At 42.4% G+C, this 144,179-nt stretch overlaps 1 protein-coding gene across 5 annotated transcripts; it reads right to left on the reverse strand.

The window, feature by feature from the left end:
- Positions 1 to 37,178: 37,178 nt before the first annotated feature.
- On the reverse strand, positions 37,179 to 112,077 carry RHOBTB1 (Rho related BTB domain containing 1). Of its 5 annotated transcripts, none has more exons than XM_054033907.1 (11): positions 111,982 to 112,077; positions 104,394 to 104,489; positions 72,600 to 72,801; positions 72,126 to 72,229; positions 54,253 to 54,438; positions 51,653 to 52,626; positions 51,101 to 51,219; positions 44,909 to 45,059; positions 42,483 to 42,571; positions 40,205 to 40,310; positions 37,179 to 39,649 (listed from the first exon to the last, which is right to left on the reverse strand). In XM_054033907.1, exons 3-11 carry the CDS (start codon positions 72,789 to 72,791, stop codon positions 39,480 to 39,482), a joined length of 2,091 nt encoding a protein of 696 aa, XP_053889882.1. In that variant the 5' UTR covers positions 72,792 to 72,801; positions 104,394 to 104,489; positions 111,982 to 112,077; the 3' UTR covers positions 37,179 to 39,479. The 5 variants fall into 5 exon arrangements, with proteins under 5 accessions (XP_053889882.1, XP_053889884.1, XP_053889881.1 ...); XM_054033909.1 differs by having other exon boundaries at positions 51,665 to 52,626; positions 104,389 to 104,489; XM_054033906.1 differs by having other exon boundaries at positions 104,389 to 104,489.
- Between the last annotated feature and the right edge of the window lie 32,102 nt (positions 112,078 to 144,179).

The following is a 144,179-nucleotide window of genomic DNA, read 5'->3' on the forward strand; positions in this document are numbered from 1 at the left end:
TAGCCCGAAGAGCCAAGACTCCAATACAAAAAAGCCTGATCAGGAGCTTCTGAGGTTTCATAGGGAAAGTCTCTGAAGATGAGAAATCTATCTATCCAATGAGGGGCTCCATTCCCTCCCTGGACTGGAGAGGGAAATCCCCTTAAACTAAAGAATCTGGGGACACACACACACACACACACACACACACACGAAACTGAAGTGGGTCCCAAACCCCAAACTCTGGGACCAAAAAGGCAAAAGGAATTAGTATTGTAAATGAACACATGGAGTGAAAAATAAGATATTGAACCCCTTCTCCTTTGCCTCTTCCCCCTGGGGAGTTCTGGACCTTTCCTCCTATACAGAGGTTCCCGCAGTGTTTGTATCCAAGGGCTTGTCTTCTCTACCGCATTACATTGGCACAGCTGTATCAATGCACTAAGAAGCATTGTGCTGATGGGAGAGCACACTCCAGTTGGCTTAATTACTCCACCTCAAGGAAAAGTGGAAGTTGTGTTGGCGGGAGAGCATCTCCTGCTGACATAACATGTAGACACCGCTTCAAGTCAATCTAACTTGCATCACTCGGGAGTGACTTTTTTTTCATACCCCTGAGCGATGTAAGTTAAATCGACTTAACTGGTAGTGTAGACAAGTCCAGAGTTACTGCCCTTCCATAAGCCTTCACTCCTGTGCAAGCCTGCCTCAGCTTGCAGGTGCAGTCTAATTGGGATTGTGCTTGTCTGGCTTTCAGCCCAAAGACCCTTACTCTGGCAGGGAAAGGGTCTCTGATTCTGAAAGATGAGGAGGGGTCTCCATTTCACCACTCTCCTGCTCCAAAGGCTGGCTCCGCATTAAAGCCTTAAGAGCACTTCAGGAAGACTGACCAGAACAGGTACATGAAGATTCCACTCATGAAGCTGCATCCTCAAGGGATTACAGCGAGGTAAGTGAGAAATTCCTTCATATGTTCAAAATGATTCAAATCTACTGAGTAAAGCCCCAAGTGATATTAGGTTGCTCCTCTAGTACAGGGTTGGGCAAACTACAGCCCACGGGCTGGAAGCCACAGCATGGCCCCCCTCCGGGGCTCCAGCCCAGGAGCAAGGTCGGGGGCCACTCTACGCAGCATGGCCCCCCTCTGGCTCCTACGCACTCCAATGGGAACTGCAGGGGCGCTAACTGCAGGGGGGGCTGCCTGCGGACAGGGCAGTGCACCGCAGGGCTACCTGGCCATGCTTCTGCGTAGCAACCAGAGAAGAGACGTGCTGCTGCTTTCGGGAGCCGCTTGAGGTAAGCACCACTCAGAGCCTGCACCCCTGATTCCCCTCCCGCCCTCCAAACCCCTTGATTCCCAGCCCAGAGCACCCTCCTGCACCCCAAACCTCCAGCCCCACCACAGAGCCTGCACTCCAATCCCAATTTTGTGAGCATTCATGGCCCGCCATATAATTTCTATTCCTAGATGTGGTCCTTGGGCCAAAAAGTTTGCCCACTCCTGCTCTAGTACTTGCATGTTAGCCGGTGGAGGGGTGGGGGTGGGGGAGGCAGGTAGCCTTTCATTCTCCTGGAGACCTCTAGCAAGCTACTGCCACAGTCAAGGTGTGTACCAGTACCCCTTCTCTGTGTGGTCCCCAGGCCAGGCTGAATAGTGTATTAACTCCCTTTTGTAAACAGCCAGAGGAAGAAGTACTATGCACGCATCTCCCAGAATCCTACAGACTTTTCTAGGACAGAATGTTAGTCAGTGGCTTGCAAGGAAGTAATTATATGCTCCCTTTCAAGCATTATTGGACACATGTTTTCCCATCAGTGCCTCCTTTTGAGGGAGTCATAAGAACCAAATGAGGATATCTGATTAAACCAAATGTTAAACTAAAATGTTCATATAAAACCCAATTTAATCCTGGTGCAGCAGTAACTTCCAGTGAAAGATGGTCTCCTTCAGAAGGTGACTTCCTTCCAAAAGACCCAGTGATGACAGTACAAGCCAATGTCAAAGCCTCCGCTATAGCCTTTCAGACCAAATGTTATTCATATAGTTTCAGTCTACACTTAATATTTAAATTGACCCCAGCTCTGTCGCTCAGGGATGTAAAAAAATTCACACCACATGCACTGTAGTTCATCTGACCTAATCCCTGGTGTAAATGGGGCTAAGTTGCCAAAAGAATTTTTCCATTGGTCTAGCTACCATTGCTTGGATTATCTACATCCATGGGAAAACCCCTTCCATCAACATAAAAAGTATCTACATTCCAATGCTACAGCAGCAGAGTTGCTGCATAGACATGCCCATATTTAGCAAGGACAGCCTACTTTGTGGCAAAGGAGTAGTTCCTTGTTCTTGGTTGGAGGCAGATGTCTTGGGTTCTGTGTTGGTCAGACCCTTGATGTGATTTGTGACTAACAATAGGGTCTAACTTGGCTAAAAGGAAACAATGGTACACTCAAGAATGTTTATCCTAAATGGACGTGTAATGCATCCATTCTTACATGTGAGGAGCTGTTGGGATGAAACATTTGAAAAAGCCTCAACCCTCACCGCCAAAGCCAGCATAACAATTCAGGGATATCCAGGAAGGGACTATCCCTCTGGACCAGAGGAGACTAAGGAAATCTCAATAATTTTTTCTTCAAACCAAGAAGATTCTTAGTACAAGAAAGACAAAAAGCATTTTGGTATAAGAGCTTGCAATTTCTGTACAAGACTCTTTCTTCTCTGCACCCATCTCAAGTGGCTGGGAATAGTCACAGCACGGCACATTGTCCATGCATAGACAACATGCTAATCAGTACCCAGTCAAAAGAAAGAGAACATAACTTGAGAGATGCTGTAAGGATTTATATACTGTTCAAAATCAGAGAGCTTTTGATTCGAATTGCTCACAAGAAGTCAAAAACAGACAGAACTGTGACTATAATTTTACCATAATGGTAACAATTTAAAGCTCCAAAATTTCATTGCATCAATCATTTCTTGAGTGATTCCCAGTAGCCAGTTATCTCCAAGGGCAAGGAGTGCTGGTGCCATGCATCAGCTTTCATCCCCGTGTGGGGTTTTTAAAATGCACCTGAAGGAATTCCTTGAGTTCACAGAGCCATACACATGATGCAATGCAAAATTACAGGTCATTCTCAGATCACATCTGAATGCCCTTTTGTGGGCAGGTAAATACAAACAACCCAACTTTCACTCTTGCATATTTCCAATGGAAGCAAGCGTATTTAGGCAACACATTTTGAAAATCTCATTGTACACATCCTTTTAATTCAGTGGTTCTCAAACTTTTGTACTGGTGCCCCCTTTCACATAGCAAGCCTCTGAGTATGAAACCCTCTCCCCCTTTATAAATTAAGAACACTTTTTTTATATATTTCACACCATTATAAATACTGGAGGCAAAGCGGGATTTGGGGTGGAGGCTGACAGCTCATGACCCCCTGAGGGGTCTGGACCCCCAGTTTGAGACCCCCTGTTTTAGTTCATTTTTACACTTCTATCAGAGTGTTTCTTTAAAAAAAAAAGCACCAAAGCATAACTCACAAACTTGGCATTAGGGGAGCAGAACACTGGTCCAGTGAGTCCAGTATCTTCGCTATGGCAATGACCAGTAGCAGTTGCATCAGTGGAAGGTGCAACAAACTAGGTAGTAGACAATTATGGCACTCAGAGGAAGTCTTCTTATCATTGAGGCATGACTATCTTGTATCCCTTCCAAAGTCTCGGAGTAACCAGAGATCAAAGGTCCTTAGCAATGCAAATAATGTCCTGGGTAGAGAAGAATCTGCTATCTTTGAAGACAATTCACATAAAGGATACAGAAAAGAGGGAAAGGGAGAGTTGAAGTCCTCCTAGTATTCCATTGGTCTAGAAGGTACTTTGGACTTGCTAGACAGCCAAGAATCCCACCTTGTACCTGTAGGAATCTCCAGACCTCTTGAAGCAGTAACTTCTTATTTCAGACCAGGAACACCTACAGAGAATAGCCTGGGTATCAGAAAAGAAGCATGGGTTCTCCATTAGCTTCTGATGCCATTTATGTTCCAGACAGACAGAACTCAAGGCTATTTCATTCATTGATCTGATCCAATTTATGTTTCCAGTGTGAAGGGAACCAGAAAGCTCTTTGGAGTAGGGACTACCCTTGTCATTTGTGTAGAGCCCACCACAACAGGGCCCTGAATTCTACTTGCTATTGTGTTATAATAATAATCCCCAAGTTCTGCTGATCGCAGCTACACTAGAGTTTCTCCAGGAGGTTTAGTTGGAATCCTACAACTAAGCACCTTAGAAATCTGAGTACTAGACATAATGGCATTTTCATAGAAATGTAGGGCTAGAAGGGACCTCAAGAAGTCGGTCAAGTCCAGCCTCCTGTGCTGAGGCACAACCAAGTAAACCTAGACCATCCCTGCCTGCTGTTTTCCAACCGGTTCTTAAAAACTTCCCATGATGAGGATTCCACAACCTCCATTAGAAGCCTATTCCAGAGCGTACCTATCCTTACAGTTAGAAAGCTTTTCTGATAGCTACTCTAAATCTCTCACTGTAGATTAAGCTCATTACTACTTGTTCTATCTTCAGTGGACATGGAGAACAATTGATCAGTCCTCTTTGTAACAGCAATTAACATATTTGAAAACTGTTATCAGGTTCCCCCTTTCTTTTCTCAAGATTGAACATGCCTAGATTTTTTTTTAACCTTTCTTCATAGGTCAGGTTTTCTAAATCTTTTATCACTTTTGTTGCTCTCCTCTGGACTCTCTCCAACTTGTCCATGTCACTTCTAAAGTGTGATGCCCAGAATTGGAGTGTGAGGCCTCACCAGTGCTGAGTAGAGAGGGACAATTACCTCTCATGTCATATTACAACACTCCTTTAATACATCCCAGAATATTAGCCTTTTTTGCAGCTGCACCACACTGACTCATTCAATTTGTGATCCACTATAACTCCAAGATCCTGTTCAGACTTATTCTCCCATTAAAGGTTCTTTTCAATTCCAGTCCTGTCCTCCAAAGTACTTGCAACCTGTCCCAATTTGGTGTCATTTGCAAATTTTATAAGTATACTCCCCATTCCATTCCACTATCCAAGACACTAATAAAAATATTGAATAGTATTGGGCCCAGGACTGACCTGTGTGGGACCCCACTAGATCCACCCTACCAATTTCACAGCAAAGCATTGATAATTACTCTTTGAGTTTGGTCTTTCAACCAGTTGTGCACCCACCTGATGACAGCTAGATGAAATTACCCTAATTTGCTTATGAGAATGTCATATAGGATAGTGTCAAAAGCCTTACTAAAAACAAGAAACATCACATCGACTGCTTTTCCCTAATCCTAAACCAGTAACGCAGTCAAAGAAGGAAATAAAGTTGGTTTGGCATGATTTGTTCTTGATAAATCCATGCTGGCTATTCCTTATAATACTATTATCCTCCAAGTTCTTACAGATTGATTGTTTATTCCAGTATCTTTCCTGTTTTCCCTTCTCAAGTCCTCTGGTACCACATCCATTCTCCAGGAGTTCTCAAAGATAATTGGTAATAGTTCAAAATTTCTTCAGCTCGTTCCTTAAGTACCTAGAGGTAATTTCATAAGGTCCTGCTGACTTGGATACATCTAACTCATCTAAATATTCTTTAACCTGTTCTTTCTCTATTTTAGCTTGCATTTCTTCCCCCTTGTTAATATTAATTGTGTTGTATATCTGGTCACCATTAACCTTTTTATGGAAGACTGTAGCAAAATAGGCATTAAACACCTCAGCCTTCTTGTCATCAGTTATTAGCTCGCCTTCCCTGCTAAGTAGAGTACCTATGCTTTCCTTTGTCTTTCTCTTGCTCATAAAGACCCTCCTCTTAATGCCTTTATGTCCCTGGCTAGATAAACTCATTATGTGTGTTTAGCTTTTCTGATTTTGTCCCTACATGCTTGTGCTATTCTTTTATACTCTTGCTTAGCAATTTGTCCATGCTTCCACTTTTCGTATGATTCCTTTTTGATTTTCAGGTCATTAAAGAGCTCCTGATGGGCCCATATTGGCCTCTTACTATTCTTCCTCTTTTTCCTTTGCATCAGGATAATTTGCAGTTGTGCTTTTAATACTGTCTCCTTGAGAAAGTGCCAGCTCTCCTGAACTACTTTTTCCCTTAAAATTTCTTCCCAGGGGACCTTACCTACCAGTTCTGAGTTTGTCAGTCTGCTTTTTTGAAGTGTTCTTATTCTGCTGCTTTTACTCCTTCCTTGTATAAATGACAGATTGTATTGTCCAGGGGGATGCTGGGCAGTGTTCCCTCTATTTTTTTCCATCCAGGTGTGGAATGAATTTTGTTATGTGCACCATATGGAGGTAATGTGCGGATGTGCGCCACCAGTAGAATCCAAAAACCTAGGTATAATCTATATTTTTAAAAAGTTACCATAGGGATAATTACTCCACACAGTGTGTGTGTGTGTGTGTGTGTGACAGACACTCTCACTGTGTGAGACAGAGACGCATGTTGCCCCTTTAAGTACTCTGCCCTTTTAAGTAGATCATCAAGTTCAGAGAGCAGCAACTGTAAGCCAGCTCCCTCCATCCTGAGCCCTGTCGTGTCCTCCCCCTACTGCTCTGGAGAAGGGGTACAGAGGTGGGGGGAGAGGGACACCCTGACATCAGCACTCCTCTCCTCCCCCCCTCCCCACTCTGCACAGCAAGCAGGAGGTTCCTGGGGGCAGCTCCAAGGCAGAGGGCAGTAGCAGCACACAGCGGGGGGGGGACGGGGGACGACACCTGAACTATGCGGCACTTGATAGCCTGCTGGGCAGCCATGCAGCTTACAGGGAACTTAGATGCTGGGCATACAAGACACATTTCTGGGGCAAAGTCTGAGATGGAGTTTTCTGGTGTTTCCCTGTAATGTAATTCATGAGTGGCTGGCTATAGCATTCATATAGTATAGCTGGGAGTGATTTACATGCTGGAGGCTGTGTGTGATGAGACCAGGAGTGGTGGTTCTCACAACGAAGCAGGGTAAAAGGCACCACTGGTTGGAGAATTGAGGGGTCACAACCTTGATCTCTTCTGTCAGTTAGAGTGGAGAGATTACTGTACATATTGTATTTACTTTTGTAAGTTTGGATACACTGCTGTATGTGACTGACAATGATCACTGCATGTGAAAGGCAGTGTAAGTTCATCGCCACTGATGTCAGAAAATATTAGGCTCAGACAGTAAAAATCATTCAGCCACAGAAAAAGAAAATACATTACATTTATTTACAGTTGATTGTTTTAGTGTGCAACTCTGATATGTGGAAGGGTTATTACTGTCTTTACATGTGGACCACAGAACCAAATCCTGAGAGGTCCCAAGGATCAGCACCTTCATTTAAAATAAGTGGAAAAGTGAAGTGTTTGGTACCGCTTCAGATTTGGCCCACTGCAGCTAATGATAAGACTCTATAGCCCTGTGTTAAATGTAACTGGCTTGTTTTTATTGCGAGCCAGACACTATCCATACACAATGCAAGTGCTGAGATACAGTATTGATTTTGTCCATAAATTGAGCACATCAAATTGGATGGCAGGGTTTTACTGATTCATACATTTTAATAGCATTTTTTGACAAATGAAATGTACTAAACCAGCAATTGGAGATGGGCTCAGCAGGCAACAGCCAGCATGTTTTTCTAGCTGTACACAGAGACTGTCTTCAGTTTTCAGGTAATCATTGGTATCATTTCAGAAGTGAATAAAAGTCAATCTATTTAAAATGGAATACATTTCTACTGAATGCACAGGATGTACAGTAGGTATAGTGTAAGTCATCTGCCACCTATCCGTTTTTTGAAGCCGTTGAGTCACCAGGTGTATGCAGTAATAATATAACAATATTTTGGCCTTAAAGACTTTCATTTAAAGATCTCATGGCACCTTACAAATATTAATTAATCTCCATGATTCCTCTGTGAATTTTGTAAGAGACATGGAAGGCTCACATCAACCAATATTTAGAAATAGCAAGCTCTTGGCTGGCACATAGCTCCTTTTAACTGCATAGGCATCCACATTCCACGTGGTGGCATGGCTGCAAGCTACTAACATCTTCCACTGGAGTGTAGCATTGGCAAATTGAAAAATGTCCTTATGGTAGAGAGGGAAAACTGAGGCACAAAGAGGTTATGTGATTTGTCCAGAGTGTCACAGCAAGTCGATGGCAGAGTCCAGAATAAAACCAAAGTTTCTGAAGTGCCAGACCTGTGTCCTGTCCCTGATCTGTCTCCTCTCTCATTATTAGTGAGTAGAGGAAAGAGGCTTCCTAGAGGTGGGTTTTCAGGAGAAATGTGGGAAGTCTTGATGGACAGGAAGTAAGAGACTGCCCCAAGCAGGAAAGAAGGTAGGAAGCCAAAAGTACAAAAAGGCAGAGCAATGTAAGATGAGAGGCTTCGGAGGAGCATAGGAAGTGAGTGGGAAAGGAGAAGGAAATGTCTTTATTCACTCTAAACTTCTTCTGATAAAGAATGTTTTCAGCTTGAGACTCTTGCTTTCTTTGTTATGGTCCAAGAAATTCCTGTCTTGTCTCTGAATCAGTCTGTAAATCTCTGACTTTCTACATCACCACTGTGATTCAGGTCAACAAGTGGTAGCTTAGTTGTCTGTTGTCCTCAGGAGTTTTATTGGGTCTTGCAGATCACTAACTTCTGGAAAAAAAATACTCACTTTTATCTTTTCATCTCAGATATTATGGTGATGAGCATGGGGTAATTTTTTTGTTTGAATTATAGTAGCAACTAGTGGCTTCAACCAAGGTAGTGTTTGATTGTCCTAGGCCCTCTGCAAACATAATAAGAGTCGGTCCCTGCCCAGAGAGCTTAGTGTACCTAGAGGATAAACCAAGTTGGATATCTTCTGAGACCTACTAGGGGGCACTCTGAATCTGAACCAACTGCTAAAGGGAACAAATACTTTCAACAGTGGGTGTAACTGCAATTAGAAAAAGGAAAGAATATTTACCATATATGATAAGACCGAATTCAGTAGAAAACCATTTAATTTACAGGAAAATGAAGAGGCAGCTGTTGCTGTGCTACCTGCCACTTTATACTTAGTGCATAGTTTAGTGCTGCAGAGAATAAGGTTAGGCTAATGATGTGTGATAAGGGAGATGTAGGTTAATGATTTAAAAAAATCCTTATTAAATGCTAACCTTATGCAGCTCCTAAAAATTAAACTTGGAAAATGTCCCCTTTGTACAAATCAGTTTCTAACTGAACGTTGAAGTAATTATTAAATTAACTAAATTAATAGTTAATTAGGTAGGAGATGGGAGTAGGGTGACCAGACGTCCCGATAAAATCGGAACCGTCCCGATATTTAGGTGTTTGTCCCGAGTCCCGACCGATTTTTTGCAGGGATGCAATTTGTCCCAACATTTCGCTGCGCCCAAAGTTTTTTTTTTTTTCGCTCCGCCGGCAGTAGTGCCCCCAACATGTGTCCCGATATTTTCTTCCTCTCATCTGCTCACCCTAGATGGGAGTGGCCTAAGCCCACCACTCAAAAGTATTTAGGGAGATTCCTATTTTTGCCTAGGATTCACAGCTGTGAACCCTGTTCTTCAGTTAGATGCCTAAGCCTTTCCCTGACCTGTAGTCCAGTGGTTACAGTACTCACCCACAATGTAGGGGACTCTCCCCCCTCCTGATGTGATGTAGCGATTTGAACTCCCATCTCTCAAGTAAGTGCCTTAACCAATGGGTTATGGGATATTCTGGGGTGGGGGAGCTCTCTATCTTTCTTGGTGAAGCTGTTCTATTGTATACAATAGTCATTGGAGGAGGACCTTCAGTCTCTTAGGGTATGTTACACAGCAAAGAAAAACCTGTGGCTTGCCTGTACCAGCCAACTCAGGTTCATGTGGCTGTTTCATTGGTGTATAGACTTCTAGACTTGGGCTGGAACTCAAGCTCTGGAATTCTCCCAACCCGCAGGGGCCGAGAGCCCGAGCCCAGAAGTCTACACAGCAATGAAACAGCCCCGCAGCCCAAGCCGACTATCACAGACCTGCTGTGGATTTTAATTTTGCTGTGTAGACATACTCTTAAAGTCATTCACTGTTCTAATGACTAATTAATTATACACAATGGAATGGCTTCAACAGAAGAGACAAAGAGACTGGCACCAAATTATCCTATGACCGGTGGTTAGGGCACTCTCCTGAGTGGTGGGAGATGTGAGTTCAAATCCCTGCTCCACATCTGGCAGAAGGGGGGGATTGAACTTTGGTATTACACATCCTGGGTGAGTGCTCTAACCACTGGACTATTGGGCCAAACAGGGGTGGAGGGATGGCTATTCCTCCAAGGGTGTTGTTTTGCATGGAGCCCAATCTGTTCAGGCAGCCTCTGAGGCCACCTACTGGATTGGGCCTCACAGGCAAGATAGGCAGGGGAATGAATGTTTAGTTTGAGGATCCAGTTGGAGCTTAAGGTGTGAGCTAGGAACCCAGGCATCAGGACTGAAGCAGCTGTGTGCATGCCCAGTGGTAGATTTGTACGTGCCTGGGGATTTTATTGGCAGAAACTTAGGTGCTAAAGAATTTAGGCACCTATAGGGTTAGGAAGCAGCTGAGCAGGAATTCTGAAGATCTAAATTCGGACTTGACTTAAGCATCTAAAGTGACAGCTAGATGCCTAAATCCCTTCGTGGATCTAGCTCTCAGAACCCAGAACAAGGGAGGGAGAGCAAAGTGGACCCTGTGAACACTGCTGAGCTTGCATACTGAAGGTGCACTTCTCTTTGGGTCATTTTCTTCAGGAAACAGTTACTATGGTAAGCAACCATTTTCTTCTAATGTTGGCTTTGTCACTACCTCACTGTGTGAATTAGAGCACTTAAGTAGGGCCCAGATCCTCAAAGGTAGTTAGGTGCCTAACTCCCATTGATTTCTCTGCCCATTTCCAACCCCTCCTTTTGTAAAGTGGGGACAACAGAATGTACCTTCTCCACAGTGGCAGTATGAGGATTAGTTATTGTTTGGAAAGGGTTTACATTATGCATTTTTGAGTGACACCTGCCTTTGTTGTAACTACACAGGGACATGTTCTGTGGATGTTTAGATTTCTTACACACATGCCTGAGAAATAAGTTCTCATCTGTTATATTTTCTTTATCTGATTTTAAAACTGCAATCTGAGGACAAGGGATTACAATTTTCATGAAGAATCTCATCAGGTTGAGGGGCAGGGCACCCACAACCTCCATGGACTTTCAGTTGGAATCGTGAGTGCTCAGCCCCTGTCAGGAGCAGGCTGGGGAATTAAAGCAATAATAAGTAAATGAAACAGAATGCATTTTGTAAACACTGTAGAAAATGGACAGATGCCCGAGAGATCTTAAAATATTTAACATTCTGCATAAAGAAAGCAGTATTTGTAGCGAAATTCTTCCTTGAACATTGTTGCCTAACACATGGTGTTCTCAATGGTAAAATAAAATGAAACAGATTTCCAAAATGTGCTTTCTGGTTGCTTTCCAGAAATAGGTATTTATAGTTTCACCAGTTTAAATCATATATAGGGTTGGTTGGTTGGTGTTGTAGGTAAGTGTAATGAAAATGAAAGCAACAAAAACAGGAAACAAAAGGCTATTTTGAATGAACTATTAAATAAAATATAATTAATAAATCCTGAACTGTTATTAAAAGCAAAACCAGAAAACCACTTATACTTGCTCTTTTGATCATCATTAACATTTCTGTTTTGTGTGTGTCTTTCTTGACCACAAGATGTCACTATAGTATCTAAATATTAATGACTTGCTAAATTGGGGAGGTGGGGAGAGAGAGGGGAGAAAGAGGGATTATCAAGCTCTTAGGGCTCTGTAAAAAATTGAAGAGTATTTATTTTCTGGTGGGCAGCCAGGCTGAAAATACTCTCTGAACTGAAAGCTTTTCATGAAACATCTGGACAGTTAAATTCTGCTCACTTCAAAGACATCCAGCACCATACTGACATACTAAATTTTTTTCTTCAGAGAAGAGTCACTTAGGCTAACATTACAAAAACATCTCTAAAGCCTCAGCAAAACACTTTAAAGATAAAATTAATTATCCAAATGACTTTATTTAATATTGTCATCGAAGTGACAACTGACAGTCTCAGTAACACCAGATTACTGATTGTCCAGTGGCCAGTCCTCCAGTGCGTTTTATGGAACTCAAGAGTGAGACCTACAGTTTTTCTGTTCTGTGTTTGTAGTAGTACAGTGTACAGAACACATGCCTTTTCTCTTGTTTATTGTTCTGTAATTTTCTAGGCTTCTCTTAAATGCAAGGCCAGATTTTGAAATGGTGTAATTTACACCAGCTGAGAATCTGACCCTGAACATTTGTTTTAAATATTGTTTTGTTTATATTGGTTGAAATTTACTTTATCTAAAGACAAAACCTTCTGGCTAGCAGCAGAAGCAAGTAAGATACTTCTCAGACGACTGGATCCTCCGCTCTCTGATTCATGGGATCACGGTACATTTAACACACAACCAGTGAACAATACACTATGGGAGACTGTTAGTTCACAGCTGTATATTATATGTCATCTGTATTTCATAAGGGGGCCTTCAGAGGACATGTTATAGCAACTGGAAAAGCATTAAAAAATATCTCAGTGTGTGTGACAGAGAAACATGAAAACATACATACTTCACAATGGGTTTCTAGGTAACAAACCCAAGTGTGGATACTGCATGCACATAAATGGAGAACCCTTCTGCAGAGTCCATCACTGTCTCAACCCAATTACAGAGGCACAGTGGGACACCTCACATGGAATGGAAGTTTTGACACAGTGAGGACACCTGGATTTGGCCCCTAGTGTTCTCCCCTTCAAAATAAAAATCATCAGCCTTTTTCCTTAACCCAGGCTGCACTCCTAACTAACAGGAACTGTAAATTTCACAAGCTGCATGTTCAGTCTAGCAAGGAGAATCCTGCAGTCATAATTAACTGACAATATGCAATTTAGAGAGACGAGGTGGTAATATCTTTTATTGGACCAACTTCTGTGGGCAAAAGAGACAAGCTTTGAAGCTTACATGGAGCTCTTCAGGTCTGGGAAATGTACTCAGGGTGTCATAGCTAAATACAAGGTGGAACAGATATCGTTAACACATGTTGCAACAGACCAGTGGAGGTGAAGTGAACAGTTAACACCTCTTCAGTCATAATCCCAAAGGAGGGTTAGTGGGTTACAGATTGTGGTAATGAGCCATAAATCCAATGTCTTTATTAAGTCCATACTTTTTTGGTGTCTAGTAGAAAGAATTATGAATTTAAATTCCCAGGCTCATCTTTTGAAGGTATTGTGCAGGTTTCCTTTGAGGACAAAGACAGAGGTCAGATATGGAGTGATCATTTGGTGATGTGATGTTTTTGTCTTTTATCACTTTTCTGCAGGAGTTCATTCAAGAGAGTAGTGATTATCTCATTTCTCCCACAATAGTTGTTACTGGTGCATTTAGTGCACTGGATGAGGTACACCACGTGTTGTGATAGGCATGTATAGGATCCAAGGTTCTTGAAAGGTGTATGGTAGGAGGTGTTGATCATCGTAGCAGTGGAGATATGTTGGCAGGATTTGCATCTGTTGTTCTGACAGGGGCTGGTGCTGCTTTGAGTTAATGTGTTCTAGTCTGTGGGGAGCTTGCTTCTGCTGATGAGCTTGACAAGATTGGGAGGTTGTACGAATATCAGAAAGGGGATTGGGGTAAGATTTCTTTTAGGATGTGGTCCCCCATCTCATATGGTTTATAATTGTTTAATGATACCGCACATGGGTTCCAGTGTCGGGGGCTAGATGACAACTAGGGATGGGCTTCAGAGTGGGTTTTATTTCTGTATTGAAGCAGGTTCTCTCAGGTATTTGAGTGGCCTGATCTACAATGCGAGCTACTTCTCTGGTGGAGTGCCTTTATTTGGTGAAGGTGGTTTTAAGCATGTTAAGGTACCTATCCAAGGTTTTTGCCTCAGAGCGTATTCTGTGGTATCTGAGTGGTTAGCTGTAGATAACAGATTTCTTGGTGTTTGGGGTAGTTACTGGATTTGTGAGGTACATGTGGTGATCTGTGGGTTTCTTGTATATAGTTGTCTGTAGGGTTTCATTCTTGTTTATGGTGTCCAGGAAGTTGATGTTGGTGTGGGAGTGTTCCCCAGAGACTTTGATGTATGGGTGGTGTTAGTTGAAATTGTGGTGGAAATCTATGAGGGAGTTTAGGTTGTCTGTCCAGAGGATGAAAATATCATCGATGTATTTCAGGTACATCGTTGATTTCATGGTGCATTTCTCTAGATGGATGAGTTTAGTAATGTATTAGGGGTGGATATGAGTGCTGTCCTTGTCAATTTGAGGGAGACAGTGATTCAGTCATTATGAGGGAGGTTGGGGTGTAGGGAGGTGACATCCATGGTGGCAAGGATGGTGTTCTGAGGGAGGTTGTTAATGTTGCACAGTTTCTGGAGGAAGTCAGTTGTGTTCTGGAAGAAACTGGCCTTTTGCGTATTGAGTGGGTTGAGGATACTTTCTAGTAGTCCTGATATTCCTCTAGTAAGAGTGCTGTGGGTTTTCCTGGGTTCCCTTGTTTGTGTATCTTGGAAAGTGTGTAGAAGGTCCCTGGGGTGGTGGTGTCTCTGGGGTGGAGGTCTCGTAGGGGATGAGGTTATAGAGTTTCACTTGGGGTTGTTTGGAGAAGGATTTGATGATATCCTTAAATTCCTGGGTGACTTGTGGTGTGGGGTCTTCTTTGAGTTCTTTATAGTAGATGGTATTAGAAATTGTCAGTTGGCCTCACTGACGTAGTCATCATGGTTGGGGACTATGATGGTGCCCACTTTGTCTGCTAGTGTGATCATTACCAGGTGGTTGGATTCCAGGGACTACATAGCTGACCTTTCAGTGATGGAGAGATTGTGGTGGATGTGATGCTTGTTAAGGATTTCACAGTCAATTTTTTTTCCAGAAGCAATCAATGTAATCAAGTATATGGTTTTGTCCGCTGCGGGGCATCCAGTCCAATTCTTTTTTGTTATGACTTTTGGTGGAGAGATGGGGACCTGTAGTTGGGGGTGGTGGTGTCTTTGTTGTGAAATAATTCTTTGAGGTGGAATTGTTGAAAGAATTTTTCTGGTTCTCCACATATTAGTATGGTATCAGATTCTGTGATGGGGCAAAAGTTCAGTCCTTTGGAGAGTACAAATAACACCATTCTGGTTAGGGGTAGTCTTGATAAGTTGATGGGGTAACACATTAATGCTAAGATGGGTCCAAACAAACCAAAACCCCAGATCTGAACAGCCCTAAACTTTCAGGAAGTTAGGATCTTTAGCTCATCCTGGATCAATAATGAGCCAAACCAAAACTCCAGATCCCAGTGCCAATGAACTGTGGGAGAGTTCACACTCAGAGTTGATCTTTGCAGCTTGGGCCCATCTCTCGAAAAGACATTCCAATTAATCTTAAATGTGCCCATTTAATCAGGAACACAGATGACACAGTTCCCTTGCTCCATGACTACATCTTTTCCCTACTGAACAATACACCCAGACAGGGACCAACCCACAGTCAAAACATTTACAAGGCAAAGCCTTCCACTACAGAAGTAATATTTCTAATGTGAGAGAGTAATGACATATCCCTATTACCACTCTGTCCCTTTGTCATCCTTGCTGTATGTGACACAGACTAGAACAGTCCCTTGCAGAGCAGACTGATCACATTAATAGTAAGACTAGAGAAAGAGAACAGAGACGTTAATAATTTGATCACACTTCAGTGAAGCGAAAAAACTTTTTTTTTTAAATATATCTATAGAACTAATTTCCTCTCTGTAAATTGCCATCCCCAGTATAAAACACTTGAATACATCCTGGCTCTGACACTAGAATTTTAGGATTAAAAACACATTACAAAGATTAGTAAATTGCAATATGAAACTTTCTTCTCATGATGTGTCAGAAGCTGCATGAAAACATTCTTTCTTAGGTAAGAACAATCTTGGCTTTAAGAGGAGAAGGTTGCTGGATAATAAAAAAAAAAAGCACTTTTATTGTGTTTTTCATCTTCAAAGCTCTCACAAACATTAACTACTTTAATAAACCCTCCAAACCTTTATATTGTCATTTGATCTGAAAGTAATTGAGACTATTTCCTAAAATGTATAGTCCAGTTAGTTATTTTCATCAGAAATACACTTTCCTTTGCAAAGAAAAGATTTTACTTTATGATCTCTCTGCCACCTGTGCAGCAGTACAGCACAAAATGTTACTTTTGTTTAGGTTCTATACAAATGGTGTTTTTTATTTGATTTTTTTATTTGAATAGCATAATGGATTTAAAAAATACACTGAATATTTTGAAGCCTGGGGAACATTCTCCATCAGATAAATATATTTTAAACATTTAGGGCCACATCCTGAGCTGCTGTAATTTGGTGTGCCTCCATTCACCTCTATGAAAGCTAAGCTAACTTACACCAGCTGAGGATCTGGCCCTTATGGTTTATGAGTGCAATCATACAATGAGTTCTACATGGCCACAGGGCTCTGTGTGTGGCAAGCTCATTGCAGGATCTTGGCCTTCCCTTTATTTGCAGAGTAGGCCAGCTTTGATGATCACATTTGTAACCTACATCATAGCTGAAACCTCAACAGAGCCAGATAATAAACTGTTCAGCATTACCTCCAGCAGAGAGCAAAATAAACACATTCCTGCAGCGTGATTTCCTCGGCTAGAATCAAATTTCACATTAAGTAAATCTAGGAAGTGACAATGCATTCCATAAAAAAAATGTTGTGGCAAGCAAAGCTTCTTCAGCAGTAACCAGAAAAAAACAATCAACCCCCAAACTGAGCTTTCGGCGTCTTCAAACTAACTGTCAGTTCAATAACCAATCCCCAGCCAGCAATTGTTACCCTTCAGTCATCCTTTGTGTTTCATTTGGGAGCACCCTGGCCTACATTCTGCTACTTCAAATCTCTTGGAAATGAGATGACATGTTACTATATTTTGACCCCAGCTTGGCAGGAAATAAGATTATTGCTGAGGGACAAAGAGCCAGGAGTAAGTATGCTGAAGTTCTTTGCTTCACAGAATCAGTTAGTTGTGGAAGACTGAATTAGCTAAGTAAAAAATCTTAGATTTTTGTACATTATTCTGGTTCCTCCCTGAATTCAAGTTCTGTTAAAACTGTTTATTGCTTCTATTTTTGGTGTTCTCACCAAAGGCTTTTAAACAGACCAGTGGAGGAATTAATTAGTGTTACCTCTCCCACACACATGGTGGACTGTGAACAATGCTCACTGTAAATAGATGCCCAAGCTTAGCTATTTCTGGGAAAGAAGCTTTATGCTGCACAGAGCTGCTCTGGAGGCCCTGAGAACTACTGAAGCATACAGATATCATACGAGTATGGCTAAGTCTACACTGCATACTTCTTGTGGTGGCGTGTAGGGTATGTGTAGCTACACACTGCAGTAAAAAGCAGGCTGCATCCACACTACGATGTGTAGCCTGTGTCAGTGAAAGGCTCTGGCGGGGGGAATGAAAGGGGGGAGAGGAGAAAGGCTCAGGCTGTTCCCTGCTTCTGGAGTCTTTCACTCTGCTGGGAAAAGGTTCTCACAGCTTCCCACTACTGAAGCCTTTCCTTGCCTCAGGGGAAGACTTCAGCAGCAGGGAGCTGTTGGGCTCTGGCAGGCCCCTGTTGTGGAGACTCTCCCACAATGTGATAGGGAGACTCCAGCAAGGGGAGTCAGAAGGAAAAGGCTCTAGGAATGGGACACTACACTGCTAAAAACAGCAGTGTAGACAACCAAGACATAGCACTGCTTGGGTGAGTGGAGAACCCTATAGATACATTAACTAATCGCAGCAGGTTCTTGGTGTCAGGAGCGGCGCCAGGATTTTTGCCACCCTAGGCGCCAGCGCTCCTCCTCTGAGTATTCAGGGGGCCTGGGGTCTTCGGCAGCAGGGGTCCTTCTGCTCCGCGTCTTCGGGGCACTTCGGCAGCGGGTCCCAGAGCGAGTGAAGAACCCGCCACTGAATTTCTGCCGAAGACCTGGAGCGGAAGGACCCCGCCGCCGCCAAATTTCCTCCAAGGATGGCAAAATGCCACCCCCCAAATCCCGTCACCCTAGGCAACCGCCTAAGGTCGCCTAGTGGAAGCGCCAGCCCTGCTTGGTGTAATGGATAGACAATTATTTGGAGAGTTTGGGTTTAGATAAGCATTCACAGATTTGGATGCTTGGTTCACGCTTACCTGAGATGTACATGTTGTCTTTCCATTACCCCTACAAATGTACTACTCTCTCCTACAAACAATCCCCTCTAGAGAGCCCACAACCTTCCCTCTACTTCATCTTGTCTTCTTGTACTAGGAAAAGGGTCTTCCAGGAGCAGCTAGGAGGTCCCTTGCTGCCTCCTGGAACTTCAATTTATGGCTGCTGTGCCTGATTCCCCTTTTGCTTCCTTCTAATGCCAGTCAGTAAGTATCAACCTCAGCCACACCTACATGATGGTTTCTTCTTGGCTGCAGGTGCCCTGTCATTCCCTCTTTCCTTACCCATTGTATAGTGGTACAATCCTAAAACACTCCTGAGGGCTCCACTGTTAGGGTAAGATATCTACAGCAGTATTGCTAAATGTAAATTCCAGGTCATGGAATCATAGAATTCACCAAAGCTTGGACTGGGGCTAGACTACACTATTGCAATAAGCATAGCCCTCCCCATTCTCAAAATATCATCTTGGGAAGGTTCAAAGAGTCCTTCAGCTCCTCAAGAATTAAACTTATATTTCAGGTTTATCTGTGGGATTTTGGCACAGTGGCTTGCACAGCAGGCCACATTTCAAGCTGTCAGAGTTAACTCTGAGCAAGATACGTCAGCAGTGTAATGACCTGATGTGAAAGTAAGCTCATTATTACTGTTTTATAATTATAATTAATTTAAAAGTTTCTTTCCCCAAACTTTAAGACAGATAGTACATGATCACCTTTAGTTCTGTAAGGCTGTCTGACCAGCTACCAGGGCCAGACTAAGGCCAGTGGAACTATAGGCCAATGTCTAGGGCCCCAGCTCTAGGAGTCATGTGATTATGTCAGATTCTCAGTTTTCATTTTAAAAAAAGTAAGTTTTTAGTCCACATGGTTGCAAAGAAAAACTTAAAGATTTGGACTAAGGGTAACTGATTCAGGGTTGTCTGCCAAATCTGCTGAGAGGATAAAGCAATAACTCAGAGTTGTGAACTGCCCCTGGCATTCCAATCGGATGGTAACTCCAAGATTCTCACGAACACATTCCCAGCAAAGGATTCTGTGTGGCAACAGGAGAAGATTGCAGTAGGCCTGGCCTACCTACCCTAGCAGATACCCTTGGGAGACACCTCCTGTCTCTTTTGGGGCAGGGGAGAATGGATCCCTGCTGTGTTTGAGCGGAGAGAGAGAGAGAGGCCTCTGCTACTGAGGGTAAAACAGTCCATGCCGCTATGTGTCTAAGAGGGAGCTCCCCTGATAACAACCCATTCCCAAGTGGGAGGTGGAGGAAGGGGAACTTTGGGTCATGCCGAAGGCTGCAGATAGCTTTAATCCAGCCCTGGCTGCCATAAGTGTACATAGACCTAAAATCCATAGTAATAAAGACCAAATAATTCCAACAATTACTTCTGTTCACCTGTTGCATTGCCTTGTATTAACTGAAATGTGGAAATAGCTACTTCTGTTTATTAATGTTATGTATCTGGAACCTTGCAGCACCCCCATCTTCTCCATCTGCTGTGTTCTTTGCTGGGTTGATGCGCTACAATGTACCTCAAAGATCTGTACAAACCAATAACAGTTTATAAAATCTGAACAATCAGTTCCAGAGCATGAACCACTCTCTCTGTGTCACTCAAAATTACACTCCTAATGCTGTATCTAGTCCAGTTATCTGAATGACTGAACAGCCCTCCAAGCTTTAAAACACTGAAAAACTTTCACCAGAGACAGACTGCAAAGGACACTTCCAGGATACTTTTCAGAATTTCTGATTTAAAAAGAGAATGTGAATGTCACTGGTATTTTCTCCTCATATTCCTGTACTCCATGAAACCAAATGCAGTATTACTAAATAAAGCATACACCATAGACACATACCATTAATAGAAATAATCTCACAAGGAAGAAGTAAGTTTGTCTCCTGTACTTTAGGTCCATGTTAGAAGTGCATACCTTGTTATCCAAGGAGTTGATAGCATTGATACAAACTAAATTGCATTCTTTCCCTTTCCCACACTGAGCTAAATAATGGACCTGAAATTAAAAAAAAAAATGCTTTACTTACTTTTCTCCAGAAAGTCCTCAGAAGGGGATCATGGGAGGAGCAGCAGCATATGGGCCGTATTTATGTACAGTCAGTGTACATGTGTCTTTTTCTTGGCTAGCCAGCCATCTTCTCTTGTCTCTGTGATCTCTGAAGACATCAGGTCCCCTTGGGATCCTCTCACCCAAAAGCTGTAGGAGTGCTACAGCGGAAGCAGAATCTCCATAAGAGAATTTGATTCCGCTGTACCTCTGGCAATGGGTCTCTGGCAAGAAGCCCATTCAGAACATACTAGTTTTTGTTGTTGTTGTTTGTTTGCTTTTATTTTTACATTTAAGACCATGCTATGTCTTGGGAAACAAATATGTCTTATTTTGTAGAATGACAAATAAAAGCTGTAGGCTAGGGCTTAATACACCACAGCTGTAGCAGAAAAGGAAAGACATTAAACATAGAAGCTGTCCTCAAAGAAACCTTATATAAATGGGCAGTATCCTGACTGGCAGTAACACTGCAATAAAATGCAGAGGTGGTGTCCTGAAAAGGAAAGGAGAAAGCTGCAAGGACTTCTGGGAATCTACAGGGCTATAAAAGCTGAGCTGATAGGCTTGGTGCTTTTAAGGGATGGCTGTTTTGAGAGAGAGAACAAACAAACTCACTCTACTCAGAGCTGGGAGCTCAGTGTAACAGGTCAAAGCTGAGTAGTTTTTTGTTTTGTGTATTTTTTAACTTCTGTATTGTGAACACTATTAAGCCAGCTATAGTTCAGGAACTACATGTCTGACTTCCAGGATTTATTAATCTGAAAGGGCACATGCATCCATCACAGTCTATTTCTGCCCTATTTTCACATCCAAGAGAATGCTCTTTTGGAAGTCCCCTTCTTCCAGTTTCCTTGGGGTGAGTCACGTATGCACTATTTCATAACAATGCAATGCACATTTTGTAACAGACAAAACACCACCAAGTTCCTCTCATCACTATAGTCTCCACCCCCCACCACATGATTGTACTAAGGAAAGAGAGGATATTTAATTAAAAGAATAAATAGTAAAGTGTAGGGTATTTTCTAGGGCTTAACGGCCAGTTGGGAGATGCCCTGGACCATTAATACTAGCTGGTCATTAGTGTCTGGGTAATGCCCTGCATAGAGGTCATTACTGCTTTTTGTGGATGATGTAGTTACAATTAGTTAGCATAGGGTATTTTTATGACCCTAAAATATCCATTTTTAACTGTAAATGGGATAATACCTACTTCACAGAGGCATTGTGGAGATAAATTAATTACTGATAGTAATGTGCTTTCCTATCACTGGATCAAAGGTGCTATTGACATTTTCGCTATTAGCTGCTCAGATTACTTGCATCGGTCTCTAAATAATCCATTCAGCTTTTAGTTTACTGTTTTTATTATGATAGGATTTTTTTCTCCTCTGCCACAGATAACCTCCAAAATCCTTTCCAAATGAAATAAAACTGAGCCATCATATTTAGCAGGGAACATGATACCCTCTCATAACTGGCCAACAAAGCCATGTTCTGGCTAGTTGTGCAAAGAAAGATACTGAGCTGGCATCAGCCCTGCAATATCATCAGCTCAGCAGAAAGCAGAGCCAAAGAAAAGCCATTTGTATATATAGGCTGGAAATATTTTCATTCACATCACGCAGAATCAGTTTAAGCGCCATCATTGAGTCTTGACTCACCCTTAATATTGTTTAATGAACTACTAAACTGAAAGGGATCTGTGCAGAATGAAGGACAAGGAGCCTGAGTGTGTGTGAGAGAGATTATTTGTCCCTAGCAAGCATCCTTATTACTAGGGCCCTACCAAATTCACGGCCATGAAAAACGCATCACAGACTGTGGAATCTAGTCTCCCCCTGTGAAATCTGGTCTTTGGTGTGATTTTACCCTATACTGTACAGATTTCATGGGGAGACCAGTGTTTCAAATTGGGAATCCTGACCCAAAAGGGAGTTGCAGGGGGGTCGCAAGGTTATTTTGGGGGGGGTCGCGGTATTGCCACCCTAACTTCTACGCTGCCTTCAGACCTGGGCGGCCGGAGAGTGGCGGCTGCTGACCGAGGGCCCAGCTCTGCAGACAGCAGTGCAGAAGTAAGGGTGGCAATATCATACCATGCCATTCTTACTCCTGCACTGCTGCTGGCAGAGGCTCTGCCTTCAGAGCTGGGCTCCTGGCTTGCAGCTGCCACTCTCCAGCTGTCCAACTCTGAAGGCAGTGCCGCCGCCAGCAGCAGCAGCAGCACAGAAGTAAGAGTATCAGCAGGGCCAGTTCCAGGCAGCAGCCCAGCAAGCAGGAGAGGGGTGGCAGGTCCGGGTCTTTGGTGGCGGGTCCCTCGCTCCCTCTTTGAGCGAAGGACCAGCCGCCGAATTGCCGCCGAAGACTGAAGCAGCGGCGGTAGAGCAGATCGCGATCGCGGCTTTTTTTTCTTTTTGCTGCTTGGGGCGGCAAAAACCCTGGAGCCGGCCCTGAGTATCAGTACTGCAATCCCCCCTTACAGTAACCTTGCAACCCCCTCCCAGAACTCCTTTTTCAGTCTGGACCCCTCCAATTACAACACCGTGAAATTTTAGATTTAAATAGCTGAAATCATGAAATTTTTTATTTTAAAAATCCTGTGTCTGTGAAATGATCAAACTGGACCATGAATTTTGTAGGGCCCTACTTATTGCCTAAAACCAAACAGGTGCAAAAGTACTCAATCAGTGGTAAATTATCTTTTAAAAATAATACACACTTCCTCCCAGGGTTCAGCTGACATCTGCTGTTTAGAGAGATTTATCCCTGGTTATTTTTTCTCCAGACAAATTCTAAAATCAAAGTACCTATTTTATATGTATTAAAAATTGGGCCTGATTCTGAACTCATTTGCCCTGATGTAAAATATAGTCACACTGATGTAAACTGGTAAATGAGAGAGACTTGCTGGTCTTAAAATTCAAAGCCTTTGAGATCAGCTTTCAAAAATGAAAAAACTAAGTAGAGACTAATCCTGTATTATTGACAATCAAATCAATACTCGTGTGTGTCTGATGTGCCAACAGAAGTGCCCAGATACAGGTTTTGGACATCTTCTTTAAGTATGCATTGTTGCAACTTGGGCCTAGGTTTTTATATAAAATGGTCATCCTCTTTGGTTGAATTTAAGCATCCCCAGGAAGATATTTTCTGTACCTCGCTGAGTAAGATCTAATAACAGCCATGTTGTTGCAGAGGCGCAGGTATAAGGAATCACCTGTTTCAGACCTAGTGTCAATAAGATATCTAGCTACCCTGTCAGATGAGCTATCACAAGCAAAATTGTGAGGGCACAAAAATATTTAATAGGTACATAACTTCTGATATTGTCCAGCTGATGCTCTACTTGAATCTCTATAGGAACTCCTTATTTTTGTAATCTCTGGGAGATAGACTGTTCAGGTAATTCATAGGATAAGATCACCTGCACAGAATATCAATTTGTTAAGCAACCCTTCTTTCTGATGCCAGGAATTTTACAGTCACTCCATACATTTAATGCCAATTGTTCTAAAACAAAACCAAATAAGATATCTGATAGGGGAATCCCCTACACATACCTTGGGAAGGTTAAAAGAAGGGATGGGTGAATGAGGCTAGAAAAAATAAGAACCCACTCAAGCCTTTGTCCATTTTTAAAGTCAAATCTAAACAGAACCTGAAATGTCTAGTTCCTTTTTATTTTAAATTTCAGCTCCTAGAAGGGACTAGAATCAGGTGTGCTAATGTACAACAACGAAAACTGATTGTAATGATATTTCTAGCTTACAGTCTAAAGATTCCCCACCACTATCCCCACACACTGAGAAGAGCCCCGGCTGGGATGGTGGTGTGCCACATACTGGCTGTATGGAATTGAGGAAACTTTACACTGGCATGAGCTGGCCAAAGCCAGCTAGTTTGAAATCCCACTCTAATTACACCCTGAAAGCTGAAAACTAGCAAAACCACTTAGATCCACTAGCCAGGAAGGAACCCATCAGAGACAAATAAAGAAAACTTTGCACACTTTAATGCATGTAAACCACTCAACAAAATAAATTATGTTCCATTGGCAGAGTGGTAAAGAGTGTAAAGAAAATTGAAAAAGCTCATCAGAATGAAAGATTACACCCAAATGCAATGGAAGAAACATAGACCTCACTAAGTGATGCTCTGTCAGCATTGCATATAGATAGCGAAAACAAAGTCAATAAAACTTAAAAGCAAAGAGGATAGAGAGAAATGAAAGCAAGACACAGTTGTACTGATGCAGGAGCAGTACATGTAGTAACAGGCTGCAGGTTACATTTAAAACCAAAGTGCAGCTGTTCCCCTTCACAGATGTTAACTGAGCTCAGCACTTTTTATATACTATAGTTCTAAAGGGAACTGGGAGCTGACTCGCTAATTCCCAACATGGAAATGGGCTACCTTAAAAAAGGAGCACAAAGTTAATGACTCTAGGGCAGTGATATTCAGACATCAGCGTTTCAGGAGACAAATCAGCGATCAACGTTACCCAAAAGAGCCACAGTAGTATGAATTCATTGTTTCATTTACTATAGTGCTATATATTCCTATTTAAACAGTATGAAAGAAGAAATATTTAGTGATATATATATATTTCTCACAGCAAAATCACTGACCAAGTATTATTATTTTATCAACTACAATTGGTTAATAACATAGTAAAAGCATCCTGATTGGTTAATCACTTAGATTGGTTAATAATTAAATCACACAGTGGTTTAATATCATGTGCTGCAAAGAGCTGGAAAAGACGCATTAAAGAGCCACTTGCGGCTCACGAGCCTCAGTCGGAGTATCACTGCTCTAGGGCTTGGTAGTACAAGGGATGAATTCTCTAATGTCTCACTATGGGGAGATGGGTTTAACTGTACCTTAGATCATGGTGTGAGATAACCTTAACCTAACATTGTTCACATGGAACCTTCTCATACCATTTCCTTCAGTTAGCACAAGTACCAGCATCTGCAGAAGGTTGCAACTGTAAGTGCCTGGTCAGTCAGGATGGAGGCACGTGCATAAAGCTGTGTGTACATTTTACACAAAACCTCTCTGTACCATGCCCAAGTGAACATGGATAGAGTTAGGGCAGACCCATCTATTGGCTTCTTATGTGCCAAAGGGGTCTCCGTCGTGCAGCCTTTCCATCACACGTGAATATAATCATTGTCCCATTGATCTGGCCCCCTTTTAGGGTTAATCCTTCTCAGTGAGTGACATGGCCGCCGGTGGGAGGGTGGGGGGGGAGAGAGAAGCAAGTGGGGCAATTTGCCCTGGGCCCCACAAGCCCTGGCCCGGCGGTGGTCTGGGTCTTCGGCGGCATTTCGGCGGCGGGGGGTCCTTCAGTGCTGCCAAAGACGCGGAGCGACTGAAGGGCCCCCCCGCCGCCGAAGTGCCGCCGAAGACCCAGACCACTGCTGGGTAAGTACAAGCGCTGCAGCTCCCTCGCTTTGCCCCAGGTCCCCTGAATCCTCTGGGCGGCCCTGGCGAGTGATGCTGGAGCATGAAAATATGATGAATGAAAAATTAATTTAAAAAATCTGAAACCTGAGGCAGATACTTGCCAACAGCTAAATGACCAGTTTTGATATCAAATGTGGATAGAAAATTAAATCCTTGGCTTCAACATTCTAAAAGGATAAAAATGGAATAAAATATGTCCTGTGAGATCTCTGGATAAAGGGTGGTATTGAAGTGGGAAGTTTTCTTAATGATTTTGTAGGATCAGGTGAGTGTATCTCCTTCCAATCAGTTTTCTGCTGCTGCAGGGAGGGGTTAGAGGTGAGTGGATTTTGATCTTCCCATCATCTATTTCTCTGACACTTCAGATGCTGAAGTTTAGCAAACAAGTTGTTCCAGAGAATGGAAAAAAAAAACATTTTGATAAAAGTTCCAGAAGTTTCCTGACATATGCTGTAGGTCACATTCCTTTCTGGTGTAGCTCCATTGTTTGCAGTGAAGCTATACCAGGGATGAATTTGATTCAGCATGTTTCTAAGATGAGAATACACTGTTAAGGCTGATTGGCCACAAATTCTTAACCTCATCCTTCGGGAATATTTCTGTTTGTGTACACCCCTCTTCTGGGCTAGGCCAGTGCTTGAGGAAGTCTAGGTGTCCTCAGCCCTGCTAACTCAGGAGCTATGGAGGTGAAGCACTCAACATCTGAGGAGTTCCTTCAAACTCCCTATGTCACACACAAGAAGTCACATCCAACTTGCCTCTACCAGAGGAAGAGTTACTGCACCATAGGAGCATTCAGGGCAAAAGGCTAAGTAAAATGGAGTTGAAGTGGGGTGGATCATAGCCCCAGAGAAACAAAATGTCACAGTACGAGGAAAATCAACCCTCACCCTTTCCACCCTGGGCTTCAACTGTCCTAAAATCCCAGCTCCCAACAATGGCTTTTGAAATGCAGAACTAAATGTACATAGGATCCTAGTCCCTGGCTCCATTACAGCTTAGTCATGGAAATGGCAGAATAATGACCTCTGTATGCACATCTTCCAAATCGAAACAGGACAGTCCCCTGTCATGAGGGTCTTATCCCTCTTCTTTCAGTCCAATATGGATGACTGATTTCAGAGTAGACAAAAAGAACTAGCGAGCTCTTAGTGAAAAGCCCTTTAGTTTTCTACAGTTTGCCACTCCCATGAACTGTTTATGTATGTATTTTGCCACGCCAAGCATGGCAGGCAGGCGGCTTTTGGCAGTGCACCTGCGGGAGGTCCGCTGGTAACGCGGATTTGGCGGCATGCATGCGGGTGGTCCGCCGGTCCCACACCTTCGGCGTACCCACCGCCAAATTGCCGCTAAAGCTGCGGGACCAATGGACCTCCTGCAGGCAAGCCGCCGAAGGCTGCCTGACTGCCACCCTCACGGCGACTGTCAGGCCGCCCCCCCTGTGGCTTGCCGCCCCAGGCACGCGCTTGGTGCGCTGGTGCCTGGAGCCGCCCCTGCAGACAGCACAAAAATAGCAATATTGACAGAGTCTGCTCTCTTTACACTGAAGGTAGAGCTTGTGTCAAAGCATGAGGATTCTCATGAAATGTCAAGTACAATAAGGCCCAATTATTTTGATTTATTTGATTAATGCTTCACTCAAATACACAAGCAAATTGAGGGGATACAGTAAATGATTGCTGAAGGGTTCAAGGGAAAAATTTTAGTGATTAAATTACATAATCTTATATGTACAGGTCTGAAATGTAAACACCAAAAAGCAAAGTTAGAACCCGGGTCCTGCAATTGCTTGCACATGTGAGCAGTCCCATTGAACGCAGTGTGACTTGCGTAGTTTCTCCTGGGTATAAGGTGTTTGCAAGTGGGTCTTAAGGCTGCAGCTGTCAGTCAGCCTGTTCTGCTTAGATATTGTATCACGGAGTACAGTACAGTAGTTAAGGTCACATGTACAATGAGCTGAGTTAAAGATGGAATTTCAGTCTAACTTGAAATGTTTTCATTTGGTAATATTAAATCAAGACTTTTGGAGATGGGGGTTACCTGCCATTAATTTGTGAAGTAAACAATTAAAAAAGAAGGCTTGCATTTCAAGGAAAAGATCCATTTTTTATATAAAAGGGGCTAACAGAAAATAAAATGGCAAAAAGAACTGAGTGACTAAACCTTTGGTTTGTTCCTGACTCTTTGTACAAAGTCGGTGTTGATCAGCTGTGGAGTAGAGGTCAGGAGATCTGAACTCTAATCGCTGTTCATCTACTGACCTGTGGTGAGACCATGGTAAAGTCACTTCGCCTCTTTGTGTCTCAGCTCTTCCATCTGTAAAATGAGGATAATAATACTTAGCTGCAAGTATAAAGCACTTTGAGAGCTAAAGTGCTATACAAGAGCTATGTGTTTTTACAATATTAACATCTTAGGCAGTAGTATGCTAACAGAGCATACATCACTTACTTTGAATATGAAATAAATTGTTCATAGTCTACTATAAATGTAGATGAAAACAAAGTTTATAATCCACCAGGACACACTTCCAGCCAGTGTCACCCTGAATAACTGTTGGCATTTACTGCTCTAAACAGTAGTGTTAAAGATGCAAACTTCCTACGTAGTCATGCACCACATGTAGGGTTACCATTCGTCCGGATTCCCCCGGATATGTCAGTTAAAAATAGCGTCCGGGGGGAATTTGTAAATGTCCGGACTTCCCCCCACCCCCCCATGCAGAGTGCACGTGGCTGACAGGGCAGCTGGCCGGATGGTGCCACTTGCATGGGGCTCTGGCAGTCAGAGAGAGCCCCTCCTCCGCTTCCCCCTCCTCTCCCCTGCAGCTGAGATCACTCCCCTCCTCTCTCTCCCTCCCTCCCCCTCCCTGCATTCGCAGCCGGCTGGCCGTTCGCAACGGGCCTCCGGCAGTCTGGAGCTCCTCCCCCTGCCCAGCGCGCTGCTCCGCAGCACTCTGCGAGGGCGGGAACCGGGCTATGCGCTCCGTGGGGGAGTGTGGCAATGTGTCGGGCTGTGCGTGGAGCTCGACACGCTGTTCTGAGCGGCACAGTAAAGGGGCCAGGGGGTCGGAGAAGGGGCAGGGAGGTTCTGGAGGGGGCAGTCAAGAGACAGGGAGCAGGGGGAGGGTTGGTTGGGTCGGGAGTTTGGGGGGGGGCTGCCTGGGGGTTGGGGGTGTAAGGTGTTGGGCAGTCAGGGTACAGATAGGTAGTCCTAGGGGGGCAGTTAGGGTGGGGGGGGGTCTCAGGAGGGGGCAGTTAGGGGACAAGGAACAGGGAGGCTTAGGTAGGGGGTGGGGTTCTGGAGGGCAGTTAGGAGCAGGGGTCCCAGGAGGGGGCAGTCAGGGGACAGGGAGCAGAGGGGTGTAGATGGGTTGGGAGTTCTGGGGGGGGATGTCAGGGGGTGGGGAGTGGTTGGATGGGGCGTGGGAGTCCCTGGTGTCTGGGGGTGGGTGTGTGGATAAGGGTTTGGGCAGTCAGGGGACAGGCAAGGGGAGGGTCCTAGGGGTCCAGTTAGGATGGGGGAGGGTCTCAGGAGGGGGCAGTCAGGGGACAGGTAGGGGATAAGGTCCTAGGGGGGCAGTTAGGATGGGGGGGGAACGTCTCAGGAGGGGGCAGTCAGGGGACAAGGAGCAGGGAGGCTTAGGTAGGGGGTGGAGTCCTGGAGGGCAGTTAGGTAGGGTTACCATACGTCCGTTTTTTTCCGGACATGTCTGGCTTTTTGGTCCTCAAATCCCCATCCGGGGGGAATTGCCAAAAAGCTGAACATGTTTGGGAAAATAGCTTTGCCGGCATCCCTGCCCCAGTCCCCTGCTTACCTTGCGGCTCCTGCAGGCTGTGAGCTGCAGGTGGATTCCCCTGCGCAGGGCCGGCTCCAGGCACCAGCCAACCAAGCACGTGCTTGGGGCGGCACCTTGGGGTGGGGCGGCGCTCACGTTTTTATTTATTTGTTTATTGGTTCGTTGGGATAGCGCTGGAGGGGTTTTTCTTTGTTTCCGCAGCACGGTGCTGGGGGGGTGGGGCTTCGGGCGGCACAGCGCTTGGAGGGGGGTGGGGCTTCGGGCAGCACTCGGGAGGGTGGGGAGGTGGGGCTGGCGCGGCACGGCGCTCGGAGGGGGGCGGGGGCTTGATGCTTGGAGGGGGCTGGGGCGTGATGCTCGGAGGGGGGGCGGGGGCTTGGCGCAGCGTGGTGCTTGGAAGGGGGCGGAGCTTCGGGCAGCGCTCGGAGGGGGGCATGGGCTTGGCGTGGCGCTGGGGGGTCGGGGGTTGGCGTGGCGTGGCGCTCGGAGGCGGGGCGGGGGTTGGTGTGGTGCCCTGAGGGGCGGCGGGGGCTGGCGCGGTGCTCGGAGCAGGGGCGAGGGCTTCGAGCGGCACTGTGTTTGGAGGGGGCGGGGCTTCGGGGGCGGGGCGCTCTGGGGGCGTGGCTTCGGGTGGCATGGCGCTCTGGGGGCGGGGCTTTGGGCAGCGTGATGTTCGGGGGGGCGGGGATTTCGGCGGTGCTCGCGGGGGCGGGGTACGGTGGTGCGCCGCTCGCGGGGGGTGGCACTCTTCTTTTTTGCCTGGAGCGACAAAAAAGTTAGAGCCGGCCCTGCCCCCGCGGCGGCTGCTATTGCTCCCACCCCCAGACACCTCAGCTCTGTGTAGCTGAAGAGCCAAGATGCCCGAGCGCTACTGGTTTCACGGTTTGCCGGGCAGCCCCCAGACCTCCAGACTCTGCCCCTGGCTGGGCGCTTCCCCTCCCGGGCTCCGGCTGTGCTGCGGAAGCGCCCAGCCGGGGGCAGGGTCTGGAAGTCTGGGGACTGCCCGGCAAACCGTGAAGCCGGTAGCGCTCAGGCAGCTGTTTCGCGGCTGGGAGGGAGGAGGGGAAATGCGGGGCGCTCAGGGGAGGGGGCGGAGGTGGGGCAGGGCCAGGGCCCCATGGAGTGTCCTCTTTTTTTAATGAGGAAATACGGTAACCCTATCACATGTTCCAGCTGTTCCTAGGAAGAAAGTGCAAAGATCCTACTTTGCTAAATTGCCAGTGTCAGAGAGAAGTCATGAATATCCCTCCCCCCCAAATCATTCTGCACATAACTTAGCTGGAGTTATTTCCCAAATACCTAATTTAAAGCAGGTTAAAATGTTATGAGCGTATTTTGCAACAGTTATAGCTGCTGGATTTCCAGCCTCTTAATGTTCAGCCCTCCAGGCTGCTAGAGGCCCTGAGTAGAACATGGTTCTAAGCTAACTGAGCAGCTACCTGCCTGATCACAATCCCCAGTGCTCCGCTGACTCAGGCTTGCAGGGTTTGGGCCAGACCCTGAGCTCTGGGACTCTCCACCCTCCCCGGAACCTCACAGGTGCTTAATGTCTACACAGCAACTTTTCAGCCCTAGAGCCTGAGCTATGCGAGCCCAAGTTAGCTGACCCAGACCAACTGTGGGTTTTTTATCCCTTGGTAGATGTACCCTGTGCAGAAGCCATTCAAAACCCTGCCAGAGCAGCAGTGTACATAGCTAACTAGGGCTTTTATATTTGTACATAGTAAATAAACACAGTTATTTGGAATCTGCATCAGTGTGATTTCCCCATATTCTTCATGTTGCCATAGAAAACAAAGATACAACAGGCGGCGGGGGGAGGGTTTGAAGGGAATTTCACCACCACCGAAACCCACTTTTCCCTGGGGTCTCACAAATGGTAAACCTGTTACGGACTTACTTTTTTTTTCCTTTTCCTTCCAAGACTGCTCTTTCATTATTGGAAGAATAGGGGTCAGTTGTGTTAACAGACAACACAGATACTTTATGAAAAGTTTCTACAGTCTTTGAAGAAAAAATGTTCAGCCAGCAATGACTATATTGCATCAGCTGGAACCCTCTTGACCATCAGACACTATTACTTAGCCTTTAATCTAGACTCACAATAAAAGCATATCAATTCCTCAATGCTAATTTAGAGCCCAATTATTTTTTGCCCCAGGTGCATTAATTCCTATTCAGTTCTCCTTCCTCTTCTTAACCAATTCATTTCCAGAAAACAAAGCAAACCTTGCAATGACTAGAAGAAAAATCTCAGTTCAAATAAACTGTCCATTAAACACAGCAATCAATTTTTGCAGCCTGCCACTAAGCCTATTTATTTTGCATTAACAGTAACCTGAGAAAGGACGGGCATCTGTGAAAACTGTAGCTCTTCAATGACCCAAGTGGTCTGCCAGTGATGAATTCCGGCCAACTCATTTGTGAAAGCTCCAACTTCACTGCCATTCACCAACCAGAATGAAGATGAAATAAAGGAAACTGCAGAAAACTTGATACTTTGGGTGCATGGATGATTGTCAGGGAGCAAGAAGAGGCCCTCAATACTTATTTGTAGATGAAAAGGAATCTCAGGGTGGATGGACTGAGCCAGTAACACTTCTAGCTGTGTGGGAGGAAGTCATGGAGACAGCAAGGAGAAAGAGTTTGAGCAAAGGGAGATGGATCTGCAAAAGAGACTCACAGGCTCTAAAGTCAGAAGGGACCATCATGATACTGTAATCTGACCTCCTGCACATTGCAGGCCACAGAACCTCACCCAACCAATCCGGTAGACTCCTAACCTCTGGTTGAGTTACTGAAGTCCTCAAATCAGGATTTAAAGATGTCAAGTTACAGAGAATCCACCATTTATACTAGGTTAAACCTGCAAGTGCCCTATGCTGCAGAGGAAGGTGAAAAAACCCCAGGGTCTCTGCCAATCTGACCCAGGGGAACACTCTTCCTGACCCCAAATATGGCTATCAGTTAGACCCTGAGCATGTGGGCAAGACCCACCAACCAGACACCTGGGAAAGAATTCTCTAGTAACTCAGAACCCTCCCCATCTAGTGTTCCATCTCTGGCCATTAGAGATGTTTGCTGCTAGCAGTCGCAGATTGGCTACATGCCATAGAAGGCATTTCATCATGATTTCTCCTAACTGGTCCCCTTCTATTTATCTCAAATTAGCCCGGTCCATCAGCTTAACCTAAAATGATTCAACATGCCCTTAAATTCCAAGACTTGCAGTCTTCCTTTGTTTCCCTGTCAGCTTCTTAAGAAAATCAGAATGGTCATATTGGGTCAGATCAACAGTTCATCTAGTCCAGTACCCTGTCTTCTGACCCTGCCTGATGCTTCAGAAGCCTTCTCTCTACACAACCCCAGGATTTAGTTCAAATTTTGGCAATGCCACAAGAGGCACAGACACTAGTGGCAAGAAAAAGCCTCCATGACATCAGGCAAGGCAACTCCCATAAGAGGAGTTTGAGAACTAGAGAGTCCATTTCAGTTGCAAAAATGTTCAGGTTGTAATAAAACAAAATAAAGTGGAGGGAGATTTGTAAGACCCCAAACCAAGCAGCTTGAGGCTTATCTCATCAATTGGAGCTGAATAAACATTCATTAGAATAATTCTTCCTTCTCCTTACAGAACCACCTGTCTGAATAGTGGTCATAAAATGTGTGATGTGGTAGAAATTATTTGATCTGCTAATTATCTACAAATTAATATTCTACTCACTTTACAATTAAGAAAGTTTGTGTGAGTGCTGATATAGTTAGTATAGAGATCATTAATACACTTTGCAGGAAAAAGGACATAGGTCTAATTGGAGACCTTATTGGAAATCTAAGGAAACATACTCTTTTAAATACATACTCAACATTTAAATGTTCTTAATAGTCTAGGAGAGATTCACAGTTGAGCATCCATGAGAATGTCCAGATTATATGCTTGATAATACACATGTAACAATTTAATTTATCACATACCCACAGATACAGACAATAGAATTTTCAGCTTCAATGGGCTACAGCAGAGATAATTAGAATTCTTAACACTAATACCTGTAACACCATGTAATCTGCACTAAATGGCCATAACAGCTTCAAAAAATTAATCCCCCAAGGGAATACAAAATTCATTTTTTTGTTGGTTTTTGTTTAGTTAGAGGTAAGAAAGTCAGCCAAAGAATAAAATCTTCTCTTGTGGGCATCATCAGCTACTTTCTTATTCAGAAACTTCAGAACAGCAGAAAGCAGAGGAGGAGGAGAAAACGACATCAGTATTTCTCCAAAGTGGATGGTCAGACCAGTAGAATAAAATGGTGCTAAATCCTGGCCCCTGTGTGTAATTGCTGAAGCATGCAACTGCAATCTGGAGGGGGAGAGTTCTATTCCACAACTTTAGGAAGCAGAAACTGGGTTTATTGTCTTTACATTGTTGTTCCACACACTTACTACCATCATCCATGTCTTTGTAATTTCAAGGTTGGACTATTGTGCAATGTGCTGTTTGTGGGGCTATGCAATGACAAGAAAACAGTGCTGTGGGACCTGCACTGTTTACTACTGAGTTTCCAAATAGATTTTAAAAGTGTCTTTTTTTGTTCTGTTTATAGAGTACCTACTGCAATGGGGTCCTGGTCCATGACTGGGGTTCCTAGGTGCAACGGTAATACACAAATAATAAGGCTAGATCCCCCTCCACAGAACAGAGAAGGGACAGCCAGCAGGGAATTTGCTATCAGGATCCTGGGGCTCTGGAATGCCTTTCTGATCTTGGTTCAAAATAGCCCAAATTTATGAACTTTCATGTTAGAGGGCCCATTTAGTCCACCAGGCCTTTAAAGAGAGCTATGGGAGATTGAAGTAGTATGGAGTTGTCATTTGTATTCAGAGCTGCTGCATGGCAGGAGGGTGAGCTGGTTGAACAGTGTATCTGGCATTGTCATTTCAACTGGCAGGGCACTCAGAACCTGTGCCCGGAGCTTTTTATTGTTCAAAATAATTTCACCTGTATCACGTAGGATGATGGCCACATGGTCTTTCTACAAAAGCAACTGAAATGCTACACTATATCAAGGAAATAGCAAGTTTTCTATGGCAAACCAAAGTAACTTCTTTCCCTGCATCTCAGGGAAAGATTGAGATTTGTCAGTTTGACTTTCTATACAGCTTTACAGTCCTTGGGTTCATTGACAATCTCTTGCATCTTCTGATGTTCACATTTTCTTCTTAGCCTCCTGTAGCATGGATCCAAAATCTTTCAGATTTCTTCCAGAACATAAGGTATTATGGAAGCAATAAGTAGTGAGTGGACTGAAGTGCAGGTATTAATATGTAGAGCCTCCACCATTGTGGTTTCCAGTGCAAAGTGATCTGTGACATGAGCTATGTGCTCTTAGCTGAAGACAAAGGCACATATAGTGAATTATATCACTACAGAACCTGACAATTGCTGGTACAACCCTGTCTCTCATCCTGGATGCCATACGCAGACTAAACTTCTGTTTACAATCTGTTCACAGTGACTGAAATCTGTTATGTGTTAATGCTGTTCCTGGCATCTTAAAGCCAAAACGATTGGGCATGATCAATTTCAATGGGAATTGTGTCTGTATGAGGACTGGACCCATTAAAACAATGAAAATTACCAAATCATTTTTAGTAAATGAAAAAAGTCAAGCAAGAGCCATGAGTGATATGAAGCCATTGTTAATGTAATCTCATTACACAGGACATATACATTGCAGGAAATAAACGTTGACCATTCACTTATGAAGTTGAAATATGGGCAGACAGCATAGGTCTGAGGCCTGCTCTTTCATCTGAAAGCAAGGCAGCAACTTCCTCAGGAGCCCCTGGTTTCTAAGGCATCCTGAGAGGACCTGAAGTATTCATCATCATAGAGTTTAGGCAATAAAGCAGACATAATTCAGCTGGTATATCGCTACTTAATGCTATGAGCTGGAAGGAGGAAGAGCTGACTTACAGGCCAAGATTTTGCAAGCGCTCTCAGTCTAACTACACAACAAACGAGAAATGCTCATTTTACAAACAGTATGGTCTCTAGGACGTGTTGTTTCTCATTCAGAAGGAAACACAAAACCGTAACACTTTGGTAACTTGTTTGAACACTGTGGTAAGCAAGGCTGTGCCTGTTTTCTCCTCTTTTATACCGCAGGTCCCTCCCCCCACGTTAAGATCAAGTTTTCGATCAGCCATGCTACTTAAATCAAACAATAAGAATGGGAGCTCAGATTACTCTCCCTCCAATGTAACCTTTATAGTACATCTACATATTTAATATGCTGTCAGCTGCCTTTATTAACATGGAGCCTGATCCAATGCCCATTAAAGTCAATGGGGCTCTAAATTTAATAGACATGGCGGATTAGGTCCGCAAGAAACAAAGGAAATAAAGTAAAGTTGTAGCTGTGGCACTGTAGTCTAGTTCATCCTATGTCTTAGTAATAGATCTTCTTCACAAAGGGCCTACTGCTCACATTGAAGCAGTAATGAAACTCATATTGACCACAGTGGGAGCAGGACTAGTTCCAAAGTGCTGATTTCTGAGTCACGACGAGTCTTCTCAAAATTATTTCTATATTTTACAACACGAATAGGTAAGCCCCCTTCTGTTTTACGGTGAGTCACATCCAGATTATTTACAAAGTAGCATACTTTAGTGGTTTTGTCCACACACTACTGTTTAAGCATAATCAGAGTGGCATTGTTTCTGTTGCTACTTTATTCTTCTCTTACTGACTATGTTACCTAAATTCTAATTTCAAATTCATGGGAAAAAAATCTTGCTTCATTCATCAAATTATGATATGTAGTATTCATAAATTAGCACTTTAACTAAGAAAATTGAGCGCTGAAAGTGATTATTTTCAGTGCTCTTGGTATTGTCTAATAGCTTTAAACAAAACAAGAACAAGGCACTCTTCACTCATCATCTTGCAAGTTCTCTAAAAAAAATGTAACTTTTTAGCTTTGTCAATTTAACTGCATAGATCTATCAAGAGGAATTGTTGCTACAAGTTCACTAACTTGTAATTAGAGGTTTTGCTTGTTGAAGAATATCTGCTAGTGGAAACCAGCTAAAGAAAAGTAGTCAATTTAGCAAGCTCATAGTATACATAATAAAAACAAAACAAAACAAAAACGCCAACCAACCAAAATCCCTACAAGAACTCCTGGTGTCTCTTCCTGTTTTCTGTCATGTAGAGTTTGCTTCTCATTGCACGGGTGACAGCCTGGTGATTATGTATTAGGAACAGTGTGAAAAAGTGACACTGTTGTTTGTTTTGGTTTGTAGCTTTATATTAAGTGACAAGCACCTACCATATTCTTTTCTCCAATCAATAAATACAAATGCAAGTGGCTCTCCTATGACATTCTGAACTGTAAGTTTTGATATGCCATGTGATCACAAATTCAATAGACTATTTTGTTAAACATATTTTACTACTATTGAATGTTGACAAACACCATAAAAAAGTGAAGCACTTTATACAATATTTAGAAAGCTGATTCAAAGAACTGGGAGACATTTTATAACTAAACAGTTTTATTGACTTTTTTTTTTCAAAATAAAAAACACAAATAACCACCAAGATTAAAGGCCATAGACAGCATTAACCAAATGAACCAGCCACTTGGTTATAGTAGCTGATAACTAATACAACTGGATATTATTGCATATACCCCCAGGTTCGTTTATCTATCCATTACAGTTTGGCAAAATTACAATCATACAGTAGCTTTGGTTATGTAAAACCTAGTAGCAATACTTATTAAACATGATCTGTTAACATTTTATGACTGAACAAATGTTAATTCCATCCCAGTCTTGATATTTATTCTCTCATTTTTTCATCCCTTCCAAATTTACAATACTACTGGCCAGGAATTAATGCGGATACACTTGCAGCCATCCTTTCTCTATAGCCCTTCTTTATCACTGTACAGTGATAAATCTTGTAGGTGATGGAGTCTGTCACCTGTTTTCTTTACAGGAGTCTCTTCAGCACCCATGCTAAGCAGCTTCTACCACCCTAGGGCGGCATCTCCCAAGAACAAGCTCTGACTTGAAGCTGAGTATTTGGAAGTGTGTATGGCTTTCAGTCTGAAACCTTTCCTGACTCTCAGCACTGGGGTTTGAACTTACTGCCTTGTCTATGAATACAGGAAAAATAAAAATAAAAAGCTTTTCACATTAGTATGCTGAGCTGCCTGCAGAAAACAGCATTAACAAAACTGATAACATAATACTACCTCAATTACAGAAATGTGCCTGAGACACTTCATAGGCCTGCATATGCTCTATAGTATAATTTTAGAAGTGTTTTAGTTTGGTCTTTTCAAAGCAACCCCAGCCTTATATTTTTCTAATGCAACACTGTAAGTTCAGAGTGACAGTCATTAGAAAATCATAAACCCAAAGGAAATTTCAAAACACTGGATTTTTTCCCCCCTCCTACTATTTAAACAATGCGGAGATTTTTATTCACTGAGACTGCAGTTTTGTGCTTTCTTGGAATATCTGCTTCCAGAAGGAATGTAATCTAATTTAAAATATCATTCTTCATTTGCAAGATGCTACAGCAACAATAGAGGAATGTATCTACTTGTTTGTGCAGCCTTTCATTTGCATAACTCCTGTAGAAGCAAAAAGGAGTTTTGAAAGAGGAATGACTGCAGAATTAGGCTCTCAAAGAGTAACCAACTATAATACAAAAAGAAGAACAGGAGTACTTGTGGCACCTTAGAGACTAACAAATTTATTAGAGCATCCTGCTACAGTCCACGAAAGCTTATGCTCTAATAAATTTGTTAGTCTCTAAGGTGCCACAAGTACTCCTGTTCTTCTTTTTGCGGATACAGACTAACACGGCTGTTACTCTGAAACCTGCAACTATAATACAGTAATTCCAAGACTACCAGCATATCTGCTTTTTGTATTCAGATCCATACTGAGTTTGCCCTGGATAAAGATTTAAATTAATAAGCCCTTCTAATGATTTTAAAATTATCCTCTTCAATCTAGACCTTTAAAACCTCTGAATACTTAGAATCACTAGATTTCACATGGCCCAAATAATCATAATTATATGCACTTACATGGCAAATATTAGAAATACATGTTCCTGCAGTTGAACAGGTAATCATACTGCCCATTATTCAGTTGAACAAAGATTAAATGCTCTATAACTTGCAGTTATTTGATCTTATTATAATCCTTTACTTTAGAAAGAAGAAATAACCATCTAATTATGTTATGAGTGCATGGAACGTAGGGACAAAAACTGGTTGCCTAGTAGAAGCTGATGATTACTATGATGATAATTTTCACAGGGTACTTTTAAGCTGGTCACTTAAGACAGAAGGTTATCTGTTAAGAGGGGGTGCTAGTTTATATTTCGCTGTACTCACATAAGAAAAATAGTTAAAATCTAATTACAAAGCTGCTATGTGGTTATTTTGTGGTGTGTGAAATAAAGTTATACCCAGAATTTTTATTTAAACAAAATACACAAGACAGTATAAAAATATTTCCCAATTTAGAGTTTGAAACATTAATGCTGGATTTGTTTTGGTATAAAAAGAGATGTAATAATGGTAGATGCTTATTTTGCTTACTAACGAAAAATGCACACATCAGTTTAAGGAACTATTCCAGGCTCACTATAGCTGAGCTTGTGCTTTTGACCCTAACAATGATAAATGCAAAACATGGAATAAAATCAGTGCCGGGAACCTGAACTACATCTTATTTCTAACCATAAGACTAATTTTAGAGCAGTGTTATAATTACACCATTGTAGTGTTTACATGTATTTGCTTTGCTCAGGCAACTATAGCAGAGGAATTCCAGAAGCACCACTTCCGTTTTGAATGATGTTTACTCAGTGCAATATCTTCCTTTTCTCTTTCCTTTTTAACACGCTGGTAGTGATCTTCTTCCTTTAAGTACCATACAGGAGGCCAGCGATGTCTCTCAAAATATTCCTGATTATCTGATTTAAAACCAAAAAAAGTAATAAGATACTTAGATACTAAAACTGGGACACAAATAAAGTAGGACATGCAAGACATTTATTTACCTTGGTTAACTCACTATCCTTTCTGTGCCTCAGTTTAACCACCAGCAAAATGGACATAAGGATACTCACCTGTCTCAGTGCAATGCTGTTATGGATTAACTAAATGTTTGTAAAGTGCTCAGAGGCTCAGATGAAAGCAGCTTAAGCACAGCACACTGTTTATTGTTCTATGACAGAAGAATGTAAAATACATTCAGACACCAAATATATTTTTTGAGGCGAAGCATAGGGAGACATTCATGCCATTCTTAGTGCAGTTGATAGGAGTTATATACGTAAGTCTGGTCCATGAGGCAGAAGGAGGATTCTAACTCTTTGGTTATCTGATCAGAAGAACTCAAGATGGAGACAATACTAGGTTTCCATCATAGTTTAGTGGAGCTAATTCACTTGTTCATGTTCAAAGGACAGAAAGAAAAAAGAAAACAGATCAGGAAAAGATGGGGGGAAAGTTGAAGATGGTCTTACCTGGAGACTTAGCTTTTATTTCTTTACGGAATTTGGAGCAAACATTGTTGTAATTGGTGCAGATGTAGTGCAAGCACCACGCTGCCAGCTGATTAGCATTGTGAAACTACAAGCAAAGACAGTCAGTTTACATTTCCTGATACTACTGGTCATCTTGCACAAAAGCTACAAGTTAAGGCAAGCGTGATCCCTAAATGACTCTATCCTGCCATGCTCTCAGCATTGGGGATTATTGCATAATACTCAGCAGAGACTGAGCAGCTGCTCAGAGGATGCTTCTAGCTGCACCATTTGGATTTAGAGTTATTGTTCCTTTTACACAAAAATCCACTGGCGCACTCAGTGGTCAAAATGGGATTGTCAGTGGGAGTAGCTGAGTTAGGGTTCTAACACTTTCTGCAATGTGCTGAGCACCTTCTGAGAGATGTGAACAGCTTGAACTTTATTTCACTTCAGTGGGAGTTTAAAGCCCTTAGCATCTGGCAGGAGGCACTCAGTATCTCATAGGATTGGGCTCTAACTGTGATCCTATGCACTTAAACCTAGGTTTGCAGCAGCCATCAAGTTACTACAAATCTTACCCTGTAGTAAGTAACTCCCCAGAGAAGTGTTCTCAATGATAGAACTTAAGGCACTGTTGTGAAAGCACAGTACAAAGCCTGGAACAGGCAGTCTGCTCATAAGAAAGTAGAGCTATAATATGAGTCAGATTGGTAAAGCATGTGCATCTATTTGGCATTCTGATTGCCTGTTTAAAACCTTAACAGGTCATAAACACTTCACATTGTTGTATGGCACAGGATGCATATCAAATCATAACAGGATTTAAATTTATGACTTCTGTACCCAACCACCAACCCAACAACCCCCATAGTTTAGCAGAACTAGCATTCTTTTCTCGGAAGAGATTCAGAACTGGGTTAGTAAGAGTTTCATGAGTCCAGACAGAGCTGAAAGCAGATGACAGGACGCTTGCAGTGGCCAGTAGGCACTACATGCCAGTCATGAAAGCAAGGGTCTAATAGCACAGGTAGAAACCCGACCTAGTCATTAGGGTGTTTTGAAGAATCATTTGTGGACTGTAATACTTTTTTCTAACTTTGGCTGGGTGGTGTTGGTGGCCTGTGATATACAGGAGGTCAGCCTTCGGGCCTTAAACTCTATAACTCAATTTCTGATATAACAAGCAAAGTATCTTTTACTACCGCATCCCTGAAGAAACCATATTGCAACACTCCTTTAGGAAAACACAGTCACATATTTAGAAACAAAGAGTCAACTTTGGACTCTGTCTCTCAGGGTCTCTGGAGCTCAGGCAGAGAAGTGATGTGCTTGAATGTAATGTAGCATGATGGGCAATTTGCTCAGAGTCACAAAGGAATGGCTCGGTGTTGCAGAGATGTCCCCCTTGAGGATGGCCACTTAGGCCATGTCTACAACTGCGCTTTCGTCGTTAAAACTTTTGTCGCTCAGGGGTGTGAAAAAAACATCCCTCTGAATGACAAAAGTTTTGACAACGAAAAGCGCTGGTGTGGACAGTGCTTCATCGGTGGGAGATGATCTCCCGCTGACAAAGCTACCGCTCCTCATTGGAGGTGGTTTTATTTTGTCACCGGGAGAGCTTTCTCCTGCTGACAAACAGCAGCTACACTGCGCATGTTACAATGGTGCGACTGCAGCGGCACGGCCGCACCGCTGTAAGGTGCGCAGTGTAGACATAGCCTAACTCTGCCCTCCCAATGCAGGACAGGTACTACATTCATAACAACCTAATGGAGAAAGATTTAGGGGGCATATAGGCATAAAATGGTGACACTCACTGAGAATGCCTGAGTGTGAGAAAGCGAGAGAGCTTTACTTCATGAGATTTCAGGGCATGAGACACAAGGCTGGAGACACTAGGCTCTGCCACCTTACATGGGCTTCCCCACAAGTAAAAACTGAAATATGTATTTGATAGACACAAAACTAAGCCTCAATATATAGAGCCTGATTTCTCAACCGATGTGGAGAAGGTAAATCTGTTCTTCAAAGGACATTAAACATTTTAAAAGATACAGTGTTATTATCACAGCAATTAAGTTTTAAAAATTAAGATGCCGAGAAGCCTGAGTACAGCACGATAACTGTGGTCCCTCAATTCTTTTCAGTGGAAACAGGGGGTCCTTTGTTTGAAAGGCTTTATTTGTGCAGATATAATGCTCAACACCATCATTTTTCAGAGTACTGCAATTGGGCAGAATGCCTTTAAAAAGGTTAAAAATCAGTCACTACTAACCTGGGCCAATTCCAAATAGGAGAGTACTTCACCATCTATGCCAATGCCATTCCCTGAGGCTTTAGTCAGCTCCCGCACAGCATGCTGCTCTGTTAAAGTAGAAAACTAATAGCTGACACTGTAAAAATACGTATTTCAGGGTAACATTATTTATAAATGCAGTTCATTTAGGGAACCAAGAGCCAAAGAATTTGTGTGTTAGCATGAAAGAGAAATACAGCAACTACTGCACCAGCAGCAGATCTATTCGGACTTCTGATCAGAGTCAGAGCTGGCGTAAGCAGATGCAGCTCCATTGTGGTCTCTGGAGTTGCCCTCATCTATCTAGGAGTAGATCCCCAGTCAACAGAGCTAGGACAGTTTACACTAGCTGAGGATTTGCCCCCTAAGTGTAAATATGTCCTTTTGTACACACAGATCTTGCATGTGCTTATGTTTATGCAATAATCATGCCTGATTCCCTAGTAGTTAGAACCTTTGGATTCGCTATAAAGGATACCTCTGAGTAAGTGCTGTTCCCAACCTGCTCTAGAACAGAGTCCAGGTACTACGCAGAATCAAAACCTCACCCCCCCCCCCCACTGTTATGGTTTGGCTCTATTCATGAAGAAATTAATAATGACAGCAATGTTCACTTTGAGTCTTCTCAGGAGTGGCTGCTCCTATGGTTCCCCCCTTAGGAATGCTCAGCCTCCAGAATACACCCTCTCTCCTCAGAGAGCCACCCCTGGTTTCTTGTATCTAGGTGAGGTAAGCCACCTGCCTCGGTAAGTCAGCAGAACCCACTTACCCCTTTCCCAGAAGGATCAACATCTGATAATAGGATGGAGTGTGTGCCAGGATGACTGGCTTCTCTGAGAGGTATCGGGGTCCAGTGCACCATTACCTGCTGCCCAGCTGGGATTAATGAGAGGTACCTTGGCTTTATAAAAAGGTATGGGTACAGCTGCAGGTGGTTCTTGGCAAATGCCTGCAGACACTGCAGGGAGTAAGAAGGCTCCTTCTGGCCCTGAATTAGCAGGGGAAAGGCCTGTAGAAAAGGCCAAACTCCAGGCAAGAGGTGCTGGGAGAGCAGGAAGACAGACCCTTAGGAGGAGGGGGTATGCCCAGCTTGGGTCTGGATTGAAAGAAAGGAACTTTAAGGAGAGGACTGACCCTCGGGGGGTGGGACTGGGTGCTGATGAAACTGGGTTGATGACTTTGTAAGTTTGAATTCTGTTTTGAAAGACTTTGTGCAGGACTTAATAAATGAGACCCCAGAAGGGGAGTGGTTTAAATATCTCAACAATGTCGACTTCTAAAAGGAGCCTGAGTGAACAGGGAACTAAGACAGGCCTCATCAGAGCCACACTTGGCCAGAAGGGGGTGCAACAGAGCAAGCATTCCTTCTGACAGAATGTTAGAGACAACCACAGCTGGCCTGATTCAACTCCATTGTGTGCAATCATAGCAACAGGACAAAAAGTAGCCTTTGAATTCACAATAAATATTTCACTAAATGAGACAGAATAAGATGTTCTTACCATTAAAAGCACATTTGTTCCACAAATGTTGAGAAGGATATCTATATAAGGCCACACAAAAATTTTGGTAGGAGCAGGGCCTCAGTTAGTTCCGTAATGCTGTCAACAATTGAATGTCTTGTTGCACAACTTAAAGCTACCTGAGGGCTTGGGTACATGACACTCAAGGAAATGACTAAAATTCTTCTTGAGAATTTGTTCAACTTGGTCTTCCCATCTCTCAGAATCTCCACCCTCTTTTGGTATGATGCTACGAAACAGAAAAAAAATCACTATCTAGAAGTTTGGTGCATGTGGATTTAGTATTAAAGTATCCCATGCTGCCGTTTTGGTCTAACTTAAAGATGAAAAAGTTGATTTTCTTGAAATTATGCATGTAGAGCCCCCATATCTACAGCAGAATAACTAACTGACTCTAGTTTGGGCAGTAAAAATAGATCTGGACAGCACTCTACAAAGAGTTTGAATCAGATCAATTTTAAATTGGCTCAGTTATTATGCTCTCTAAATGGATTTTATCATGGAAAGCCTAGTTCATTATAATGGAAAGCTTAGTGTCCCTACTGTTTTGCTGTAAGTTAAGAATAATAGAATGGACATTATGAATTGCAGACATTATATTAATGCTGAAGAGAAGGTTTCACTTCCTATTTCTGAAGTATGGAACATTTTAAAAGGACTGCATTAATTTAGCACAAGTCCTAGAGAGTGGAAAGAAAAAGACAAGTACATTTTTTAAAAGTGAAAATACCATATTGTAATACAATTTGGCTTTATATAAAGGAATGACATTTCTTTCCCTCAGCATTCATGGCAAAAAATATTGTATATGTTCAAAAATCACTAAGAAGTAATACAGCAGTCCATGAAGGCATTGCACCTGCAAAGAGTCAGAATCCTTACCTGCCAGTGCAACCAAGTGTGGGAGGCAAAATCTGTTTGCCAGTGCAATTAATTCAAGCATGTCCAGCTCCTGACTCGATGATAATTGCTTGGTATACAAATAATCCAGAACTGCCTGCATAGAAGTCTTGTTTATGTTGGGAAGAACAACCTGGAAAAAGGTATTTTAAAAAATGTTCTCTAGTGAAAGATAGGTAGTCAAGCACTTAGCGCATACAGGCCATATGCTTCCTCTCCCACCTTGCTATCCTTTTCCCTGCTGTCATGTTTTAGAAATATAGTAAAATATTAGAGAGACTCCACATTAAATTTAAAGCTCAAGAGCTTTCAACAAATCTGTCAGATTCTAGTTATGTATGTACATGAAGTCAGATCCTCAGCCAGTTTAAATGTATGCAGCTCCACCAAAGTTAATGTAAGTTGCACCAGCAGATCATCTGGGCCACACCTTTAAAAAGTGGGACTGTTTGATGTCAGAGCAGTTACCAGTAAAACTCAATGGATGGTATGGTAATATTTCATGGCTATCAATAAAGCAACCACTTTTTCTTTATAAACAGTGTAGCTGTCACTGCTGTTTTGAATACTGTCTGGAATATTAGAGTTGTTTCTTACTTGTATAGACTCAAGTGTTCAGGAGCAGTCAGTGGGTTATTGCCAAATAAGTCCCAAAGCTGCATCCCCATAGTCCATTGTGAAAACATATACACCTTGAATAATGAAGCCTAACTCTCTATGATGCACAATCTTTTCAATAGCAATCAGATAATGGCACTAAGAAAAGAAATGCCAATGCTTTGGGCAGGGATATTTTGGAGAACATGCAGTAAGACAACTAACAGATAGAAAAATCATTAGAACAAAAAATAGTTACAAACAGGGATTAATGTACTTCAGTCTGACTGATCAGAAGTGATCCTGGCTTATGGTTATACTTGTATCATCAACACTGGTTAAAGCTTTCTATTTTCCTATCCAAAGTCACATACACCAAGGCACTCCATAAAAACTCAAATATTGGTTAGCCTAAAGGATGGAGAAAAATACACAGAAGCCTTGTGAGCAGGTTGTTCCTTTATGGCTTCGGACCACTCGTCAGTATTAGCTAATTGGTGCTCCTAATATAAATACTATTGAGCTAAAAACAATTCAGAAAATTATCTTCTACTGCTAATTATTTTTCAATAGCTAGCAGTACTACTTTTTCTACAGGGATTGCTTTCGATAGCTCTCATTTGCATCTCCATTGCTATTAACACTTTCAGTTAATTAGTAATGAATGAAAGCGGAGAACAGCAAGGCTATGGCTAATGCAATACTGATGAATGTAGCCATAGCAGGTGTCAAAAAGGAAGAAAGCCCAACTCCTCCCCAATTAACATAAACATAGGCTGGAATTTTTAAGGGGTTTAAGTGATTTGGGTGCCCAATTCCCTATCAAATCAATGGGAGTTGGATGCCTAATTCCCTTCCTCTCCTTTAAAAAATCCCAGCAGTACACTTAAACAGGCATTGACAATTGTGTTCAGGGCCGTCCACAGGATTCAGGGGGCCTGAGGCAAAGCGGGGGAGCTGCGGCGCTTGTACTCACCCGGCAGCGGTCCGGGTCTTCAGCAGCATTTTGGCGGCGGGGGCCCTTCAGTCGCTCTGCGTCTTCGGTAGCACTGAAGGACCCCCCCACCGCCGAAATGCTGCTGAAGACCTGGACTGCCGCTGGGCCAGGGCTTGCGGGGCCCGAGGCCTGGGGCAAATTGCCCCACTTGCCCCCCCTCCCCCCCCGGGCGGCCCTGATTGTGTTTACTATTTCAACCTTTGTTAGTAATGGCATACAAACCTCACATAAAAGGGACTAAGATAAATTATAGAATAGGGCAATGATTTTCACAAAATGACTAGTGATTTTGGGCACCTCAGTTTTTAAGAGCTCCACTTGCAACACTTTAAGGGATCTGGTTTTCAAAAGGTGAGTGATGAGCATTTTCTGAAATTCAGGTACCTTTAAGGGTGTCTTAAGTTAGGCAACCGAAATGACACACACAAAAAAATCACTAGGATCTGAGAAAATACCTGGAAAATATTAGTCCATGATTTTTTTTTTTTTTAAAGTAGCAAAGCAAAATTAAATTCCCTTGTTTTGCTGTAGGTGAAGAAGAAAATAGACAAAATAATCTACTACAGTAAACGAAACACATACAATAGCAGCAAACTTAATATGTCTGTCCCTGCAGCCACTAGAGGCTGGATCCAAAATTCACTGAAGTCAGTAGCAGCCTTTCAACTAATTTCAATAGGGTTTGGATCGGATCCTTTGTCGTGCGTCATTTGATGAAGCAGCTGCCACATTGGATCTACTGGCTTGTCAGTCCAAATGCAAGTTACACTAAGAAAAGTTGGTTGTAACACTGATTATTTTTTTGTTAACTTGCATATTGACCATTTAGTGCTTATCTTATAAAAATCTGTGTTCTACCTACAGAATTCAGACAAATTTCAGTGAGAAACAAATCATTATGTTTCTGTAAACTAGACCAAAGCAATATGCTATATACACATTCCAATTTGTACTATTAAAGCTCTCAGATCCAAGTACTATATTGCACAAACTCCAGAAAACTAAAGTTTAGTACATTTAAAATATTAAATTGCAAAAGATGAGCTAAGACTATTAAATTTATTATTAGAAATAGGCTTGTGTAAAATGAATATATATTCTTATTGCTATGTATTGCTTACTACAATCGAGGTATGTATTTTTAATGACCAACTTGCTGAGTGTGCCTCTGGGGAGAGAATTGTGCTTACTGCTATATTAAAAGTAATGAGAACAATTTAAATAGAATACTGTCTTCTAGAATATTAAATACAGAAAAGTTCAGTTATAACAACACTAAGGGGCATATTTTCCCCTGGATGTTAATGTAAGTCCCATTAATATTAAGAAGACAACAACATGACAAAAATCAGGAAATCAATAAATTTGAAAAAAGGACTCTGCAAAGACTGATCCAAACAATCAGCTTAATGCACACACAGCCCTTCCGAAAAGTTACTGGACTGCCTAAAAGAGGTCTTTGCCATGACCTACTCCACTATGTTGAGACAGTTTACACAGCATCTCATACATGCCCTACACAAGAGAACAAGGAGACTGGGTCAGTATTAAGCCCCTAGTTTTTGTTGATGTACTGTAAGCCAGGTCCATTCTAGTAGTTTAACACATTGGGTTGCATATATAGTCTTGTGACACTGATAGACCAGCTGACTTTGTGTGACCCATAACAACTTAACAGGGGGCATTAAAATTGTAATCAAGACAATTTACTTGAATGTGAAAGATGCTAAGAGTATTTGTCTGTGTTTACAAATATCCTGTTAGAAGTTTAACAACGTAACCAAATTAACTTGTAGATACTAATTTCCTTTCCTGGCTTAATTGCCTTACATTATGTATGTGAATGGTTCACTTAACCTTAATATCAAAGATGTGAGATACTGCAGGAAAACTAATATCTACATCAGTGGTTTTCAAACTTTTTTTCTGGCGCCCCAGTTGAAGAAAATTGTTGATGCCCCCAGACTCAATAGAGCTGGGGATGATGGGTTTGTGGGAGGGGCTCAGGGCTGGGGCAGAGGGTTAGGGTGCAGGGGTGAGGACTGCAGGAAGGGGCACTGGGTTGGGGGGTGGGGGAGGTTAGGGATGTGGTAGATGGTTGAGGTGCAGGAGGGGGTCAGGGCTCTGGACTGGGGGTGCAGGCTCTAGGGTGGGGCCAGGGATGAGGGGTTTGAGGTACAGGAAAGGGCTCCAGGTTTGGGGGTGGCTCAAGGCTGGGGCAGGGGATTGGGGTGCGGGGATGGGGCACAGGCTTACCTCCGCCGGTTCCCGGTCAGCGGTGCAGCGGGAATGCTAAGGCAGGCTTCCTGCCTGTCCTGGCACCGCGGACCGCGCTGCACCCTGAAAGCGGCCAGCAGCAGGTCCAGCTCCTAGGTGGAGGTGCGCAAGTGGCTCCGTATGGCTCTCACCCATAGGCACCGCACCCCCCACCCCAGGCTCCCATTGGCCGGTTCGTGGAGCCAGTGTTCGGAGCGGGAGCAGTGCACGGAGCCCCATGGCCCCGTGCCTAGGAGCCAGACCTACTGCTGGCCGCTTCTGAGGCGCAGCGCGGTGTTGGCACAGGTAGGGACTAGCCTGCCTTCGCCAGCCAGCACTGCCAATCGGACTTTTAATGGCCCTGTCAGCAGTGCTGACGAGAGCCGCCATGACCCAATCCCTTCCATTCTGCGACCCTGTTCTGGGTCACGACCCACAGTTTGAAAACCACTGATCTACATGGTCTTCAGCTTAACTATCTATGTTATAATGGAGGACCTGCTAATTGCCTTATGTGAATGAGTGGAACTAGTTTACCTGTGTATGCATAGGAAATAGAAGATTAGCTTCAAAGCAAAGGTGATCTGCATTGCCTATTCCTCCTCGGGGGAAGGCCCTGCTTTTAGGAATGTAAAACATTCATCGGTAAGCATTAGTCTTACTGGTTAACCCGCCTTAACCATTAACCCCCAGGCTGGCCGGCCAAGCCGGCCCTTTAATCGGTTAACCGTTTACACTAAATAAATTTTTAGTTTAAATGGTTAACTTTTAAAACAATATTTACATCCCTACCTGCTACGACAATTTCTGTGAGGAGGCTTGTCAACCTGCTAGAGAACTATAAAAGAAAAGCCTCAGGCCAGACCCTGTCATCTCAAGTCTGCTGAACTTTGAACAGGGAAAGTTTATGTCTTGAGATTGTGATCTTCCAAATAGTTATTTGGAATAATCTGGAAAATACATGGAAAGGCTTTATATCAGACTTTACATCTAAGCTGCCTTTGGATTCTGACTTGTTGGGAAGATTCCAGAGCGACTTTTATAAGCCAGCAGTTTATTCTATCACTGCTATGATCCTGAGCTATGAACACGGAAAATCACTGGTATGTAGATGATCCTTTAACTATTCAATAACTCTCTTCTTTTCTATATTATTAAACCTTTAGTTTTTAGTTACTAAAGGATTGGCATCAGTGTGATTATTGGGTAGGATCTAAGATTCATATTAACCTGGGGTTAAGTGACCTCTCACTATATTAGACTTGGCTGTCTAGATGGAAGCCAAGGGCTGGAATGCCTAAAGGGGACTGTGCTTGGCTCCTTGTTAACCAGGGTGGTATTGCAGAAGCTCTTTTGTTACCGGCTTGGTGAATCTCATTATAGAAGAAACCTCCAGTTTTTGGGAATTGTCTCCCTATTTCTTGCAGTCTGCCCTGACTGTGACATTCTCAGTGTAGCCCATCCAGGAACCCGGTCACAAGAATATTGCCTTTTTTTAAACTCAACTTCACGAACCCTCTCAAAGGGCTAGCAGAATGATTTAATTTGTAATGGCCCTGATTATGCAAATATATATGTACCCAACTTTTTGAAACACTTTTAAAGAAACCCACAACACATTCTAGTACACAGACTACTTGGGAACTGTTATGCTGTCATGTAAATACTTACACAGTTTGGAGAACAATATTCCTTCTGAAAAGCAGTTATGTGGGCCCAGGAATTGTGCCTTAATTGGCAATGAAACAGTTTTTTGATACTAAAGGAAAGATGGAGCAAACCCATTTAAAACAGGGCATCTAGATAGAACTTTTGCTTATTGGGGGGACAGTGGGGATAAAGTTTTATATTTAAATCATTTCCCTCTCTTATAAGTTGACCTAAGTGGATTTCCCCCCCTCTTTTTAAAAATACTAGAAGTGATTAGATCATATTATGGAAAAATAACTTCAAAATGTTTTATGGATCTGTACTTTTAATAAAACTTATTTTTTTAAAGTTAGGCATGTAAAAACCTGTCTTGAGACTTCTTGACTTATAACCAGTTACCTGAAAACAACTTTGGAGTTCAAAATTAATTTTTTAATTTGCTGACACAGCAAGCAGTGGTGGCAACATAACGTACTGCTGAAGGCAAGCTATTGTTCAACGTATTCTAACTTAATGTCCCAATAAATAAAGGACACTTCGGGTCTACACATAAATACACAAAAGAGATTGTCTGCCAAGTCTTAAATAAATAATTGTTTCACAGAATACCACAATGCTTAAAATAGCGACCCTAAAAAAATACATGAAATACAATTATCAAAGTGGACAAATACCTCACTGTTTGAACTTTCAACAAATGATCCTCCAAACATAGCAGACATCCATTCACAGCTACAAATCAGCAGTGGCTTGTGGGCATTTATGCTTCCATCATCCAACTTAAATGTAACATCTGTCATGGGATCAAGAAACAATCATAACTACAATTGTCAGTGCTGGAAGTGGAACCTATTACTAGTTCAAGACATAGTAAGAAGCACACACTTGTTAGTAAGGAATTGCTTCCTCAATGTTTTTCAGAGTCTTTGATTTTATAGAGGTAAGTGAAGAGCAATTATGAAAGCCTTGACCTCAATAGGAGACAATGGGAGCTCAGCACTTTTGAGAATCTGGCCCCTTATTTAACAGCCTAAATGTGGATTTTAGGAGCCTAACTTTAGATTCCCATTGTTGAAAATGTTGGCCTTCAGTTATATAGTAAACTTTGGGCCCATTGCCCCTCTCACACTGACTTAAGTCAGGAATAACTATTGAAGCAGATGGCGTAACACTGGCATAAGGGAGAGGAGAATTGTGGCCTTTTCTATGAGAGTTTATTTACTCACCAGAAAATGTACCTTTGCAAAGACACTCTTTTATCCGGTTAGCTTTCCTGACATGAAAGGCTTTAGTAATCTCTTGATTCATGAAGGCTTCTTTATTCATAATATTTTCCACCATCATCCGCAAGTCAAATACTTCCAAGATTTCAGCAATCTGTGCTAATCTTGTCAGATCTTTTTCACTTTCATCCAGTTGCCCAGCATATAGAAATTGTAAAACAGTTTTAAAAGGCCCAGGCTGAACAGAGGAATCCATCTTGACCACAGTTACAGGACATTTCCTATTAGATACAGGGTTGATTTGTATTTCCTTATGCATACTAACAAACCCTTTACCCAAGGAGGACAAAGCTCTCCTTGTAGAACTAGTTTCTTCAGTTTCAAGTTCTAGCATCTTTAAAGTCCCATCAATTTCTGGTATTGGAAGTTTGGAATCAAAAGTTTTTAAATTTGCTTCATCACTGTCATCATCTGTTTCAAGATGACTAGTTCTAGACAGGAAGTCCCTACTGGTCTTATCTGTACTACACTGTATTTCACTGAAGTCTGGAGATTCTTCACGTTCCATTAAAAAAAGGTCATAAAACTTTGAAGAGGAGGTAGCTAGGTAAATCTTGTGAGCAAAAATGTGATTCTGCTCCTGAAGAACAAACATAACATCTGCACACAATGGATTGTCTAACAAATATCCAGCCTCATTCATACTGGTTACAGGACACTCTGGGATTTTAATAACTGGAGGAGGTGCCTTTGGAGGTAGGAATGGAGCCTGAAGTAAAGGTTTTTGGACCTTCTTTAAATGTGATTTCCAGAACTGCAGGTGTCTCCTGGATATTAGTGCAGCTCTGATTGCATTATCAAAAACATCCTTAATTCCAAACTGGTCAAATACACTAGTTTCATAATATGGTATCCCAAGCTCCTTGGCAACCTCTCTGCCTCTTTCTGGTGGTAAAATATCTCCCCTTTTTATAGGCCTAGGATTGAAATAAAATACAATTAAAACAAAAACAACAAAAAAACCAAAAATTCACACAGAAAGCAGGGCTGTCATTAACCACATTCCAGAAAATCTAGGACACAAAGAAGAACATGTATTATCCACATTGTTCAGGTCATAAAAATAAAAATGGTAGCTGGCATGGCTCATGAAGACCCTTGAAAATCTGCAACCATTGTACTAGACACTTCAAAAATATTACCTAATAGATAATCTGGTAAGAAAGTTTATATTTGGTAGATACTTTGTAATATAACCCTATTACTTAAATATCGATAGGCATTATTTCACAATATGAAGCAAGCCTTCAAATCCCATTCACACTTATCCAAATTAAAAAAGCTGGCAGCCTGCTAAAATAATAGCTGAACGTGGACATTCTGAAGAGCCAGGCGCATGACACTGCCAAAAACAGCAGTATCAGCATATACACTGATTGGCTGAGAACTGGCAGAGCAGCTACAGGAAAGGTGGGGAGGGAAAAAGAGAAGAAAGTTGGGCTTGGGTCTGCTAGGCCTGGCCACATCCCCTTTCCCTAGACTCAGCATACAATACTAACAGGTTACTCCCATTCCCGTGTGGACACATGGGGCAGGAGTGAGTTGGACCACTCAAATGACCAAGTGGGTCATTCCCTCTTGGGATAAGAGCCTTCTCCTGTTGCCAGCTAATGTAGTTAGTTAGTCCCATAATTCAAGCAGTAAAAGTCTGTGCTAAAGGTTCAGGGTTCAAATCCTGTTGAAGATGCACTGGTGATGGAGGGCTGTTATACTTTTTTTTTTTTAAATCCTTTTAAAAAACCAAAATATTAGGAAATAATATTACAGATATGGAGAGGATATTGTTTAGATTGGACAGTCAAGCATTTGAAAGTTAGGGAATGCCAGGATTTACAGGTGCTCATGAAACCTTAATTCAGACCCCCATGCATTATGGGACACGCTTTAAGTAACATGATCATATAGTATTTTTTCTACAGGTCCCGAAAAAAATTCAATGCACAGATTGGATGCACAAAAGGGAGAGAATTAAAGTAGTAAGGGCAACAGTAGATATGTATGTTCCTAACTTTTGCATGCTTGACTTCGCAATATAAATGTCTTTCTTTTAATGTGTTTTTTTTCTATGTAAAATATATACCCACTTTACTCTGTGCCGTGCTCTAGAGTTACATTTTCAAAAACCAGACTGACCCCCAAATGCCAAAGTTATGGTGTGTCTGGCTAAAGTGGCAATTGGCAGGAATAATACATAAATTCCAGTGGCAAAACACATATGCATCATGCCATAATGTAAGATCTCTGCTGCTCACTATTTAAATATTACTGTAATACCCAGATGGCTCAACCAATATCAGACCCTATTGTATTAGGCACTGTAGAAAATGCATTGTCAAACAGCATTTCACTAATTAAGAGCTTATAGTATGAATAGACAAGAGAACAGACAGGATGTGAAACAGTGTTATTTATCCTCATGTTATAAGATGGGAAACTAAGGCAAACAGACAATACTGGGTGATAATATAATTTTTTTTCAGAAAAATAGTATATTTGATTAAAACCCAGAACCTTTTAAAAGGTTAATTTTTTTTAAACTTTACCTTGCTAAAGGCCGTCTGGCTCGATTAACAGCTTCAAGATCAGCGTAACGAAGATCCAGTTGGCAGCCAACCAAAACAACAGGTGTGCGAGGACAAAAGTGCTTGATTTCTTGATACCACATTGTTTTCACATGATTCAAGGAATTAGGATTAGCAATTGAAAAACACAGAACAACTACATCAGACCTAAAATGAAATCAAGAGAAGAAAATATATATATTACATATATATATATATATATATATATATACACACACACACACACACACATACACACACACACACACACACGTAATCAAAATTCATCTTTCCATTGCAGCTTCATGTATTTTCATTAATCCTCACCGACACTGCTCAACCACACTTTCAAAAACACACTAAATCCCTGATATTAGAATACATCTTATTCATCAGAAGCTTTATAAAAGCTACACAGTCCAACACAACAGCATGTGAACACAACATATCAGATATGGAAAGCTTCTTCATTCCAGATTCCATGTAAGTTGTATACAAGCAGAGTGTTGGTCTATTCTGTAGAAATTTACAGTAGCTAGAGTTTGCTATTCTCTATTTTGACTCTGCGGGACTGTCATCACCTGCAAAAACATTTCTGGTCACTGACACCAAAATTTCATATTATCAGGTCATTGTCACCCTAAGAGCATCCCAGTGCCAGTTGGCATACTGTGGTCATGATATATACCCAAAAGCTGGCATGTAATATATCACTAGAAAACTAATAACTCACTGATCATTAATTTTCTTGAGTGATGTATGTATGGTAAGCCAAACTTCACAAAAGACTTCACAGATATGTGCTGGAAATACGTTCTTAACATGTATTTGGCAACTAGTGCCTAAGCCATGCTTGTTCCAGACAAAGGAATGTTGCTCCACCTGCTTGAATATGTCTCCAGTGTAAATTAAGCAAGGTATGACCCAAAACAAAGAAAAGCACATTTACATGCAAGGTAAACAAAGCCACCAGGAGAGCAAGTGGCTTAAAAATCTTGATTGGGCGATGGAGACTGCATCCCCAGAAAGCCTTCCTGCCTCTTGAAGCAGGATCAGCAAACTTTGGCAGATATAAGCAGAGAGAAGAAAAAGCCATTTTGGCATCCTTTACCTAAAGAGACAAAGGAACCAAGCACTTTGAGCTTTGTGAAAGGCCCAGGCCAGTGAGTCTGATCAGCCATGTTGGAAAAGAGACTTGGTGAAAAACACTTTGAACAAAAGACTCTAATCTGTTAAATCATGCTGTGAGAGCATGCTGCTGGTGTCAAGCTCTAAAACAAAGCTGCACAGCATAGAGACATCAGGGCTACAGGGCACAGCCCCTCACTGGTCTGGGCTGAACCCCAACGCGTCACCTAGCAGTTGAGTAAAAATGTGAAAGGCTTCAGGATAGCCAAATGAGCACACAGGTCACATTCCTGAAACTGTAATGAAGAAATACATTTATCATACACCTCTATAGAATGATGAAATATTTGTTGTATGGAGTGACTGCAAGACAGTACCTCCAAGATCTTTAATAAAGTCTTCAAAATTGTAATTGACAAAGAATTTCCAGCACTGACCATTTCTTTAATATGGACAAAACACCTCTCACCCCAAAAAACAATATAATGGAACAGGTAAAAAAAACAAAACAAACAAAAAACAGTGTAGGTAAACAATTAACAACTAAAATGAGATTCTGAAAAAAAAATCACTGACATTTGTAGCTATTAGGAAAAAATGTTTTATCATAAGAGATTGTCACACTGTGTGTGTATGGGTCCGTGCATACGCAATTGTAAGGATCAAGATAATTTTTTGTAGCAAACAATTCTATACAACTGTTTTGTTTCACGTACCATTCTTCTGTCAAAAACTAGGGGACCAACTCAGGAAAACACGTAAAGCAAAATTTTAAGCATGCGCTTAAGGGTTTTCTTGAATTGGGCCTAAATCATTGTTCGTTATTTGAGAGACTGCTATTAGAAACTGGCTCCCAGCTCTTGGTCCCTCAGCTGATAGATGCTTGAAGCATCATGAATGTAATATAAATTGCATACCCCTGTTAGGAAAAGGAAAGTGCTGACTAGTAGCTTTAAGAAGAATTGAAAGAAAGGGGATTTGTTTTTTTTTTTTTTTAAACAAGAGTTATCCCTAAAGAGTCATCAACAGAATAGTCAGCAGCTAAACTCAGCAATAAGCTGCCCACCTCATTTCTATTAAGCTTTAATTTAGCACAAATTTATTGTGTATGCAGTTTGTGTAATGAATAGATAAAGTAAGACCTGTGAATCTCAACATTGGCCTTTTAAATCATTAATGAAACTGTTCAGTACTGCTGCTTTCTACATTTCATTGAGGACACATATCTAGCAAGACTTACAGTTTCTAAAAATAGCCACATGCAATGCAGATACTGCTGAGAGCTTACATTTAATACAAGAGAAGTGCTCTTGCTCTGAATTTAGACCTTATATAAACTACAGCACATCCATAATATCTAGAGAAAAGGCACTTTAAATTTTTTTTTAAATTATCAGTTAAACAAAAAGGGGTAGGTGGCATATACACTAACTTTCCATATGCTTTTGGGCGCTTGCTCCAAATTCAGATGGTCTCAAGTGCAATAAGTTTGATAGAGCCAACCCAGACCCTAGTGGACATTTGTCCAGGTCACAAAACCATCACACAGTTTGGCAGTTGACAATAAAAAAAATGTAAGGTGAAGTGATGGGGGCTGAGGAACATTGACAAAGTGAGAGGAAGGGGGAAAACTATGTAGTGTGTACTCATGAAGTACCTGGCTCAATCTCTGCTACTACTGTTTAAATTCAATTTCATTAGTGTTGCCAGAAAGAAAAGTGTGAGTATCTTACTGTGTGAATATTTGACAGCTGAATTCACGCTAACTGTAACTAAACATCGAACACATTTTATAGTGAAACAAGACAGAACTTAAAGTCAGTCTCGGCTTGATGATCAGAGGTTACTCGGGCTGTCAAGTAATCGCAGTTAACTCATGCCATTAACTAAAGAATATGAATCACAATTAATCACAGTTTTAATCTCACTGTTAAACAACAGAATAGCAATTGAAATTTATTAATATTTTGGATGTTTTTCTACATTTTCAAATATATTGATTTCAATTACAACACAGTATCCAAAGTTGACAGTGCTCACTTTATATTATTGTTTTTGATTACAAATATTTGCACTGTAAAAATGATAAAAGAAATAGTATTTTTCAATTCACCTCATACAAGTACTGTAGTTCAATCTCTTTATTGTGTAAGTGCAACTCACAAATGTAGATTTTTTTTGTTACATAACTGCACTCAAAAACAAAACAATGTAAAACTTTAGAGCCTACAAGTCCACTCAGTCCTACTTCTTGTTCAGCCAATTGCTAAGACAAATATGTTTGTTTACATTTACGGGAGATAATGCTGCCCTCTTCTTATTTACAGTGTCACCTGAAAGTGAGAAGAGTTGTTCACATGGCATATTTGTAGCCGGCATTGCAAGGCATTTATGTGCCAGTTATGCTAAACATTCGTATGCCCCTTCATGCTTCGGCCACCATTCCAGTGGATATGCTTCCATGCTGATAATGCTCGTTAAAAAAATAATGCATTAATTAAATTTATGACTGAACTCCTTGGGGGAGAACTATATGTCTCCTACTCGATTTTACTCATATTCGGACATATTTTTCATGTTATAGCAGTCTTGGATGATGATCCAGCACATGTTGTTCATTTTAAAAAAACACTTTCACTGCAGATTTGACAAAACACAAAGAATTTAATATATTTCTAAAGATAGCTACAGCATTCGACCCAAGGTTTAAGGATCTGAAGTGCCTTCCAAAATCTGAGAGGGACGAGGTGTGGAGCATGCTTCCAGAAGTCTTGAAAGAGCAACACTCCGATGTGGAAACTATAGAATCCAAACCACCAAAAGAGAAAATCAACCTTTTGCCGGTGGAATCTGACTCAGATGATGAAAACGAACATGCGTTTGTCCGCATTGCTTTGGATTGCTATTGAGCAGAACCCGTCATCAGCATGGATGCATGTCCCCTGGAATGGTGGTTGAAACATGAAGAGACATATGAATCTTTAGCGCATCTGACACGTAAATATCTTGCAACGCTGGCTACAACAGTGCCATGAGAATGCCTGTTCTCACTTTCAGGTGATATTGTAAACAAGAAGTGGGCAGCATTATTTCCTGCAAATGTAAACAAACTTGTTTGTCTGAGTGATTGACTGACCAAGAAGTAGGACTGAGTGGACTTGTAGGCTCTACAGTTTTACATTGTTTTGTTTTTGAGTGTAGTTATTTTTAGTAATAAATCTACATTTGTAAGTTCAACTTTCATGATAAAGAGATTGCACTACAGTACTTTTATTAAGTGAATTGAAAAATATTTCTTTTGTTTCTTTTTTATAGTGCAAATATTGTAATAAAAATAATAATATAAAGTGAGCACTGTACACTTAGTATTCTGTGTTGTAGTTGAAATCAATATATTTGAAAATGTAGAAAACACAAAAATATTTAAATAAATTGTATGCTATTATTAATCGCGCGATTAATCTTTTTAAGTCACTTGACAGCCCTAGAAGTTACCATTTAAAAACTTAATATATAGCTGGATGAACCATCCAAGTAGTACAAGCATAATGTTGAGTTGTGGGGGAAGTTGGATTCTCCAGCTATATCAGTATGATACTAGGTTTGTTGGGAATTATGGGATCTAACATTTTCTGTTGTATTCCTAGTGGAGTGAAAAAAAGAGCATGAAGGAAAATACATATGTTATAGATTTATTCTTTATATTGCCTTATGGGCTAGCATCACCAAGATTGGGTCCCTGTTTTGCTTGGTGCTGTACAAACACATAGTAAGAACCAGTCCTTGTTATAAAGAGCTTAAAAGCTAAACAGACAAGATAAAGGACGGGAACAGAAACAGAGGCACAAGAGAGTAGCTCACGCCACAGGTGGTAGAGCTGGGAATAGGACCCAGGTGTGCTGGCTCCCAAGTAGACAGACAAATCTTGCTTACCATACTCATATGCAAGCAGCTTCACTGAAGTCAGTGAGTAAGGCTGGGAGGATTTCGATCACCAAAATAGATATGTGGGGGTAAAATGCAGGAAAGAGGAATTGTCAACACAAGCAGAACATTGTTTGGGCACTTATTTTAACTGGGTATCTTTTCTTGTAACATAGGGGCTACACAAATTTACTCCTTTATTTATCCACTGAAGTACAACAGACAGCTTAATTTTTGTTCATTAAAAGGGAAACTGATTGAAAGCCATGCATTAACACCCGCAAACATTAAAATCCTTACCAAAGTTATTAAAACCACCTGAGACAATTAAAATGGAAAAAAAACAAATTTCCAAAGAGAAGTTAGATTTTATGTGGTTTGGGTGTACTTTGGCATCACTCTCAGCTTGGACAAAGAAAAAGGAGTAGTTAGTTCCACTTTTATTTACAATCAAGTTTTATTCTACTTTCTATTGATGCCGCAGTGTGTGGATTTTAAACATTATAGGTGAAATTTTATTTAAGACAAATAAGGGGAAAAATCTTTCCACTTTAATTTAAAAATAATCAATAGAAGTATTTCTACTGGTTCTAGCATTAAAGGCTAGTTTAAATCTTCTATTATGGAGCATTCTTCAAAGTAAGGTAAGAAGTATACAGATTTTGTCAACTACTAATGATGGTGTATAATTACACTTATTACATATACTGAGATTCAGTGGCAAAAACCACAGGATACAAAGTTAAGTGATGTCATTGACTCAAAGATGAAATCCTTATTTTCTGGTGCTGTGGCTGTATCAAAAGTTAGAGATAAATTATTAATAAAAACCAAAACTATATTAAATATGGATCTGAAATCCTCATTTGCCTTATGGTTTGGAATGTCTCAACCACATTAAATATTAGCCCAAACTATCCACACTGGCTATGGGTGGCACTAATAATTGCAAAATAACTGACATACTATGGTTGAAGGAAGGATTTTGCACCTCCAAAAGAGGCAAAACAGCTTATTTTCCCCCACTCAGGCTGTTGGACAGGAGAGAATGGAACATCAATCTGAAAAATTTGATAGATGGTAATTATGAACATTCTTTCAGATTGAGATCTAGCTACCATTACCCACATACATGTCACCTCTTCACTGGATGACTGCAAGGCATGCTACATGAGGCAACACATTAAAATTCTCTCTTCTTCTCCAATCCCCTCAGTCTGAAATATCCCAATTTTTGATCATCAGGGCATGTTGAAAGGCCCATCTACTTCCCCAGACGTTTGGGTGGGGGGGAGAAGGGAGGAAAGAGGGGCATGCTAAGAACTATCCATGTATTAGACAAGCTGCTGTTTAGGTTTGATTTTCTGGTTTTTAGTGAGTGCTGCTGCTTTATTTGTTTAAATTACTGTACTTTTAATTGTGTCAGAGGCAACTAGAGCTCTGGATAGGAGCTTTTCAAATACTGGCTATGAAATGAGAAAAATAATTTTTAAGAGCAAAATGGGCATGTCTTAGCACGTCTTTCTGACCCTAACCACAATCATGGACACACAAGATGTTGCTATGGACAAAGAATATACTTACTCAACATTTAAAATAAAAAAATCCACTAATTTACGTGGTTATTATATCAGTGTGCTTAGTGAACAAGCACAGTATTATTTCTGGAGAACAATTTGCTCTTTCTAGAACAGGGGTCGGCAACCTTTCAGAAGTGGTGTGCCGAGTCTTCATTTATTCACTCTAATTTAAGATTTCACGTGCCAGTAATACATTTTAACATTTTTAGAAGGTCTTTTTCTGTAAGACTATAATATATAACTAAACTATTGTATGTAAAGTAAATAAGGTTTTAAAAATGTTTTAGAAGCTTCATTTAAAATTAAATTAAAATGCAGAGCCCCCCGGACCGGTGGCCAGGACTCGCGCAGTGAAAGCGCCACTGAAAATCAGCTCACGTGCTGCCTTCAGCACGCGTGCCATAGGTTGCCTACCCCTGTTCTAGAATATAAAGAAGTTTTTCCTTCTACACTCAAACAGGTCCTGCAGCTTGTTATGGTGCCAGATGGTGCTGTTACACAGTCTTACAAGTTGTTCTCAGCATGCAAGCCACGTTCAGTCTTAGGGTAGATCTACAGTTCAAGCTGGGAGTGTGATTTCCAGTTCAGGGAGACATACATGTGCTAGCCCTCATTCAGCTAGTGTGATAAAAATAGAGTGTGGCCGCAGCAGTGTAAGAGTTAGCCATCTCAAGTAGGTACCTAGAGTCTCAGACTGGCACACACTCAGGGCACCTAGCCCCTCCTGTTGTTTGTGCTGCCACTTCTACGCTGCATTTTTAGCTTGCTACCTGCTTCCAGTGCAGGACTACACTCAAAAGAAACACTGTACTGTTAGTTCTGTGATGTGCATTATTTCAGGGGGAGCTACTGCAAGTAGGAGAGCTTCCTCTCTGCATTAATCTAACTAGAGTCCATCCCTGAAGAACAGCTGCCTATGTAAAACTGGGCATTATTTTGGGGATTCAGATTTTTTAAAGATTCATTTGCTTGCATGCCGTTTGTGACCACCTCTGTTCATGAACTGGCATAACAAGTTGTACTAAAAATATACCCGGACTTCCCATCACTGATTTCTCTTCCAAAGGGAAACCAACCGCAAGGCCCAGACATCTGCTATGGCTTGGCACAGAGGCAACAATATCCCCATTTGAGGCAGAATTTCAAGAAAACAGAGGCATTCAATAACTTATCATTAGACACACTTCATGGAGACTTTATGAAAGGGCTAAAACTGTAAATGACTCTCAACTGCAGGCTCTGGCCCTGTAGGTCAGACCTTTTCCAATGTTGGTAGATGCTTTGATTTGGGTTGATTTCTACCTAAAAGACTGGCTGAATTTTGAAATATACCTGTTGTAGAAATTAAAAGAAAAACATGTTGAAGTAGTTCTGCTTCATCACTTCAGCATTTAATTTATGGTCTCAAGACATTTTTGGGGGAAATAAATGAAAGTGGTACATGCAAGACTTGTTCACCAGGTGATTTAGCCCCAAGCAAGGGGGCTTTGTATTGCTCTCTAGTCACCTGCCAGCCAACCAAAAAGAAATATTGATGGGTTTAGAAGGGAGTCCTTTCAAGCAGAGGGCAGAGCTGTGATGCAGGAAAGGGGCAGAGCACCTGCAAGGCAGTAAAACAAAGAGGATTTGCCTGAGAAAAAGTCCTGCCTCGTGGTAGTCACTGATCTGGAAATCAATGCTGACACCCCACAGATGAAAAAAAGAGAAAAAGTCTAGCACTACTGTCCTGTTATTTTCTTTCCTTTTAGAAGGACAAGCCGGAAATACCGATTGTTTTTAGATGACTAATAAAGAGATCCAAAAGCCAAATCTGACAGAATAATTTTATGGGTAGATGAACTAAATCAGAAACATTTCAGTTTAGCACAAAGTTATTGTACCCACAGCAACTGTTTTTTAGAATACATTTGACAAAAAGTTCAGGTAATTACCCTCCTTTTATTTTTTTTTTAATTTAATTTTTTTTTTTTTTAAATTTCCCTACTTCTGGGCATTCCCTGCAAGCAGAAACAGAAATGCCAGATTACAGTGAGGGAGGATGTTCAGAATCCAGTTTTGTGAAACAGATAATTCTGAGTAATTTCAGACAAACATTCACATTCCTTAGAATTTATCTAAACTACTGAACCCTGTGAAGTCCATTCATCACCAATAGTTTTCCTTCCATTCCCTGGATCATTTTTGTGCCATATATAAAAATTTCACAATAAATTTCCCCCTCAGCTTTACCACATCCTTTGAAACCTGCATCTCAGCTGCAATTCTTCTGGCTGAGGTGGGACTGGAGGAGAATTATCCACATAACACTTAACCATCTGAAAGGGACTACTCTTAATTTGAATTAAGTCTTTCCCTCAGCCTGGATTGAGCACACTAGCTCTACAAGACTCCCAAGCCTTGTCAGTTCGTTCAGGGACAAAGACTGAATCCAAGAATTAAACCCAAGATCTCCTTTGTGGCAGCATAAAACACTACTGCTATCAACCCAACTATGTAAAAGAAATTTTCATTCAGTTATAAGGCATCTTTCATGCATGAATCTCACAGAGCTGGAAAAAGAACTGCAGATACATATAAGCAAGGGAGAGTTTTAAGTGAATTCAGAGTTTAGTAAATGCAATAGCAGCCTTCATATGAGATGGAAAGGAATTAATAAGTGACAAGTAAGAGTAAGTAATGACCAGAAGATGAAGGACCTGTTTGCACACAGACAACAGATGGAAGGCCTGATGAACTAAAATGCAAGGAGTGCCCTGACATGTGAAGAACTAAAGGTTTCCAAGTAAGGCAAGGCAAGACCATGCAATGCCTTACACATGAGCAGGAGAATCAATTAATTCTATACTTTACCGATAGCAGTGAAGCTTCTTAAGTACAGGTGTTATGTGCGAAACTGTCAAAATACCCTGAAATATATGCAGATTTTGTGGTGAGTAGCATGCAGACCTATTTCTAAAAATTCTGTAACTTCAGGTTTAGTACAAAACACCACCAACAAAAGACTATCAACTATCTTTTTAAAAATAATAATGATCACATATTTCAAGACTATGTTTAAAAAGTGGAAAGTGCTTTTTTGCTCATTCCTTACCCACTATGAACACCACTTCAGAAATTACATGTTTTAAGCCTTTTCTATGTTTCTTCTGATGTACTCATGGTGCATATAGAGAGAACCAGAAATGACAGTGGTATCATAAAAATGACAAAAATATCTCATTTCCCACTGTAAAAGCCTGGAGATCTATTCTCCCTGCAGTACAAATAACCAACCAGATACAGCACTAATGGCAACTGGAAAGTTGTCTGGAACAAAATATCAAGGCAAAGCTATTTTTAAAGTTTAAATAGACTGCTTACATAGTCATGGTATATGGTTAATTTTACTTCTGACTCTAAGAATTAGGTTTACTAATTATTACATCTTAGTCATTTACATAAGGACGAGATCATCTTAGCACCAAACACAGAACATAGAAATGAACCAATTTATCTGCAAACTGCTTTAACTTTTCTCTTGGGCCGAATTCTACAGCTCTGAATTGAGTAAAACTCCCACTGAAGTCAGTGGGCATTTTGCACAATTCAGCTCCACAGAACTTGGCTCAATCTGTCTTTCTTTTTAAGGAACACAGAGCTTGTGTGTTCCGTTCCTAATTCACAAACAGAGATGCTGTGCTAAATATAATTCCATATAGTATGCGTGCTTTGACACTAAAGAATATTTACAGGTTCTGTACAACATGCAGAAAGAAAGATTGGGCCTTCTGTTTCCACACAGAATGAAAAGGTGAGGAAGCAAGAACAAATGGCAATCAGAAAGACAGTGGTTTCAGCTGTTGCTGCAACAGACCATCTGACCAACTTAGAGCAAACTCCAAAACTCAGGATGTGGTGGGAAGAGTCTGGTAAGTAATCAGATAATATTTGTTTAAAGATGTATTGTAATGGGATGGCCTGTTCACTTTAAACTGTAATGGGGCATAAAGCCTGGAACGGCCAGCCCTGTTCCATGACACATCCCTTTTAAGGAAACAAGTGTTGCAGAGAGCAACAGACAACCCTGGAAATGGAGCCAGGTGTTGGTCTGGGCGCTACTTCCTGAACATGATAAAAACCAGCAGCTGGGGAACTCCCAAAAGAATACAGGGCAGACAGCCTGGAGAATGAGCACTTTCAGACTAATTTTGTTACCATTTGCAAGCAGTTGATTCATGGATAGGGACAATATTTCAAAAAAGTCTCTCTCTAGATTTAATAGACTTTACTCAAATGCACAGGAGGAAGAGTAACAGGAAGACTCAGCAATAAATACACCAAAAAATGGAGTCCACAAACAGTGATCGACAGTAAACAAAATATTCATTTTTCAAGAGATGAAGAGATTAAATGTCAAATCATTTGAAGCAACAGTATTAAGAAAGGGAAAAGAACATTTTAAGATAGGGTCTGAAATGATGAGGAAAGTCAGGGAAGCAAAGAGAAATGGGAGTTCCAAACATCTGGGAGTACAACAGAGTCAAGCATGATTTTTGTAAATGGTAACAGAGTAACAAATTACACAGCTAGTCACAGGAAGCTAGGAAGATTGTGAGAAGACAAAGGGTCCAGGATGTTAGAGATTAAAGGGAATAATGACTGGCTTAGGCACAATCACTAAATGTAAGAGTATGATTTTTACACAGGTATAGGAAGCCAGTATAAATGAAATTGGGGAAGACTTGAAAGCAAAGCAAAGCAAAGCAAAATTTGATGAATTTAGTGCTAAGAAACCCTCGTGTGACTGTATCACAGAACTCTATCTTTCTTCATTCATGAAAAATCTGATTATTGTTGGCAATAGCCCAGACAACTTTATGAATTATTTATGATAGCTGAAGCCATGAAATTTCAAATGGTACACTGGTGTCAAACAGCAATGGACAAGGGCACACAGACTGAGGTGGATAGTTGTGTCCATATATATTTCTACTACCCTACACACCTATGAGGAAATCTAGACCCAGAATCTTGGAGTCTTAGATGTCTAGTGGGTTCAACAGATCCTAATCTGATCAATTCAGAACTACTTGTGGTGGCCAAAGTCATCTTTGATGTCCCTTCTCTGGTTTAGCATATTCAAAAGATATTTTTCCTCTGCTATAAATGAAGGCTTTTAGAATAAACCACCTTTATAAGAGAGCAAGAATGGAAGAGAATTATGTAATAGCATAAACAAAGAAAGATGTGTGTGTGTGTGTATATATGTATATAAACATTTTCATTGCAGTCAAAGAAGCCCTGCACTATTGCAACAGAGCCTCTCTATTCTAGCTATGTTATACAGACATCAAGATAAGCCACATCATACCCTATGGACATTCATTTGGCACCAGGTCTTTTAAAAGGAGGAAGAATTGCTGATCCCTAATAGCAATTCCATAACAGATTTTCATAAAAATTCACTACTTACAGTAAGATAAGACACAGGTGTAATGTGGGGAGGACAAATAACTGGACTTCACCAATTTGAATGGTCTAGGTATTCAAACATTTCAGGAGATGGGTTGGGAGCTTCCAATTCTAATACATGTGATGACAGAAAAGACTAATGGGTGTGTGCTTGTATGTACACACACAATATTAGACACAAAGACATCATGAAAAATAAAATTAGGTTTCAGAAGCTCATTTGAACGTCATCACCACTAAACTTGATCTGCCTGCTCTGCAATCTTCCTTGGGTCCAACCTGAGCCCAATTAAAATAGTACAAAAAAGCATGACTGTCTTAAATGTTAAACACTTCTCTGTATGTCTCCTCCAAGACTACCTGATGAAGAACTCGAATGGCCTGTAAAACACAGCCCTCTATATTTGGGTGTTCTTTGTTTTTAAAATAGATTAGCGTAGAAGTGGTAGTTCACCAATTTTGTTGGCTGTCATCACATCTTAACAGCATCATTTGTGGTGACAAGACATAGTAAGAGGAAGAGAATGGGGACAAGAGATGAAATAGATCTGAAAGTAGTTTATGTCCCCAGTAGCAGGCCCATTGCCAGACAAGCAAAAGCCTGTGTGAAGCATTTACTGCTGTGGAGACGGTCCCCAATTCCTCTAAAAAGACATATTTATACCTGTATGCAGTGTACTTGTAGCCGTGTTGGTCCCAGGATATGCGAGAGACAAGGTGTGTGAGGTAATATCTTTTATTGTACCAGCTCTGTTGGTGAGCGAGACAAGCTTTAAGAGCTTTGTGTGGCTCAAAACCTCTCTCTCTCTCTCTCTCTCTCACCAACAGAAGTTGGTCCAATAAAAGATATTACCTCACACACCTTGTCTCTCACATTTATACTTGATCAGAAGGAGAATCTGTACTGACACAGAAATAAATATAGCTGGTCTGAGGTGCAGAAAGAGGCCTTAGCTCAGAGCATCTGAGAAACCCTGATGCAACATCCTACATTCTGAGAAGTTTTAAGACATTTTAAAACATAAAGTAGAGTTTTAAGCAAAGTATCGATTTGTGCATCTGTCTTTCTTCCCTCTGAAAGGGAGCTGATGGCAAGCTTTCCCTCTTCCACCTTCCTTTGGGAGGATAAGGAGCCAGAGGAAGGATGTGGGACAGAGCTTCCTTCAGAGGAGGTGAAAGATGCGAACTTCCAGCTGGGTCACCTACTCTTCTCAGGTGCTGCTACTGCTCTGTTTACAGCTGGCAGAGGGCCCCAGAAGCAACTCAGCCAGTCACCAGGTCTTGCTCACCTCACCAGCCAAGGTGGAGAGGATGCTGTAAGAGAGTAGTACATATTAAAACAAGGAAATCGAGAGGATGTTGAGTCCTCCATCTCCTTGAAGCAGAGGCAATGGAGCTGCTCTCCCTCTGAGTTTAAGCATGGATGGGATATAATAGAGGGCACTGATCAAACTACAACACACTGAACCAACACTTTGTGAAGGTGTTGGAGTGTTTATGGCAGGAACCCTGGCCGACTGCATGGGAGTGAAAAATTGTGGGTCCCTCAGAGCTAAAGAGATTGGTAAAAATAAGAGAAATGTTGGTGATGAATTCATCTGCCAAGGAATGCATACTGACAGTGCCAAGGAGATATGTTTCTATGGATTCAATTATGTTGAACTTAGTGGTAAAAGGAATCTTAATCACCTAAGAGTTGAGTGAATGTGCTCCTATGATTGACTACATACCAGACTTGGAAGACTGATGAAATCAGGTCACAGAAGAGGCAATATTGTCAACATATGTTTAAAAAGGCCCTGTCAGCAGCCTTGTAATGGCCCATCCACATGTTCATAAATAAGAGGTGTGGGAAAAGCGGATTTCCAACCATATGGTTTGAACAGATTTTGTTTGGTCTAGAACTTATACTTAAGTTTCATTAAATAAATTATCATGGTTGAACTAGTTTACAGACCACATATTCATATGAAAGTAAGTATCTGACAAATGGAATTAACTCCTTGCAGATGTGCACACGCACACGCGCTTTAGTGTTGTTTACATGAAATAACTGCAGGAAATTAACTGAATTTTAGTCAAATATGTTGCTCTCTCACTTAAAAAAAAAAATCTGGTGAACCAATTCTTTTTCCATTTTCGCTTCCAGCACTAGGAGATCTTGATATTCTTATTCAAAACTAGACTAGATAAGATGCTACAGAGTTGTGAATGATGCCAAATTAAAAATAGTGTAAATTACTTTATTGTTATGCCTATATCAAATGACTTGGGTATGTTTTAGGGACATTTGTACGTGGTGGCAGCTTGAGCTTTATCCATTTCTCCCATCCATGCTGCAATCTTAGGCGACTGTACAGTACTGAGACAGAATTGTTATTGGATGAAAAGGTGACATAGATCTAGATATCAGAGTACTGCTTATATCTCAGACCATACCATTTTACCATTTCTTCACTGGATTTTGCATAAAACTGAATCCTTCAGGACAATATGAATTGAGGAGTATTCATCACCACAAACTGGAACCTATTTGAAATGAAAGAACAGAACCACTCCAGAGCAAACCCACCTATCCAGAGTTAAGAAAAAAAATGAACATTCTAGAAATCTTTCCAACCAAGTTTTGTTCTCAATCTTTTTTTCTTAATCTGTCAGTTTCCCTTTTCCCCTCCCAATGTCCTGTATGAATCTGATCTGTAATTAAACAATATGCAGTAAAATAAAGACTAGGATTGATACTCTGCCCCACCACCTTTTTTAAAAAAATAAATAAAAGCATTAATTGTTCCATCTTGTTACTCATCTCAATGAAAAATGAGAAGCAGGAAGAAATTCTACCCAAGATAAATCCTGTTCATCATGTCACCTAAAACATAACCTATTTATATATAATTCTGCAAAATTAATGGAGCAGTCTTCCCCAAAGAGAGGCAGATACATTGATAACTTGCTAGCTCTGGTTATGCCACAGCTCGGACAATTAAAGGTCTTGGCTGACAGACTCAGACCTCTCCATGCACCACGAGCATAACAGGATCTACTTTGCATAGAACAACAACAATTTTGAAGGGTATTTGAAGGGACATCTCGTTAAACAATCTTCCAGGCAGAGAAGACTGGACACCTATAGGTTTAGCCTTGAGCATTCTGGCACTAGCCAGCTTTTCACTGTTCTGCAAGATTTGGCTTAATTATGAGAACACACTTCAAAGTACAGAAGATAATTTGAAAACAAATTCTGTAAATGTATATAAACAATAAACCCACCTGCAATTTATAAAGGCTCCTAGTTGTAAAAAATGTTAAAAGAAACATTATAAATATGTTAATACTGTATTAAATCATTTTAGAACAGAATAGAATTGAACAGGGTAACCAGAGCCTGCTAGTATAAAATTTGACCAATGAAATTCCATTAATAAAATGGACCCCAAATGGTTTCCTTAAGATACACTAGTTTTGCTACTACACACAAATGCATTAAGAGACTTGGCAGAAGGAAAGCTACGGCCAGCATGATTGGTTTCTAAGGTCTTGTCTACACTAGAGGGAAAAGTCAATATAAGCTACGCAATTTGAGTTAAGTGAATAGCATAACTCAAGTTGACGTAGCTTAGCTCTACTTACCGCGGGGTCCATGGGAGACGCTCTCCCATCTACTCCCCTTACTCTTCTTGATCCAGTGGAGTACAGGAGTCGACGGGAGAGCAACCTGCGGTTGATTTAGTGGGTCTTCACTAGACCCGCTAAATCAACCGCTAATGCATCGATCGCCGCGCATTGATCCCCCAGTAAGTGTAGACAAGCCCTAGAACAGTTTCTTTCTGAGCTAAACTCTTTTTAGCAAACCTTGTTCCCAGGTGTCCCACATTACGGGCCCAAACCTGCAAACATATGTGAGAGTCACTTTACTCATGTAACTAGTCCCACTGAACTCAAGGTACTCAAGTCTCTTTACGTGTGAAAGATTAGAAGTTAAGTATGCAGTTTTCCCATGCTCTCATTCACTCATAAATGTTGGATCAGAGTTCAGAAGATGCCTGATTTTGTTCTCCTAGACTCTATTAATCTGTTCAGTGACAGAGTGTCTGCTACAGAATATCACGTCGGTACTTCAGGGAGGAAGAGTAAGAGGAAACGCAAGGTACAGCCATATTTACAATCACAAAGTTTTAAGTATTAAAATAAAAATTGTTTACACCTGAAACCTTCATAAATACTTGAATGAGTTTGGAAATTAAGGTCAGTTTTATCTTAAATCAATAACTTTTTCCATACATGAAACTTATTGTTAAAATGTGCACCTTATATAATCAAGATATGCTGTACTTTAGGTCCTGATTCAGCTGAGCACTTAAACACATGTTTAAGTACTTTGTTGAAATGGGAACTTAATTGTCTTTCAAAAATTACCCTGCTGGCCAAAGGACAACGTCTCTGCAATAGAAAGCACTTTTTACTATACTGCTCTTAATAAAACACTCCTTTAACATGACACTGGATATAAAGAAGGATTTACATACATAAAACTATAAACTTGCCTATGGAGTTTTACAATGTGAAAATGTCAAGAGATGTTACCATTACTGGATTCAGCTAATAGACCCTCTTGTTACGGTGATCTTTAGAGAGAGACAGAGATCAGAATAGGCTAACTCCCTTTGAAGTTACTCATTTTATCTAGCACTGACTCACACAACTCTGGGCTCTCTATACTTCAGGTGTATTGAAAATGGAGCCACAAAGAAAGAACTATTTACAGACATTAAGTGCAAAACTGGGGCAGATACTATACATATAACATTTTTAACTAGAGAAAAGGGGTCTGTTGAAAAATATCAGCTGAAATAAGATAGGAGCAGATGTGACAGGGAAAAGAAAAAAGTTTCAGAAGGAAAAGAAATACTGGCATTTCGTGCAAAAAATAAGGCCTCGTATGTGTGTCAATCCTAAAAAATGTTTATGACATCCATTTTTAATTTTATATGCCTGTATTTCAGGTAGCTGATTCACATTATGATATACTGAATTTCTTGCTGCTCAGTAGCGCTTCTGCTTGCACTGATAAAAATCCAACTCCCTCTGAATTAAATGGAAAGACTGTCACTGACGTTAGAATTAGGCCATATTTTGCACTTTGATAAAAGCCTACTGCTAAATTCTCAACATTTATAAGATTAATGTATTAATGAAAACTTTGGTATTCATGTAAGAGAACCCTTCCCTTTTGTTTTAATTAAGAAAGCAGGAAAAGAGATTCCTATCTTTTAGTAATTTGGGATTTAGATCAGGCCCTAAGAGAATGACCCATCCATCAGCAGATCACCCTCTTATTATAGTGTGTGTGTGTGCGCACATGTGTTTTCTGCAACACAGATTATGTTTTCCCAACCCACCTGTTTGTTAGCTCAGTAATAAGTGAATTGATTACCCTTCATGATGTTTACTCAAGCAAGGAAAACTGGTGTTCATTTTCATAAAACCACAGCCTCATTTCTGTGAACACTCTTTATAGTCTTGAAACATTTAAGTATTTGTGGGCAGGGCTTAACATTTTCTTCAAGTAAATGCAGAACAGTAAAACTGTACTGCCTTTTAAATATGTGTATCTTTTTAATCCTTACAGTTGATATCCCCCTTGTAATAGGCAGAAATATGAATACCCTTGATTGTTATAAGGCCTCGTGTTTCAAAATTCAGAGCTGCAAATTTCTCTCTGCTAAATACTACTGCAGCTATTATTTAAAAGTTAGACTTGGCTCATTTTACCTTCCATAAGCAAAACGTCTGTCTTTGTGATGGTCACCAAAAGTATCCCAGAGTCTGAGAGAAACGCTCACTTCATCAACAACATCCCGGGAGCGTTCAAGGACCTAAAATAGAATAGACATTATATTTTCCTCCCTCAATTAAAAATCTCACTACAGGCAAAATTGCTACTCTCCTTGTAAAAAAGATATGATGCCATGCTACACCAAATTAGCACATTGTTAAATTTTATAATATGTAAGCACAATATGAGTATTTTAAATATGTTCTTGTCACAAAATATTCAGAATGTAATTGTGGGGCTTAGAGAAAAAGTGGATGCCTTGCGTGTTAGATGGTAGCTGCCTTAGGGTCCTTGTAAATCATTTTATTTTTGAGTTGCCCATTACCACATCTTGACCATTAAAGAGCTGATCAATAACAATACAAACTTATTGTGTGCACTACACATTTAATAAACTGGAAAATCCTTACCTCTTGGCAGACACGATACTGATCAATTGCCCAGACAGTTGGTACGTGAGTTGCCAGGAGCTGATACTGTGTCAAAGTAGTATTGCATGCCCTTGCGCAAATTAAGCGAGTCTTTCCCACTGCATTATCGCCAACCACCACACATTTTATGGTTTCAACGTTGGGTCTTTCGTAGTCCATGTCAGTGTCCATTTATCAAAAACTGCAACACAACAGTTACATTTGTTTTCTAATATCACAGAAGTTGTGTTATTTACAATCAGATCCTTCCACTTGCTAAAGACAAGAATGAAGTCTTAAGACAAAGCTTATGTAAGTTGTACTAAAGTTGATGAACAGTTCCTTTATATACCACACACAGTTACTGAAACAGTTTTGACCTTGAATGGCTTATTTCAGTTAGCATGTTATTGTCTTCTTGGTTTTCTGTAAACACAAACCGGCTTGCTGTAGATAAATCTTTGTGAAGCTAGGTCTGCTAGCACAGACTTACATCTCACTAACTACTTTTTATGTTGAGAAGCGGTGGAGACTAGACACCAGTGGGTTTAACATTAGGAATTCTGGCATAAACCTGTTTTTGTACTACAAGTTTTGCCTCGGATTTTGTCCTTTCAAGTTTTGGATTATGAGAGTCAACCTAAAAAGACAAGTTCTAACTACATTCTTAAGTATATAAAACATGGTGAAAACGGAATCACCCAGATATATACACACAATATAATACAAATTACAATTAAAAATGTGCAAATATCTTACTTGTAAAATGACAGAAGAGCTCTGACTTTCTGCACCCCATAATTTATATTGATCTAATTCAACTCAGTGATTATTGTATCCTGCATATATCATATACCCTCTCTCTGTTTTTATAAGATATGTTTGTACAGTCAACAATTTTTCTGTTATGAAAGTAAACAACAACAAAAAAACATTTTAGAATGGTAGCAAACCAGATTAAAGCCTATATTAAAATCAAGCAGTCTAATTAGAACTTGTACATAAAAATGTTTTCTCGTTAGCAAAATCTGTTTGTAAGATACTGGAATTGTTTTGCTAAAAAACAGAAATATGATTTGTTTTTTAAAAACACTGTCCTTGTGGAAAGTTGAAAATGGACAGATTTCCTTAATAAACATTTGTATGTGTGTTAAATCAGCGAGTGGGTGGAAATATGGGGGAGGGTTGGGAGACACTGAAGGGGAGTTGTTTTTTTTTTTTAAATGAAGTCCATTAAGTCCCTTGGAAAATCTGCCATTTTTCCCTCTGAGAGAAATGAAGGATCATCGTTCAGAATATCTGATTTTGCTCTCCTAATCTCTAGTAATCTTCTTACTGACACAGTGTCTGCTGCTGAATATCAATAAGGAAGGAGAATAAGAGAAAATACAAGGCACAACCATATTTAGTAGGGGTTGCCTAACAGATTTAAACAAACAAACAAACAAAAGAAAGACCTACATGCAGATTTCATTAATTGCCAAAATACAGGTAATCTTTTAAAGAGATTTTTTTTCCTTACAAGAAAGCATTTAAAATTAAGGAACAGATATAATTAAGATAGTGAATGATTCTGCTTTACATGTTCTTTATTCTAAACCACGCTTCATTCATCCAACATAATTAAAGAATACACATTAAATCATCATGCCAATTTAAAAAAACAAATGCTATTTTGCTGTTCTTTCTTTGCAGTCTCAAATCCATTATTTTCTATGACTCTTAAGTACAACTTTTCAGTACCTATTGGACTGTGACTAATTTTAATTGTGCTTTTTCATTACTTCAGCTGATATGACCTACAGCAACAAAAGTCAGTGTTGGGACTAAATATTACCCAACCAATTAAGATTTTGGATGTGCACTGTGGAAGCAGAATTTAAATAATGGCAAAGTTACATTTTTATCCATATTTGTGCGTGTGTGTCGGGGGGTAGGAATAAAGGGATCTTCTGAAGTACAGACATTTATTACCAGAATAGACTGAAGCTGTGTCACTCTTCTGTCCACTGATCTACTGATGTAGCTATTACACTTTGGAAGACATTTAGTATAGGATAACTTGTCAAAATATTTTGATATTGCACCACCATATAGATTGTTTTCTCACAGTGAGGACACAATTTAGGCTCTAATCTCACACCAGAATGTGCACAGGCAGAGGTGGATTAAGCTTCTGTGGGTCCCTGGGCCAGAGCAAGTGGGGACCCTCTCCACCCCTTCCACCTGCGGCCCCCCCTGCTGGGGAACTGGGGCTTGGCCCGCCTCACCTGCCCAGCGCTCCTGCCAGGGACAGGGTTGGGGGCTTCCCCTGCCTGCCTGGTGCTCCTACTGGGGAGCGGGGTTAGGGCACGGGGGCTTCCCCCACTCCCTGGCAGGAGTGCCGAGTGGTCGGAACAGGCCAGGGCGCGTGGGTACCCATTTTTCCTGGGGCCCCCAATTGGCTGGGGCCCCTGTGCAAGGGCACCTTTGGCCCAGTGGCTAATCTGTCACTGGCCGAGGGTTTCTATATGTGGTCAGGAATCTGTCTGAAAAGTCAGTTGCAAGATTGGGGCCTCTGAGTCCAATAAGTTATTTGGGGCAAGGAACATGCCTTTATAGGTATTTGTGCAGCACCTAGCACAATGGGGTGTCTTGGCACAACTTTAACATAAACAACAGGTCTCCAGGGAATGAAAGAAAATAACACAGCATGTGCACAGTTTGTACATAAGAGAAAATGAAGCCATCAGAGTAAGTCCTAACAAGTGTGATCTGAATCTGAACATACATTCCACCTCCACAAGTAGTAGGAAAGCAGCCATCTTAGGGAGAGTGACAGGGACTTTTGGCTAGCTGGCCACTTTTGCCCCAAGTTAAAACTGCAAGGCATACTACCCATCTGTTGCCCCATATACTTGAAAGAGTGCTTGCCTATCGGCTGCTTGGCCATTGAGCAAATCTCATGCAAGACTCTGATCCTTTGCGTGAGGCAAAGGGGCTCCACCAGTTGTTAGGGTCTGCTCAAATGGATCTAAATGTAGGATCAAGGCCACAGTGAATAGCACTGGGAACAACGGGTCATTCGGTTCCTCAGCTGCCCCACTCTCCAGCTGAAGGGCTTATCTGGCAAAGGAACCAATGGCTACCACCTTGTTATCTACCCAAAATTACAGACAAGCCATTTTTTCTTGGAATTGTGTGTCCCAGCCTGAAAGACAGACCCAGGGCACTGAATGAGTTGAGAAAAAGCAAGTTAAAGAAAGTGCAGTATATGATTTACTTGGAAATCTTTAAAAAATACCTTTTCTTGCAGGTCTCAGTATAAGCAGTAATTCCTGACATCAAAAGTATTAAATTACTTCATATTTTATTCATGCATGGCATCACAGATGAAATGTAGAAATGTTTAAAGTGCTGGAAAGGAAACTGAAGAAGTACATCTAGCCAGTGTGTCTGGTTGGTTAAAACTACAAACAGAGGTCTGTGCTAAAACAATGTTTCTCATACTGAAAATTCTATCTCAATCACTGTTATTTGGATCAGTTTACTTTAACATAATTTATTAAAAAATGTAAATGATTGGTTTGGTGAGAATAAGCTAGAGCCTGTCACAAAATAGATGTTAAGTAAAAAAAGAGCCTATGGTGTTAAAAAAATAATAATCATTACAATGTAGGTTTAAAATGAATAGGCAAGTCTAGATAAAAAATAATAAACCTACAAAGCTCAAAAGAAATCTGAGAATCCTAAAAAGGAATATATGGGAAGAACGTAAATTAAATAAGAAGTCCTTTTTATTTTTTGATATTTTTACTAACTTAATTAAAGCAAAGATATCAGAGATTGGTCCCAGAAAGCCTGAATTCTATGACGTAGATCAACAATAGCCTAGTGAAGATATTTTTAGCTTCGCTCAATACTATACAAAACTGAGATTAAAACAAACCAGAAAAAAGTTTGCAGCTCTTTTAAATTCACTTCAGACTTCTCTCAAGATGTATGAAGCAATGCAGGCCATCTATAATGGCTGTTCTCTAGATTTTAAAAAGTAATTTTTAAAAGGTTCCTAATTATGGGAAAGTTTTCAACAACCAGAAGCCTGAACAAACTCTTAGAAACCTCCAATAAAAATAGGCTCCAGTGTTCAATTATACCATCCACAGTTACCAAAAGGTGTGGATTCACTACTTATAAATGCAACCCAAAGAACTTAAGGCACAGCTCTGACTAAAGCCAGGAGTATGTACAAGACATGAGATTTTGAAATTGTATAGTCACAGCTACAGTCTGTTTCAGCTAAAGTTGTCATCAGTTTAAACTTCTGATACATCTGTTAGATTATAGTAAATTAAATTATGTATCCATTGATATGCTAAACAGAAAACAAAACAGGAAAGTGTCTAGATTTGAGTGTAGAAAGGTTGGTAATATAAACTGGAGTTAGGAAAACTAGTTAGGACGAGATGAGAAAGCAAATAATATGGCAGAAAGTGGCAAGCAAAAAAATTCCAGGACCAAAAAATAAATCATACTTCAATGCTATATAGAAAGAAAACAGGGTTGAACAAAACAAAAACAAAAAAAATTGTTGAAATGTGCCTAGTTGCAATGACAAAGGACAGAGATCACTTGACAGAAAAACTAGGGTAAAGTGTAACTGTGATCAAACAAGTAGCATTTAAAAATTTACCAGAAGTAAGATACCGTGTCAGACCGGATAAAGATACTGTAGCTCTTTGCAAAGGACGCAATTTAGAATTCATCTGACTAGTACATTTCTGAGGACAATGAAGCCACTGATATCAATGATGAAAATATTGGGAAGGATCTTAAACACCACTTGGGATGTTTTTACTTTCAAATTATCATCATCTGGGATTATTGGAAAACTAAGAGTAAACAGACAGGCAAACACAAAGAAGAACAGGAGAGGACAGAGAGCGCCAAGTTCCTAGATAAATCTATTTGATTTGTAGGAATGAAGTATGGCATGTAAAGCAGGCAGTGTCCAATAAAGTGTAAGGTTATAACTCCAGTTCATGGGTTACACTATACTTATAGCTACCTGTTTCTTTCTCCTCTTCTATCTCCATGTACTGATGGGGGGTCTTTCTTACTTTTTTCATTGTTGAATGAGTATCCTTTATTATCATGGAAACCAGAGCTGTTACTACAACACACAGATTATTCCAACCAACTGGCCTTAATAATAATATAATTTTACATTTCTAAAGCACTTTTATCCAAAAGCCTGTTAAAGAAACATTATCTTAAAATCTAGTCAACAAAAAAATATTAAAAAAAAAAAAATTAAGCAGTTCCAGTTCCTACCCATGAACCTGCCTGCCAACAGCTGTGATTTTACAAGTGAAATTCCTTTTTAAAAATTATTCTCTCTCTCCTGTCACTAGGTAAAAGACCCACACAAACAACAGAAGAGATGTACTAAGGTCATGATCCTGCAGGAAGATCCTGGCAGGTGTGCACCTATTCCCATTTGCTGCATTACATGGGCACAGGAATTTGCCTCCATAGATCTCACTATAGGATCAGGGGTTGCTTGGCTAACTTCATGGGAAGAAATGCACTTTGTACACAATCCATAGAGCTAGTTATTTTTTCCCATTTCAAAACTTTTTCCTAAAAAACAAGAATGGCCTTTATTAAAAGTGAATATTTTTGTAGAAAATTTTCATTTCTTTCCAAATTTTCTCTTTTTTAAAAAAAAACATATTTTCAGTTTTCAGAAACCAAAAGCAACCATTTTTTTCATTTCTTTTGAAACTTTTCACAGAAAATATTTACCATTTTTCAACCAGAAATAATAATTAGTTTCCCTATCAAGTACACAAAATAGATAAACAAAAGAAAGAAAGGGAGAAAAAAATCTCAACGCAATTTAGTTTATAGTCATTTTAGACCGTACTTGAATCAACAGGACAAAACAATTCAGATTGCAGTGTGTTTTTAAAGCTGATAGCATCTCTTTAACTAACGGGGAGGCAGTGTGGCCTGCTGGATAGGCACTGGACAGGGACTCAAGAGAACTGGCGCTGCCTCTGCTGTGCTGAGTGACCTTGCAAAGCCACTTCCGCCTCTGTGCCTCAGTTTCCCCCATCTGTAAAATGGTGGTAATGATACTGCTCTCCTTTGTAAAATGTTTTGAGATCGGTGACCAGCTTATGATGATTATAAAGCGTAAGTTAACCAATAAAGAACATACCCCAATTTTTCTTATAGCAGTAGCCAAATATGAACCCTCCCCCCCACCAGCATAGAATACACACCAACAATCTAGAACAGGGGTTCTGAACCTTTTCCTTTCTGAGCCCCCCCACCCCCAACATACTATAAAAACTCCACGGCTCATCTGTGCCACAACTGTTTTTCTGCATGTAAAAGCCAGAACCTGCATTAGGGGGTAGCAAGAGGGCAATTGTTCGTGGCCGCACATTACTGGGCGGGGGGAGGGGGCGGGGGCCTACAAAGCTAAGTTGCTTGGGCTTTAGCTTGATCTTTCTGCCCTGGGCCCTAGCAAGTCTAATGCTGGCCCTGCTTGAAATCTGCTTATGGCCCCTCAATTGAGAGCCTCTGGTTTCGAGCATCAGATTTAGGTCTGATCCTGGCAACACTTACTACCAGGGTTCATACTTATTATTGTGAGGAGTCAAATTGACTTCAACAGGATGCCTCATGGCATAGTAACTACTAGGCTTAGAGCTATGGACTTGCAGGATCGAGCCCACGAGCTGAAGGTTGCGAGTGAGGATTTGAGAACCTCAGATGCTCTCTCTCAATGTTGAACTGTCAATAGTTCCAACCCTGTCGGTCTCAAATGACAATTTTGGACATGGGGGACAGGGAGACCCTTGAGCAAACGGATCTTCCATTACTGAGACTAGTGCTGGCATTTTCAAAGAAATCTAATGGAGAGCAGCACCTGAATTCATGTAATTCAATGGGAGATGGGTGCTTCACTCCCTCAGATACCTTTGAAAACCCTAGCATTAAAAAAAAAGAAAACCACAAAACATACTGATGAGACCTTGAAGAGCACTCACTGAGAAATAGACTCCTAGAAATATGTGACGTGGCTGCATTTGTGGTTTCTCCCCCAGCAAGGCTGTACTATCTATTTTAAGGGTGTACTTTTCTTACTATGAGTACTTTACAGAAACAATATATAACCTGGTACCACAAAGGGTGATTAGGAAGTGCAGCAGAGTGCATATATGCATACCCAAGGTGCAAACACAAAGCTGGAAATTTAGAAGTGATGCAAAAGTGCTAAATTCGATAGGAACTGAAGTCACTGCATTAGACTGAAAACTGTTAGGATATCAGAAGGCTGGCAAAAGCCAAAGCAGATATGCAATAGAGCCAGGGAAGAAAAAGAGTTGTTCCCATTTTGAAATATAAAACAAAGCCTTTTTGTTTTAGAAACTAAATGGATTTATAAGCATATGTGAAAGGAGAAAAAGAACTTACAGATATGGTACCTTTGTTTAAAAGGCAGAAATCACAGGCATCTTCGATTGAAGAGGGAAAAGGAAGGGGCCATAAGACCAACTGCAGTCTGATACACTTCAGTTAATGAATTCAGAACTATGCCAAATAAATTGGTGAAAGAAACCACAGCAGGGTATCAAGTACCTGACAGATGGCAGCAGCTGGTGAAAGACTGTCACAAAACCTTTTCATAAGGTGTAACCTAGATGAGGAAAATTATCAAATGGCAGAGGGCAAAAAGGGAAGTAATAACAAATTTACATTGTTAGCATCAATGAATCAGCCAGTACCAGACAACAAGGGATCAGTGTAATGAGGGTTAAATTGCATGACAAGGTAAGGCATACAGGAATTTTGGGGCGGATTCTCAGTTGGTATAAATTGGCATAGCTCCATCTGCTTCAATTGAGTTATACCAATTTACACCAAAGTAGGATCTGATCCATTTTGTACTGAAGGAGAGACAAGTTAGAAGATATTAAGTTAGGATGTTGGGAAGATATGCTAGATTAATAATGGAATGTTTTATCTACTGTCGACCCTATCTAACTGGCCCCTCTTAATACAACAGAGGATAGCAGTAGCCAGTGCATGGAATTTCTGAAGATCCTCAGCAGATTTTGAGCAAAATTCTGTTCTCAAAAGCTAACATACCCTTGTTTGCTGAGCTCTAAGGGACATTTCTCATATTTTTCCTTTTGTTTTATAAGTTATGCTTTTGAGAAATGTTAGTTGCTGTTTTATTCACTTCTATTTTTGAGTGTATAAGAGAAATATAAATAATGAGCAATGCACCTAAATGATGGCAGGAATAACCTAATAGACCTGCATAGTCATTGGAATATTTAGCACTTGGAAGGGTTTGTGATGGTTGACTTTAGGTCAATGTTGTTACCAGGTTCAGGGCTATGTTGTGCACTTACACCCTGTGCAAACCCAGCAACAAAAGTCAGTGGAGAATTTTGCTTGTAATGTCTTGTACCATAATTCTTCCTTTCTGCCAAAAACAAATGAGAAAGATTTATTACCACCCTCACCCCCCACCAACAAAAACGCCAAACCAAACAAAAACCTCTGAGGTCCCCCTTGTTTCTTACCACCTAGAGGAATCAGTCCTAGTATCCTCATGAAAGACTGGAACAGCACTGGCTAGGGAGAGTCCAAGTTCCAACACTGTGAATCTGCATCCAGAAACCAAGAGCCCAGGTCTCGTCACATGTCCTCCATGCTCTGTCTCCTTCCCGCTCACACAGCATGCTACTTTTGCTCCTTAAGTAGGGCTGCGCATTCTGATTCTTTTCATGGGGGCCAAGGAAACAGAGAGATTTTTTACACTGATCTCACTAGCAGTAATTTCTATGATTTCTTGATGTGAGCTTTCAGTCTCTTCTCCTGCATGCAAGCTGCAAAGACTGGCTGCTCAGCCTCTCCTCTTCCCCATTAACTGGCCATGCTCAGGAATGAATGCCTGAGCCCCAAGCATGCTTTGTACAGTGGCCCTCACACAGGCTTTGGGCAGCTTGGGTGGAGGTAGAAGCCAGGAGAAAGCAGGTTAAATAACCAGTTGCTCCTTTGCTTCTGCTATTTTCAGGGCTTCTCTGCCCTCTTGCTCCCCCAGCACTTAAATTTGTTTGCTGGGAAAATACATATTAGCAGGAATTATGAAGTTATCAGGATATATGGACCAATGGTCAACATTTTTCTTCAACCTATATACTATAGTGGTGGCTCTCAACCTTTCCAGACTACTGTACCCCTTTTAGGAGTCTGATTTGTCTTGCATAACCTCAAGTTTCATCTCACTTAAAAACTACTTGCTTACAAAATCAGACAAATATACAAAAGTGTCGCAGCACACTATTGCAGAAAAAATTCTTACTTTCTAGTTTTTAACCATATAATTAAAAAATAAACCAACTGAAATATAGATATTGTACTTAGAGCAGTATAAACAAGTATGAAATTTTAGTTTGTACTGACTTCGCTAGTGATTTTTATGTAGCCTGTTGTAAAACTTGGCAAATATCTAGATGAGTTGATTGTACCCCCTGGAAGACCTCTGCGTACTCCCAGGGGCATGTAGTGTACCCCTAGTTGAGAACCACTGTACTATAGTGAAGCTTGGAGTATTAACCTGGCAGGAGTTGTACAAAACTCACTGAGGTGGGGCTAATTTCTCTTGAGATATTGATTTCTTTTTATATTAGTATATTGCTGTATCTCTATAGGGCCCTGTGACAATTTATGAATTCCAGTTTGAGGTCATGAATACATATTTCCTTAATTACAAACTCAATTTTGAATGAGGAGCTTATCTGCCTTGTCTTTTTTACCTCCATGTTTGACTGAAACTAGAAGGGATAGTAAAAACAATGAGGAGTCCTTGTGGCACCTTCGAGACTAACAAATTTATTTGGGCATAAGCTTTCGTGGGCTAAAATTCACTTCATCAGATGCATGGAGTGAAAAATACAGCAAGCAGATATACGCACACACACACACAGCACTTGAAAAGATGGGAGTTGCCTTACCAAGTAGGGGGTCAGTGCTAACGAGGCCAATTCAATTAAGGTGGAGGTAGCCTATTCTCAACAGTTGACAAGAAGGTGTGAATATCAAGAGAGGGAAAATTACTTTTGTAGTGTTAATGAGGGCAATGCAATCAAGGTGGATGTCGGCCATTTCCAACAGCTGACAAGAAGGTATGAGTATCAGTAGAGGGAAAATTACTTTTTGTAGTGACCCATTCACTCCCAGTCTTTATTCAGGCCTAATTTGATGGTGTCCAGTTTGCAAATTAATTCCAGTTCTACAGTTTCTCATTGAAGTCTGTTTTTGAAGTTTTTTTGTTGAAGAATTGCCACTTTTAAGTCTCAGAGGGGTAGCCATGTTAGTCTGAATCTGTAAAAAGCAACAGAGGGTCCTGTGGCACCTTTGAGACTAACAGAAGTATTGGGAGCATAAGCTTTCGTGGGTAAGAACCTCACTTCTTCAGATGCAAGACTTGCAACCTGCTGCACCCCCCCTGCCGCCCCAACCCTGGGCTCTCCCCCACCACCCGCACTCTCCTGCTGCCCCAGTCCTGGGCTCCCCCTAATCCCCCACCATTGCCCCCCCACACCTCCTGCCACCCCAGCCCTGGGCTCTCCCCCCCAGCCCTGCACCCTCCTTCCGCCGCAGCCCTGGGTCACTGGTAACTCGCTCCCAGGGCGGGTTATTCAGCAGGAATTTTGGGTGTGCACAGAACACAGACAGGATTGGTTCCCATATGGTTACAGAACTGCAGTAAAGTGGAACAATTTTCAGCTTGTGTGATTGGAGGATATTTGGATGCATATTATAAGACTGTCCTACACAAATGAGGAAAAGTTGAGGTGCCTTTATTATTCTTTTGTTCCACTCTTTCTTTCTATGGGGAATTTGCCAATGCAATATCACTGTCTTCCTTTTAAACAAACAAAAGGCAATGGCTGTTGAAAATAGCAATTCCAGTCCTAATAACCACTGGGAAGCATTTCTTGCTCAATTTTATCCTACTTTTTCTACAGCAAGTTACAGTGGATCAATATATTTGATTTGGGAGAAATGAAGTAACAGCTGCCCAAACTGAGCTTGAGCACTCCTGAATTTTGAGGTGTTCAAATCTGGAAGGCAAGTGCTGGGGGAGGGGGGGCTGTGGCTCCGCAGGGGAGCACGGCAGCATGTATGCAGCAGCGTGTCTGGCACTGTGCGAAGCCAGACACGCTGGTCTGAGTGGCATGGTAAGGGGGCTGGGGGGGGTGGGAGAAAGGGAAGGAGGTTCCGGGGGGGCAGTCAAGGGACAGGGAGAAGGGGGGGTTAGATGGGTCAGGGGTTCGGGAGGGCAGTCAGGGGACAGGCAGCAGTTGGATACGCATGGGAGTCCCAGGGGTTTGTCAGGGGACAGGTAGGGGGTGGGGTCCTAGTGGGGAAGTTGGGAGGGGTCTCAGGAAGGGGCAGTTGGGGACAAGGAGAAGGGAGGCTTAGATAGGGGGTGGGGTCCCAGGAGGGTGCAATCAGGGGACAAGGACCAGTGGGAATTAGATAGGGGGTGGGGTCCCAGGAGGGTGCAATCAGGGGACAAGGACCAGTGGGAATTAGATAGGGGGTGGGGTCCGGGGGGGGCAGTTGGGGCAGGGGTCCTGGGAGGGGGTGATCAGGGGACAGGGAGCAGGTGGGTTGGATGGGTTGGGGTTTCTGTGGAGGGCAGTCAGAGGGAGTGGACGGGGGCGGGGTGGGGCTACCCTCCCTCCCCCCCGTGGAGTGTCCTATTTTTTGAATGTTAAAACATAGAATCCCTACTCACACTGCAGCTCTCCATTCAAAGCAAGCTGCAGCATGAGGTCCCAGCTTCCTCACTCCCTCCCCCCCTTTCCTGTTGGTAGTGGCCAAGGGAATGCTGGGAAATGTAGTTCTTTCCCTGCTCCAGGGCTGGCTCGATAGGCAGGGAGCTAGGGTGACCAGATCACCAAAGACAAATATCGGGACGCGGGGGGGGGGGGGGGGTGGTGACGTGGGGGGGCGTGGCGGGGGGCGGGGCCAAAAAAACCAAAAAAAAAACCCTTCCTCCGCAAGCGCTGGAGGGAGGCCCGGGAGACTCAGGGGAAGCGCGGGGCCGGGGTGAGTGAGAGCCCGGCCTGGCCCCGAGCAGGCAGGACTCAGTTGGGTGGTAGGGCGAGGAGGGGGGCGGCCCGCGGGGCCAGGCGGCGGCTGTTCTCCCCCCCCGGGCAGCGGGACTCGGGAGCAGCCGCTGCTGTAGCTCCCACTGCCGCGGGGGAGGAAGCGGCCATGGCGCTCCGCGGCTGCGGCGCCTCCGAACCCCCCGAGCCGGGGCCTGCTGCGGGGACCCAGCAGCGCGCACGCTGCGCCCAGCCCCTGGCCAGTCGCGTCTGGGCTGCTGCCCAGCTGGTGCTATCCCGCGGCGGCCCCGGAGTGGGGGCAGCAGGCCTCAGCCCCCCCCCCCCGTCCCGCTCGGGTCCCGCAGGGGAACGAACGGGGCTGGGCTGCCGATGCCTCCGCTCCGGGGCCGCCGCGGGATAGCACCAGCTGGGCAGAGCCCAGACGCGACTGGCCAGGGGCTGGGCGCAGCGTGCGCGCTGCTGGGTCCCCGCAGCAGGCCCCGGCTCGGGGGGTTCGGAGGCGCCGCAGCCGCGGAGCGCCATGGCCGCTTCCTCCCCCGCGGCAGTGGGAGCTACAGCAGCGGCTGCTCCCGAGTCCCGCTGCCCGGGGGGGGAGAACAGCCGCCGCCTGGCCCCGCGGGCCGCCCCCCTCCTCGCCCTACCACCCAACTGAGTCCTGCCTGCTCGGGGCCAGGCCGGACTCTTACTCACCCCGGCCCCGCGCTCCTCCTGAGTCTCCCGGGCCTCCCTCCAGCGCTTGCGGAGGGGGGAGGAAGGGTGAGCCCGGGGAAGAGGCGGGGATTCGGGGAGGGAGCCAATCGGGGGAGGAGGGGGCGGAGTCAGGGCGGGGAAGGGGTGCGAGCACTTCCGGGCTCTAGGCTCCGGGGCATTTCCTTGTTTGTCCGGTTGTCCCGACCGCATGTCGGTCGGGACGCGGGACAAACAAGGAAATATCGGGACGGTCCCGATAAAATCGGGACGTCTGGTCACCCTACAGGGAGCTAACAAAGGAACTACAGCTCCCAGGGCCCCCTGTTGGTTCTCAGCTCCCATGCTTGATCCCGGCCACCCCTGCAAATGGGCTGCCCCAAGCATGTGCTTGCTTTGCTAGTGCCTAGAGCCGCTCCTGCACATGATGGCATATATCACATTAGTAGACGTGCAGCTGAATGAGCCCCTGATGGTGTGGCTGATGTAGTTAGGTCCTATGATGGTGTCCCTTGAATAGATATGCGGACAGAGTTGGCAATCGGATTTGTTGCAGGCATTGGTTCCTGGGTTAGCGTTTCTGTTGTGTGGTGTGTAGTTGCTGGGTGAGTATTTGCTTCAGGTTGGGGGGGCTGTCTGTAAGTAAGGACTGGCCTGTCTCCCAAGGTCTGTGACAGTGAGGGATCATCTTTCAGGACAGGTTGTAGATCCCTCATGATGCGCTGGAGAAGTTTTAGTTGGGGGCTATAGGTGATGGCTAGTGACATTCTGTTAACTTTCTTTGTTGGGCCTGTCCTGTAGTAGGTGACTTCTGGGTACTCTTCTAGCTCTGTCAATCTGTTTCATCACTTCACCAGGTGGGTATCGTAGTTTTGAGAACGCTTGATAGAGATCCTGTAGGTGTTTGTCTGAGGGATTGGACCAAATCCGGATGTATCTTAGAGCTTGGCTGTAGACAATGGATCGTGTGATGTGGTCTGGATGATAGCTGGAGGCATGTAGGTAAGTATAGCGGTCAGTAGGTTTCCAGTATAGGGTGGTGTTTATGTGACCATTGCTTATTTGCACTGTAGTGTCCAGGAAGTGGATCTCTTGTGTGGACTGGTCTAGGCTGAGGTTGATGGTGGGGTGGAAATTGTTGAAATCCTGGTGGAATTCCTCAAGGGCCTCCTTCCCATGGGTCCAGATGATGAAGATGTCATCAATGTAGTGCAAACAGAGTAAGGGCACTAGGGGACGAGAGCTGAGGAAACATTGTTCTAAGTCAGCCATAAAAATGTTGGCATACCACAAGGACTCCTTGTTGTTTTTGCTGATACAAGACTAACACGGCTACCACTCTGAAACCTACAAGGGATAGTGACACTGTGCTAACAATGGAGGGCTGTTAAACCTTGATGGTCCTCTATTCACACAGAAGCACCCTTGGACAAAGAATTGGCTACCACCCAGAAGAACCAGTCAGTCGACCTGAGCTGGTACCTAAGCAACAGATCACTTCTGGAAAACTGATCACCTGAGGAGGTGATTGGGGGATCATGTGACAAAATGGAGCATAGGTTATAAAAGAAAGGGTCTCTCAGACAGACATGCAAGAGCGGCAGGCCAGAGCACTGGCGGCACGGTGAGCTGAGGCTATGGGGGAGGAGGAACAGCAAGGGAGGGACCGGGGGCTAGCCTCCCCGCCCTGGAACTCAAGGGCTGGATGTGGCCCGTGGGCCATAGTTTGCCCACCTCTGAACTAGAGCTGTCTATTTCTTGTGCTAAGTAAAATGTAGTTGTGGTAGAAACCTTTGCAAAATCTGTGAGTTAGATGCTTCGACTATCACATATCCCTGGCGTGGTAAACTGTAAACCAGAGTGCCCACATGGCTGGAGCTCTGGGAAAGGATATGATTAAGCTCCTGAGGTGTCAGCACTGGTCCTGAGGGCCTAGAGCAGCTGCACTACCAAATCCTACTTCTGTGAAGGGGTAACAGACCCAAAGATGGGATCCATGAAGAGATTTTGGCGCCTGCCTCACTCCACACAAAATGGCTGGAGGAGGAATGCCGTCCACCTGATAACCTTTAATCCTGTGGTTAGAGCTCTTACATCGGATGTGGGAAATGCAGGTTCAGTTCCCTCCCTCTCTGCCAGATGTGGAGAAGGAATATGAATAGTGGTCTCCCACATCTCATGAGAGTGATCTAACCACTGAGCCATGCGATATTCTGATGTGGTGCGCCCTCAATCTCTCCAGCTGAAACTGTTGCACTCTGTATAAAGAAAGAGTGACTGGAGCAGGGAGACTAGATCCAGGGTCTCCCCCCCTCTAGTATGTGCACTGGACTATAAGTCATTTCCATTCTGGGATCCACACACAGTATCCTGAAGCAGCAAAAGGAACTTTACCAGAGCTGGTAGAGGTGCCCAAGTTGTTTTTTCCCCCCCAAAATATTTAAGCTCATGGGGAATGAATTCACTCAGTTCACCAATTAAGCATTTAAAAAAAAGTTAATAGGCCCATATCTGCATCCCTAGCACGAATGTAATTCCTGATGAGGTTACTGGCAATTTGCATGTACAATGACTGCAGAACCAGGCATACAGGAAGTGCAAAAAATATAATGGAGAAACTAACCAATTCTCTTTCCATGGGTAATACTGTATTCCCCCCCCCCCCCCCCCCCACACACACACCCTCACATTTAATATGCTCTGTTCTACTAATCTTTAACTGAATATAGTCCATGCTCGTTTTCCAGTCCTCACACTATTTGGCAGGATTCTCCCCAAAAGCCTTTTTCCTAGAAAGAGTTCTGAACCTGATAAATATCTGAGAGCTCACTGAACAAAGTAATTTCCACCTCAGGCTGAACGGTAGGCTTTGATTCAGCTGAATGTCCTGGAATTGTACACAAGCGGAGGATGAACAGAGTCATTGAAAAAATTTTGGCATCACTTTGTAGTTCTCTCTGTAACCATATGTAGAACTTCAAGGATATTGTTGTTTAATAAGTAGTTGTGTAAGGCCAGCTCCAAAGACACAGCTGGTGTTTTGACCAACAAAAGTCAAGTGTGAACTCTCAGCGTGACTACCTTGCACCAGTTCAATAACTGGACATTTCTTTAGTCTGGATGTTTGCTGCCACACTTTGTAGACAAACTGCAGTACTGTTAACCTAACAATCAGTTTATAGTGGTACCTCTCCCCCCACCAGGCTCTCCCAGATCAGACACCAAATAATCTGTTCTGTGAGTTGCAAGCCCCTCATGGCAGCCTCTAGCTGTTGTCACAGCAACCCACAACAGACTCCATAGACGCAGCAGAACAAAACCACCCTTCACTCCCTAGGCTACTTAGCAAGCTACAGTGCATGTGCCAAGTGCAAGCAGGTGTTGCGCGCACTGCACCCCTCTGCCTGTGCTTGGCACGTACACTGGAGCGCTGGCGGGAAAGAGAGCCCCGCCGAGCCCTTCGTGCTCAGCGGCAGGACCCTCTGCTATATGGGGCACCGTCTCCGCTCCAAGCTGCCAGGGCGCCGGGCGCCGTGCACCTGGGGGGGAAGGGGGCTCCCTCCCGGCGCCGGCCTGCCTCCGCCCCAGCCAGCCGCCGTGGGCAGGCGCAGGGAGCGGCTAAGAGCGAGCCAGCCCTGCAGCCCGAGGCTCCGTTACGCCGAGCCAGCCAGGCTGTGACCACAGCCCGCTGCTCGCACACGCTGGGGCGGGTGGGGAGGCTCCGCGTGCCGAGAAGTTTAGGGCAACCGCGCGCGGGGCGACTCGGCACCTACCCGGGAGGGGCCGCGCTGCCTCGCCGCCCTCAGGCTGGGCGGGGGGGACAGACGGACCCAGCGGCGGCTGCTCCTCAGGCGGGGCGCGCAGGGCTAGGGGCCAGCACGGCGTTGCAGGGAGGCAGCATGGCGCTGTCGCGCCCCTTTGTACCGCTGCTGCTGTCCGGCCTGGGCGCGCGCCGCTTCACTTCCCGACCCGCTCCTCCCTCCCCAGCCCGCCCCACGCGGAGGCTGAGGCAGGAGCGAAGCTCCTCGCTCCGCGGCGGGAGCTGCCGCCACTCTAGTCCTGGTGACGTCTGTACCCTCCGTGCTATTTATAGCGGAGCATTGGATTTCATTCATGAAAACAGGGCCGGGTGTCTGTGCGTAAGGGAGGAGGGAGGCGCTCCAGAGACCAGCGCCTGCAACCTGCCGCCAGGGCCACCCCCGTGCACAGCAGCCCCTCCAACTCCCGGGCGCATGCACCCACACCGCGGAGCAACAGCCGGCCGGCACCAGGCTCGCCTGGGTGCTGCAAGCACGGATCGTCGTACAGCCGCATCTCGCAACCAGCGCACGCCAACCGCACAGCCCGTTCCAGCTTAGTGAGCCTGCAGCACCGCTTATTGTGCGGGCTCTGTGTAACACCGCCCCTGGGAGCGCTGCACACGCCCCTCCGTCTTAAATGCAAGGAGGTGATCTTGTTTGTAGCTTTATGCCCCGGTTCGTTACTAACCAGGGGAGGTCGCGCTATGTCCTTTCCTCACACGTGAGTTGAAAAGGTCAAGCATTAGTAAGGCACAAACACGTAAATAAATAGATAGATAGATAGAGTACAAGTCTCCGTGCTCTTTGGACGGGCCCTAGCCCTCACCAGATCATTTCGTATTTGAATTTACCAGTATCGGGTGTGATGTTTTGGCTACACCTCTCCCCTTTAATTTTTAATCAACATGTCACTCCTGCATTAAAAGTCTATAGTAAACTGTTCGCAGTGTTGGTCCCAGCATATTAGAGAGGCAAGGTAGAGGAGATTAAAAACAAAAAAGCTTTTGAGCTACACCAAGCTCCCTGTAGCGAAAGCTTGTCTCTTTCACTAGACAGAAGTTGGTCCAAAGAAAGATACTATCTCACCCACTTTGTCTCTATAGTAAATTGGTTAGTTTAAATTTGAGGCTATCAAAATTAATAATATAAATGTAGGGCTGGAAGTGACCTCTTGAAGTCATCTAGTCCATTTCCAGTCCAGAAGCAGGACCAAGTACACTTCTAAACGAGACAACGTAATGAGCTCAGGAAGACCCTGTTAATGGGAAATGATTGTTGTTACAAAACTAGAAGGCACCATGCTAACATGTGGCCCTTATGCCTTAAAGCTGATTATTTGCCCTCCACAAGCATGCAGCCAACACTTGCTCCTAGTAACAGGCATATGCACAACTGTTACAGCTAAAATGACACTTTCTCTATGCTGATGCAAATTTTACTAGGGGAAAGGAGACAATCTATTATGGCAAATTGGAGATTAATGGAAATGGAATGCCCTCTAATAATGATACAATCCGTTTTTGAGAACAGCTTCTAAACTCCTTTTACAAAGACTCTATACTTTAATAGGTTAACAATACTTGCGTTTGGCTTTAGTGAACTACATTTTTCAAATGCTCAGAAACCAAACTCACATTAACCAGTCAGGCTATAATACTTTTGGACAGAGCACAGTTATGTCAAGCAGCTTCATAGTCTACAATTTCATACCACAGGAAGCTGTAGTCCTAGACTAGAATGAAATGTTACAAATATTAATGATGTTACTTTACTAAAGACTTGTCTACACATGGAGTTATTCAGGAATCGCTACTGTGCTTTAATTTCACATACTAACTTTCTCACAATAAAACTTTAAAGTGTAGACAAGCCCCAATTCGGTACCTGACACAAATGGTAAAGAAAGAGCCTGAATTAAAAAGAGGCCTAAATCCTACATACCATCATACAAGTGTAAACAAATATAAAGGACTTGCAGTCAACTCCAAATGGTAAATCATGAGTCATAATAAAAAAAATCATGAAACTGCCTTAAAATGAGATTTAAACTAAATTTTTGCCTTTGGGTTTTTTTGAGTTATAGGGTTCACATTTGCAACCTTTTCTCTGCAAAGGGCTAGACAGTTACTTGTTTGAAATAAAATCTGAAATTATCACAGTCACACTACTCCAGTAGCTGGGACTTGAAGAAAAAACACTGAGGCCCAAATCCATGAAGGGACTTTGGTGTTGCAGCACCGAGTATTGCAGCACCTAACTTTCAGGTGTCTAGAAAAATCACAGGAAAAACACTCCAATCCACAAAGTCTGGGTATAGGAGCTGAGGTGCCTAACTATGAATGGGGAAGAGATACATGCCTTAGACAGCAATCTACAAAGCCAGTATATTAGGTGCCGAACCACCTAAGCTACCCAATAGGAGATGCCATCCAGAGGGGAATGTGCTAAACCCCAACCCTCTCATAGAGATAGGTGCCTAGCTCTGCTTGTGATCCACAAACTTGGGGAAGATTGGCATTTGGCCACCTAAGTTGTGTGTAGGGGCCAAAATGAAGAGCTCCCTTATAACCTTTAGCCTACTGGATAGGGTACTCACCCAGGATGAGAGAGACCCCCTCTTCAAATCCCGCCTCCTGAAGAAGAGTAGGGATTTGAACAGGGATGTGCCATCTCTCAGGTGAATGCTCTAATCACTAGATTAGTCATTCTAACTCTTTCACTGGCCCAGTTACTTCAATAATTGAATAATTAAATATTAAAGTGAAACAACTTCAATAGGACAGATTGGAACATTATGAGGTGGGTCTCCCTCAAAGCCTAGGAGCACTCACCTGAGAGGTGGCAGAGCCCTGTCTAAATCCCTTCTCCCCCTCAGGAAAACAGTGGGGGAATCTGTTCTACATCTTAGCTGTCTATTCACAAATACAAGGTGTATGGGGAATGAACAGGAAGTCTTAGTACATGAGCAAAATTACTTAATTGGCATCCAGAGCGGTGTAATTTTACTTATGATACTTTTTTGCAATTTGGCATTGAGGCTTTAACTATGTGGATAGATCAAAATCATTACTAATCACATCTCTTCTTCCTATGTTCAGGTAATAGGTTGATACATTCTCCATTAGACTTTATCCACTAAAAAAAATTATAAAGAGAATGAAAGTCCTGGATTTTGTTTAAATGTGTTTAATATATGTATTTACATAGATCCTTCAAATCATTTCCTACCAATACACCTTTTGTATCAATTGGTTTGTATTCAGAACTTTGTCTTTCCTACAGCAAATGCTTACGCATTCACAATTAGCCTTCTTTTCAAAACAGTTCTGTATTGCATGCAGTCTGCTGGCAGTCTGAATTTTCTCCTTTATTGGAGTCCTAAGGACAGAGCTCAGCATTTGATCTAAGTATGCTGTTTTTATTCAGTGACGTCAATAGCTATTTTCAACTGATTACAAAACGAAGTAACCTGGTTAGATACAGATGTATCAATTTTCCGAGTACAACATGAAATTCTCCTTCAATTATCAGAGACATCAAAATGTGTGACACATACGTCTTTTCCATTTATGCCCAGCTGCATTACTGATATTCTGAAAGAATAGTACATTTTGCAATTTATGATTAACAATTACCATATTATTTTTAGGAATTACTTAGTAAATTCTAAATAGAGTCCAAGATTGTGATGACTTGATTTAGAATTCAATAGTTCCTCAGATTCATACTGGAACTGTAGTATCAATGAAACAAAGTGCCACTGTTTTCCTCTGAAGAGACTTTCGATTTCCTTTCCACTGGTTTTCCATTCCGATCACCACATTGTCTTGATAAAGGATACTATTGGAGCTATAGTTTATACTTAGAATGTGCATGCTGCAGTTTTGAACCTGTAGCAAAGGGCTGTGCTTTAAGAAAGCTCTAAATGTTAGTCTAATCACCTCTAGCATGCCAACTTCGAATTTTTTCTCATTTAATCAACAAACTTTAAAGGGGCGGGGGGGACACTACATCCCAATTCCTCTTACCCACATCTTTTATGCCATCAAAACTCCTCCTGCCATCTACTCTTCTACATTCCAATTCTTAAGTACCCCCTACTGTTTTATTTCTAAATAAAGACTGGGATTCAAATAAGCCTGAGACTGTCTTACTATGAGTAGGGCTTGCCATGAGCCAAGTAGTTAGCCCCGGGAAGTCCGCCTCATACAGAATTGGCTGATTTAACCACTTACCCAGGGCCCAAATGTCCAATCTGTACATTGGGGAGTTCTTACTTGCCCCAGTCCCATCTATTTCTGAGGGGATTGCACAACCTGGTGCCGAGAAGGAAGAGAAGTAGTTTAAAGTGGTCCAAGTGAGTATAAACTAGGAATAATGGAATGAATTAAGCAAAAAACATTTTTGGCTGAATATCAGGAACAGCAAGAGGAACAGCTGAATGCATTATGTAGTAGTCTCCCAAGAGAAGCAGTGGAAGAGACATTGCTCATCTCATTTAAAAACTAGACTGGATAAAGCACTGGAGAAAATACATTGTATGGCCTAGTCTTGCATTAGTACTGGGTGTTTTGGGTAACAGGTGAGCACGGTCTTTGATTTCTATTATTTTTAAGAGATTAAGATGGAGGCCGTGCTGTACCAAATCAATTGTCCATCTGCCAGTATATCATAATAAAATACTGTATTTTATACTGCTCTATTACTTGCTCATTCAAATATCTGCAGTTTTTAAACTGCATAGCACCACACTTTTATATTTTGTAATTATTAAACAAAATCTCTAGTTAGAAATTTTTGTGTTCATGCCGTGGCCATTTAGACACTGGATGATCGCAAGCATTATTAGTTGATGGATCACGTTAGTTCAAGTTCTGAGTAACAAGCATCAGGCTAGTTTGAGTGTTTTCCACTCAAAACATTTGTCATTTTGCCATTTGCCTAGGAGCAATTTTGAAAGCAGTTCCACCAAAGCACAGGGAGGCCATTCTAAATTTTGGAAGGGATGTCTATTGTATACGTTTTCAACAGTTTCAGTGACTTTTCATTGTATGAGAATGTCGGATTGCGTTAATATTTTTATTACTGTATTATGAAATAAAAACTGTTGGAATACTGTATTCCTTGTATTCCTTGTTACATTAACTAAAAATAAGTCTAATAATATGCTTAATGCAATAATTAAAGCTTGCCAGCATGAGAAGAATTAAATTAATTTTGAAGAAAATTTTTCTTTTACCCAGTCTGTCTTTCAGCACTATTCTTGTCCAGGGAATGATGTGTACAGCACTGATGTATTATAATAATTCTGGATTACCATTTCACAGGAAAACATGCACTTCTAATGGCTACATATATGTGAAATTATGATCCCAGTGACTTTCTTACTCGGGCAGAATTTCCACTGACTTTGTATCTAGATTATTATCCATTCATCTATCCCATATGTAGTGCTGGTAAGAAATAGCATTTATCATATACTTTTTTACCATCTATTCTGAACTTTGTTCACTAATCCATCTCTGTCAGGATCTCTTCTAAACATTCCAAACTTCTAAGCAATTTCTAATAGATGTCTTCTTAAAGAAAAGAACAAAGAACAATCTCTTAGAGAAGCACTTCCTTCTCCCTTGACATCCTTGATGTGGGCTGTCCCCACATAATTACACTAGCCAGAGGTGCAGGTAGGTCAAAATTCACTCCATACCAGTGGCAAATTTAAGGGGCTGATATTTTGGGATCACTTTGGGCTGGAATTGGGAGTTTTTATATTACTGGAAAGGGGGAGCTTCCCAGTGGGCAACACAGTCCTTCTTCTAACCCTTGATTCAAGATGTTGTGCTTTAAAAACAACAATATTATGACTTGAAAAGCTCTTTCAGATAATTTTTAGAGATACCTAAAATGCACTCATTTTCTTCTTCAGACCTGCATAAATGAATGCATTGTACTAAGAGAGCCTAGCTTTACAGGGGGATGGATATGAAATATTGTCAGTACAAGATTTTAAAACTGAAATATTTCTTGAAGAGTGTTCCTGGTAAAGTGTGTTGACAGGCATGCACACATGGAACTAGATAGAAATCTCTACATATGCATGCCATTGCTGCCCAGGACTTGCTGGTATTCTGATGCTGTATACAGATCACTAGCACAAATATCCCATAGAACTCTTTATATGAAAGGGAGGGAGGTGGGAATGAATGGTCTGTGAAAACTAATTTTATGGGCTTTGTATCATTGTTTAAGGGTAAGAAGAGTGGCAGATAACCATATCTTGTTATTTTCAGTATACTAAACTAGCAGTGCTGGATTAAATGGTAGAATCAAGGACAGCTTAGTCTAACTTTGTTAATCTTTGAGAAACAGCCTAGTCAAATACGATTTACTCTACAGCAACTCTGCATCATAGGCTACAGTATGCTGAAATAAAAGCTTCCCATCATGTTTTAGGGTCTGACCCAAAGCCTGCTGTAATGAACAGAAAGACTTAAATAGATTTTGGATCAGGCTCTAATATTTAATTTTTAAAAAAATCTGAGGTATCAGTCACACCATGCAACTCTTACAATATTTTGTTAATGAATGAAATAAGCAAGATTATGACATTTAATGAATGAAATGTATCAGTGTTCCATTGGTGCCTTTCACTTGTTTTCCTAATGGAAGTGCTGCATTTATTTGTTTATCTAAATTGTTTACAATGAAAGTATTTCTCTAGTGCCTTATTTATCTCCTGTACACCCTTGATATGTTATAGACAAGAAGCAATATTTTGGCTTTAACCTTTGAAGAGTCTCTGTATTTAGAATTAAGCCTGAAACTCTTACTATGTTGCTCTCTACACTTCAGCTTTGTCACCACTGCCGCGCCACTAAAAGTTGTGCACTGTAGCCGCTGTTTATTGGCTCTCCTGCCGACAAAAAACTTCCACCCCCAACGAGCGGGGTTAGCTTTGACAACACACTGTTCACACTGGCACTTGTCGCAGCAAAACTTTTGTTTTTCAGGGGGCAGGGGGTTAAACACCTCTGAAAGACAAAAGTTTTGTCATTCAATTCCAGTGTAGACATAGCCTTTGGGTATCTTACTTGTGAAGATGTTTCAAAGCACCAAATTAGACAGCCAGTGAAGACCCAATCTGTATTAAGGAGATTCACACCAGTTTAATTCCATTGATTTGGTTATACACCTCTACCTCGATATAACGCTGTCCTTGGGAGCCAAAAAATCTTACCGTGTTATAGGTGAAACCGTGTTATATTGAACTTGCTTTGATCCACTGGAGTGTGCAGCCCTGCCCTCCCAGAGCACTGCTTTACCGCATTATATCTGAATTTGTGTTATATCGGGTCGCGTTATATTGAGGTAGCGGTGTACCAGTTCAAACTCCTAATGTACACAGTGCACTAGAGCTAAATTTGATAGGCTATTGCATTGAATTACATTGCTTTGCAAAGCCTATCTGTAGTAGGAGTTTGCCCCAGTGTATCTACAGTGCTCTAGTCACACAAGTGGCAACTTCCCTTATGTAGTGAAAGCCTCAGATCACACACTTCCAAAGACAAAATCATACGTTACCTCCTGCAACAACATGCATTCATTTCCTTAGCTGAAAGATCTTATACAAGTTCTTCCAAAACTGAATCATTTATATGAATTTTAAGGACAGAGATTTCAGAGTAGCAGCCTTGTTAGTCTGTATTCGCCAAAAGAACAGGAGTACTTGTGGCACCTTAGAGACTAACAAATTTATTTGAGCATAAGCTTTCGTGGGCTACAGCCCACTTCTTCAGATGCATAGAATGGAACATATAGTAAGAGATTATATATACATACAGAACATGAAAAGGTGGAAGTAGCCAGTTTTGATGCAGAGATGCAGTTTTAAATGCTGCACTGTAACTTTAGTATTAAATTAAGACATTTTTCTGTGTAAATTTCTAGCAGTACTCCTGTTAAGTTTACTGTTGGCAAGCACTGTGCAAGTATTCTTGCGTAGCTCAGTGTCTTGAGTTCATTTGTAACACTATTGCTTTGTCTCTTGAGCTTGATTTCTAACACTATTGCTCTTTCATGGCTTCTGCCAGAGATAAATGAGAGGTATACAATGCATACCAGATTGTTTGATGTGGGGAAATATTAACTTAAAATCAAGGATGCCATCTTTTATGGCAAACATAACATATTGTTATGCTGGAAAATGTTCATGGCTGCCATCAAGTGAGTCATTGATCTATAGGCCTGCTTAAAGCAGATGGGTAGTCTAGCCACCCTTCTTTTCAATCTAAATGGAAGAAGCAATTAAGCCTCTTAATGGGGAGAGATAGCAGGAGACAACTGAAGCTACTGCCCAAGGCAATTGACAGGGCTAAACTGTGTGGCCTAAGCCCTAAGGGATTTCCCTGGGACTGGTTGCAAATGCAGGGACTAAGATTGCTTGGCAAGCTGTATGTGTGTGAGAGGAAAAAGACAGCAAGAGAAACAATCATAAGCTCCTTGGGGCACATGACTCGCTGGAAAGGCAGACTTGGAAGTTGTGAGCAAGAAAACTTTGTGTATATTCACTGTAAATAAAAACAACTGCACCTAAGAAATGCCTAACTTGTACCAATTTCTTTTCCTCCAAGGCTCCAAATAGTGGCTTACCACTCAGACCAAAGGGACAACAGTATGAAAGAAAAACTGCTCAAGCCAATTGGTAAGGTCAGACAAGTTTTAGATGTCTAGATCTGATTTTAATTTAAGGCAGCTGGTTATAATGTATTGTCAGGTCAGCTATTCTACAGCTACTATATATACACATTTAAATCAGGGTCTTAAAATACAGGACTTAGTCCTGAGCTTATGAAGTAGGGATCTGACTTACAGCCAATGTGGTGGAAGTGCTGTGTACCTGTAATAAAACTGGGAGCTGTGGAGATGGTTGGGGAGCTCATGCAAATGACTCTCTCTATTCCGAGCCATTCTTGCACCTGTGTCATGAGCTGTAGAGGTTATTACACTCTTGGGGCTGCAGTAATACCCATGGATCTGCTGCAGGAAGAGAGGAGGAGGCGAGGCTGGGATTGTAAGTTTTGTGCACAAAGAATGTACTTTTGTGTATGCATGGTGGCACTATCCTCCCCCCCTTCTGATTACTATGGGTAGGTATAATTACCAGAAAGGGTACTGTTTCTCTCCCACATTGATGCTGCCATTTTGTAGCCATCAGCCAAGTGCATGTCTCTTCCACTGTGCACATCTATGTAGTCCCCAAATTTTATTGACAGCTGGGTGAAGACCCCACTGCTCTGCAGTGCTGCCTTCATCATCATCTCCAAAGTGGGGGAAATGCAGATTAGGCAAGGGATTGAGTTTGAGAAGTACTCTGCTACTTTTGCATGTGGATGATGGGGGTGGGGGCAGAGGAAGGAGAGAGTGTTATCCATAATTGGGTAGCTCCATCCTTAGCTCCACATTAAGGCATGAAGCATTACTGCAGCAATTATGGTCTCCTATTTAATTGTGTACTTAGGGATCTTTAACCAAATCATAATAAGTGCTCTAGCACCATTGCTCCTTTACTAGTCAGTCCTTGGAAGTCACACTGATACATTACTCTGTATTATGCTAGTTATTTACTCCTAAAGTTACAGAATTTATAAAAATAAGCCCATTACAGTACTCTCCAAATTCAGTATAAAAAACCCCAGAAGTAAACCGAAAATAAGTTAGCTACATTGAAAATATTAAAAAAAAACTCTTAATAGCACCATCTGCCCCACCCCTGCAGGCAAAAATGCCAGAGAACAGGTATGTTTTATGATGTGTTTAAAAATCTCAAAAACATCACTAGGTGCTTTTCTTTACAAAAAGATAGATTTGGACAAAAAATGCAAACAAACAGTTAGGAACAGTAATTGCCTGCAAAAATTTACTAAGCTATATTTGAGTTACAAGTGCAAACCAAATACTTTCCCCCACCCCTCCAGCACTCTCTGACTTAAAATACTTGAAATGCATTTATTTTTCACATTAGGTCTCTAGCTGCAATTCATGTCTATGGCTGAAACACTATTGTACTGTTATTGTAAGAGAAATGTTGACAGTACTTTATAGTGTTGCTAGTGGAAACCACTATTGTAAACACACAAAAAAAGGAGGATTAAAGGAGTCAAATTCATCTCTGGTGTATTTCCAGTGGAGATAGTGTTGTTGCCCCACAGATAAATTTGGACCAGTGTCACTTTCCAAAGAGGACTGAAAAGGATTTGTTGAAATGTTTCCATGGATTCCTAGTTATTTAGGGCCAAATTCTGCATAGAAATGTGCATGCATGTGACACAGCCAGGAAGACGTGTCTCTGATTGAAGACCCAAGCCTGGGGTGTGCCACTATTGCAAGGAACCTGTGAAATCACAAGAACTGCAACAAATGGCAGTATGAGAGGGCCACCGGACTGCAGCAAAGAATGTGAGCTATCTTCCTTTCAGACTGAAGGGAAATTGAAGGAAGCAATCAAGCATGCATGTGTGGCCGTAAGTCTGAGTTGGACTTTTCAGGAAGTGCCATCCAGGTGAAAGCTATGAGCATCTCTGATTCTAGGCTCTTTTGGAGGTATGCCCAGCCTCTCGAATAAATGGTTAAGTCTGGGACCCAGGAGAAATGGGTCCTGTGTCATGCCAGCCAAGCAATTTAAACCCAGGCTTTCAGAGATCTCCATTAACTGTGTGCTCCTCTTATTGTGAATACCAAACTTGAGATTGCTAGTGTCTCATTTTTAGAAGTGTTGAGTACTAACAATCCCAGTTAAAATCAATGAGAGCTCTGGATATACTGTGCCTCTGGGGAAAAAAATCTCAGATGCTGGGTGTCTTGAGTTGGGCTTCCAGTTATTCAGATACTCAGAGTTAGTTGAGTATCAGGGGGTAGCCGTGTTAGTCTGTATCTACAAAAACAACAAGGAGTCTGGTGGCACCTTAAAGACTAACAGATTTATTTGGGCATAAGCTTTCATGAGTAAAAACCTCACTTCTTCGGATGCAAGAGTTAGTTGGACACTTAAAACCTGTGACCATTGTCTCTCAGTGCCTTAGTTCCCCTGATACCAGACACCTCTGTGTTCCTGGGGAACCAGAGTGCAGTATCCAGCCAGACGCATGAAAGACACCACCACCCCCCAGCCTCTGCTTAAACCAAAACCCATCAGAAGAAGAAAACTTGCAGAGAGCAGTGAAGGGCGTTGGGAGACACACCTAGACACCTCCTGACAAGGGTGACAAGATTAAGACATCTCCATTAGCATACAGAATGGAGAGCAAAGACAACTCCCCCAGCCTCATCTGCATGAAAGATGGGACAGGAAGACATCTCAATTTACATACAGAATGGAGAACAGAGAACCACACTGAATTCTGGGACCAGAAAAAGCAGGGAAGCACTGCATCCTGGAAATCTCTGCTCCAGATGCTAATGAACCTACGCCTGCACACACACCCAGCTCAGCAGTTATCAGACCAATTCTAGTAATGAATCCTTAATTGATATCCAAATACTGAAGCAGCCTAGTTGCATTGTGAGCTCCCTGGAAGAAAACACCACCCATAACCCAGAGTGATCAGCTCCTATTGTCTAGTCTAAAGAAAACCCTTGAGTCATCAGTTTACCTATAAACAAATCTAGTGTTCTCCCTTGAATCATTGTAATTTCTTTACAAAAATCCCTACTCACCCTCTAGTCAGGGTTCTGATGCTTAGACGCACACTGTGCATCAGTTCCACTGGAACTCCATCTCCTGACTGATCGTGCTGGGAGCTCTGCCTGTCTCCAGCATTCAGAACCCTCAGCTACCACCATCATCTGGGAACCCCGACCAGTTCAAGCCTCATGGAGTGGGTGAGACCCCCCCCTCTCTGTTTTCCTTTCTACCTTAGGTATTAACCTTTAATTATGTATGTTATGTTGGTTTAGTCCTCCTTGTGTAGTTACTACTATTATTCAAAAAATAACTTCTATGGTTAAGTTAGTTGCTTCTCTCTCTCTTGCTGAACTTTACTCTTTTGTGTTTTTAGCTTCCCCCATTCACTCTACAGCAACGCTTCTTTTACCTAAGCTAAAGATCCCTGCAGCGCCCAAAATACTGTGGGGTTTGCTCATCGAGTAGGTTACTGCCAGTACAATTGTGTTGAGGGAGTGGGGATAGGGACGTGCTAAATTTGGGACGCATAAGGGTAACAGCTTGAAAGTGCTGCTTCCTCCAGCCCAGTGAGTCCAGAGATATATAAGGGGTCAGCTTGACAGTGCTGATTGACCCGGTCCGCTCAGAATTGCTCTGTTAATGTACGTGTGGGTGTTCATCCGGTTCTGGGGTGGGAGTAACCCACCCCTAGGGACCCTAGGTCCTGCAGGATAGCTCCATTGGGAGGGGACTTGCAGAAGGGAGAAGTAGAGCTCCATATGTAAACACAAGTGACACAAGCAGTACATTGACAGGATTACAGAACCCCCTTCCCCAGAGGAGTAACCCGAATAAATGAGCATACCCCAAAGTAATGGGCAAATCTGGTAACACCCCATCTGTCAAACGGGGTTAGTATTGTTCCCCTACCTATCAGTGGTGTTGTGAAGATAAAATTCAATCTTGTTTGTGAGCTCAGATACTATAAGCGTCATAGAAAAGCCCATGAAGAAGTTAATTCTGTATTCAGTACTGGGTTTGGATAGCATGCAGTAAGGAAGGCCTGGGGCTATCCATCGAATGATGGGGCATAAAGAGAAATACTGAACAACTTCACAACTGGTCCTGTACACATAAGGAGGCAAAGGTCCCATATAACATAGAATGTGATCATGTAATTAAAGACTACATTGTAATGCATGCCTGCAAAGGGCCAGAAATAAGGTTGCACAAAAAAACATAGTTCTGATATTTCCTGACCTGAGTGCTTGAATTTGTAACTCTAATGTTCTGTATAAAATGTAATCTTTGATATATGCTCTACAAACAGTAAAATCCAAAGATATGAATGAGTAAATGGACTATTTCTGCTCTCTGAGACAAGCAGTTCATGAAAATAAACTGCTTAAAAGCAATATTTTTCTACATTTTGCGCTGCTAACCAAGAAGTCCTTTTGAGACAGAAAATGAGGATGGAGTGGAGAACCCAGCAATGAGTATGTATCTAGTAGGATCCTTTGAGCTGGCAAAGAATTTTATAGGAAGGGAGAAATTACTACAAATTTCTCCCTTGCAGCACCATAATAACTAACTTGATATTGTTAATTGAACCATTTGCCTTAATTTACCTTGATAATTAATTCCATAATGTTGAGAAGGCTCCTATGATATTTTAATAATAATTCATACTGTCATGTTATACATGTATAAAAATACATATTGTTTGCAGGAATTTCAAAACATACAGGAAGACTCTGTTACAAATTTATATTTTCTAACTATAAAAATGTCACCACGGATGTGCTGGGAGGGGCTCTCTGGGGCTTTAAGGTTAGATTTTAGCTACCAATTTGAGGGTTGAGCCAATGCATATTGATGACAATGAAAAGAATTCCATTCACTTCAGTAGGCCTTGAATCAGGCCCTGAATGCTGGATTTCCCTGCTTCTGGTAGAATGCACCCTGAGGGTGGCCCCGTGCCCGGTTTTCAGCCAGAAAATCTAGTTGAAAAGGGGACCTGACAGTGTCTGCTCAGATCTACTGACCGGACACCCAAAGTCTGGTTACTGCGGGTGGGAAGGCACCTGCCCCAGCTCCTACTCAGCTGGGGCTGCCTCCTACCTGCGTCGGATGGCTGCAGCTCCTAGCCCTGGCAAAGCAGGCAAGTCCCTCCTGACCTGGGTGGGGGAGGGGGATAGAGGAGGATGGGGGAGGAGTCTTGGGGGAAGAGGTGGGGCAGGGCCTGGGCCTTGCAGAGGGGAAGGCGGGGTAGGAGAGATTCTGGCACTCCTGCTGGAGTGTCCAGTTTTTAAATATTACCAAGTTGACAACTCTATATTGCTTCATCATTTCTGCCAGAGACTATTTACTCCTAGGGCTTATAAAAATACTCTTGAAGAGCAGTTTCTTTGCCATGGGAACACATCAAGTGTTGTGTGTGTCTGTGTAAAATTCCCTGAAGGTAATAACCCCTAGACACATTCCTGTGCTGGATGCCCTGTGGAAGTTTTTCACTTACAAAAGAAGTGATATAAATATATAAAAGTTAATTGTCTTGGTTCTATTGCACAGAATTCTTTTACAGTCCTGTATGAATTCAAATATTTTCCCTCCTGACATGTTTTAGTAATGTTCTATTCATATCTGTTGTGCTCAAATATACATAGAATATGATTTAAATCTCTTTATATACTATATATTTGTTTATTCATTCTGAACATATAACAAATAGAGAAGACTGAGGGACTGAAAATGATCTTGTTTTGTTAATTTTTTAGGAACAGAAGAGGGTGTTTTTGGTTGACTAGCTCAGACTATATAAACACAGTGTGAACAATGTGCCAACTACTGACTCAGTGCGCAAATGCTCCCTATTCAGGAATGTATCTTCTGCAGCATTAATCTGCTCCCGTGTGCTGGCTGGCTCCCCTCCCTCCCAACCTCTCTGACAGATTGCTTCTAGCCATGAACACACATCTGTACAGGGAGGTGTGGCTGCATCAGAGAGCATGTGTGGATTTAGATACCAGGCTTGTCCTGACCCTGGGGCCATGCCCATCACATGCCTCTGCAGATTTTTGCAAGGAAGCAAGTATTTCAGTGGACAATCCCACCCTGCACTCCTACTTTCAAAAATGGGATTTAGGAGCTTTTGAAAATTTTACCCTAGGTCAAAAGCCACTAAACTTGGGAAGCTGTTTATTGTGCTAACTTCACAAAAATGCAGAACCCTTATCTATTTTTTTTTTCATTTAATGAAGAATTTAGAATATACCAGTTTCTGATTTTTTTTTTTTAAATGCAAGAATGATTGATTCTGGGGTTTGTTTGTTTCTTTCAGTTAAACTTTTTGGTATAAGCAGCTTTCCAACATAGGATCTATCTATGTTTAAGACATTTGAACAAGGATTTGCTGGACCTAAAGGTAATTGTAACAGACGTAGTGATAAATGAAATGAGAAGTTACTTTTTTCTGGTAATAAGTCTATACTCACCTCACCAGAAGAGAAAAGAGTGTTCATATCCATTGTAACAGCTTGTTCGAAAGTGAACTTGTGTTAGACAACTTTTCCTGCGTTTCTTTACTGTAGTTCTCCTAAGAAAAAACGAATGCCATAACTTTTACCATGATCACACTAAAATAATAATATTCATATACAATACTAATGACCTTTCTTATGGTTAATTTTATCTTAGCAAAATATGTCTGTTCACTCCTCTAGGTGAATAAACAGTCTTTCAAACACATTCAGTATTACAGGTTGACCCAATGTCAATGTTAAAGCACTTTAACCACTCATTCCATCTGCGCTGAAGAAACCAGTGGTAAACAGATGGGCTTTGGAATGCGACCTGAAGGTTAACACACTCAAGTTCTGTTGGAACAAATTTGCTTTCTGTGGGAACTAAGCAATGAAGTGAGCATCTAGACTCTGGAGTATATTTTTCTCTGGATTTGCCTATGGAATATTTATTGATGTAACAGCACTGAGAAGAGGCTAGACAATGTAAATTAGTGACATTACATTGCATTTCTAAATCAAATCAAAAGAAAGATGTATGTACTCCATGTTAGTATTTTCTATGGAATCCATCATTGTAACATCAAAGTGCTGCACAGGTAATTAGATTTTTATAGGCCAATCTCTAGTGGACTTCATGGAGTATTCTGTGCTTTATCCACATCTTTGTAAGGTGCCTATATATTTAACTCAAAGAAGAGGTTTGGCATCATGCCCCAAAGGTGGCAAGGCACCATATTAGTCTCATCTTCTCTGGAATTTGGCTCTGAAGAGATAGGCTGCTGATTGTACACAAGCTCTTAGAGCATCTGCGTTTCTTCCATCTTTAGCCCTAGATGCAGTGAATTACAGAAATGCAGCCTAGAGGCGATAAACATATGGATTACTGTCACCAGAATCTCATCTAGGAAGAAGAATTAAAATCTGTTAGCAGACTAAATATAGAAGACATCACTTTCACTCCAATGCTACCCAGTTACGAAGGTTCAATGGGTCAAACAGAGGCTTCGTACCAGTTTGACAAATGGATATAAAGGGCAGGCCTCTTTAATAGAAGGAAAGGACAGAGGCTTGCTTAATATTTCTAATCATTTCAACTATCTAATCTGCAACATTTCAGTCTAGGTAAAGTTTGAGTCAGCTGTTTCTGATCCAAGTGCTCATCTTCTGTAGGCAAGTCACATGCTTGCGAAGGCATAGGTTGTGTCCATGGAAAGTTAGGTATATAGCTAGATGTCACTGGTGTATTATTGGCAGTGGCATTAGTGGCATCTCACCACTCCTCCAAATAATCTCATGTAGACCAACTGTGCAGTGTACTGCAACCTCTCCTTCTCATGACTCCTTGACTTTAATGTTCAATCCTGCCATCTCTCCAAAGCTCTACTCTAAATTTGCTTCTTTGAGGTGCATATTTGGCCCCTCTTAAACCCTTCACTGATACCTATTGTCTACAGATAAAGTTCCTCCATATCTTACTCCTGAGGGAATTCTGCTCCAAAATTTTTAAAATTCTGCGCCAAAAAATTAAAAATTATGCACACAATATTTTAAGATTCTGCAAATTTTATTTGTCAATAAATAAATGTGGCTCCAGCATGGCAGTCAAGAGCACAGGCCACTGGCTGCACTGAGGTGGGAGATCACCCTGAAGCCCCCACCTCCCCCAGTACAGGGATTTGGCAGTGAGGCTGCACCTGACCCTGACACAGTGCAAGGGCTGGGCCTGCCCCACAAACACCCTGGGACTCTGCCCCTCTGAATCAGGTGTGGGTGGGCAGGTTTATCCTAGCAGGATCCAAGTGTGGAGGAGTTTAGTGAGGGGGATCCAGGTGTGGGGCAATGTGGGGGCAGGCGGTTCAGGACATCTGGATGCACAGGGGCTCACTGGAAAGTTCCAGGTGCAGGGGCAATGGGACTCAGCAGGGGACCCAGGTGAAGGTGGTTGGGGCTCGGGGGGGGGGGGGGGGGGGATGGGGTTCTGGGTGTGGAGGGCCTAGCGGGGGGGGGGGGGGGGTCCGGATGCAGAGGGGAATAGAGCTTGAAGGGGTGGGGGTCCAGGTGCAGCTGGTTGGGATTAGTGGGGTGGGGGTCTGGGTGTGGGGGGCTCGTTGGAGGGGTCCAGGTTTACGGGTGTAGGGTTTGCCAGGGTGAGAGTTTGATGGACCTGCTTAACGGAGGAGCCACAGTTGCTGCCAAGGGGATGCCGCATGCTGGGCTCCCACTTCCCCCTGTGATTTCCCTTTTTCCTTCTCCATCCCCTCTCCCCTCACTCCCACATTCCTCTCCCCCTCCTCTTCCACCCACAGTTCCCTCATTCCCCCACCCCACCTACTCAGCGCCACCATGGGCACTCACTGTTGCACAGAATATAAAACAGGAAGGCTCCCAGCACACAGAAGGGGAGCACGACTGGCACTAGGACCAGGGAGGTGGCGTTCAGCTACAAAGTCAGGGTAGTGGAGACAGAGCCTCCATCAACTGTGCAGCTCTCTGCTTGCAAAATGGGGGAGGAGGGAGGGAATGGCATATAACCCCATATGCCCCCATGCCTCGCCTCTGTTTGGAGGGGGGCAAAATACTGCACCCATGGTCCTGTTCCCCCACACGGCTTCCCTTTGCTTCCCTGCCGTTTTCTGCAGCGAAACATAGGAAAACTGTGGGGTGGGGGGGTGGGCGTTTTCTGCGGGCATGCAGTCCTGCAGAATCCCCCCCAAGAGTAATATCTTAGCTCTCTTCTACTCTTCTGCACTCATCTCCTTTTGCTTCCTCTACCACCCAGGACACTCCTTTGACATGCTCTTTATATCCTTCTCCCACAGCTGCCTTTCATAGATTCAAGGACTGGAAGGGACCTCGAGAGGTCATCGAGTCCAGTCCCCTGTCCTTCTTTCAGGTGGCAGCATTTGCCCAGAACCCCCATATTCTGTCAACTACACTTCATCCTAGGTTTCTTTAAGTTCCTTCTCCAAACATGCTTCCCTTATTTAAAAACCAACCAAAAACAACCAACAACAAAAACAAGGCACAAAACACTTGTGCATGCATCAGTACCTCAGCAACTGAATTATCAGACAGTTGTCACACCTAGTCAACTGCCCTTTTGTAAATGCATCTTTAAGCTATGAATATTCCCCCCCTTAATATAGATGTCAGACTTGCAGGTCTAATTTCCAGTCTCTTAGAGCTTCCCTTTTAAGAAGGGATTGTTACTGATTCCGCTCAATCCTGAATGCATATCACCTGTAGATGTGGCCCAGTGTGTCATCTGCTTTTATCTTATCTAAATACATGCTTATCACTGTTTCAGCAATCTTTTCTCCTGTTTGACCTCATTAGCACCCACAAACACATTCTTCATAGAAGCATTATCAAGGTTCTACTGACCCAAATAGAAGTGCAAAGCCTGCCCTCTTAAAACAGTTAGCTCATTCATAATTTCTTTTTCAGGAAATAAATAATTATTTACATTGTTGTCCTCTGATTTTCTCATTTACAGCCCTACACATAAAGACTCTTCTCTTAATATTATACCTCATGCTGCTTCCAAGATCCACAGATATTCCCTTCTTGTATGGAAGCAGTGGCTCTGCCCTTCTGTGGTAGCAATACCCGTGGATGGTGCTCTGCAGTCTGGGAATCAGCATGAGGAAAAGAAGTAGGCTGGACAACGGAGTGGGTAGCCAGGCAGGCATGTGGCTTACCTCTCCCCCGCCCACCCCCCGGGCTCTGTAGAGCTCATGATGGGAAATAATTCAGCTAGGGATGTGTTATGTGGCCCATTTGTCCCTGGGGAATCTTCTTTCAATTGTGGATCTTGTGCCAGCTAAGTTGAGGTAGCCACTACCAAGGGAAATAGGGCCAGAACTGATGCAGAGGGTTTCTGTATGGAATGCCTGGCCTCTGGAAGATTCCTCAGACAAGGGAGACATGCTGGGTTTGTGGGCAGGCCCCTGGCCTCTTATGCACTATTCCCTTGATGGAAGAATAGTAACTCCACAAGGAAAGCCTCACTGTGATTTTTCTCCTCTAATTTTCCTCCCCCTGCTGGATGTGTTGAAAGGGTTTATTTTTCATCCACAAAATACCGTTTACATTTCCTATGTTTTTCCTCTTATCAAACTAACAATTCTGCAGAATTTTACTCAATGAATCCATAGGATCTACTTTTTAATCCAAATTTTAAAAAACGCACAATGTGTATAGGTGACAAGTTACGTTTTCTGGAACGTTATATGTGCTCCCTGTGCCATCTGTAATACCTCTTCAATAAGCTTTAGTCAATTTTCATCTATAGCAACCCTTGATTATAAACAATTATCAATTTTGCTTAATACTTTTATTTTTAATCAAATTTTGCCTTTAAAGTTAATTTAACCTAAAATTCCTCCAATGGTTGAAGTGTGGAACCTTATTAAAAAGTGATCACTATCTCCCAAGCTATCCTTAATAAAGATCTCACTTATTAAATTCTTCATACCAGACAACAGATTGTTATCTTCTAATTGTGTATACTGAATGAAAAAGTGATCCTCCACTAAAGTCAATGAAGCCCCTTCCTCTGGCATTTCCTTTAAAAATGCAAAAATTATGCTTTAATATTCCAGACCTGTGGCAAATTAAAATCTGTGGTTATCACTGTAGTGCTTAATCTAATCGTTATCTACTGTATTTCTCCCCTACAATTTCAAAGAATAGTTCATTATACTGATCCAGAAGGGGATAACTACTTCCTGCAAAAAAAACCACTTGGCTCTTTGCCACTCAGGATTTCATTTTTAAAAATTTGTGCCCATAACTGAGGATCCCTTTCCAAATAAAATATAAAAAGAATACCCAAATCCACATATTTGATTACATGTAACACAGAGGTTCCTAATGCCCACTAACAAGGTTCTACAACAATCATTTGGTGAGAAGCCCAACTCCCCTGCATCCAGTTACTTGGAAACAGGAACATGTTGGGATTTCTACCAACATGCTGTTCATGCACAGTGACTCAGTCTTTCATATCCACACCTGGCTATTAGATGTTTTATAAATTTGAAGCTCCACCCCCCCCCCCCATAGCTCCTGTAAGAAGGAGCTTTGCCTCTTTATTCTTGTACCTACTGACAGCTGCAAGAGGAGAGAATAAACACTACATTTCTTCTTCCTCATAGCTTCCTAAGAATAGGGGAGGGAAGAGAAGGTCTCTACTCCTCTGTCCCCCATCGAGAGAGAGAGCGAGATCCTCCTTAGTCAATAACTCTGCAGCTCATAACTTTCCTAAGAATCAGCAGCATTAAATTGACATAATTCAGGATAGTTTCTTTGCCAGTAGGATTCAGCACAGCAATGGTGAAACTGACCAAAGTCTTGTGGATTTCACGCTGCAGTTCCCTGAAAAGCTGTGAGCTGCAACTGCTGATTTGGATCAGTCTGTTTGCAAACTCAGGAAGAAAGTTTGCGTTTGGGAGATTATTGTCACAACTGTAAGTGGTAGAGGGTGTGTGTGTGTATGTATGTATAAAATGAAAACTCCGATTCTGTAGCAGTTGATAGCACAGATCCTTTTACTCACCAGGACAAGGCTTCACCTTATCCAGAGCAAATGAACTTTCTACTCTATACTCATAGATGTAACCCTGGATCTCCACTAACTCATCCGTGCATTCTATTTGGGGACAGCACAGAGATCCCTTGTGCACCTGCTCTGTCAAGTACTCACCTTTCCCCCAGATTCTTTGAGTGGTATTATTGAAAGTTTTGAGCCAGCCCTCTACTCCTGTGGGATCTTTCATTCAAATAGTGCAGTGATCCATCAACATTTTTAGGCTTTGAACATTTTTTTTTCTAAAATAGCAGAAACAGACCCTTTTTGTTTATGCAATGAATGCTACTCCAGTAGTAAGAAGAACAGGAGTACTTGTGGCACCTTAGAGACTAACAAATTTATTAGAGCATAAGCTTTCGTGGACTACAGCCCACTTCTTCGGATGATACAGACTAACACGGCTGTTACTCTGAAACCTACTCCAGTAGTGTGTAAACTCGCATTATCTTTGTGCATGCTGTTAAAACAATTTACTGAGTTTCACACATTTGTAAGTGTGTGAGGACCTAGAAGATTGTTTAGTTTCCATTATGGTGGCTCTTAACTAATATGGTGAAACAAAATATGAAGAGGTTTAAGTTTTGATGATTGAGTTTGCAAGACATTTGTAGTAGCTAAAAAAATATAATATGGGAGTGCCCGCCACAAACCATTCCCTTTTTCTAATCAAGTCAGAGGTCAGTGTCATTAATAATTGTTAATGTATAATTAAAACAATGTTTAACTGGAATAACTAAAAGTACTTAAGACAAATTCAAATGTGCTGTTTTATAGTGGAATAATTATTAGTATATATTACAATGCTGCCACATTGTTTGATTTGTTGGCTTTACCGCTGAAAGAAACCTTGACATTAAGTCACAAACTCATAGTAAAATGCATACTTTGTTTTTTAAGCAAGATGTATATTTACATTAAATTACTATAATGTTTATTGATTTTCTCAGCTGAGTTACCAAAGTTTATTCACATTATTGAAAAGTTGGCACAGTTTTGTCCAGAACCAGAAGTTAAACTGTGACGAAGTTTCCTGCCCCCACCTCTCGAGTGCGCAGGGATACTTCTTTACTAAACACGTTTCACTCCAAACTCAAGATACATTACTTCAGTAGAGTTAATTTAGCTTAAGCCAGTTTTAGAATAGTAAACTGCAAAACAAACTGTTAAAGGTTAGTTCAAAAAATGTAAGTTACCATTTTTTCCATTTTTCATATTTCATACTGAGTCTGCTTATGCCTGCATCTGATACTTTCAAAAAGTGTTTTTCAGATTTATGCTTTAACTTTTCCTGTTTGAAAAACAACAACCTGTTCTGAAGCCACTGACTTCTAGAGAATAGAGAAAACAGAAAGCTTTAAGGAAGAGTAGAAAACAGTCCGAAAGTGGAACTAAATAATAAATTTCTTTTTCGAAGACAGGCCACCTACTGTATACTAGATACGTACTAATAGGCTAAATAAATTGAAAATATTCCTTAAGTCTGTTGTATATTTTCTCTTTGCCCATTTAAGACAAGAAGTTATTTCCTAGATTCCTAGCTATTATCTATCACAGCTGGTTACATCCATTCTTACTAGTTGTCTTCAATACATTTTTGAACCGTTTTTAAGATACACAGTCTATTTCAGATGAATATAGGATACAATGGAACAAATTAGAAGGGCTCAAGGGGGCTTTGTGCAAGTACGAATACACTCGGACAGCCTGGGCTCCCAGAGATCAGTATATTTCTGAGCTGTGCGGAGGGAAAGTTCAAGAGATCACTTATCCCGGGGTTCCCTTTGCCCGGGGACGGGGATCAGCGGGAAGTCCCTCCATAGGTGCACATCACATCCCCCTAAACTCCAGAAATATATAGGGATCTGCTACTCAGCGCTGGGCTCGCTCGCTTCCTGCCGCCTTTCACCTGCTTGGCTTAGCTCCGCACCCGAGCCCCAGTCCCAAGCAGGCTGCCGCAACCCGCGTCTCACCTGCGAGGAGGCGTCTGGATGCAACCTGCAGGCGGAGAGGGCGGCGGCGAGTCACGGGGCGCGGGAGCTGTCAGCCGCCTTTGTAAGCTGCGAACACAGCAGCACCTCCCAGTGCCAGAGCCCGGAGTATTCGCCACCGCCGCGCGCCTGGTGCGGCCCAGCCAACCAGCCCCGGGGGCGGGCTGCGAGGAGCCGTCACGTGCCCTGGCGGCCGCCTGGCCCCGGGGCTGCTCTTGGCAGAACAGTTGGTGCTGCAGTAGCTGAGTTTGCTCCTGAGCTGAGGACGGTTCTTGAGTTCTCCCTGTCCCCGCTATTCCGGCATTCAGTCCCCGATCGCTCTGCAGGGCTGGTGGGGTTCTGGTCAGACCTGCCCCCATTAGCCACGCCGCCCTGCCGAGAGGGAGGGAAAGACTGGTGCTTGGGGCAATCCCTTCCCCTGGGGGCATGAGAGAGGGGCGAGCGTCTAGACAAAACCATCTCACTGTCTGTCTGCACCAGCAGCAGCTCTGAGAAGGTTAATTGTGATCGCTAATTAATACTTGGCTGGAGAGTGTCATGGAAGTGCCAGGCACCAAAGAGCTTTACACCCCTTCTGTCAGCTAATTGTCATGAATTTAACATGGATCTTAATTTTAAAGGCCAGAAAAATCCTATTCTGCTTCTTTAAATAGGCTGCTTGCAACTAATTCAAGAACAGTCACTAGGGTAATTGTTTCAGGGGATTTGCTCAGCCTCAACTAATCCATTTATTCCTAATGGAGAAGCCAAAGGAAACTTCTCCCCACTTCCTTCCCCAAAATATCTCCTCCCCTCCCATGTTCAGTAACTTTCAGTGCAGGCACCAGCTCCAAAGGTTTAAAAATCAGGAGTCAGACTGCCCCCAAAATGGGTTGGAATGAAGAGATTTAGAAGAATAATTCTACTTTTTGTTTGTTTTATTGCTTTTGTTTGTGATCCTTTAAGATTCACTTTCATTGAAACTATTTGGGCTAGGAACTTAATTTTTTTTTAAAAGGAAAGCTGAGCTCACAGTCACCTAACTCCCGGAGCTGGGGTTTAAAGACGACCAAACTTTAAGAAGCTTGTAAGAAAAGTGAAACCTGCAAGTGTTTGCCAGATAGTGCCCTAAGGCAATGAAAGTTCCTCTCTGCCCCTATAAGGTTCCCTCCCAAGGACACTTGCACCTGACAGAGCCCTATGCTCCACACAAAGGTCCTTACTACTAGATCTGATTGCAGGATCAGGGCCTATATTTTTCTGTGTTTAATGATATTATCTGCTAAATCATGCTCTTCATCTCAATCTGTAGCTTTAAGGAGGTTTTGCATGACTTCCCCTGAAGGCTCTGGAGCTCAAAGGCTTCTACCTTCTTCCAACGGAAGTTGGTCCAAGAAAAGATATTACTTCACCTACCTTGTCTGTCCTTTTCACTAATGAATCACATCTGAAAATCAATGCTAGACCCGTGAATTTTTTTTTCAGGCCACTAAAGTCATTTACACTTTTCTTGATGATATCTTACATATGCTTATCTATAACATGTTAAACCCTCTCTTAAAAGGCCATCTGTGTGTAGATATAAGCACCCTGGTAACTACACAAATAAGAGCATGGAAAGTGTGGGCTGTACAACATGTTATCTGCTGAAATGCATGGGTGCAATGAGTGGAACGGTGACTTGACTGCTATGAGGGAGACCTGGCTTTGATTTCTGGTCTGTTTCTTGATTGTCAGCTCTGCAGGAGCTTTGAGGACTGTGGAGTTAGTACACCCAGCACCCGGTGGAGGGTGGTTGTGCTTCACCTCACTCAACAGTGACAGTTCAAGTTGAATGAGGACTGGCGCTTCCAGGCTCGGTATGGAATCTGTCCCAGTGCTTCTAGACAGGAAAGATGATGTTGTGATGTGGTGCCAGAGAAAGGAAGCCATATCAGTCTGTAACAGGGATGATTTAAAGTTAACCTGGACTTGACTAACGCTGATTTCCACCTTGAACCCCAGAAAAGGAGAACTTTTCCTTTACAGCATTGCTAAACTCAAATGTTCAAAAATCATGAGTCAGGACCCTCCAAATTCATGAGATTAAAATAATGATACATTTGGGGTTCTTTGGATTTGCTCTGTATTTTTGAATATTTAGCATTGGACATAATCATAGCACTTCAGGAGCAGGTCTTCAAGAAAAACCTCCAAACAGCATGAGACTCTCAGTAAAATCAGGGTAGCAACATAGTTACATGTTGAGACTTTGGATAAATCCTGAAAAGACAATGACCTTTATCGGATCTGCTATTCCCAGAAAAAGACAGGCCTTTCTTATTGGATGGTTGGTTATACCCTATGAATGAGAGATTTGTCTTGTTTGGGTGTAGGTTACTTGTACCTTTGAGGTGGGGAGCTCCCACTTTGACCCATACACTTCCAGCATTGTGCCATTCCAATTAGCATAAATAAACAGTGTCCAAATTCCCCTACCTTGTGCTGTAAATGTGTTGCTAATTATCATTAGTGAGGCAATTCTAGACAGACAGCTGAGTTCACAAGGTTATCTTTGCTGTCTGTTTAGAAGGCATACTAAAACCTTTCATTGGTCTAATGTTTTCAGGTTTGCTAAGTTAAACCTGTGTGAGATAAAAATCAACCCACTAAGCAGGTCATGTGCTGTACTTTAAACCAGCAGCTTTATGAACATTTAATGACTTATTTTTCATTTAATTCCTTTAGCACTTTAAAATGAATTTAGTGCATGTGAAAGATGCTTGACTGACACCTAGAAACTGAACTCCTGTGTTTACACACACAAGGTACAAGTCAAGCAGTAGCAGTGCAAACTTCTCCTTGCTACCCCATCAGTATACCTCATCCCTGGAAGAAGCATGGCTAGCTAGAAGGCCCATCCAATCTCCATGCTCATTTGCCTCTTTGCTGAGATTGTCATTAGTTCCAGCACAGCAGGAGTGGTGTTTTTTTTTGGGATGTGATTACTAGTATATTTGAATCTGGACTGACATCACCAACCTATTTCACATCTGCCACAAACACAGCTGGGCCAGACTGGATGTAATGAATTATTCAACAATATTGAGACCTATCTGAAGAGCTCAACAAAAAGCTTGTTGTTTCATAGTAGTAGCAGTCTAGGAGCAGAACCATTCACTCAGCATGTTTTAGAATACTTTGGGTCAGTCTGGTCAGACTGGAAATTGCCTTGAGAAGAATAGCCCTCATAGGTTTCACTATAACTATTAATCTCTGTTTTCTAGAGAACTATATTTTCAGTGTAGATCAGGATTTTATGAATAATAGAAACAGTAATGTACACGCACACCCATCATCTCTTATTTTTTTCAAGTTAATATAATTTGCTTTCTTTCATACATCTTTTTTGAATGTTAGGCTGATTGTTGATTTATCAACAGGAAAACCTGAAGATCGTTCATAAAGCAAGATTACAAAAATTAAAGTTTACTAAATTTCCTTATTCTTTCAGGCAATCAGAAAAACCCTAGAGAAAGAGGACTGTGGTTATGCCCCATGTTGCTACTGGAAGCAATAAAGGAAGTGAAAACAGTAAGTAAAGTAAGTTTTAAGCATTGAAATCTTTACCTTTCTGTCAATTAACAGGAAAAGCCTTTTGTAAGTGATCAGAAAATAGTGTTGCTTTTTTAGTGGTGTTGGTATTATTCAACAAGCACGTTGCTTTTCCACTGCCTGATAGTTTGATATAGAAGACTTTTGATACATGAGAAACTTATGTTGGACCCCTCAGAGAAATTCAACTTTAAATCAGACAAACAAATTACTTTGTGAATTGTATTTTTTATTTTATTGTAAAAGATTCTTCTGTTTCAATCCTTAACCATTAAATAACTGTATGAAAAGTTGGGACTCTTACATAAAAATTGTTTTCCCAACTTTAATTTATTTTATTTACTGATTTCCCAAACCATTTAAAACAATTCTAAGAAGCAAACTTTTTTGCCTAAGGTTATTAGATATTGAAGGTGTAAATGAAAAATATTGATCAAAGTAGTCTATAGATTTCTTTAACTATGAGTCAATGTGATATCTTACAAAACAAGCAGGGGACAGCTGAATATAAATGGTGTGAGTCCTAGTTGCTCAGTATTTTATTGTTACTAATAATGATTGTCTAATGGCTGTGCAATTATTTATGTTTTCTTAGTTATGCTATGGATTTGGTGTGACGACAGAGTGGCACCAGTCATGATGCCAAGATTGTGCTTATATTATTTACCCCCATTCACAGGAGATGCTGTGTTGACAAGATATTTATGGTCACAAGGCTTTTCATTGTTATACTATTGTAAATGAGATGCATTTATGTTATAGTGGCCGCATTAATTCAGGATGACTCAGGTCTTCCATTATAAATCTCAGTTGTTAAAGGTGTATACGTGTATTATTTCTGAGAGAGAGAATTTGGCTCTATACAATAGCCTAGTAAGCACTGTTCTGTGGGCATGGGGTCTTTCTCAGATTCATCCTCTTCCTCCACTCAGAAACTACAAACAGAGGAGCCAAAGTGCTCAAAACCACTTCAGTCCTAAGTCATTTTTGAAAAGGAGACTTCAGCACCTAAAATATTTAAGTATGTCAGCAGATGACCTTGCCATGAGTGCTCTCCTGTCAACAGCTGCTCTAGTTCTCCTGTGATCCACCTCTTCCCGTGACTCAGCCCTCCAGCCAGGTCAGGATTTAAGTTCACCCCTTCTGGGGTATTAAAGACTAAAAATAAGGGAATACTATGATTTAAAAACCAGTGTTTTCTAAAGAGGGTTTAGCAGGACTCCATTCTTCTACCTGGGGCTTGTTTTCACACAGCCAGTGTTCTATCCACTGGGAGACTCATCAAAGCTCCAGACTCTTGGCTGAAACCAGCTTCCCTCATCAACAGAGAAGTAGAGCTGTGCTTCTCTTCCTGGTTAACCCTAAACTGAGCCAGGTCTCCTCCTTTTTAACTCTTCTCTCCGTATCTGCTACAAGTGTAGCTGGCCAAGGCCAATTAGGTCCACATATCCTCATTAACCCCTCTTTGCCTGTGTGGGGCTTGTATGACCCATCATGAAGTGCTCTTTGAAATTTTACCCTCTGTGACCACTACTGCAGTCTCATTGTTACAACAGTCACTGTGGTTGTGTCCTCCCCATTTAGAGCTGGAGTAGGACTTAGATTGTGACCCAAACCTGTTAAGTGGGACTGTGACAATCTCATGACATTACTGTGTAGTGTGTGGTTTTAGAAAGGCCAAAGGTTTCATGTAGCTTGCGCAAATGTGTAATCTTCAGTGATACACACTAAACATAATCCAGAAGGGATTCTATTCCTGATTTAGGACATAACTAACAGTTAATTGAATTCACCAGAACTGCCACTGATAGTTGGTTTAACTAAAAAAATGGTAAGATTGTAATTACAATAGAACTTCAGAGTTACAAACTGGCCAGTCAACCACACACCTCTCATTTGGAACTGGAAGTACACAATCAGGCAGCAGCAAAGATCCAAAACCTCAAATACAGTAGAGTATTGCATTAAATGTAAACTACTAAAAAAATAAAGGGAAAGTAGCATTTTTCTTTTGCATAGTAACATTTCAAAGCTATATTAAGACAAAGTTCAGTTGTAAACTTTTGAAAGAACAACCATAACATTTTGTTCAGTTGTGAACATTTGAGAGTTACGAACAACCTCCATTCCTGAGGTGTTCATAACTTTGAGCTTCTACTGTACAGCAGAGTGCATGAGATTTAATAGTTTTAGTGGATAAACTTGTATGGCATGCACTATAGACAGAGAACTTCTACTTATTCCACACCATTCTAAGTTGTGTCCTTACACAGCTCCTTCTTATTCTATGTAGTTATAACTAGACTGGATAAACTAATTAAGAATATGGTGCAGAGTATTCTCTGCATTGACAAGGGGTAAAGAAGATGACCTGTAGTCTTTTTCTTTGCTAACTTCTATGGCTTTATGAAATGCAGTCAGTGAATATGTCATGCAACAGTTAAATAGACTTTTCTAAGAGTCCAAAAATTAGCATCAGGCAAGGACTTCTTAAATTATTTTATTACAAAACTAAATCCAGTCACACACAAGTAAAACACAATCTTCCACTGTCTGCCAGGAAGTGCTGACCTCACACTATTTCTCGGTGTCAATAAGAGAATTAGACCTGTACAAACATAGGTCCAGTCTGATAGTAGCACTCCAAAGCATCCCAAGAGCACTGGAGTTAAATACACCTTGAAACCAGCATGAAATGCACAGTTTAGAGTTCAGCTTACAGTTGTTTGCTCTGCTTATACTGGGAAATCCCCTGCATAACTAGCCAGCCAAGGCCTGTGATGCAGTCCGTTATATACAACTTGGGCCTTCTTCTCCACAGTCTTGTGTAAACAGCCATCTCAGAGTAGGGTTATTGTATTATAATTTGATATACATCTTTGACAGGATCCCCAGGGTACAACATGGAACTGGGGTACTCCTGTGCACCTTTAACTCTCCAGCCTGGGCTGTGTCTCACAATGCTTTGCTAGTGACAAGCAGCAAGCCCCTCCAGGTGCAGTTATCACACAGCACAACTGCATATGGAACCCCACTCTGAGCTAGATTGCATGAATGCTACCTGAACACTCATGAATCACACAGAAAAAGGCACCAGCAAATCTCCCAAGCCTCAAGCCTTGCACTCCAGAACTGTACTGTCTTGGTCAGAAGCCTGATCAGTGTAAGTTTATTACCCAGTCCACCCCTCCCTCAATATGGAAAGGACACACACTAGCCTTTGTAAACTAAGCTGAGATTTCCCAAGTACTTCAACCAAATATATAGATCAAATATAAAACAGATGTATTAACTAAAGAAAGATAGATTTTAAGTGATTGTAAGTGGCAGGCACAAAAGGTCAGAGATAGTTACCAGAGAAAATGAAACTAAGCAATCTAAACCTTATTTAGACTAAGCAGTATTTGGATCAAGCAGTTTTTCCTCACCCCACTGGATGTTGCAGGTGAGTTACAATCTTTAATACACAGGCTTTCCCTTTAAATCTGGGACCAGTCTCCTCAGTTCAAATCTTTGTCTTCCCAGTATTTTTGTTGCTTCCAGGATAAGTGGGGGAGGAGAAAGGTAAAAGCATGATGCCACTGTCTCTTATTTTATATCCTCAGTCCATGTGCCTGGAAAACACTAGCCCTGCTCATGAACTCACCACTCTTTCCAATGTAATGTTCCAGGACAAACACCTACATTCTTTTATTTTCCTTCAATTCCAGGTAAAGTACATTGAAAATCTCAGTGATGATTTTATGAATCTTCACACCTTACCTTGAAATGCAGGATGAATGGACCTTCCTCAATCCATAAATGTGTTGCTGCTAGAGCACAGTTCCTCCATTCACTGTGCTCAAGCAGCAATACTTTAACAAGGGCTTTAATGTAGTTTAGATACAGGAATCTTGTATAAGTCTCACCTCTTTGTTTTCTTTAAATGCTGCTCACTACAAACCAACACTTTAATGCATCTCAGACCTGTTGTATATCCAGGCATGCAGCGCATTCATGCTGTAGAACAAACAGTTTAGGATATTGAACATGACTTTGTTCCTTATCTGGCAAGCAGAGCCCACAATACCGTAGGCAGTTGGCCAAAATAAGCCAGTCTGTATAATTATAGGAGAAACAATTTTTACTATCTTAGAACATGAAACTACACACTTAACCAACATATTGGAAAGAGCAGTGTCTCTTTCTCAATACTGCTCAGGATAGGATGGGATATGTTATTCAAACTGAATGTTGGTTGCCAAGTCTATGTACGTACCTTCCCAGACTTGATAATCGGCTAGTCTCCTGACAGGAAAAGCACTATAAATAGTATTCCTTGATGCTATGTAATCTTCTTACTGGCTGTTTTCACTTGTTCATTCTGTCTCCCATTTTTTTGGTGAGGTAAAATTAGAAATACAGGGAAACTTATTACAATATTTTAATTAGAAAAGATATAAACACAAGTCCCTGCATGGGGCGGCAGGCTGGAACTACTCAGAAGCCAAAGCCAGTGCAAAATGCAGCTGATACCCTTTGAGCAGTGGCGCACACAGGAAGCAGATAAGCCCATTGGATTCCATTAAATGTACAGGTGGAATTGCAAGTGTTGGTCCAACCCATGAAGCTCTAAATGATTTGAGATGCACTTATTTCGGAAGCCACCTCTCCCTATGCAGTCAGATTAGGATCAGCGAATAAACTGGCGTTGCCTCACTATAAACAAGATAGAGAGCTGCTAGCATGCCAGTCTCAGGGTGAGGTCCTTGAGTCTGGAATTTGATTCCTTACCCCCAATCCCTTTGTTCTGAGTAGGTTGAAGTTTGAAGTTGATAAACATCTAGGCACCCACACACATGTAGGTGGGTGTTACTATGTGGTGGAGCAGGAGACCAATGGAGGATGCAGTAAGGGTCTTTGGGTACTGGGTGGTTGTGGTGGGTCTTATGAGTCAGATTATTAATTGAAGGATGAGATTTGATGATTCAAGGTACTGTAGTAGCTAAATGTTTGGGGGGAAGGGATAGCTCAGTGGTTTGAGCATTGGCCTGCTACCCCTAGGGTTGTGAGTTCAATCCTTGAGGGGGCCATTTAGGGAATTGGGGTAAAAAAATCTGTTTGGGGGTTGGACTAGATGATCTCCTGAGGTCCCTTCCAACTCTGATATTCTATGAAATGTTTAAATTTTCTACTTGTGTGTTAAAATAAAAAGCACCTAGAGACCTACAGATGCCAGAGAAATATGAATAAATAACAAACATATGAAGAAAAGAAAACTGAGTTTGACTTTTAAATTTACAGATTTATGTTTAATGGAAAAAAATATCAAAGGGCTAGATTCATAAGGGGAATTTAAGTGTCTGAGCTCAACATTTAGGTGCCACTGGCATTCACAACCCACTGCTCAGCTGCTGTCTTGCCTTGACAGTGCCTGAAGTCCCATAGGAGCCTGAACCCCTTGATAGTAAAGTCCCCATAGCACCTAAATATGTGCTGGTGGGTATATGCAAAGCCACCTAAATCCTCATGCCACAAAGCTGTTTAGGACCTATGCCCCCGTGGGACTCACAAGCTAGGCATTTCCCTGCCTAACTTGCTTATGAGGCCTATTCTGATAGGTGTGCTCTGAGCATGCTTATCCCACACAAAAGGTACCCCACTTATACTTCATATCCCAGTGGTTAGGGCACAGTCAGGCTAAAAGAGCCAGGTTAAAATCCCCACTCTGATTGATTTGGAGCAGGGACTTGAACCTAGGTCTCCTACCTGCCAGGTGAGTGTCCTTGCCACAGGTTTATGGGATATGCTATCCTGTTGAAGCTGTTCTACTTCGTATAAACAGAGACAGTGACTCTGTAGACTAGTGGCTAACACATTAACCTGAGAGACCAGGATTCCAGTTCCTGCTTCAATGAGCATTGCAACACCTAGGTCCCCCTTGTGAATCTAACATAAAATGGAAAATAAAAAAGGCACTTACACTTATGTTAGAGCCTTGCATGTTGTGATAGCTGTAGAAATGCCCACGTCTGAACTTCCTGTCTGGCTACTGAAGACAGCATAAGGAATAGTTGTTGATTTAAAAAAAATAGTACATGAAGTTGTTTCTATTATAGATAACTGTTTCTGCTGGTTGGATACATCTCTCTTCTTCATAGTCCACTGAATTACACTTTCAGAATCCAGTCCTGCGCCTATTGAAGTAAAGGGAAGTTTTGCCATCAACTTCCAAATCAAGAATCCATTAGTCTTTCTAAATGTCTGCCAAGCAGTTACTGTTCCTTTAGAATTTTTAGGTAGCACAAGAGATTTGGAAGTTAAGGGAGTGTAAATTACTTGGAATTTTTTTTTTAAGTTCACATTCAGATGAAGGTATTTTGAAATATACCTGGAAAATTCAGATCCTAAAAAACTAGGAGAGACTGTCGGGGGGGGTTGTCTCATCATATCACCACTAGGCAGTACTGCTGACCTTGGACTATGTCACCTAGTGGCAAGAGTCAAGGGCCGCCTTGAATAGTTGCTACAGTTCAAGGCAGTGTTGCCCAATGGCAAGAGTCAAAGGCTGCCTTGCCTAGTGGCTACAGTCTGAAGGGAGGGGGATAGGGGACTCCAGGCCCATCCTGCTCCACTGGATCCTGGGTCCTTCAAAACAATAGTCCATACTTGTGACTTAGGGACTGGCACCCTTACTCCAGCTCCCTGGGTCACTTCTTACACCTGCTTCTCTTCCTCCGTCAGCACCACAGGTCTGCCAGCGGATCCCTCTTGGTGTCCTCTGAGGTTAGTCTCTGGAGCATCCTCCCCTGCCAGTGACAACTCATCACCCTCACTCCCATGGTTGAAGGGTCTTCAGCAGCTTGGCTGTGAGGCCCAGTCCCAGCTATTTGAAGTCCCAGCAGCTTCTCTGCAGGAAGCCACTGCACCCAACTGCTCTCCTGCTCCATCCTCCCAGATTGAGCTGAGCTTCCCTGTTTTGAATGCTCCCTTCTCTGGGAGTATAACAGCAGAGGTGAGGGGGCATGGCTTCCTGTGTCCAGAGCAGCTCCTTAACCCTCTCCTCACCAGTGTGCGGTTGGTACACCCCATTCAAAAGGCATAAACATGAGTGGCACAGATAATGCTTTATCTGCTTGGATTCTGCACCGGATAAAATATACCAAATGCCCAAGAGGTTACACTTCATATTAAGGTACATTTATAAACAGTTTATAAAGAGTTCATACATGTTTTAAGAAATGGTTAACCAATTGTTAGGGTCCAATAGATTAATAGGCTGCTTATAATCAACTATCTGCAACTGATAGGGATGGTTACAACCACAACTCTGTACTTAGGTCTGTAACATGCTTTAAACATCTGTTAATCATTCACTGACCCTTTATAAACTACATAACAAGGTACCCTTTATGTATTAAGTGTTACCTATTTTGGTTTGCTTTAAAATGTTTCAGAAATTTAGTGGCAAGTTGGTGGGAACATTTTTTGTCACTTTAATCATAGTTTATAGCAAAAAGTAAATGTTCTAATTTCTCCTGATGCAATGCTAACAGTGTAATGCTCCATGCCCTGATCTGAGTCTCAAAATGCAAATTATGTAATTTGACTGACATATACAGTTTAGAAATGTGCTGTACTGTCTCAGTAACCTGAGATTTGAAAACAAGTCATTTTGATAGAAGACAGAGAAAAAGCCTCCAAAATATTTCAGTATTCTGAAAATGTGGAATAATATTTACAAACCAATTCATTATTATTTGTATACTGGGATTTACTTGTCAGTAGTAAGTGAATGTAATCCCCCTTCTCTCCGCCCCCGTCTCTCTCTCTCACTCATACACACTCATATCCTGGGTTGTTTTTATTTCCCTTTTTTATAGATAGGCACTATATTTGCCCTTTTCCAGTCTTCTAGAATCTCTCCTGTCTCCCATGATTTTCCAAAGATAATAGCTAGAGACTCAGATACCTCCTCTATTAGCTCCTTGAGTTCTAGGATGCATTTCATCAGGCCCTGGTGACTTGCAGGCATCTAACGTTTCTAAGTGATTTTTAACTTATTCTTTTTTTATTTTATCTTCTAAACCTACCCCCTTCCCATTAGCATTCACTATGTTAGGCATTCCTTCAGACTTCTTGGTGAAGACCGAAACAAAGAAGTCATTAAGTATCTCTGCCATTTTCCACTGGCTTCAGTGGGCATTGGACCAGCCCCTTAGAGAGCAGTGCTATCATTTTGGCAGCCAGAAAACTAGAAAACAAAGAATGAAATTAGCACTCTGCTGGGTCTGAGTGCATCTTGTCATTTGTCTGACTCTTAAACTACATGAAGAGGAATTAACAGAGCAGGGACCACCTGTATGTTTTACCATTGACTTAATTGGAGCCACAGGATGAGGCTAATGCTGAGCACTTTTGAATTCCCACCTTATAGGCCTTTGGTCATGTTGGAGAGCACTTACAGCAGTAGCCCAAACCTTCAAAAGTGATTCACTGGGACTACTCTCAGGACTAAAGCCATGCCATTGTGAATAAATGCGACCTGTTTTGGCTCTAAGAATTCACCTCAAAAGATTTACAAATGAGACATTCCAGAGTGGTGAGGTAAAATCAAGTCCTTGGGGGTTGAAGGGAAAATAAGTTCTCATCATAAACAAGGACTTTGCTGTTTAACAAGTGGCAGTGGGTGTATTTAGTGAACTTTTCAACTCAGCATATTTTATGCTCAGCATTTACTTTGCTTGTTGGTTGTTTACTTTATTTCTTAACTAACTAAAAATCACTAGATCACTGTTTGAAAGAAGATCATTTGTCTCACAGCATGTAGGTGCATAAATATGAATGAGGGGTTAGACATTTTTACTGGATTTGAGGTAAATCTACAATTATACAATCAATCCCAAGGAGATGATATGCTGTAGGCAGAATGAAGGGAGGCGGGGGACGTGAGAAGGGTGGAAAGGGTCAAAGTGAAGAGGAGAAGGCATGGCTTCTGGAGTGTTCAGTGAATTTAACCTTATATTAGAAAACATACAAGGAAGAGAAACACTTTAAGCTTGGTGCTTGGCTGCAGCCAGTCCCCCAGCATAAATTAGAGCAGCCCGAGGAATCATCTCAGCACGCAATAAGACATTGGAGCACAGGAAAGTCCCCCTTTCTCATCTGTCACAGTTCTGTGCTGACCACAAGAAGGTGGGTGGTGTAAGAGCCATTACATTGCCTGTATGCTACCCGATGACGCCCCTCTACTGGGGTGATCATACTATAGCTAGATATGTTGGCTTTTATGTGATATGAAACCCTGAAATGTGTTGGCCTTTTGTTTTTGTCATTTGAGGCCTGTTGGGGTTAATGTGTCCAAGATTTGTTCCTTGGGGAATAAACAAGGTCAGAGATCACTAAGATTTGGAAAGTCCAAAGGTGCTGCAAAGGCAATTTTGACAATCCTTGCTATTTAGAGCTCTAAAGTCCATTGGGTTCATCCCACTGTCAATATAGATATCATTGCACAATAACCAGAAGAAATTAATTTCCCCATTAACTAGCTGACAGCCAAGGAATCCTATGTGCCTATCTTCTGTTCAAATTTCAGTCAATGAAACACTCTCAGGCTGGGTTCTACAGACATCAGTCATCGTCCACTGGCTTTCCCAAAAGATGGGGTCCTGCCCCCAGTATTTGAAATAAATTTCCTTTCTGTTGGGAATGATTGTCCTGAAATGTTCTTTATGAAAGCCTCCTCCAAACGATGAGTTCCTAATCAACCCAGATTTGGGTGCCGACCATCCTGACAATTTGTTCTTGTGGTACTGAAGCACTGGTTTTCTGCAAGTGATAGATTAGAAGTTTGATCTCTGCACATGCCTTCTACCCTTAATATAATAGTGGGGAACAATATTTTGTCTGATGTTGGGACAGAGTCCTCTTTACAACCCTACACAATCAAGACACTCAGTGGAATGCTTAATTCTGTTTCAGAGAACATAGCGATGTAGAAGTTCTTGCATATCCAACTTTCTTCACCTGGGAGGGGAATGTCTGGTAGATCTACAGGCAGGGACTATAGGTCTCTTAATTAATTATAAGGAATCTATCACCACAGTGTCTAGGTACTAAGGCTTTTTTCGGGGAGACTGGCTAGCAGGAAGGACCACCCTTCAGGAAGGATGGCCTGGGAAAATAGAATTGATTGGTTATTCATGTCTAATATGCTTCTGCAAGATTTGCTTGCCTTCAGACCTTGTACCAATAAAAGAAATCCTCCTGGGAAAAGAGGAGAAAGTCAAGGGAGTCTTTGGGCATGCAGTACTCTTTATCCCTGTCTCCATATGCCTCTGCTGGGGTTCAGAGTTGCTGATCCAAAGGCACTGAGGCAGTATTGTGGAGTATAACTCATCCATGAGTAACTCCATAGCTGACTCATGACAATGAGTCAAATGCAAAGTCCTCAAAGGTGGGTTCCTCCACCATGCCAGCAAAAGCATCTCTAGGTTGATCTGGCTGGTGATGTTGCTATGGGGCCACATTTAGGAGGAGGTGCTCCTCCAGCCAGCTGGATGATCACACGTGAAACTACTCCCCTCCCCCCCGCCCAAACCGTGGTTGGTTATTGGGAGACCCTTTGTAAGAAGAGGGAATGCAAACATTTGGGGGACAGGATCTCTGTCTCTGATATAATGTCATCTTAAAAGTGAAGGTGAAAAATAAGGTGGCACTATTGGTCAGTGGAGACATAGCTGCAGCTGAGAGCATAGCAATCTGTGTGCCTATGCTATTGTAGAGCAGAGCCAATGAATGCTTACTGACAGAACTGTGTGGCTCCAAGGTCATGCAATTTGAAAGGCCTGGACCATGTAAATAGAAACTCATCTTAGAAACAGATTAACAATGGTTTGCATCCACCCATTCCACCTCCCCCTTCCTGCCCTCCATGACTCCAATAAACCACACACAAACTGCCTTGTAAATAAAGCTGTAGCCTTTAAATACCAAGTAAAAATCTGAAGGCCTTCAAATACATTCATTATCTGGCTATACATAATAATTGGGTCCAGCTTGCCAGAAGGCAGCCTTAGCCTACGTAGGAGAGAAACATACCCAACTGGGAATTACATTCAGAAACAGAAAGGTATTTGGTGTTATAGTCCCTTACAAGAAGGGTGCTCTGTGTTCAGCCTCATAAGGAGGAAGGCCTTTTCCTCTGAGTATAGGATCCCAGTGCCAGTAATGAAGAACCCTCATGTTGAACATAAGCCAGGTCTGAACAGCCCCCAATTCCAATACAGCTGCCTCTTCCCAATGATTCAGTGAAAAGCAGATGTACTTCAGATATTGGCAGGGTCCTCAAATGCCTAATGTGAAAAGAATGAGAACAATTTAGCCCATTTTAAACAAACACCACTTTCAGTCTATAGCACTTTCTTCAAGGGCAGTTGGCCAAGATTTACAAAAATGATGAGTAATTTTGGGTGCCCTAAAACTAGCCCGATTTTTAGAAAGTGCTGAGCAGCCACCCTATGAAAATCAGGTCTCTTTAAAGTCCCTTAAGTCAGGCATCCAAAAATGGAGGCATCCCAAATCACTAGTCAAAAGGTTGTTACAAGGAGGAGGGTGAAAAATTGTTCTTGTTTACCTCTGAGGATAGGACAAGAAGCAATGGGCTTAAATTGCAGGAAGGGCGGTTTTGGTTGGACATTAGGAAAAACTTCCTAACTGTCAGTGTAGTTAAGCACTGGAACAAATTGCCTAGGAAGGTTGTGGAATCTCCATCATTGGAGTTTTTTAAGAGCAGGTTAGACAAACACCTGTCAGGGATGGTCTAGTTATTACTTAGTCCTGCCTTGAGTGCAGGGGAATGGATTAGATGATCTATTGAGGTCCCTTCCAGTCCTACACTTCTGATTCTATGAAAATCTCAGCTATTGTTTTTATGTTAATTTATAGCTCTGAGAGTGATTGGATGGGAAGTGTATTTACGATGGAGAGATGATGAATCCCCAGTTAATATTTTGGACTTTCTACTTAAACACTGTCAGGCAGGGATATCAGTATCATTACATCCTGTGACATATTCAAAGACTGGAGCCCACATAGGCCAGCTCAATGCAATGCTCATGGATCCAGTATGAACATTATGGGCTTACTCTTGCAATCACTAAATTCAATGGCAAAACGCCCACCACTTCAGAGGGTGCAGTATCCTGTCTGCTCCGAGAAGAAGAGGAACAGGAAAATCAGACAGAAGCCTTTGTAACAAAGATGAAATTACAATCCGAAGCCTTTTTTTCCTCCCCCAAATAGCACTTTATGAAACTGTGTGTAATTTCATTATTCCATATTTGTAATATTTTGTACATTATGGTCTTGTGCAAAATTAATGGTACATGGAATGAGGCAATAATAGAATCATTATCATTAAAGGAAGCTCTTTTCAGTGAAGGGTCAGAAGGCACATTCAGTTCTGATGAGAGTACAGTATCTAAACTGAACTTCATTTAATCCCAATAGATTATTTAGATAAAACTATTTACATACCATATATGGGATGGGGATATCCATCTGATAACTTGCATTTATGAGGCACCTTTAGCTGCCTTACATGCCTCTTCCTTAACTTAATTGATCAATGCAATCTCAACCCCTTGAGCTGCTCCCCCGACATAATTTTTAAAATTCCACCCTCCCAAAAAAATGTTTCTTCCCCCAACCCACACCATGTGGAATTTCTTGTCCCAAATTACTCAATTCTCAATTACTAAATTGAATCCAAAATTGATTCCAAGTGAGCAAAATTCACCTCTGATCCAGTGTCACATAAGGACTGATCTGATGTGACCCATCAGGACTAAGAGCAGGAGTATTAAACCAAGAAGGCAAGACTCCCAACTTTTGGTAAGTCCAGAAATGTTGGATCTTTTATCCACCGCATTATTGTGCACAGGAACTGCTATTGTAGGTAATGTTTAGAGGTTACTAAAATGTAATAATTATAATTCTCCTTTCCTGCAAGGCCTGGTGGTATGATTCATGCTATTGTGGCTTGATTGGCAGAGGGATCCTAAAGTAGTACCAGTACAATGTCATAAAACTCTTTCAAACGTTTTAAAAATAGTTTGCCTACATAATGTGGGTGATATGCAGAATGAACAATGGCATAGAGGGATAAGTTTTATTGACACTTGTTTGGGATCACATGCTTTATGCACTTATGGTATTGCTATATACACAGATTTGTGTGTGCATGCACAGACACACAGGACAGTCACAAAGACATGGAAGCCCTTGGGAGAAATCATACATATCTAGATGGTCATGGGCCAATAAAAAGGGAGTAGAAGAGTGAGAGATTCTGTCAGTTCATAATTAGGATTCTATGCTAATATGCATTCATGTATGCATACGGTATGTAACTATGGATAGCCACTTCAGCCCCATGCTCCATTTAAAAGCAGTTAAGTTTAAAAAAATGGTGCTCATGCTGAGTACCAATTGCTTCCTGGGAAAAACCATCAGCCTTGTGCCGGTGTTCAGATGCAGATTTATATCACTACATCTTTGCTGTGCAATCAAGCAGTAAAAAATAACTCCTGACACTCTCACCTAGTTGATAAAGTCAGTTTAGTGCAAACATCAAAGGAGAACTGGTCTGTTGTCAACATATACAAATATCTTCGGAGTTCCCAAAAGACAAGATCCACAGCTCCAGCTGAATAGTGCTTGGCCCAGCTGAGAAGTCTGGGGTGGTTCAAAGCTGTGCTGTGTGGTTGCAGTCTTGGAATTGTTCGAGCTCAGGTTGCTCTCTGGAGTAAATGATATAAGCTTTATTTTATGAATGCTGCCCATGGCCCCAAGGGACCATAGCAGCTGGCAGGGCATGTCCTCTTTCCCTAGCTATGCCAGTGAGGGAGTGGCGTAGGAGATACTGTGGCAGCTGAGGATTTTGTGCATAGAGGGGAAATCTTCAAGTAGTCAAATTAAGCAAGCTTAAAGCTGCTTTGTGTCACAGGGACACAAAGCAGCCCCAGCATACCAGATGATCTGTGACCCAGGGTATTCCATTACATAGACTCTGTCTTCTATTCCTTGGTTAAACAAGCAAGAATCACTGATGCCAAAGAGTCAATGGAATCGGATATAGCAGAGGTGAAATCGTAATATTTGACTTAAAAACTTTAAATGTAGTGCTAAGTAATGAGAAATGCTTGACACCATTCTGCCTAACTCTGTTTCCCATAATAAGCTTGAAATAAAGATAATATTTGGTCTTCACATTTTAAATGGAAAAATCTTATTTAAGTGCTCTAATATGAAGTAAAGTACATAGAGTGGATTATTATATTCAAAGCCTGCTATGTATGTGAACAATAAGGGGACTCTGCTAGATAAATAACATGTTCCCTGTCCTAACAGGTGTAAACATATAATTCTGGAACAGTCCAAAACAAATAGCAGAAAACAATCCACAAACGGATCAGTGAGAGGACACCGTTGCTGGAGGGCATCTTTCAACAGGTGAGCATAAAGGGTTTGTTTTTTTCAAACAAGGTGCCCAAGGGAGCTTTGCACATGTGTAGGGCCCTACCAAATTCATGGTCCATTCTGGTCAATTTCACAGTCATAGGATTTTAAAAATAGTAAATTTCATGATTTCAGCTATTTGAATCTGAAATTTCACAGTGTTGTAATTGTAGGGGTCCTGACCCAAAAAGGAGTTGTGGGGGGAGGGGTTACAATGTTATTGGGGGAAGGGTTGTGATACTGCTACCCTTACTTCTGCGCTACTGCTGGCGGCGGCGCTGCCTTTAGAGCTTGGCAGCTGGAGAGCGGCGGTTGCTGGCTGGGAGTCCAGCTCTGAAGGCAGCGCCGCCCCCAGCAGCAGCATAGAATTAAGGATGGCATGTATGGTATTGCAACCGTTACTTCTGCGCTGCTGCTGGCGGGATGTTGTTTTCAGAGCTGGGCACCTGGCCAACAGTCGCCGCTCTCCAGTCGCCGAGTCTGAAGGCAGCGCAGACGTAAGGGTGGCAATACGCAACCCCCCCCCCCAAAACTTTCTGATCCCCCTGCAACTCCCTTTTGGGCAGGCCCCCCAATTTGAGAAACACTGATCTCCCCCATGAAATCTGTAGAGTATAGGGTAAAAGAACCTAAAAGACCAGATTTCACAGGAGGAGACCAGATTTCATGGTCCGTGATGTGTTTTTCCTGGCCATGAATTTGGTAGGGCTATATATATGTGACTTCTTTCTCATTAGCCCTTATGCACGGTTCATTCTCATGGGGCCCCTACCCTCCCTACTGTTAAATTTATCTTAGTCATTTTCAGCTGTGCTGTGCATAGTGAATCTCGTTCTCGTTCCCTGACCCATTTCTCTGCCTGTTTATTCCTCCATCCTTAGACTGTAACATCCTCAGCGCAGGGACCGTCCATTTTTGTACATCTTGAGCGCACTTAGCACATAGATTCATAGATTCTAGGACTGGAAGGGACCTCGAGAGGTTATCGAGTCTAGTCCCCTGCCCGCATGGCAGGACCAAATACTGTCTAGACCATCCCTGGTAGACATTTATCTAACCTACTCATAAATATCTCCAGAGATGGAGATTCCACAACCTCCCTAGGCAATTTATTCCAGTGTTTAACCACCCTGACAGTTAGGAACTTTTTCCTAATGTCCAACCTAAACTCCCTTGCTGCAGTTTAAGCCCATTGCTTCTTGTTCTATCCTTAGAGGCTAAGGTGAACAAGTTTTCTCCCTCCTCCTTATGACACCCTTTTAGATACCTGAAAACTGCTATCATGTCACCACTGTCTTCTCTTTTCCAAACTAAACAAACCCAGTTCTTTCAGCCTTCCTTCATAGGTCATGTTCTCAAGACCTTTAATCATTCTTGTTGCTCTTCTCTGAACCCTCTTCAATTTCTCCACATCTTTCTTGAAATGCGGTGCCCAGAACTGGACACAATACTCCAGCTGAGGCCTAACCAGAGCAGAGTGAGCGGAAGAATGACTTCTCATGTCTTGCTCACAACACACCTGTTAATACATCCCAGAATCACGTTTGCTTTTTTTGCAACAGCATCACACTGTTGACTCATATTTAGCTTGTGGTCCACTATAACCCCTAGATCCCTTTCTGCCGTACTCCTTCCTAGACAGTCTCTTCCCATTCTGTATGTGTGAAACTGATTTTTCCTTCCTAAGTGGAGCACTTTGCATTTGTCTTTGTTAAACTTCATCCTGTTTACCTCAGACCAGTTCTCCAATTTGTCCAGATAATTTTGAATTATGACCCTGTCCTCCAAAGCAGTTGCAATCCCTCCCAGTTTGGTATCATCCGCAAACTTAATAAGCGTACTTTCTATGCCAATATCTAAGTCGTTAATGAAGATATTGAACAGAGCCGGTTCCAAAACAGACCCCTGCAGAACCCCACTTGTTATGCCTTTCCAGCAGGATTGGGAACCATTAATAACTACTCTCTGAGTAAGGTTATCCAGCCAGTTATGCACCCACCTTATAGTAGTCCCATCTAAATTGTATTTGCCTAGTTTATCGATAAGAATATCATGCGAGACCATGTCAAATGCCTTACTAATGTCTAGGTATACCACATCCACCGCTTCTCCCTTATCCACAAGACTCGTTATCCTATGAGTCTATGAATCTGTCAAAGAAAGCTATCAGATTGGTTTGACACGATTTGTCCTTTACAAATCCATGCTGGCTATTCCCTATCACCTACCACCTTCCAAGTGTTTGCAGATGATTTCCTTAATTACTTGCTCCATTATCTTCCCTGGCACAGAAGTTAAACTAACTGGTCTGTAGTTTCCTGGGTTGTTTTTATTTCCCTTTTTATAGATGGGCACTATATTTGCCCTTTTCCAGTCTTCTGGAATCTCTCCCGTCTCCCATCATAGGTGCTGCTGAAAACAAGTATCAATAGAAACCTTAATCCTTCAAACACTTGAGTAACCATATGCACACAAGTATTCCAACTGGGAGGCGGGTAATAAGGATTCCCTCCTGCCTAATAGGGTTACTCACATGTGAAAAGTTACTCATGTGTCTGTTTGTATGATCAGGCTCACAAGCCCCACTCCCAGCTTTGCCAAAAAGTTCACAAGTCCCACTGTAAAGGGTTAAGAATGGGTATTATTTTCTGCAATACTCACTAAAGCAGTTTGGACGAGGTTTGCCAGAAAGACTTGGACTGCATCATAGGTATATACAAAATGTTATACATCTACAAGTTCCAGATGATTACATTTAACAAATGGAAAGTTGGAAAATGAAGATTAACATCTAGTTATTCACAACTGTTCATTGTTGTCAGAACTGCACCCATATATGGCTTGCAGGTTCTCTAATTCTTGCGGCCCTATTCATGAATGACTTATGACTCAGACTGGAGCAATTACCATGTACAGTAAATTATGTAAGAAGATTGCACAATATGCCTCTCTCATGATGTAACTTGCATTAAATTGTTAATCATGAACCTTTGCCTCCTCCTCATGTAATAGGATACAGAGCTGAAATGCAGCCAGGGGAAGTACAAGTTGAAAAGTCTGGTGAATCTGCTCAGCTTTCATTGACTTTAATGAAAGTTACAGGGTCAAAGTCCACACAGAAACTGAGTGTTAGAGCCTGCAAAAGTGTTGTTTTAAAAATAAAGGGTTTGTTTGTGTGAGTGTTGTGGGGCGTACCCAGGATTTTAAAAAACTAGTTTATTTTATGGGGTGGGGTGTTTTTGTTCTCTGCTGAACAGTAAAACAGTTTAAATCAAAGTGAAATAAGGCTGGGGGATGGTGGTCTATTGTATTACTCTGACAGAGTTTGTTTGCCAAGTCAATTTAAGAGCAGTTTGTAAACGCCTCACAAAGTGATCAAAACAGAAATGGTTAGAGGCTGTTAATCTTCCACATTTATTGCAACAGATTACATTTTACAAAATTCCTCCTCCCCTTTCGTGAATCTCAGCTTTCATGTATCTTCTCTAGGATGACAGTCAAGTGCTATAATAAACTTCTAAGTTGATATTTCTTATACTGTGTAAACAACTGAGTCTGACCATTTCCTATGGTGTAAGCAATCTTCAACTCCTACATAACACTCAATGCTCCATTTCACTGCACCGTCTATGCTTCCCATCATGCTACTGTGCTGCCTTTACCTTCTGCTCTTTAAGTATTTAGGCTTGTCAAATAAGTTTGACCGTTTCATCTTAAGAGTCCAATTTATTATGCCATATTTTTTCTGCTGTTTTAATCATGTGTATTTTTGTCCTCCAGCAGGTATACTGTGTTGTGTTTTATAAAGACACACTAACCAAACTGTACTGCTGTAAATTAATACTGTATATATTACCAATATTGGAAGATGTGAACAACAGTTTCAAAGGAGTGGTTTAAACTAGTCTCCAAGGAGTTTACATGCCAATCTGAACTTTATTTGACCAGTATCCCAAGCTTTCGGCAGTCTCTCTTTTCCCTAACTACTTTGTCTACATCTTATTGCTCTCTTTTCCTCTTCCCAACCCAATTCCCTCCCTTTCTCTGTGGATCAGCTGCTCATACAAACTATTTATTTTGAATCTGACTCAGAGCTTTGGCTTCAGTTTACTTTAAGATTTATTAATGAGTTTCTGGGCAGTTCTTTCTGAACTTATTCACTGGACCATATCTTAATACCAAACACTTAAACATGTTCTGGCTTATTCCAAACCCCATCAGGGCTGTTCCTTATCACTAAAGAATGATGCAACACACACCCTTCTGCTCCACAATGACTGTGCATGGTCCCAACCCCTCCCAGCCTAGGACTAAACAGTTTGAGACTACATGCAGACCTAAGCACTGATACTAAGCCAGGGGGCAAGCCAGCAGCTCCTGCTTTTAAAGAAAGACATTGTTAACATTGTATTACAAGCATATTTGTAAGTGATGCAAGTAAGGAAAGAAAATCCGTGAAATATGAGAAGATTATAGAATGGATAAATGAACACTGCATTCAATCCGCATAGTTAGAGCTCTGTCAGATAAAGGTGAAATCAGGCGCAGTATCTTTTAATTTTAAAGGTTGTAATTGTTTTTAAGGATAACACTATGGACCATGTTCTGCTCTTAATCCATGCATTGAATCACACTGATGTTAGAAGGAGTTGTGTGCATGAAAGGATAGCAGCATATGTTCCTACATTTTTTTATCATCTGTTTACCCATCTATCTATCAGTGGTATTTCTGGGGCATCTATCATCATTTCTGAGCACCGTTTCTCATTACCCATAAAGGGATTTTCCCACTGAGTGAATGAATCTCTAACATAGGGTTACCATACGTCCGGATTTTCCCGGACATGTCCAGCTTTTGGGGGCTCAAATCCCCGTCCGGGGGGAAATCCCCAAAAGCCGGGCATGTCCGGGAAAATCAGGAGGGCTCCGGTGGTGCTCGGCCGGTGCCGGCGCCGGTGCGGGGCCGGGGGCATGGTGCCGGGCCGGGAACCAGTGGGGCAGTGCCGGGCCAGGGTCACAGTGCCCGGCCGGGCGCGGGGCCGGGGTCCGGGGAGCCGGTCAGCCGGGGAGCCGAGCCCGCCGGGCGGGGAGCCGGGGAGCCGAGCCCGCGGGGCGGGGAGCCGGGCGGGGAGCCGGGGAGCCGGGCGGGGAGCCGGGGAGCCGAGCCCGCGGGGCGGTGAGCCGGGCCGGGAGCCGAGCCCGCGGGGCGGGGAGCCGGGGAGCCGGGCGGGGAGCCGGGGAGCCGAGCCCGCGGGGCGGTGAGCCGGGCGGGGAGCCGGGGAGCCGAGCCCGCGGGGCGGTGAGCCGGGCCGGGAGCCGAGCCCGCGGGGCGGGGAGCCGGGGAGCCGGGGAGCCGAGCCCGCGGGGCGGGGAGCCGGGGAGCCGGGCGGGGAGCCGGGGAACTGGGCGGGGAGCCGAGCCCGCGGGGCGGGGAGCCGGGAGCCGGGGAGCCGAGCCCGCGAGGCGGGGAGCCGGGAGCCGGGGAGCCGAGCCCGCGGGGCGGGGAGCCGGGAGCCGGGAGGGTGCGCCGGGCCGCCGGGGGCCGGCAGTGCTGGGCGGGCCGGGGGTGGTCGGCCGGGGCCGGCACCCCAGGGCCCGAGCCGACCCAGGCTGGAAACGCCGGGGGGCCAGCCTGGGCCGCGCCTCCTCCCCCCACACCGCCCCTTACCTGCTACAGGCTTCCCGCGAATCAAATATTCGCGGGAAGCAGGGGAGGGGGCGGAGACTTTGGGGAGGGGCCGGGGTTGGGGCGGGGGTGTGGGCGGGGCTGGGGGCGGGGCCGGGGGCTGTGGAGTGTCCTCCATTTGGAGGCACAAAATATGGTAACCCTATCTAACATCATAATTTCTGTATATCTTCTACACCCAAAAATTTCTAGTGCCCCTGCTTGTGACCAGCTTGATTTGAAGACTTGTATCCTATCTTTATACTTACTTCCACTTGTCCTTCCAGGAGCAAACTCATTACGTTTGGGAACAAGTGTCTGATAGAAGTTATTGACCATGTAACTTCTGAATAAAGTGACTACCCTGGCATAGTGAGAGAGAGACATTTATTAACATGTTGGCAGAACTACAAAACAACAACAAAATAGTGAGGGCTATCAGATGTGAATCTGATAGAAGTTTGAAAAAATCACCTCCCAGCTCCCCAGCCCACTTGAGAAAGTGCATTGATATTTCTGACCTACTATTTGTTCCTTGATTTTTTTCTTGTTGTTCATATGCTTCTGTGAGAAATGCCAGACAAGAAGGCTAGACTCAGCACAATTCAGCCAAATATTCACGCTCCTCTACAGTGAAGCATACAAGAGAGCACTTTCTTGTTTTACACAACACAATAATAAAATGAGGAAAGAAGAAGACAATCAACAATATTACACAGAAAAAATAAAATTGCTAAAAGAAAACAAAAACTAAGCATGGGCTAGATTGTTCTGTTAGGTACTGAGCCAGGTAAAGTGTGTAGGATGGCACCAGCAGTTTTAGGGACATCTCTGAGGCACAATACTGCCCAAGACTTGCCTGTTGCTGTGTGTGGATGGTGGGGACAGTCACTTTTGGGATGTAGCACACTTGCCTCCATGGCTGATTAGAGTGTGTGGGTGAGGGCAGAAGTCAGGGAGTCATAGCTCTGCCTAGTCACACCTATTGTAGTAATTTAGATGGAATAAATGGCCAAAGGTGTTAAAGTAACCTCGTTGCTGTCCAGCATTAAATAGTGCTAAACAGAGTTTGGTATATGGAGACCTCAGCCTGTGTAGTGCCATGGCAAGCTCACCATTAGAAATCCTTTTATTAAAGATACAGGGAAGAAGGGAAAACAGTTAAAGCATTTGAAGTGTAAAGTGTTAAGTAAAGCTTTCATTTTAACAACAGCCTAGTTCCCTTTCCCTTTAAAGGGAGAGAGTTTTTAAAAAGAAAAAGCCCTTGTTTGACTGTCTCTTAGATGGGAATCACTATCCTTGTGGGGAATTGAGAAGAAGTTAGTTGAGTTGGGCTGGAATTGTTGTTGTTGTTAAAATCCAATCCTATTTCATCCCAGATGATGATTGGGATTCAACTGGAGCCAGTAGAGGTAGTGGTGTCATCTGGGTCCCTGTCTCTGGTCTGGTCAGGACATCTTTCATGATCAAGATGACAAATGTCCAGGAGATGGTGGGGGTAGTGGCCATAATAGTGAAGCCTGCTTCAGTAGCCAATTTTTCTCCCCAAAGCTTCTCTTGAAGCACCCACAAAGGGCGTGGTGGTTGTGAAATTGTGGAACTATTAACTATGGTTTGTAACCTGTCCTTTAAATCGGCTTCTGTACCCAATGACTGGAAGATAGCTAATGTAATGCCAATATTTTAAAAGGGCTCTAGAGGTGATCCCAGCAATTACAGACCAGTAAGTCTAACATCAGTACCGGGCAAATTAGTTGAAACAATAGTAAAGAATAAAATTGTCAGACACATAGAAGAACATAAATTGTTGGGCAAAAGTCAACATGGTTTCTGTGAAGGGAAATCATGTCTTACTAATCTAGTAGAGTTCTTTGAAGGGGGTCAACAAACATGTGGACAAGGGGGATCCAGTGGACACAGTGTACTTAGATTTCCAGAAAGCCTTTGACAAGGTCCCTCACCAAACGCTTTTACGTAAATTAAGTTGTCATGGGATAAGAGGGAAGATCCTTTCATGGATTGAGAACTGGTTAAAAGACAGTGAACAAAGGGTAGGAATAAATGGTAAATTTTCAGAATGGAGAGGGGTCACTAGTGGTGTTCCCCATGCAGGGCCGGCTCAAGGCACCAGCCTAGCAAGCAGGTGCCTGGGGCGGCCAATGAAGAGGGGGGGCAGCACGCCGGCTGTTCGGCGCCGGGGCCATCACTCCCTCTCGGAGAGAAGGATGTGCCGCCGAATTGCCGCCATAGAATGAAGCGGCGGTAGGGCTGCCGCCACTTGCGATAGCGGCTTTTTTTTTTCTTCTGCTTGGGGCGGAAAAAACACTAGAGCCGGCCCTGTCCCCAAGGGTCAGTTCTAGGACCAATCCTATTCAACTTATTCATAAATGATCTGGAGAAAGGGGTAATCCAGGAGGTCGCAAAGTTTGCAGATGATATTAAACTGCTCAAGATAGTTTAGACCAAAGCAGACTGTGAAAAACTTCAAAAAGATTTCACAAAACTAAGTGATTGGGCAACAAAATGACAAATGAAATTTAATGTGGATAAATGTAAAGTAATGCACATTGGAAAAAATAACCCCAACTATACATACAATATGATGGGGGGCTCATTTAGCTACAACTAATCAGGAAAGAGATCTTGGAGTCATCGTGGATAGTTCTCTGAAGACGTCCATGCAGTGTGTGGCGGCAGTCAAAAAAGCAAACAGAATGTTAGGAATCATTAAAAAGGGGATAGAGAATAAGACGGTGAATATCTTATTGCCCTTATATAAATCCATGGTACGCCCACATCTTGAATACTGCATTCAGATGTGGTCTCCTCATCTCAAAAAAGTTATACAGGCATTAGAAAAAGTTCAGAAAAGGGCAACTAAAATTATTAGGGGTTTGGAACGGGGTCCCATATGAGGAGAGATTAAAGAGGCTAGGACTTTTCAGCTTGGAAAAGAGGAGACTAAGGGGGAATAGGATAGAGGTATATAAAATCATGAGTGGTGTGGAGAAAGTGAATAAGGAAAAGTTATTTACTGGTTCCCATAATATAAGAACTAGGGGTCATCAAATGAAATTAATGGGCAGCAGGTTTAAAACAAATAAAAAGGACGTTCTTCTTCACACAGCACACAGTCAACCTGTGGAACTCCTTGCCTGAGGAGGTTGTGAAGGCTAGGACTATAACAGGTTTAAAAGAGAACTAGATAAATTCATGGAGGTTAAGTCCATTAATGTCTACTAGCCAGGATGGGTAAAGAATAGTGTCCCTAGCCTCTGTTTGTCAGAGGGTGGAGATGGATGGCAGGAGAGAGATCACTTGATCATTACCGGTTAGTTTCACTCCCTCTGGGGCACCTGGCATTGGCCACTGTTGGTAGACAGGATTCTGGGCTGGATGGACCTTTGGTCTGACCCAGTATGGTCATTCTTATATTCTTAAGACCTCATCCCCTCTTTATTTTGTCCCCCAATTAGGCCTAGTTTTTGACACACCAATTTTGGTTCACGGATTTCTGGTTCCACACTTTTCTTGTTTACCAAGCATGATCTTAATACAGTCCTTGAGTTATATCAGGAAGCGTTTCTGTTGGACTAATTCAGTCTGTCTTGCTTTTGCACCTTTTCCCATATACATTTATTATAGATATTGTGACATCTTATGAATTTACACATACTTTGCATAGTTGAGCTCAGAAATAGGGTAAATTTGTAGGCCCAATTATCATAATGCACCCCGTCTGCTTACTCCCTGCAGGGAGTATCTGGCAATGTGCAGTCCCTGAATTTCCCCCAGCACTTGGGATTAAGATCCAGGTAGCCCTAATGCTGCCATGCAAATGGTGGGAAGGAAGGGACAGGACAGTCCTTAGTTTCCATTATTCCCCTGTGTGTTGGTTAAGGCTACTCACAATCTAGCCCTCATTAAAAAGTGACCAGAATAAAGTTTATTATTACTAGTATGATAGCACATTTATTTTTCTTTGTACCAGCATATGAATGGTGTCACCATCAAGCCCTAGGGCAGAGCATCTCTTATACTCTACTGAAAAAATATCAAGTTATATAGAGAGCAATAAGCAGAATACCTGAAACAAAAATATTTTTTCTGCCATTTGTGTGTCCCTTGGCACGAGTGTAAGTTGCTGACCTATTGTTTCCAATAAACCTGCTCGCTGGTTGTGTCTCTTGCATCTCCATCCCTTTTGCCTCAGCATGCCCTTTGCCATGATTTATAGAATCACAATCCATCTTAAACAGGAGGCATTTATTAAACAAAAAAAATTAATAGATGCAATAAGGTTCCACACAGCTTGAATTCCTGCTTTGTTCCCTGCTTGTTTACCAGGGATCACGCCCTGCTGGGAGCTCCATACAAAGCTCAGATATCTAGTAGCTGAGTAATATGCTGCAAGTAAACACTGTGCCCTGTGCAATAGCAGAGTTGCTGTAGGTTTCACTATCTTTTTGTGAACACAGGAAAAGTGGTTCTGGATTAGACCAATGGTCCACCTATTCTGCTTACTTACCATGGCCAGTCCCCAATGTTTCAAAAGAAGGTGCAAGACACTTCATGATGAACAATTGTGCCATTAAGGGAGGTTTCTTATTAAACCCTGTTAGTGGTTGGAAAGTGAAGGAGTAAAATTGAACTTAAACACTTAATGATTATTTACTAAGCACTGACTGCGCTCAGTGCCATACAAAATAGGCAAAAATGCACACCTTGTCCCTTGGAGTTTTTACTGTATTAGACGCAGATTCTATACCCCCAAACTATTCCATTACACTTACATGAGACACAGACTGCAGGACAAAATTTCATGCAACCTGTGATTTTTCCTAAAATGCATATTCATTATTTGGTGAGTTACTATTAAAAAGCTTCAGGGAATAAGTGATTTAAATATCAATTAAAATAGGAGCAGCATTAAGTTACATGGAGTTTTCCGTAAAAAATTAACCATGTTCAATAAGGAAACATGCTACCATCTCAGTTCTGCCTGCTTCAGCTGACCACAGTCCCTAGATATCAAGCACATGCCTGAACGTTGATTGTCTACGAAGATAGAAGAACTACTGCTGCTGGCTCAGAGATGGATGGACTGGGGGAGCATGCTGCAGAGTCATTCTGCATTTCCCAGACATATTTGGCAGGTATTTGTGCACGTCTGCTGCCTCTCTGCAATGCAGAGGTGGCTCCTTTGTGATGATGATGTTGGATTACTCTTGGGGGATTATACGCAGTTGTTGCTGACAGTTGAACTAGTTATTTAATGTTAGATACAAGCCATTTAAAATTCAGCAAGTATGTTTAAAATATTGTGAGGGGCACAACTGTCCATGTGTTGCTATTTATTGCCAGTAATTACCATAAATTAAGGTGATGGTGTGATGGGGCCCCCTGTCTGGGGAGCCAGCTGCCCCTGTTGGCCCAGTGCGGGGTTGGTACACCCTGTCACCCAGTCATTGGGATTCCCTGTTAGATCAGGTAATTGCAGTAAGGTGGGCTCCAGATCCCTGGTAGGGCCGAGCAAACAAACAGTCAGTAGCCCTATAGTCTCTGGGCTGGGATTGACAACAACAGTTGGAGTTCTGGCCCTCTGGGTTGGATGGAATAATGGTCAGCCTGTAGCCCCAGTGAGGGGCTGGGCAAACAAATAGTCTATGGCCCCTAAGCCTCCTGGCTGGGGGCAGGCAGTAGCAGTTGGGGTTCTGGCTGTCTGGGTGGGACAGAACAGCAATCAGTCTATAGCCTCTGGGCGGGGCAGGGCAAAAAATTAGTCTATAGCCGCCGAGCCTCTTGGCTGAGGTAGGCAGTAGCAGTTGGGGAATCAGCCCCTTAGGCAGAACAGAACAGCAATCAGTCTGTAGTCCCTGGGTGGGGCAGAACAAACCGTCTTTGGTCCCTGAGCCTCCAGGGTGGGACCAAGAGCAAACAGCAGTCACGCTTAATGGTCCGTAGGGCATGGTAGGGGAACCCGGCCCCTCCCTCTCCACCAGGTTCTGACCCAGGGCCAGGGCCCTCTGAAGCTGTGAACTTCCCCGCTAAGAGTTTAGGCATCAGCATCTACTACATCCCCTGGATCACTTCCTTCCACAAATTGCGCCCCAGGCATCTTTTCAGCTGGCGATGCCTTGGCATCCCTGTCCATCTCCACGGTTGGTGAGTCGCCTGCAGTGTAGTCTGGGTCCACAGGCTCTGCTGCTTGGAATGTCACCAACACCTCTGGAGGAGCCTGCAGTACACGTCTTTCCTCCTCTGCAGCCAGCCTCGACTGAGTGGAGCTGCCTCCTTTTATAAGGTTCTTCCACCTAGAACATGCACAGCAGAGGAAAGGGGGCGTGGCCTCCAGGACCACAGTGATTGGTCCATCCCAGTTGGCCCAATGTGGGGTTGGTACAGCCTGTCACACACCCTCCCTCTCAAGTCAGGACCGGATGGTGGTCACCCCTGGTCCCTCTCCCCTGCTACCTGGGAAAAGAAGTCCGCATTCGTGTGGACTCGGCCTGGGCGGTGAAGTACCTCAAATTCATAGGGCTGGAGGGCAAGGTACTATCTCATAATCCTGGCATTAATGTCCTTCATGGAATAGAGCCATCAAAGGGGTGCATGATCTGTGATAAGCTGGAAATGATTCCCCTGCAGATAGTACTGTAGGGCTTCAATGGCCCACTTCACAGCCAGTGCCTCTTTTTCTATTGTTGAATACCTTGTCTCGCGGGGGAATAACTTTCTACTCAGATAGCGCACCGGGTGCTCCTCCCCCTCATGTTCTTGTGATAGGACCACTCCAAGGCCTACCTCTGAAGTGTCAGTCTGGAATATAAACCTCTTTGAAAAATCCAGGTGAAAAAGGCCTTGGAATTATAACCCTATTTGAAAAACCACACACCGATTGTAAGATATTTGTTTCTTTCTAATAATTGACAAGATAGCAGGAAATCCAACAGACAGTAAATATAAACAGACATGAATAAAAAGTTCTCAACTGTTCCAATAAAATATACCGAATGAGGCAAATTAAAATTCTAAGCATCCCTTCCATATGACATAAGCTAGTCTTAGAAATCTGACTTTTTAACCTTTTTTGAGTTTAGATGGAGACATAATTTCAACAGGATACACTGCTGAAGTACAAAATGTAAGCTCTGTTGCTCAGTTTGTCTGCTGAAATTAAATCTCTGCATTCATGACTGGTACATTCATGAATTTTTCAAAAAGGGAATCTAATGTCTTACTATTAGAGGCCAGAGGGGATTTTGGATGCTTAAGGTTCAAACAATGGATGGATGTCATGATTCTGTAGAATCCCACATTAAGAAAATAGCTTTGGAAGGAATTGCAAGTGAAGAGGTAAGTGTCTTATTAAATATTAATCTCGAGTAAAGTTAACTGATTAAGAATAATTATAAACATTTTCTCCTCTATGGCAGAAAGCTGGGCCTCATGAAGGCAGCTCCCCAAACTGTGGGTTGGGACCCCAAAACGGGTCATGACCATTTTAATGGGGTCACCAGAGCTGGCTTTAGACTTGCTGGGGCCCGGGGCCAAAGCCGAAGCCCAAGGGCTTCAGCCCTGGGTCGCGGGGCTCAGGCTACAGCTTCAACCCTGGGCAGCAGGGCTGAGGTTACAGGCAGGGCTGGGCTTACCATGAGGTGAACTGAGGTGACTGCCTCAGGTGCTAGACTGTGGGGGGGTGAGGGGCGCCACTAGGACCCAGAGTGTAGAAAATTGTGTCTGCTGCTGATGCATATGTATTCTCTCTGCTCAAGATGCAGAGATATGGTGGAGTGCTGTGCTGGAGGAAGGAGGGCACAAGAGACATAACAGGCAGGCAGGAGAAAAGGTGAGAGGGAATAACAGAAAGCAGCAGGAGTTGCAGGGGGAGAGAGAGGAGGAGGAGCCTCGTATGTACCTCTCTAGCACCCCCAGGAGCCTGGACTGATTAACACCAGCTTCTCAGGGAGCTTCCTGTTTCCTGCTGCTTCCCTGAACCCACTTGAGGAGAACAGGCAGTCAACTGAAGTCAGGGCCGGTGCTACCATTAAGGCGAACTAGGCGGTTGCAATTCTCCTCCCCTCCCAGGCTTGCAGCGCCAAAGAGCGGGGGCGGCGTGCTCGGGGAGGAGGCAGAGCAGAGGTGAGCTGGGGTGGGGAGCTGCCGCATGGCTCCCTGGGCTGGGGGGGTGGGGAGCTGCCGCGGGGGGGGGGGGGTGCCTCAGGATGGGGGGGAGCTGCCGTAGGGCTATCCACCCCAGCTCACCTCTGCTACGCCCCCTCCCTGAGCATGGCGTTGCTGCTCCACTTCTCCCGCCTCCCAGGCTTGCGGCGCCAATCAGCTGTTTGGCGCTGCAAGCCTGGGAGGGGAGGAGAATTAGAGCGGGGGCGGCGTGCTTGGGGAGGAGGCGGAGCAGAGGTGAGGTGAGCTGGGGTGGGGAGCT

Source organism: Malaclemys terrapin, chromosome 7 (assembly GCF_027887155.1).
Source record: "Malaclemys terrapin pileata isolate rMalTer1 chromosome 7, rMalTer1.hap1, whole genome shotgun sequence".
NCBI lineage: Eukaryota > Metazoa > Chordata > Testudines > Emydidae > Malaclemys > Malaclemys terrapin.

Bases quoted from the DNA above. Each gene is read 5' to 3' on its own strand.
- RHOBTB1 (XM_054033907.1), bottom strand. From the start codon at position 72,791: ATGGACACTGACATGGACTACGAAAGACCCAACGTTGAAACCATAAAA. The intron at 54,439-72,125 runs GTAAAATGAGCC...ATTTCATTTTAG, and splicing joins AGACGTTTTGCTTATGGAAG to GTCTGATGTAGTTGTTCTGT. The intron at 45,060-51,100 runs GTATTTGTCCAC...ACCTTTTTCCAG, and splicing joins TTGAAAGTTCAAACAGTGAG to GTTGTTCTTCCCAACATAAA.